This window comes from Elgaria multicarinata, chromosome 13 (genome assembly GCF_023053635.1).
Source record: "Elgaria multicarinata webbii isolate HBS135686 ecotype San Diego chromosome 13, rElgMul1.1.pri, whole genome shotgun sequence".
Classification (NCBI taxonomy): Eukaryota; Metazoa; Chordata; class Lepidosauria; order Squamata; family Anguidae; genus Elgaria; species Elgaria multicarinata.
The window spans coordinates 20711475-20855653 of record NC_086183.1 but is presented as its reverse complement, the minus strand read 5'-3'; the positions used below and the strand labels follow the sequence as shown (position 1 = coordinate 20855653).

General features: G+C 42.2%; 5 protein-coding genes across 11 annotated transcripts; 3 read left to right on the top strand and 2 right to left on the bottom strand.

The window, feature by feature from the left end:
• Positions 1-8344: 8344 nt before the first annotated feature.
• Positions 8345-33158, bottom strand: HNRNPR (heterogeneous nuclear ribonucleoprotein R). Of its 4 annotated transcripts, none has more exons than XM_063140733.1 (11): positions 33072-33158; positions 26013-26178; positions 23848-23966; positions 23331-23438; positions 21254-21367; positions 16367-16543; positions 14373-14508; positions 12819-13024; positions 11684-11833; positions 9788-9909; positions 8345-9626 (listed from the first exon to the last, which is right to left on the bottom strand). In XM_063140733.1, exons 2-11 carry the CDS (start codon positions 26167-26169, stop codon positions 9017-9019), a joined length of 1899 nt encoding a protein of 632 aa, XP_062996803.1. In that variant the 5' UTR covers positions 26170-26178; positions 33072-33158; the 3' UTR covers positions 8345-9016. The 4 variants fall into 4 exon arrangements, with proteins under 4 accessions (XP_062996803.1, XP_062996804.1, XP_062996806.1 ...); XM_063140734.1 differs by having other exon boundaries at positions 26013-26181; positions 33072-33087; XM_063140736.1 differs by lacking the exon at positions 26013-26178 and having other exon boundaries at positions 33072-33157.
• Positions 33159-38916: 5758 nt separating this feature from the next.
• ATP5IF1 (ATP synthase inhibitory factor subunit 1) lies at positions 38917-42199 on the bottom strand. The gene is made up of 3 exons (XM_063140752.1): positions 42057-42199; positions 41754-41866; positions 38917-39147 (listed from the first exon to the last, which is right to left on the bottom strand). The coding sequence occupies exons 1-3, from the start codon at positions 42153-42155 to the stop codon at positions 39006-39008; spliced, it is 354 nt and encodes a 117-aa protein (XP_062996822.1). The 5' UTR covers positions 42156-42199; the 3' UTR covers positions 38917-39005.
• A 2327-nt stretch (positions 42200-44526) lies between these two features.
• Positions 44527-56415, top strand: DNAJC8 (DnaJ heat shock protein family (Hsp40) member C8). Its single transcript, XM_063139995.1, has 9 exons — positions 44527-44630; positions 46681-46782; positions 47353-47409; positions 48235-48301; positions 48501-48595; positions 50267-50338; positions 51565-51656; positions 53481-53556; positions 55651-56415. Exons 1-9 carry the CDS (start codon positions 44562-44564, stop codon positions 55771-55773), a joined length of 753 nt encoding a protein of 250 aa, XP_062996065.1. The 5' UTR covers positions 44527-44561; the 3' UTR covers positions 55774-56415.
• A 23667-nt stretch (positions 56416-80082) lies between these two features.
• Positions 80083-81318, top strand: PTAFR (platelet activating factor receptor). Its single transcript, XM_063140590.1, has one exon. It carries the CDS (start codon positions 80083-80085, stop codon positions 81157-81159), a length of 1077 nt encoding a protein of 358 aa, XP_062996660.1. The 3' UTR covers positions 81160-81318.
• An 8160-nt stretch (positions 81319-89478) lies between these two features.
• EYA3 (EYA transcriptional coactivator and phosphatase 3) lies at positions 89479-143400 on the top strand. 4 transcript variants are annotated; one of them, XM_063140731.1, is made up of 18 exons: positions 89479-89622; positions 111676-111775; positions 118585-118628; positions 118959-119038; positions 121008-121074; positions 122432-122574; positions 124452-124589; positions 131066-131151; positions 133049-133232; positions 134435-134574; positions 135986-136069; positions 136901-136990; positions 137433-137491; positions 137824-137981; positions 138929-139043; positions 140917-141038; positions 142048-142148; positions 143027-143400. In XM_063140731.1, the coding sequence occupies exons 2-18, from the start codon at positions 111743-111745 to the stop codon at positions 143105-143107; spliced, it is 1725 nt and encodes a 574-aa protein (XP_062996801.1). In that variant the 5' UTR covers positions 89479-89622; positions 111676-111742; the 3' UTR covers positions 143108-143400. The 4 variants fall into 4 exon arrangements, with proteins under 4 accessions (XP_062996801.1, XP_062996802.1, XP_062996799.1 ...); XM_063140732.1 differs by lacking the exon at positions 124452-124589; XM_063140729.1 differs by lacking the exon at positions 89479-89622 and having other exon boundaries at positions 111676-111840.
• Positions 143401-144179: the final 779 nt, after the last annotated feature.

Genomic DNA, 144179 nt, shown 5'->3' with positions numbered 1-144179 from the left:
CCGGGCTCATTCATGTCATAATAAACCATGGTTTATCATGGTGTCTAAATCCAGCCATTGTGCAGTTATGGTTATTGGTCAACCATGGCTTCTGCATCATTTCCAATAAAATCTGCTGTAGTCTACTGAAAGGCTGTTCTTCTTCTCATACCCAAACTAAACCCAACCCTCTCCTCCTCCCCACATGCCTACAAACCTAGGATTGTGTAGCCTACAAACACATCCATATCTTTCCCTCACACAACTCATATCCCTTTAAAAGCTAACTAATGTTACCAATAATAATCTGCCCTAGAATACAGTATTATTTGTAAAAGGAGGTGAAATAGAAGTAAAGTGAAGTTTAAAAGATGTAAAAAGAAAAAAAATCATTTGCACAATACTTCATCAAGATAAAGCAATATTAAGGGCTGTGCATTTCCCATAGTTAGTACTAGATAGAGTAGCATGTCACAGAAGATGCTTGCTTGGTGCCAATAAGGCTTTGTGTAGATGCAACCTTTCCCTATTCTTCTAATCTTGGTTAAGCAGGAGTGCCACACATGCTCCAACTTATCCACTTTCTAGCATTAACCATGGTACAGTTTCAAACCCTGGTTTAAGGTTAGCCAGTTCCTATTAGCACCACTGCAAGACAAGGGCATTTTTGTAAACCGCCCAGAGAGCTTCGGCTATTGGGCGGTATAAAAATGTAATAAATAAATAAATAAATAATAAGGACATCCTCAGTCATGTATGCATTGGAAAACTGGCAATTCCTGCAATAAACTGAAGATTATTAGATGAATTGTTAAAGTAGGATATAATTACACAAAACAAGAACAAGAACGTCAGGGTTAGAGGCATATTTGTAGTATTTCACAGGTCTGTTCTATACCTCCCCATGATGCTTGAGCGTCCACCTGGGTGACACTGGACCTATCACCACCCTCAACCTAACTTAACTTCATAGAACTGTTGAGGATTTAACTGAATGAAATAAACAAAATGAATTTTTAGAACACAACACATGTATACCACACCAAGCTCCTTGAAAGGATTAGATATAAATATGATGCTTATTCTTTTTATTACCAAGATGTCCCATGAAGCTGTTTATAACCACCAGAGCCTAAAAGAAATTGTCTTATTCACTCTTTATTAACCCATATGATATTTCCTAGAATGGCTTCATAAGCAAAACACTGTTTGCTTAGCAGGTCTTGCAGCAATGTTTGACCCAAATGTGGAGCATGGACGAATGCTAGCAATTGATGATATAAGAACAACTGGGAGAGGGGTCAGGGAAGGGTCCCCCCAAAGCCAGCCAGCCACAGAATACAGTTAAAAGCTCTACGATTGAACTAAAAAATTCCAAAGCCACTCCAAAGTTACCACACTGGGGCATATAGGCATATACTTCCTTTGGCTTACTTGTTTTCTCCAATTTCTCTGTGTTTTGCAAATAGAGTCAGACAAACTATTATTCTAACTTTATTACCTTACTCTCTAAACTCAAACTCCAATAACCTGTAAGATATAAGTATCAATACAAAGGAGTGTAAGCAATGACTCGGGATCAGAAAAAAGTACTTTCTTTAGCAAAGCACCACACAAATCTTTTTTGTCCGTTTGTTTAAGTAAGAGAGCTCTCTTTGGGTAAAAATGCAGAATGCTTGTAGCTCACACATCCCTCTCTAGATGATTTGAGATTTCCAGATATAACAGGCTAGAAATGCAGTAATTCACATCACACACGAAGGCCTTATCCCTCCCTGCTACCAAGTTCTCTCTTGACTCATTCAAAGGAGACTGAGTTATAACTGTTTATTTCCATTTTTTAAAAAAACTGATCAGGTTGAGAACTAGGCCTTAGCCTGGTCTGTTGAAACACTTAAAAGACAGTAATGAGAATTTGTAGAAGTACTTAATTGCTCTAATTCTTAAGAGGCATGGGGTGCAACAGATTTAAGGAAGAAAACCTTTGTTTTGCTATACTCATTATTATGTATTTTCTACAGAAGTACTGGGTCTATTTCCTTTGAAGATCTCTGAAAAAGACCAGAATGAATTTAGTGTTGTTATACATGCCCCTCCTTAGTGCACTTAAGCCCTTAAGGAACCCAGTAACTCCAGCATTAGGCAAGAACCTAGTTAACAGCTCCTTTGTATTCAGAAATTGCAGACATAAAATCTATTTAATACAATGTGAGTTAGGGAAGGCAAAGAAGAAACACTGAACGCTTGACTTCCCAGTAACAAGATTTATTACTAGTAGAAAAAAGGTAGTGTTAACTGTGTCAAATGAAGAGATGCATGGGAAATGTATTGGCATGTTCAGAGAATTCATTTTCAGAATTTTATTAAGCAACCTGAAATCAAAAAGTCAGTTGGATAACATGTGATCATACACATCTTCTATTTTTAAGACAACCTCTATTGTGTTCAAAGAGAAATCCGATGATACAAGGTTCTTTGTTAGCAGAAGCTGCATAGAGGCAGCAATGTTTAGGACAGAGCACCATTCTGAACTCTGTTGTTATAAGTTTCTCTTTGCAGCACACACAGCCTTCTAGGAAGCAACTTGGGATAGTAGTTGAAAGGTTAGCCACTCCGTCCATGTTACAAGGAGTCCTTTTAAATCCTTTGCCTGAAAATGGAAAATAAAAATAGCAGAAAAAAACAGAGGGCGTCCCCACCCCTGCCACCAAATTATCTCACCCAGGATTGCTTTCAGAACAGCAAGTTGTTGCTTATTCAATTGGAAATCTGTTTTCCCATTACTAATAAACCAATTTATTACTGCTAGCATTTATTTCAAACAGATCTCCAAAATAGATGTCACCATTTAAAAATACCATTGCCTCTTTTATATGCAGAGTAAACTAATGCAGAGAGCATACATATGGGGAATTCCATTCAGCTCACTAGGAATTTAATACTGATGCCCCCTAAAAACATGCTGATGCCTAAGAATCAGGGGGACACTCCCCCCCACCTAATATTGTTGCAGGGCAAGAGCTAAAGACTTGCTACTGGTTGCTAGAAAGTTGAAATATTTTTCTCAGCCCTGAGGAACAATACTTAGAAAATGTCTAACAATTATCATTCTAAATTTAACCATAGTGATGTTATCGGGTCAAATTTCCACTAAAGGTTGGTGATGAGACCATTTTTCTGATGAACTGAATTATCATTCTTTGAACCAAAAATTGGTTTTCTGTCACCCTTTCTACACGGAGAACCAGAGTATATTTCCTCAAACCATACTAAAGAACTACTCAAGTGGGCCTTTTTGGGGGGGGGGGGGGGAGAAAAAACGTACGCCCAAACTTCCATGCCGTATCATAAACTGCTTTTGAAATTTCCCTCATTTCATAAAATGGCTTTTCTAGTCCTATTCCCACATAAGGAAATTCAGGTGTGCACTTTTTGCTGAAATTGTTAAAATGTTACAACAAAATATGCCCCCCAAAAGCCAATTTTTTGAAATCTCAAACATATTAGAAATATATCTTGTACAAATGATTGAAATCTCAATCATATTAGAAATATATCTTGTACAAAGACTTTATTTTGCATTCTCAGCAACAGCAAGAGCTATGAGAGCAGCCACCTAGAAATCCCAGTATTGCCATGTGGTTTAAATGCCTCTGGTCTGGAATCACTTAAATGGTGAAAGCTCACAGAATTTATTTATTTATTTATTTATTTATTACATTTCTATACCGCCCAATAGCCGGAGCTCTCTGGGCGGTTCAGAATCAACTGAAGGAAGTAAAGGGACAGGCTAAGCAGGAAATGATTTTATGGTGCACAGTATCTTTTTCTAAATCATGCAGATATTGATTAGAGACTGAAGATTCATTGGACAAATATGAAGCACTGCTGACTTTGAAGTGCTTTAGCATTATCCTTATCTGGACTGAAATATCTGAATCTTCACAGAATGACAGAATAGTAGAGCTGGAAGGAGCCCATAAGGCAATCGAGTCCAACCTCCTGCTCTTAGTAGGTTGGCATGTGTGCTTTTTGTATTTTTTTTAACTGTAGTAATATTCCATCATTTGTATGTGTGTGTAGCAAAAAGATTTTTTTTTAAAATAAGGCACCTTTTTAAAAAAAGTACCCAAAGGGTTAGCTGTAGCTAAAGCAACAAAAGCATTTTTTGGCAGCCAGAAAACTAACAAAAATATTCTGGCATAACCTTATTGTGGACACTGTCCACTTCATCAGATACATGGGAGCATTATGGAGTTTCAGGTTTATATACAGTACTTATGGTGGTAAGAGTACATAGTGTATGTAAACCCGAAACTCTCTATAATACTCTATGAAAACCTAGGCCAGAATAAATTTGTTAGTCTTTAAGGTGCCACAAGACTGGTTTTTTAAAAAAATAGTTTGCCATATGGAATGAAGGACTACTGTTAAAAAAACACACCCATAGTCTAAAACCCCTTAGTTGCAAGTAACTATGCTGTGGATCGAAACTATAGGGTTGGATCCAAAGACCCACAAGCAAAAGGAAATTAGCAACCAATGCAGCAGGACTTCACACAGCGTTATAGCAGTAAGTCTTTATAGCAGTTCTCATACTTCTAACTGTGCAGAAGGAGGTTATCTTTGGATTTAGTTTCACCTTTCTCACGCAACATTGTATTGCGAGGTGTAAAACAGTCCTACCATGAGTGGAAAGACAGTTTTGGATCCCACTCTATATGTGCTACTCCAGCTGTGCTTTTTATGTGCAATAAGAGGCCCTTTGAACACACTTCTTCCCATATTGCTCTTAGACACAATTCAAATCAATGTAGTAGTTATCACCTACAGAATCATATCCATACTCACCTCTCATATACAGATGCATCCACTAGAACGATGGGTAATGAGAAACCCCAGACAATTAAGATTAGTGAAGGGAAGAGAGAGGGCAAGTAGCATAATCCTTCCCACCACCCGGAAGAAAAGCCCTTTCACCTTACTTGAGAAAAATTAGAAAGAAAGTTTCTCTTACCGATAACTCCAATGGTTACTGTCCCCTGCGAACCCCACCTAGCAAGTCGACATCATGACATGTCAGGTCAGGGCAGCCTCAACCACGCTTCCCTGATAGTCAGGTAATAAAAGGAAGGAGTTAAAACAGAAGTTACACTTGCAATTTCTGGATAACATCAGAAAATGTAGTGCAATACATTCTGAACTGTCATTCAGAGCTTCTGGTAACCTCCTTGCAAGGTGTTAAGACATTTCTCCAGAAGAAAATTAAGTCAGCCACAGCAAAAAAAATTTGTGCCAGTTTCTAGCAGATACCCAGATACTTTTCAGATATACCTTCATTGTGCAATGAAGATCAGAGGCATTAACAGCCTATTGCTACTGACGTTTTTTCCCCCCATTCCAACGGTTGCAAAAAATTAATGGTGCACCTTGGTGAGCCAGTCTGTATTTGGTAGGATTACATATCAAATTTGCTATCCAAAGCAGCTCAATACTAGCCCTAAGTTAACAGAAGCTCCCATTTTCAGAGAAATGGGAAAATGCAGCCCAGAGCTCTTGCCTTATAAAGTCCTTAGAATTTTAGTGGCTTTAACTGTTCGTTTCAGTGGTACAAAATCTATCGTCTTGCCAATTTCAATACTCCCATGAAAATATCTACTCACACAAATAGTCCAAATTTATATCAAAGGGTTATGTGAAAGGTTTGAAAAATCTCGCTCATATCTTAAGAATTGCAAGAACCCAAATCATGCTCGGCCAGGCAAAAACAAAAACAAAAAAGCCCTAATGAAGTTCCAAGATTTGCTTGCATAAGGACTCCAATTATTAGGCCCTAAGAACTCTGTTGTACTCTTATTAAAATATATTCACAGATTTCTTCACTTTGCTCATAATAGCCTTATTACAAGCATGTTTTTAATGTTCAAAATGCAAATGAGTTCAAATAATGGCATACAAATGCAGACAGGGTGAAAATATAATCAGGCTTTGATAAATGAGGCAGTCATTCATATAGCTGATTATTAAGCTTAAGATCTCCCAATCCTTTGGGATTTTAACAGAAGTTCTAATGAAAAATGCTGTAAAACACTTAAGCTATTGTGAAGATTGGCATCTTCTGCTAGAAAAAAAGGAACCTTACTGATGGAACTGTACACCTAGGACAATTACTACACCTCTAGAAGTTTTAGACATTTTCCTTCATAAATAAGAATGGTTCTCAGTAAGCTGGTTAACTTTGACGTACAAAATGACTTGCACCATAATGGTAGATCTACATAATTAAGAATTTGTCGAAATCTTTTGACAAAGGTTTATAAAGTACCAAAACTCTGGCATCGGTTTGTTTCGAAATCACCTTCGTATCAATAGAGACATTGAAGTAACTGCTATAAATGAGTGATCAAATATTGAATCCCATTTCATGATTCCTCCCCCACATTGAAGAAAAAAGGCTTGAGATTCTTCTATGACAGGGTTTTCTTCCCCCTGAAATGCTTTGATGAACAAAGGTCAAGACAGAGATGAACAAAATATATTTTGGACTGCACTTTGATATTTAGGTATTTCTTAAAGTTGTACTAAAATGGAACAAAGTTTCCTAAAGCTGGAATTGTATATTTAGATTGTGCTCTGTATTTAATTGAAAATATTTGGGGGGGAAACACTTTTGTTCTCTTAATAGAGGCAGATACCATTGAAATATTTGAACATAGTGTCATTTTTAAAAGAAGGAATTTAAAAGAGTTGTTTGTGAATAGGTGGCGGTGCTATATTTCTGTAACAAATGTAAACTTTGCTACTTGAATGAACTTCCAGAGTTTAAATGTGCAAAAGATTGCATTTGATAGAAGGATTTAACAAAATTAGCATTTTGGTAGGAATATCAAACGTCACAAAATTTCTCATTACGTACTACACGTTAAGATTTCCAATTCTGCCTAGATCAATACTAAACTGCCCTTTACCTCTGTGAAGTCTTTGTTTATTATTTATAACAGGTAATTTTAAGGCCTTTTTCCATCCAGGCAAATATTTTAAAGTTAGTTCAAATTTGGTTTCACAGATCAATATGTTGTTAAGTTTTGGAGCTGACTGCCCAACAATTGATGAACCTTTTTTGGGTGTCATTATGTATTAGAAAACCAGCCATCATCACCATTTAATAAACCTAAGGGCCAGATAAACTTCATGAGTTAAATCCTGCAGCTTTACTCAGACAAAGCAAAAGTTTTTTTTGTTTTGTTTTGATTTAAAGACGTCTCCCATTTATGCCCCCGTTATCTGGCTGGACTGAAAAGTCATGTTTAGAAGCAGTTTCTCCTTCCTCAATCCAATGAGTCTGAGTTACAAATCCATGAAATTTATCTTCCGATGCTGGCACAACAATGCAATTCTTCCAACCAGATAAAGGCTAAAGGAGGTTCAGACAAGCAGCTTATTCTCTGCCACTGACTTTTATTGTTTTCATCTGTTCTAATCGAACGCAAACTCATAAAAATTAAGAGCTGACTTTTTATTATGGGTGTTCCAGCTGGCCAATTTTTCTGAAAATTTAAGCCCTTTTAATTTTATTGCCTAAAATACGAATGTACTTCACTGCAGTTTAGCACAGTGTAAAAAAAAAAAAAAGCAAACAGGTGAAACAATCATCATGAATTGAGAGTCAAATGCATGTTAAAAATGGGTAAAAACAGGGTTCATACAGAAAAATTCTAAATATACCCTGAAGCAATATCCCAAATCAATGGAAATTTGCACTTGAAAACACTCATTCAGCAATTTCTAAAATCTAATGTTTTAATCAATTAGTAATCCTGTTTGTTATCTATAGTAGAAAGATTTCTTTACATTTTCACTATACTTTGTAAAAAACTAACTGACCTCTCATCTCTTTGTTTAAAGCAAAGTTTTAAATAAAAACAATCTTACATTAAAATTGAGCACATAATTGTCTGTTCCTTTATGCTTTAGAACTATCGAATTGTGTTGGAGTCAATAAATGTTATCCACATTAGTAACATAAAACAGGTTAAATTTATGGACTGCCTTCCCACACAATACTTCTATCACATCTGACTAAAAAGGGCTTTGCACGAGTGTTCAGATGTACTTGAAGCTGTTAAGAAAGCAACCAATTCCACGTTAAAGGCAACTAGATTAGAGTACCAATTAATAAATTTCAGTTTGATTCTATGATTAGACCTAGCTCTGACTCACATGCCACCAATGCCAGATGTTGGAAATCGCAAGAAATTTTGCATGAATTTGATCACTCACATAGGCAGTTTTTTTTTAATGTTTCTTGCAATAATTACCAATAAAATAATGTTTTAGGACACAATTGAATTTGAAATAGGTAATGTTTTGAATAGGTTTTTGAGTTTTATTGAAATCTTACATGAACAAGAAGAAATTGGAAATACAATCACATCAAGGAACAAATTGCCACGGATTTGACGTTTAGGCCAAACAAATTTTGTAGGGCAGATTTTCAAAAAGGTGTGAAGTTATAACAATTTAAAAACACAGTTAACCTACTTCTAGGAATGCAAAACATACAGTCATGTTATTTTCAATACAAGAAAACTTAATTTTGTTTTAATTTCTTAAAACTACGGAGACAAAGTACTAAGCTTTACTTTATGTACAGCATATGCCTATGTAGTCTATCCCAAATCCAAAAAAAAAATGAAACTGTCCAAAAACAGAAGGTCTGCAAAATCATGATTTAACAGTGTTGCCCATCCTGCTGATAAAACTGCTAAAATGAAGCCTAAAACGATAAAAAGCACTGTATCCCAAAACTATGTTTGGGAATTCTGCAAGCTCAGTCATGTCCAAGTGCATTTATGAGAAAAGAAGAAAAAAAAAAAGAAAAGACTTGAGTATATACACAATAGAGTGATTCTTCAGCCCAATACAAATGGCAGCCAATCACTACTGAAGGATGAAACATTAAGCCAATTTTTTGGAAGGATGTAGAGCTATAGCCAAATTCTATCTCGCCAATATTCCCACGCCCTCCTTATTTGTCTTACTTCCACTGCTGCCCATACGTATCCTGATAAAATTCCTGGTTGTCATTATTGTAACCATAGTTACCGGCATAGTCACCACCTTGCTGAAGCGGCTGCTGGGCGATTGGTTGGGAGCCCCAGTTCTGCTGGTTGTTGGTCTGGCGGCGCTTGGAATCGGGTTGGTTGTACCCATCAGCCTTTCTCTTGCCTCCCACGTTGCCCCCACGGTTGCCCCTGGCTCCGCGAGCACCACGTCCTCTCTGCTGCTGGGCAGGACCCCCTCTCCCACCCCTGGCTCCTCTTGGCGGTCCCATGGGTGCCCCCCTCTGGGAATAGCCAGCTCTACCTCTTGGTGGTGGTGCTCCCCGCCCCCTAGGTGGTGGAGGTGCTCCTCGCCCACCCCTTCCTCCTCCTCTTCCTCTTATAGTATAGCCATCATCATAGCCATAGTAAGGATCTTCATAGCCACCACGGTAGTCATGATAGTCATAGCCATAATAATCATCGTAATAATCTTCGTAGCCATAGTAATCTGGGGGATAGCCATAGCCGCCTCTCCCTCCACGACCTCGGCCTCTAATAGGAGGTGGCATACGAGGCGGAGGATAGTAATAATAATCTTCATACCTAGTGAGGAGGAGGAGGAAAAAAGCATTAGCGTTTGTCTTGTGCGTTTTCCTAAGTTAAAAACTCCAGTTCAGCATGCCAGATTTAAGAAGATTTTTATTATGTGGCTGTCAGCACGAAGCTCGGCGTGCTACATTTCAAGTAATGAAGTTAACACTCACGCAGTACTTCTGGAGGCTTGTCTGGCAGCCTGGCGTTCTTTCCTTTTCTTATCTGGAGGCTTGGCTAACACTATTTCAATTTCTTCCCCCTCTATCTCTTTTCCATTCATTTCATTCATGGCCTGTTTTGAAAAGGGGGGGAAAAAAGAAGACATTTAGCTTCTATTTTAAAAAGCACAATGTTCCTTCAGGATTTCCCACCTTTCTGCTCCCGAAGTCAAAATGTTCTTAAAGCCACAGCGTCCTACTGTTACGCAATGTATTCGTTCATTTTAAATATTAAGAGTTTTGAGGAGTTTCCACAGATGTATTCACATTGGCCTGGGAGCTTTGCAATTTAACAGGTTGCTTAGAGCAAGCATAAAGCGGTCTTCACACGTGCACATGCGTTCTTTCAACTTTAAAGACCTATTTGTGTTTTAAAATTGTTGGTCGTTTTTATGCTTCTCATGGTTTAAATTTCTGTGAACCACCCAGAGAGCTTTGGCTATTGGGCGGTATAAAAATGTAATAAATAAATAAAATAAATAAATACCCACTTTTCTGTTTTCAAATTTGGCCTCGGGACTGCACACCCTTCTCTCTGGGAGGGAGGCCCCATTGACCTTGCTCTGCAAGAATCAATGCAGCATGAAGTCCTAGCTCTTACCCGGTCTTTTCGGAGCATACACACAGGGGGCATGTCTACACCAGCCCTATATCCTGGGATCGTTCCTGTGCATCCAAATGCCACACAGGGGATCCCAAGAGCAGGCAGGGACGATCCCTCCATTTTCCTAGGATAACCCTTAGGTGTAGAAAGGGCCAGGGTGAGAAGAGAAGTTTGAGGGGCCTTAGGCATGTAGAGCAGGGGGTGGGTATATGCTATCTAGTAACTGGCATTTATAGATTGCTTCTGAGTGCTCAAAGTGCTTCACACACACGGCTTAGTCTGCCAGTGGCAGCTGTTTCATTTTTGCATGGTACCCATGGGATTTCCATATCATGAGAACCCCAGGCAGCAGGGGTTGTTTGAGGGTTAGACAACCCTACAAATAATCCGTGGTTTTAGGCTTATTTGAGAATTGTTGAACCCTCAAACAACTCCTGCTGCCTGGGTTTGCACAACACAATAAGCCAGGAGTCCATGGGCATCATGCAAAAATGGTGCTCGCCCTGCAGGCAAATTAAGGCAGGGTAGGCTTAATTTGTTATAGTGCAATAGCCCTTGCGGGTAAACTAACTGTCATGATGTGCGAACAGGCCCATTGGGTGGTATCCAATGTTATGTTTGCACCTTCTCCCCAGTGCAATAACTTTATATCCCCAACAGCCTTTCCTGAGGGCCAGGAGGCAAAGGGACTCAAGAAAGAGCTGGGATGTGGGGCAGGGGTTTGCAGTGGAAAGTGGGGGAATCAATGAAAATCAAGCAGAGTCAGCTTGCATGAGCAGATACTATTAATCTTGTTTTCATCCTTACAACAACCTACCATAATAGGTCAGTATTATTATTATTTTTACAGGTGACGGCTGAGAGTAGCTAAAAAGCACTTAGTGAGGGCAGATGACAGATATGAACTTAGTATTCTTAGCCTGCATGCTACACCAACTCTTCTTGCTGGGCAAATATACCTGGGCTGCCTAACCTGGAAACCAGTGGGCCAGGAGCACATTAGACACTAAGATGTATGACACATGCTGTAAGTATGGACTTGAAAAGTCTTCACAACTACTGTCAGATGAGAGCTTTGCCTGTATTTAAAGCAGCTCAAATCAGCAGGATAGGTAGCATAGGAACCAGCAGCACAAGCCTTCTAGAGGACACTTCATTATCCCACCCCATACTAAAAAGACTATGCATCCTTGAGAGGTTGGCTTAATTCTGTACGATCCAGAGCAAACACATATTTTACTTACCTTGACTGCTGCCCCCCTATCTTCAAAATGAACAAAAGCATAGTCTTTTAATTTCTTCACTCTTTCCAGCTTTCCAAACTCTGAAAACGATTTCTCCAATATTTCTTCTGTTACTGTAGTGGCCAAGTTTCTTACAAATAGAACCTTCACCTGTTAAGAAAAATGGAATCTTGACATCTGCTTCAGAAATACCCACTGAGAAACATTTCTTAATGTAGCTGAACTCCAGTAAGTTTTACAGTATACCCTTACCATGTTTACTACCAGGTAATACACAGAAGTACAGCCTAAGAAAAGATTACTTGCTATGTACATCACAACAAGAAGCTTTCTAGTTTCATTTTGCCCTTGAAAATGAAACTGGCAATTAATAGTATAGATTGTCATTCCCCAACCTGGTGCACTCCAGAGGTTTTGGACTTCAACTCCATCAGCTCCAGCCAACATGACCAATGGTCACGAATGTTGGGAGTTGTAGTCCAAAACATCTGGAAGGCATCTGGTTGGGGAAGACTGATATAGATGATTAGCTGAAAGTTTCAATAATGCTTCTGCGGAGCCATTAGGCAAAGTCTTCATCACCTTTCGCGCTTAAATTTCCATTTTGGAGATACAGGCACACTTCCTTTTTTGCCTCGTTTTTAAAAAGAGATCCCCATGGACTAGAAGGCACTGACCAGCAGATACAACACTTGTATCCTTGGTGCCACAACGGTGAAAAGCATAAGGTATAGCTGGAGCAATGTACTTCAGTGATCCTCACCTTGATGCAGATTAAGAGAACAAGGCTGTGTTACTCTAGACCAGAGGGGAAGACGGGTTGTGAATTCTAATTATGTTTAGAAATAATCACAGGCTTCTCAACATAAGGAATTGTTCATCCTTAGAAATTCCTAGGAAGTACTTTGTATGAGATTCACAAGATAAGACAGCGCATCTTCTTCAGCTATGACAGTTCAGAACTGTGGCAATTTTTGTTCAAATTTTGTGTCCCTTGTGTGCAAAAGCAGAGTCTCAATTCCCAAAGGAGGAGATGCCGCCTGTATTCTAGTGATAGCCGGAGGGGATCAAACCTCGTGCCTGAAAGACAATGTTTTAAAGGGAGACATTGCAAATACAGCCTCTGCTTTTTTACCTTTGCCATGACCTCTGGATCTGGTTCCTCTACCGGGTCAGCCCATTCCACGGTAACAATATTTCCCCAGACTTTTACTTTCCCGCTCATCAGCCGACGCCGAGCTTGAGCTGCAGATTTGTGGTCTTCGTATTCCAGGAAGCAGAATCCCCGATTCTTTTTTTTGTCATCAGGTTGATGATACAAGATTACATCAACCAAACCCTCTGTAAGAATAGAACACTTGGATATCACACTTAAGACTAAAACCTTTCTACCTTGAAAACCTAACTGAATCATAAGAGGCTTCAATATAAGCAGATCAAGTCTTCAGCACAGTCATTAGTTCAATTGATGAGGTACAATTAGGTAGCGTTCTCAACAAAGACAGAAATCCTTCAGACAGTGCAGCATCTACTTTTATTTATTTATTAAATTTATCTACCGCCCCATAGCCGAAGCTCCCTGGGCAGTTTACAAAAGTTAAAAACAGTGAACATTAAAAAGTATACAAAATTTAAAACCATCACAAATATAAAAACAACAGTATAAGACAGTATCCATTTTAAACAACAACAGTTCTGGGTCCATTAAAAACAAACAAACTTAGCATATGTTGTTAAATGCTGTTAAGTGCCTGGGAGAAGAGACAGGTCTTGACCTGGCACCGAAAAGATAACAATGTTGGCGCCGGGCAAGCCTCATCAGGGAGATCATTCCATAATTGGGGGGCCACCACTGAAAAGGCCCTCTCCCTTGGGTATATTACACCTCCTCCTAGCACAAACGTGGTAAAATGGATGCTTTCTTGTCTAGTACTTAAATGAGAACCTGGATTGAGATGGCAGAATCAGAGGATGCCTGCCACAACTGCCATTCCTGCCTATGTGGCAAGAGTCACAAGAATGGCCTTTGCCTCCACCTAACAGATCTAAGGAGCTCTCGATGAAGGGATAGTCTTCCAAGGACTGTCAGGTCTTCAAATGGTGCTTAACTCTTACTGCCATTTGATCTCTTATTTTAGACAACCCAAGCCTGCCATGGTTCGTTTCATCACACCGTTTGGTACTGAATCACTCATCTCCTTGCTCTTATGCTATGGGAGGTTTGGAAGCTTACCTACCTGATCAAAATAACTTCTGAGCCACTACATGAACATGTTTAAGAGGCCCCTGATCGGAGCTTCTGTGTGCCATATCCCTTTGGCCACGGGTAACAGAGAACCACACATGTGTATGATGAGTCTCACCCCTGGCCATATCCTCCCTTTCCAGCTTAAAACCCTTAAGTACCATTGGTCCTAGCGTAAACAATGTGACAGCAGCCCACAACTCACTTTAGGCCACAAAGTCTACATCCTGAAATTTCCAAGTCAAAATGAGTGTCATGAACTTCTGCAAAGCGTCTAGTAGGAGTTCTTGTGAAAAGCACATTTCACAGCCACTCCAAGCTGGATACAACACAGAAATTAGTTGAGCATCAAAACAGGCATATTTACTGTTGACACCAGTCAGCTTGCTGTATAAGAGAACTATAAAGCCTTCACAATATGAGCTCTTGCCCTCAACTCCTTACCTGTGACTTTACTGAACTCTTCTAGTATGTTTTCCTTAGTCTTGTTTTTTGGAATTGATCCAACAAACAACCTATTGTTTGCCACAGAGATACATACACCAAGGTGTTTACCAGGACGGATTTCATAGTTGTCACACTGAAAGGAAAACAAAACAAAATTCAGCACAGAGTTTCAATTTAATAACAAGTGAGCAGTACAAAACTCTACCAACCATTGGGAAGTTCTAATAATATAATGCTATATCCTGCAAAATGCATGATCTTTACATTCCACCTGAGCAAAATTTAAAATTTCGAACAATAACTAATTCATTTCCTAATATCAACCTCCACTTTCATGCCTGCTTAGACTTCAGCGCACATATATCCATCCTATGGAGACTTCAGGTTGAACACACAAAATAAAAATTACTTTGCTGAACCAAAAAATACTCTAGTCTATCTTTGTCCTCAGCGGTTAGAAGCCACATGACCCTGGGAAACTCACAAGCAGGTATTAAGGGGTATACTGCCTCTGAACAAATTATAGCCAAGTAAGGCTATTTTCAAAAGGATGATGGCTCAATTCTTGCAACCATTTTAATTAAACCCTTGCTGTGCCTTCGCTATTGATATAATACTCTTTTTAAGTGGCCTAGGCCCCAAAGGGGTTTTGTTTTAAAAACAAACAAACAAACAAACTAATCAAAACTTCAATACGAAACTGTCACTATTATAATTTTGTTTTATTGCCAGTCATTCATTTCCTAACTCTGAATTCAGTGAGCTTTCTCCTTTAACCTGAAGATGTCTTCTTCAGGTTGTTACAGATAATTTACAACCTATTAGTGTATATGTGACATTAGAATTCCCATACACATCACTCAATATGCACTTCCATAGTATTCAATATTTCATTTTTTCTTGTCAAATCAACTCTGGAGACAGCTTTTAAGCATTTGTTTGGTAAAATCCCAAACTGAAGTTATCTGGAAACTTGGCTAATTTACTAATTACCTTTAACCACAAATAACTGCAGACCCTTGGGCTTCTCTGTATTGTGAAAATTGGCTACGTGGCTATGGCTATTGGGAGCTGTAGGCCAAAACATCTTGAGGGCCACAAGTTGCCCACCCCTGGCCAAGTACCTAGATGCCTACCCCTAGTCTGGTGGCTCATTCCTATCCAGACGTGTATTTAAGCACTTGCCTGGTAGCAACAAGGAATGGCACACATGGAATCAATGAAGGCAAGTGAGTGGGCTACTGGAAGAAGAATGGAGGACTCCTCTACCTCCTCTTTGCCCAGCATAGAAACCAAGTGGATTGCCAGAGCATCCACTTCCTCGTCTGCACCCAGCACTGAAATGCAGTGGGCTGCGTCCTTTCTCTGCAGGCCCGAGCAGGTCAGTAAAATGTTTTACAGACTAGTTACTTACATAGGTGTGTTTACTAGGCTGTCCATGCCCACACATTTACCGACAATTGCAAAGAATTCTAAAAGGTTAGTCAAGCATCATTTCCTTTGCAGATGCCTGGCTACTTCTTCTGGCCTTTTATCATGTTTTCAACTAAAACTTCTGGAATGGAAGTTAGGCTAACATTGTAAGATTATCAAAAAGGTCACAATAAGAACTCTGTGGTGCAAAGACCCAAAGGAGAACACAGTCAAACCCAGTCTCTATTTTTCCCCTTATTATTACCTAGCAGGTGGCACTGTTAAAATTGAGAAGTGCCTTAAGTAGATGCAATTTATACTGAACAAAGGCACTTATTCATGCTGAGTAGGCTACAAACCTATTGCGAGCCAATTTGCTAAGTAACACAGACAATCAACATTCCTCACTTTATATACATGATGATAAACAGATGAAAGCAGAAGGTCTGGTTGAGAAAGAGAGAGAAAAGACCACATATTAGCTCTCTCACACATTCAGAGAGTTACAAATTCTGCCTGTGTCTGAACAGCAGTCATCTCACCTCGCAACATATTTAGCATTATAACAGAATACTCACCAATTTGACAGCTTCTTGCGCTGCATCTTTACTACAGAAAGTGATGAAAGCATAGCCTCTATTCTGTCCAGAAAGGGGATCCATCATGAGTCGCAGGTCCCAAATCGGGCCCGCCTTCTCAAAAAGTGGAACCAATTCATCTTCATACAAGTCTCTAGGAATTTTACCGACAAAAACCTGAAGGAAAAATGATATTTACTAACAGAAACTAAAGAGCATCTTATATTTTTAATTCAGCTAATGTGCAAGAGTTTTGGAAAGGGTGGTATTTCAACCAACTTGATCCTCCTTTTCAACAGAAATGTATTCATTTAAGTAGACTGGACACAACTAATAGATGTCTAAACCCAGGGAAATATTGTTTACTTAAACTAAGGTTTGAAAACAAGCCAGGATATAAAGCCACAATTTGATCCTGGCTTGTTCTCATTAACCTTAGTTTAAAGTTGCAAGCAAGGGGTCTCAATCTCCCTTGTGGGTACACAAGCATGCAAATCCAGGACTCACTACAAATCACTACTGGAAAAGTCAAGGGAGGGGGCCTGTAACCAATAGTAGGCACAGCCAAAAGGGGGCAGATTTTGCAGCATTGATGGTGTTCTCACTCTCCCTTCTCTATCTCTTGAACACACACACACAAAATGCAAGAGAATGAAACATTGGATACTTACTATGAAAGTCTATTCTAGGTTGGCAGGAGGAGGCATCCAAGGATTGGGTTATCAATCAATCAAGATTGGGTTATCTCCTCTCACTGCCCAGGAAGATAGGGATCACATGATTAATGATCTTTGAAGGCAGTCCTGGCCCTCCAGCTTTCATACATGGCCAACAGAACAGCAGAGCCAGACTGCACAGAACAAGCCAATCAGGTAAGGAAAATTATTTAAGCCACATGAAAAATGGCTTTGGATGCCTCCATCCCACTAACCCAGAATGGATTTTCATGGTAAGTATCGAACAGTCCATTCTCTGGTTGGTGGGAGGAGGAATAAAAGGATTGGGATGTACCTTCCTTCTTATGTGTGGTCTAACTGCTGTCTATTTGAGAAGGACCACACTCTGGAGAACTACTCTCCCAAAGGCAGCTTCTGCTGAGGCAAATTGATCTAGCCTGTAGGGATGGGTAAATACATTATGGGCTTTGAAGAAAACACTTTAGTTGGGGTTTAAACCTCAAGAATGTGCCTCCTGGCCCGGATATTACCAACTGCCATGGCAAAAACTCGTCTGCATACAGTGTTGGGGTGTAGGCTGAGGTAGAGTCCTGTCTGCAGGAAAGCCAACAGGTCCTTGATGCTGGCCTTAGAATAGAAGACAGATTTTCTCTTGCACCAGTGAGTGAAGCCTTCTCACATGGTTTCATAAATATGCACAATGGATGGTCTCTAGGAGGAGAGGATGGTGCTTAGTATGTCTATGAAGAAAATGAGGAGAGCTTTCTGTTCCGTGGTCAGGTGGCTAGGTAGAGCCACCTGGGATCTGGTGCTGGATGGGGCCCTGAAAGAGAAGGTTCACACTGGTGGGTAGGAACCAGGGGCAGGCCTGTGCCAGCTGCAGGATTTCTGAGAACCACAGTCTTCTTTGCTACTGTGAGTCCACTAGCACCACTGAGATTTGCTCGAGTTTGACCTTCCTTAGAACCCTTTAGTGGAGAGGGATGGGAGGAAACAGATGCAATAGGCCTGGAAGCCGGGAGGAAAGGGCCTCAAGTGGATCCTGCCCCCGTCCTGGGTGTCAGGAAGCAAGGAAAGTTTGCTGTTTTCAGGAGAGGCAAACATGTCTAAGACTATGATGCTAAAGCAGGCTTGCAACTGGAGGAAGACTCTCTTGTTCAGAGGCCCCTCCTCTATGTCGAGGTGCTGTCTGCTGAAGAAGTCTGCAGTCATGTTGAGGACATCCTGAAAGTGCTAGAATGGACCACGCCACCTGCTCTTGCCACTCTGTAGCATGCCCAGGATTTTGTGCTGCCTTAGTAAATGATGAGAGGCTTTGCAGACAGATTGCCTGTTCTGTCTAGACCATGAGGGCTGGCAAGGATCTGAGGAAAAGGTAGCAGGGAAAGATGGACCACCCTGAGTTCCAGCCAGTTGATACAGCGGGTGTCATTTGATGAGGACAAGTTCCTCTGCATCGCCTCATTCTGGCACTGAGTGCCCCAGCCTGAAAGACTGCCGTTTGAGTTAGTACAATCTGGTGGGATCCCTCAGGGGGATTCCCTTAAGACTGGATAGTTTCCCCACCAAAAGGAAGACAGCTTTACATCTGGAGGGAGAACTGGACAGTGACTTTTCTGTATTAAGTCCGCCTAACAGGGCAGGAGGAGCGATTGTAGTGAAGAAGTGTGAAAACTGACCCATAGAAGAATGCAGGAAATAATGGGCTGGGCATGAGATCAGTTGACTTTTGCCTGCATATGGATTTGATCCTGTATAGGAGCTTTTGACCTGTTTGGAGTCCAGAGAAATCAAGCTCTTTTCCATATTTATTTCTGCTCTTAGATGGCTGATTGTTTTGGATGATTGAAGCTAATACTTCACACATTTATCAGGAAGTCATGGCTGTGCAGAAAACAGATGGTAGAGAGGTCTTTCCTCACTTTGAGGGAGGATTCCTGAAATAAATATTATCCAGGTGGGGTAAAGATGTGTTTCATCAAGCCAGAGGAAGTCAACCACTGCAGCTTTAGCTCTGTGAATACTCTTGGGGATGATGCTAAGCCAAATGCAAGGGCCTGGTATTCGAAGTGGCTGTGATTGTATGCAAACCTGAGGTATCTCCTGTTCATGGAGACTACTGGGACATGAAGGTAAGCCTCTGTGAGATTGACTGAGGCTGAAAATCTGTGGAGAGCCTCTTGTATGGATTGGAGGGTTTCCATCCTGAAAATGCAGTACGTCACAAACTTGATGTACTGGAAGTCCAGGATGTCTTTCCTATCCCCCCCCCCCCTTCTTTGGGACTGTAAAGAATACTGAATAGATGTCCAAGAGACTATAAAGGGGCTACTAGCTCCATAGTGTTGGGTAATAAAAGCAGAGGACTAGGAGAAACATGGTTAGATTTCTCTGAAGAGTGCAAAGGACCTGAGGACTTAAGAGGTTGGGGCTTTGCACTTAGGTCCCTGTTTGTTGGCTTTGCTCTTAATCTTGTCTGAATTCCCCTTACTGCTTCCCTTGGGTCTCAAGAAAACGAGGCACTGAAGTGGAGGAATAAGAGACCCAAACTCTGTGAGACAGAAGGGTGTCCCTACTGCCATCACTGATTGGTAAATTCACCCGCCCTCACCCTTTTGATTTTCTGAACAAATGAGTCTTTGTTAAAAGGGAGTTAGGGGTGGATTGTGCCATGGCTAAATCATCTGTGGTTGGAGTGGGGACTGGGTGAACCGAGCAAGATTGCCAGTTCTAGTTAAGATGCCAGACTGACCAAGCTGGCTGGTGAGGAATGAGACGCAAAGGGTGTACAGACAAGGCCACTGGAGCTATGGTGAGAATTGCTTTCATTCGGCACACAGAGGGAGGTATAAATGGGCAAGACTCCTTCTCTCAGCCTTGGATTAGAGGCCTCAAGGTGGCTGATTCCTAAAACAGAGTCCCAACATATTCCAAACCTCCTACTCAGACGTTGTGTAGGGGAGCATAAATATCTACGAGATCCAGGGAGCTGCCTTAGCGGTCAAGATCCCATGCTGCTAAAGAGTTGCGCTGCACAAGGCAGTAGTTTGAAATCAAGCATGACTGATGTAGTCTTCTTTTTCAGATTTCCAGGTTTAGCTGCAGATCAGGAATCCTTCCCCATTGGAGCCATGAGGAAAGAGGAGAAGGAAAGTGAAAGAGCATTTTTTTTTTTTTAAGAGAGGCTGAAGAAGATTGAGAACAGAAAATGAAGCAAGTAACAATCAAGGCTGAAATAGTAGTTGTTTGGGATTTTTTTCTGGGTAAAAGGCAAGGCTGAGACTAATGACTATCCTGGGTAAAGGCAGGGAAGGAAATTGGAGGTGGAGCTGGAGGATCAGGACTTCCTCCAAAGATTATTAATTGCATGATCCCTGCCTTCTTGGATGGTGAGAGGATATAACCCAATCTTTGGATGCCTCTTCCCAACAACCAGAGGAAGTGATTCCCCGTCGGGATGCTTTGGAGAGTAAGAGTGAGCCCACAGCATCCAAACAGCTGGATGATGCTAAGGATGGAGGTTCCTCACCCCAGTTGTAGTGGGGAACTATTGTTTTCCATTACATCTAAACTGAGCAGCTACTTTTGAAACTCTGAGCCGAAAAGTCAAAAGGAAGGACACCACTGGATTCAAGCCACTATCCTCTGTCAATGTACATGCATACTACAAGGATTGCTTCTACTGCACATTAGTCAGTTGACATCAGTCAAACATTATCATAACTATTTGATTACAATCAAAAGTTCCATGAAATCATGATACTTGAAAGACTTGTCTTGATCTATGGCCTTCAGAGTGTCGTATCAGTTACATGCCTTTGCACAGAGAATTAACAATCAAAGAAAAATGCAGTGAAGTACTTGTTTTAAAAATGGGAAGTCATCTATCTTGTAAAGGAATATTTTGTTTTCAAAAGTGTTACATGTACACAACGTCTGCTTTAGCTCTGATTACTACTGCAATTAAAAAGGCAGATCATTACAGCTTGGGCGATCCACACTTTCAGTTTCTTGTAGTAAATACCATTTTGTCCTTAGCGCCAGCATTTTATTAAACAAGCATTATAATTACAGCTAGAATTAGATAATTAAGAAATAAACTAGTTAATAAATTAAATAAGCTACCGTTGCTGTAGTGTATTTAGCATACATAGGGCTACAGCGATTTTAAGTAACAGCATATTGATGCATATAAACAGCACATACATACCTCTGTGCCAATTCCAGGCTGGGAACCAGAGTAGACAGTATCTGGAGGAGGACCGCCATACTTTCGCTGACCTGTGGTCACATCCAAAGTATAACTAGTTCTCTCTAGCAAAGCCTAAATGTTAAGGGGAGGATTAAAAGTAGAAATGTTCATAATGTGAGAGGCATTTAGCAAGATATTACTTATTTCTTCAATTCTAAGACACACTTTTTCCCCATATAAACATCTCTAAAAACGGGGTGCATCTTAGAATCGCGGGTGCGTTTATTATTTCTTAGAATCAAAGCTTTTTTTCTGTTGGTGATACTGAAATTAGTGTGCATCTTACAATCGATGGCATCTTAGAATCGAAGAAATACGGTAGCTGCATTTGTATATCATGACCAACTAGAATTCAAAAGAATTTTGCCTTATTGTGGACAAGCCAGTATTCTGGTGCATGCTGCTCAATCAGTTGTGCTTGGCTCCTCCTGAAAGTGGGAGTGACTAAATTTCTGTTTGCAGCTGATTTATCATGATGTGTATACTAAAATTGCTGGCTTGTCCCAGAGAAGCCAGAGTCGTAAGTCAAAAGCAAACCATGGGTTACGAATCTGGCTTGTCTGGGGACAAACAAACCATAACTCCCAGTTCATATGTAACAATAATCAAACCACAGACAGAAAATCCCAGGTTTCTTTAGCCACTTACACTTGCAGGGAAACCTAAGCAGGAGAGACCAAGAAGCATGCAAAAGCACACTGACCCATTCGTAATAAAACAGAATTCTTTAGACATTATTTACCAAGACTGAAAAACAAACCAGAAGCAGCCCTAATAAACAGAACTGCTAGGATATCTCAAATAGAACTTCTGTTCTAGAATATGAAAGAGATATACTAGGTCAGAAAAACTTGGTGACCTATCAAAAGAAATGCAGTGCACTAGCCACATAAGGTAACGTACTTGCCAGACCTCAATACATGGCCAGTTGGCTTGGAGGGCCACCGGATGGTCATACCTGCTCTAGAAAGATTCAAACAATCCACATACCACATCAGCAATAAGGCTGGCCATAAACCATAACGAAAACCTCTAGTACGTGTGAGTAAATTGTCACCAAGAACCAATTTGGTGGTGGTGGGGGATTGTGGTTAAATTACATATGTCAAAGCACAGAAAATGTGCAAACAGTAAAGATCTCTGACAGTACACGCATGCAGTCACTGGCAATGAGTACTGGAAATGGGGGTGGATTGAATGCCAGTACTGTGCGTGCGTAATTGTCCCTTTTGAATTGACATCCATTCTCCTGTTATTAAGGCACATGCAGGGTCACTGGATTCAGCCATTGCAGGGTCACTTAGGTGGCTGCTGTATCAACTTCCTGTGAAAAACAAGAATGTGATGTGGCACCTGAGTGTGCCCCATAATATGGAAATTGTTCCACTGCTCTTTCTTTGGGGAAATGGGTATTGGGAATTCCCAGTGCATACTCCTCACTGGAGGAGGTGCTGGGTACTTATTTATTTATTTATTTATTACATTTTTATAGCCGAAGCTGTCTGGGCGGTTCACAAAACTTGTTTCTTGTTGTTCAGCCAAGATGTTTTTTGTGAATGAGGTCAGTGTTCCCGTCGTCTGACCATTATTTCTCACATAGTGGCATCAAAGTATGTGGCACTTAATATAAGCAAACAAGTTGCTCCTAAGAATTTACAGTCTGTTTGGGAAGAGAAGAGAGGAACCAATGAGAGTAAATATAGTCACACAAACATTGGCTTGTTTCAACTGGCGATTAGGAGTAGTAGGTTAAACTAAAGGTTTCAAAGGATATATCTGGTTTGCAGGAAGACAGTGAAGTGGTACCACACCAGTGTTCTGGAGAAGAGGGTAAATCCAACGTAAGTCCTACTTAAAGTAGACCCATTAAAATGAACTACCTTAAGACCCATTCATTTTAATGGATCTACTCTAAGTAGGACTTATGTTGAGTTTTAAACAATGCAATGAGCCTCCTGTACAAAAAGATGCCTACACAGAAATTCCGTAGCACTTGTATCTGCTCCCCTGTTAACTCCGCATATGTATATATTACCTTAATCTTTGCTTCATCTGGCCCCTTTGTTGATTCTTGTACTTTGCTTCCTTGTTTCTCTCTCTGTCTGTAAGTCTTCATAACTCCACATAAAAATGCACTTTTGTTCTGCAGATACAATTTATGAAATAATTCAACTGGAAGATATAAAAAGCAACCTGAAGCCACTGAACCTTGCACAACACCCAGCTACAGCCTGTTGCTCAGAACTAACCAGGGTTTTTAAGAATATCACTTGATATAATTTCATTAAATCAAACCAATACAACATTAATCAACACATCAAGTTAACTTAAGACACTAACGCACAGGTCTTACTACATGCATGCAACTCTAGACTTAAAATTTAGTGTTTGAGAGGCAAAGTCTTAACACAAGTTATCAAAAAAGTCATACTGCGAAATAATTTCAAAAAAGGTATTTCAACCTTAGCTTTGTTGGAGCTTGTTATAATCAATTAGAAACAATACTATATTTGTGAACCTATTTGTTCACACCACAGGAGCTCTTACCTTACCTGTACATGCGACAGGTCACTTTCCTTAAACTGCTGTAATACAGAGAGGGCTCCTTCTTCGTTAAATTCTCTAAGAGCATCTATTGCTCTTTCATCAAGATCAACATAAGCTACCAATCCTAAAAAATTAAAAATAGAGAAAAGTTACAGATTCCCATTTAATTATACATAGATTTTTTTTTAAAAAAACTATTGTACTTTACTAAAATTGAAAAAACTTGAGCTAAGTCAGTCATGCGAATTACTGTAAACTAAAAATTATATCCAGAAACACAATAGTTTCAGAAACTTTGGGAATATTCTGCTGCACAATGCAACACTACATATCAGGGTTTGAAATAATAAGCTCTGGCTCACATTCCCAGAAGATCTGATTTCAGAGCTTTAAGATTTTTCTCTCTCTTTAGAATGCAGCCATTACAAACTATGCATAAGGAGGAGTTCTAAGTCATCTAACCACAGTGTGCTATAGTACCTACTGGAGTAACTCAAAGCCATCTTCCCCCCTCCCACCCCCTCAATAAAATAAAATAAAACCAAGTGACAAGTTCTCCCCATGTCTATAAAAAATAAATAGTACAGTGGATGTTTTTGCCTATAAATACTACTTTGCCGCAACTTTCCAGCCAGTAACATTATTTCGAGCCCTGTTATGTACTTCAAGTACACTAACGTTACAGGTACAGACTCACTTAGTAGGACCATTTCTGAAGCACATACATTGAAATATTTGCATGTACTTCCTTTTCCATGGTCTAGACTTAATAGCAGGTATATGCAAAGTGTAGAGCACTGCTAGTTCCCACCAGTATTAATTGGTAAGATGCCAAGATCTTTTATACTGACTTCCAATAAATATCCAGAGTGTATTTTGAATATTTCAGGATTTTAAAGAACACTGAAAAAGTCCTTGCTCTAAAACACACTGAATTGCAGTGCACAGAGACTGTATTTCAGAATTGATCCTGCATATTGGAAGGCACCTGCATCATTTGTACAGGGACAAAACTCAGCAGATTAAGAGTCATGAAGTTCAGCCCCAAGTTTAGCTATGAAATGAGAAGTAGCCAACGGCGCTACAGACCCCAGTGGGGTCACATTTTACGCAAGAAGGTATTTCTACAAATAGTTTTGAATACTAAATAATAACTTTAACATTAATGCGCTTTAATATTTGGATAAATATCCGACTCCTCGTGACACAACCTAAGTGCAACACATTCTAAACTCCTGAACATTCCTTTCTCAGACACCTACACTCAAGCCACTAAGTGCACATCATCATAGCACAGCCTTAGACAAGTGCCTAAGGAAATAAAAACTACCTGGGAGGCGCTCAATGGGATTGTCGTTCAAGACAGGTCAGCCACATGAGCCAAAATATCAACATATAAAGACAGATATGTTATTCTTTTGAACTGCCTTGAGCTTGCAGAACATTTGGAGTGTTTTAGAAAAAAAAGATAATCTTGCCACTGAAGTATTTCAGGTAAGGGCATGAAGCATTTCCATTTACGTATCTAAATATGTTCACAAGACGCATACTAAAGAGGAAGAGGAAGTTTCTATTTCACACCAAAAAAAGTATGTGTTGCCTAAAGTAGAACATGTGTTCTCTCTCTCTCTTTAGAATACACAAGCCGCTTGCTCCAAGCAAGATAAACATAATTCAAGCATTTATTTTTTTTAAACTAAATACATCAGTGTAATGACTGAAATGGATTGACCTATCCCCTAGGAGCTAAACAAACATGGAATTCACATTCAGACTGGAATTCAAACGTAGCCCCAAGTAAGCCAAGCAAGCGATTTCCCTCAATAAGCCACCTATTGAAATATTAAGTGTTTGACGTAGTCACTGTAAATTGATGATGGTAGAAAAGTAGAAGCAAATGATTCTTTTAAAGAGAAAAATTACAATTCAGTAGGCTGAAATGTCCACTTTAATTTGTGCAAATCTCTGAAACAATTACAGTGTCCTGAAGTCCTAAGATACTATCAGCATATGTGAAACCCAATTTGACCTCAGATAAGTGAAAGCAGCAGTACATTCAAAGCTACACAGTGCAAAATACAGCAAAATTTTCAACTTTAAAACCTAAAAATTTGAAAATTGTTTGCCTTCACTTTCATAACCAATCAGAAACAAGAAATGCATATTATACCTGTCTGAAATATTTCATCAAGTCTCTCTGCCACCTTCTGTGGGAGGCCTGCCTCTATCAGTGTCTTGTAGTGTTCTGTGTGAGTTACACTGGAAGTATCCATTGGTTCTTCCTCTTCTTTTAACTGTACCGCATTACCATTCACCTGATTAGCCATTTTATTATGCTGCTGGAAAAAATTCAGGAGCTATATTACATAAAGCCAGAAATAACTAATTTGTAGGACAATGCATTTATCTAAACTAATTTGTAAACATGCTGCAAGTGATTTGCATTAAACCTATATTTAAAGCCTTTATAATGCAGCTCACCTAAATTAAATAAAAAAGTACAGTCTTGAAATACTGTGGAATATGTACATGGAATGATGCACGATTTTAAGCACTTCATGTACATACAGCCTAATTTTTACTTTGCGTGCTTAATTTTTATGATGATCATAATGGTGGAGGGAGTTTATTCAAATGCACAAACATCTGCCATTATTCCCCTGGTCTCAAAAGAGATTTTAGATAGATGTATTCAATATAGAAGCCTGCAGGGCAGCTAAATATACAAATGTCAATACTTGCTTCCAATCTTTCCCATAATTTTCTGGCTTACTTCCATGTCTTCCTTCAAACCCAACATTTCATTACATAAGAGAAGCCATGCTGCTTTAACACACACTGGTTGCCAGAACCCTTTTTTAAAAAAAGTAACATGCCACATTAGGTTTTGCACAAGTGGAACAGTCAATAAATGAATTGCACACCACATACCAGCCAGATGAACTTTTATTAAACGCTGCACATTATTCCAGACATTAGAGTTTAAATGAAAATTCTAAATGAACGGCAGCACCTTCGATTTTCCGTATCAGTAAGAAAGACTTGATGCAAGACACAGTAAGGTGACTGCAAAGATATGAATCAAAAAAAGTACTACCTTCTCAAACAATTCCTGTAGGCTTTTGCTAACTTATTGTAAAACTCATTCTATTTGACTGGATACCAACTGGTGTTTAATATTCACCCATGACAGCATAGTCGATATAAACCACTATTTAAGGGAAAGAGTTGGTTGACAGTGTGGTATTAGCAGAGAGGCAAAGCAGTCCTGACTTCATGAAAACATTCAGTAAGTTTAAGATATAGGGAATGGGGATTTGAAAAGACTTTTAAATGGTAAACACTAAAACTAACCTTTCAAATACTAGATACAACTCGAAGATAACCAACCAAGCAGAAGCATTTCATACAAATTAATGCATCAAAAGCAGGACAAAATGATAAAAAAAATTCCCCACTCCAGAAATGATTTGCTAGCTTAAAACAATCCTCTTATTTCAATGCCAAGGAATTGTTTGCTGGTCTGTGACCATACTGTAGCTTATGCAGAACACATGGTGGTATGCTATCCATTTTTATAGCAGATGACAGTGCCAACACATGTTTCTACTATGGACAGTATGAAAAAATTCTGCCACTGCATGGTTTTGTGAAGCATGCCCTGCTTCTAGACCAAAAACTCTAATTACTTTCAAGCTAAATTAAACTTTTAACAGTGATAAACAGAACTGAGGCTCTCTACTTGCTCCTTAATACCATTATTGGTATAGTGGTAGAAAACATGCAGAAAACACTGTAAACAGTGGAAAAACATAAGACTCAATAGCTCACAAAGAATTAAGATGTGTTGTTTCTTATATTATTTAATGGCACAGCAAATACTGCTCCCCATTGAGATACTATTGTCTAAACATAGGATTGAGATATCTAAAGTTTTCCTCAAAGGATTTCTGTATGGTTATATTAAGTTTTAATTTTATCTTAAATGAAAACATGTCACGAGTACTACTAGGAGTGTATCATGGACTCCAATTCTGCTCTGCCGCAGAGAACAAAACACAGATGAATTTTTCCCCACTGAAAACTATAAATCGTTTCATTGAACAGGGAAGACCTCAAAACTACAATCCAAGCAAAGGCTGATGTACATTTGATAAGCTTGAGACACACATTTCTTCTAGCCACCGTTTTCAACTCATTCACGGGGACTTGAACTTGGTTACCCCCAACAACGAAGTGCCAAAGCAAAGATAACTCTGGGGGGGGGGGGAAGATGGAGCATACCATCGACAGAAACATTCTAAATCTATTCAAATCTTTTTCTCTCCCGGGGATTATTTATTTATTTATTTAGAATACTTATATACCGCTCCACATTGAAAAATTTCAGATGTTCATGCATCCACATTTATAAAGCTTCTCAATGCACTTCAATTCACATGACTGTTCCTCAGCGGTGAATACTGATTTGGAAGACCCTTAAACATGTCTGTCAATATTCTACTGATAAAGAATATGACTGATTAATGTAACATTCTTATAGGTAAAAGAGTAGCCACCCTATGAACATAGGTTTACTAAAAAATAATGCAAAACATTGCTCATTTCTCTACAGATGCGGCAACAGTGTGAGAAGGGAACTTGGACCTCCCAGACAAAGCTTTCCTTTCCTTCAGACAGGTGTGGATTCTATAAGGAAGCCTGCCCAAGGTGTTAACAGAAAAAACTCACCACAAACTACGCAAAATGCAATAAATAAATAAATAAACTTTATAAAACCTACTAAAAATGTTTGGAAATATGTTAGTATTTGGCTTTTCTTTGCCAAATCAGTCCAGCAACTATATCTAAAACATTTAGTCCATTCTCTAGCCTGAAAGATTCTTGAGAACCTCACAGCATGTTAAACCCGGGGGGGGGGGGGGGGAGGAGGATTTAGAAATTCTACAACCCTGGTTTTTCAATCTACCTATAATACAATACTCTTAAATCTTTACCCTGTACACACCTATCTTCTCATCCAGCACTGGGATGAGACTGCAAGCTGAATCATGAGACAATATGGTATACTACATTTCTCTGAATCTCTGGCTATTGGCCATGCTGGATGGCACTTAAGAGAGTTATAGTTCAAGACATCTAAGGACACCACATTGCTTAACCCTGGCAATATTCTTTCAGATAGAAATGACCAGAACTAGTCTTACAAAATTTATTTCTGGGTAATTATGTTTAGCTGTGCGCCCTCCAGTCAGGGCATGGTCCGAGGATACAGGAAACACGCACCCTGCTGAAGCTAAGCAGATCTGGACCTGATCAATGCCTATATAGGGAGACCTCTTGGAACCCCATGTACACTGCCGAGTTCCATAATGGGGGGAAAGGCGGGATATAAATGTGAATACATAATATACTCAAATCCCTGGGAAAATGACACAGGTGCCATAGTTTAAATGTTAGTTTCTTACTACAGGCATTATTTATCAGAGAAACAGTCATACATAAAAATACATCTATGTAAAATTATGTCAGAAATAACCCAAATTGCCTCCATATACATGGGTTTATTAACTACACTACTGTGTGCAGCTGTGAAACATGTACAAGCATCACATGATCCAGCACTACTGCTGTATTTGAGTTTCAGTGCCCACTACAACATAGGGACTCGTCTCATTGAAGTTTACCCAACAGAGTTTGAAATATATCTAAAAATAGAGTTTGAATTAAAAATCAATGGGCTAATAAGATTTTTACCCAAAACATTTATTAACCTTCTGTACTATCTAGCCAGCCAATAATTTTTGTGAACCGCCCAAAGAGCTCCGGCTATTGGGCGGTATAAAAATGTAATAAATAAATAAATAAATAAATAAATAAATAAATCTTTCCATAAAAATGGTCAAAATGACTTCACCTTTCTTCTGAATACATTGAACTATGGAAACTTCAAAACCAAATACACTCACCCCACTAAAATGTGTAGAACAGATGCTACTGCCATCTCCAATTATAACATTGCATATAGAGAAAAGTCTGATTTCATGCTCACAGGTAAAAAGATCCACTCAGTTACTAGGAAACAATCCTTCCTCCCAATCCTTCCTCCTTCCTCCCTCTGACTTCACTATGGAGACACCCAGAACGTTCAGAGTACGACCCAAACTGAGATACTAATCCTGTCTCTCCCCCAAGTCTGGCATTCAGACAAGAAGCAGGGTCTTGTCTCTGGCTTTTTACTTCACTTTGGAAACATACTGCAAAGTCAGTGGTGAGATCCTGCCTTGCCTCACATCCAAATTCCAGGGTACATCTCTTAACTTTACGGACATTTTAGAGGTTCTGAGTGCTTGCGAAGCACAATGCAATGTCAGAAATAATTCACACATCCAGTCTGTGCCACAGGACTAAGAGGTGGCTACTAAGTCCAGTCAAAATGTGGGAACCCATGCTCCAGTTAAAATGGCAGATACTTCACGCAAACTAATCAGAGTCCTTTTTCCCAGCCTGACGAGTTCCCATACTAGTCATCACCTGGCACAAAGATACTAGGCTAATGTTGTTTATTCATCTTTGCCCTTTGCAATCTTCCAATGAAATCTATTTGCTACAATATCTCATGTCTGAACAACCTGCTCCAAGGTCTTAGCCCAGAGTTTGTGGGGCACAGGCTTTGTGGGCTGTGTGTATGTGAAGAAAGCTTGCTTTGAGGGGTCTGTTTGCCCTATGCGGCCCAGCATGTGACCTGATTTTATGCATTGTTTTATGATTCTAAAGTGTAGCCTTGCACTGGTGCCACTTAGGGTCCCAATCCTGGCGCCATGGATAGGATGCAAACTAACATTACCCAGAGAACTACTAAAGAACTTAGCATGCTTCAGCTGCATCCTTAATGTTGTAGGAGTGTAGCTGGGCTGCCCCAGTTCTTTGTACTGGTATAGGAGGGTTTCCAGCTGAACTAGTGTAAGGTCACATAAGCACAAAACATATGCATGTTTACTCAAAAGCCCCATGGTCTTCAATAAAGTTTGTTTCCATAACTGTTTATCTAGGATTGCATCCTTAATTGTCTCCTTAACCAGCTCAGTTGCTACTTTACATGATTTGACTGTGACTAAAGGAATGAGATTCTGTCCCAAGGCAAACCAATGTAACAACGTTCATTCTATTTTAGTTTTTTTTCCATTTTAAGCCTAGCAAAACCACTACTACAATAAATTATCCTAAAATTCAATCAATAATGTTAAAATCAATAAAGATGCAAGCACACAGAGAGACTGTTTTGTTCTTAAGTTGAAGCTTTATATTCAGTAATAGGACAGTCAGCAAAAGAAAGCAGATTGTCCCCAGATACTCAGAAGTGAATAGAATTTAAGAAAGTTACAGATATGATTATTTATATGGGAACCATTGCAGCCTCACCGACATACTTATAAAACGTCCAAAAGAAAAGGTATGTATAACACAATGCTACTAACTGCAGCTTAGCAAATATGTTACAAAAAACATGAACCCAAAATTTTAAGTGAAGAAAATTATTCAGCAAGAGTTTTCTTTAAACCAAGACACTATTTTTGTAACTAACAGAATACTGCCTAGCTGCAAGGTTTGTATGCAGAGTTCTAAAATCTCTTCTTCCCTACATTAAGATGACAAGGATAATTTCAGAAACATCCTACTGTTTTCTTCTGAACTTAAAATTAAGAGGATCATACTCCACTGGCAGAGAAACCATTTAATTTTTTCTTTTGGCATGGATGAAGCCAGTCTTCAAGCCGCTTACTGCAAAGTAATCTCATCTACTTAAAAATGTCATAGTCCTCAAAAGATTTTAAGTGATCACAAACTTCAGTGTACACATGATAAATTCACCACAGCAGCATTGCTAAAGAAATGATCCCGCTGAGCCTGCATTGCCTTCACAAACTAGAAGCAACAGCTGTCAATAGCCCACATGGCTTTCTCATGAACCAGATCTCCCAACTTCTCACTGCACTTTACAAAGCACCTCTTAACACATTTAAATCTAGTTATTTTGACAGAACATTAAAATTCACTAAAATAGCCTCAAATTAAATTGTTACTTAGTGTGGGGAAGGTAAGCTGGAAAAAGTATCCCCACAGAAAACCTGTCTGCCTTTCAAAACAGAAACACAGATCAGGGCTTAACCTGAGGAAAAGCATGTTTGGCAATCTGAATGAATATCACATCAGTTTCGTGTTGTGGTTTTAATGCACCTGTTCAATCCCTGTTTGATCTGAAGTCAAATTCTATTGTGTTCAATGGGACTTATCTCTAGGTAAGCGTGCAGGAGCCTGCAGCTATGCAGCACAGTTTCCCCATCATGCAGGTTCACCCACGAGAAAACACACTGACCAACTAGGTAACGGTGAGCCCTAAGTTTACAGACACGCGGCCCAAACCCATGTTTACTCTCGAGTTCAGCCCACTGGCTTTATCTGTTCTACTCCCCAGATAAACACACCTAAGGTTACAGCCCCACGGCGACAACTCTGAATCTGGTCTTGCACCGGAGAAGGAGGAGGGGCAAATCGTTCCCATTGGCATAAAGCGGGCCCCGCCAAAAGCAAAAACAAGCAAACCAGACAGCCAAACGGAACGGGGCTTACTCCGGATCCAGTCTGAGATCAAAGAATCACAGCCTGGGATCCACATTCCACACACTGATCACAAGGGGGGAGGAGGCTGGGCCTCTGGACCGCAGTGAGACGCAGGAAGGATGTCTGCTAGGTGAGCGGCTCTCCTCTTTCAACCTCTCGCTTTCTTTTTTCTTTGCCGGTACCGGCAAGGAGCGAAGGGTTCAAGGCCAAATCCCAGCCGCCCCTCAGGAACGTCGAGAACCGCTCCGGTGAGGCCGCGGAGTACCACCATCGCCGCGCCCCCCCAATCGCCGGTCCTCCGCTCCACTCTCTCCGGTCCAAAGCGGGTGGGAGGCACCGATCCTCCCTCAGCCGAGCCTCCCTCGTCGCCCCCAACGTCTCTGGCGCGGCCTGCACCGCCCCAGATGCCTCCGCAGGCGCGACGCGGCCACAAAAGGCGCCTCCGCCGCGGGGCCTCCTCTGGGCCTGGCGATCCCGCGTCGCCCCGCCAGACGCTTCCCCTCCCCGTCCCAGCACCCACCCCGACAGAGAGGCGCGCGCGAACACAGACACGCACGCCCTTCCCGCCCGCCCGCTTCCTCGGCCGAGCGTCCTTGGCGAGACTCACCGGAGCGGGACCTGCGCGGCGCGGCTAAAGCAGCGGCTGCAAATGGCGCGCGCTCCTCCTCTTCCCTCCCCTCATGGACGACAAGAGCGACCCCGGCAACGCGAGGGGTTTCCCGGAACTGTTTCCAGGGACTGCGCTCGGCGGGGCCAATCCGCGAGCGGCCTTTCGGAAAGGCAGCCCGAAGCCTCTATCGGCGCTTGGAGGCGGGTCCAGACGGCGGCCTCCTTATCCAATCGAGGCCGAGAGAGCGCCTGGCCAATCCGCGGGACGGAAAGAAAGCCATGGCGCGCCGGTAGGGTTAGACACAGAGAAGGGAAGAAATCCGGGCCTTTTTAAAGAGCGTCTGGTTCCCGCTTCCTGCAGTTAGTGTCTAAGACAAAGGAGTGTCGTTAGTTGTTTGGTTCTTAGTATTGTTGAGGCCTAGTTCTCATTTAGAGGTTTTGATTGTATCTCATTGAATGTTTCTCTGTTTAAAAAAAAAAGGCACATGCCTAACAATAAATCCCTGCAGGTAAAATGCTAGCTTCTCAAGGAAAGGGGTAGAGCAGGATCCTCTTTCTTAACATACTTGTCTTCTGCGCGCAGGGACTTGAGTATTATTCTCATTATATGGAGGAGCATTCCAGCATGTCTTTTCTGCAAGCTAAAGTTAGTGGCTATCGGGAATAAGGGCTTTTCAGTGGTAGTCTCGGAGCTGCAGGTATCTCTCCAATGGGACTTTTCCTCCTTCTACAAGAAATAGGTTAAAAACGTTCCTGTTCCAGATAAACTTTTGAGGAAATTAAGCGTTTTATTCTGCTGTGGCTTTTACTTTTCCAAATCTTGCCGTAGTTATGACTTTGCTGGTTTTATCATGGAGTGGATATAGTTGATTAGTGGATTTATATTTTTATATAGACAGTATATAAGAGAATGGGGTGCACTGGGCTTCTGATATTTGTGTGATATTTTCTATTTTAGGTTTTTTTTAGCGTTTTGCTAATTGCTCTTGCAAAGGACTTGTTTTATTTGCATTTTAAATGATGGGGAGGTACTATTATTATTTTGTCATTAAAATATACTTGCCTGAATATTTTTTTAATATAGGATTATCTGTTTTTAATTTACATTTGAATGCTCTTTGGCTAGCTCTTGTAGATAGTGTAACGTATCCTGTAACATTTTATCAGATACTAGCTTCCTCTGGTCCCTTTTTTTAAAAAAAAGAAAAAAAAGAAGACTGGAGCCTAAAGTTTTACATCACAGTCTGTGCTTGGCTAAGTCCCATTGAGTGCAATGGGGCATACTTTTCAGTAAATGTGTACAGAAATGTGTACAGAAATCTTAAATAAACAGCAAGACCTCACCAACTTCAGTCTGCAAGTGGTACAGGCCAGATAGGTTTATCACTTCTGTGAGAATGTGGCCCAAGATCTTTTGTTTTCTCCATATTGGATTTATGAAATATTCCCTCCCTTTTAAAGTGCAGCATTAAAGACTTCTGAACTAGCTGTGTGTATGTAGAATTAAGGTTCTTGTCTCTGCAAGCCAGCACTAATATGTGGGAAGCCTAATCTGTTAAAATGAACTACTTGGATTTTAGTAGTGGCTTCAGTTTCATTTTAAGATGAGAGCTATAAAAGGGGGGGAATTGAAGAGGGTCTAGGATTCTGGCTGGTGCATAATATTTATTTAATGAATAATCTAATTTCAAATATAGTCTGCATAATATACATGTCAGAGCACCCTCTGCTTTGTTTTGTTCACATGTGCTGCAAACTATAACTATTAACAGCTTAGCGTTCTTTGTAGTTCATGGAATATATGAATTAGACATTTCAAAGGAATAATATACAAAACAATGAAACACCACTTAGCAATCAGCATGGTTTCTCTTTGAAATCTCACAAGTTTAATTGCTTAATGGAACAAAAACATTTTTCTAACTCGGGGCACAATCCTATGCATGTTCTGACAGAAGTCCTACAATTCCCAGCACAAACAATCTGCATGTGGACTTCTTGGGGATTTTTATTTTTTAAGATCCTACTTGGTCCCACTGCTGCCACAGCCATTTCCAGTAGCAGGGGAAGGGGAAATGCAGCCCCCCAACTCTTTAGTTGGTGATCATCATCCAACTAAAGTTAGATGCATTGAAGCCCAGTAAAAACAAATGGAACAAGGTAAACTTTAAATCCTTTTGATTTCAGCAAGACAAGGACAACTAACTGTAGTTAGAACAGTTCTTTCTGCTCACAATGGTGCTTCCTATTTGAAAAGATGCTGTAAGGATGCATCTTTTTGAAGTTTTTTTTAATCTATCTAGAATGACTCACTTTACAGGTTGCTGTAAAATATTCAGCTGACCCTGTTGTTCTGGTTAAGCCCAGCTGATCTGTAAAAGAAATTAGCTTAAGAGGTTGACAAATAATAGCTGTAAATGTGCAAGGATGGGGAACATGTCTTTTTCCAAATGTTGTGGGGCTTCAGTTCCCATCAGCCCCAGCTGATGGTGAAGGATGATAGGAGTTGCAGCCCAACATCATCTGGAGGGACATACATTCCCAACCCCTTTGTAAAAGATTCTCTCCTCCCAGAGATTGGGCTTCCCTCTTGTTTACTAGGGAGTGACAGGTGATATGGCAGATGGGATAGCAATTGGAGAAAGACCTGCGATGAATCCAATTGAAGATGTTCAGTTGCCAATTGAAGGCTTATTTTGTGGCAGTGATGGTGGTGAAAAAGAAAGGACCTATTCTGAATAGCTAAAGGCCAGCTTCTAGCTTCTTATACCTAGCTAAAATCTTGGAGCAGGCTGTGAGCTCCCAGGCTCTTCCGAATAAAACGGCTTTTCTGGATCCATTTTAGCCTTGCTTCTATACAGGCTTAAACCATTTTGGTCTTGGTTAGAAAACCTTTGCTTGAAACAAGACTGAGGAAAGCATTACAGTAATTGGGTTCACATGACACAAAAATCCATCATGAGTGACAAGCCATGATGGGTTGTCTTGTTGTCTGAATGCAGACTAATTGCCCAAAGGTGGCTTGTGGATGAGCAACAAGCCAACCCAACAACCCATGGCTTATTCTTCAGGTTGTTGTGTCATCCAAACCCAGACATAACCCTTAGTTGTTTGCAGGGATCAGGCAGTGAGCTGCTCAGCAAGAGCAACAGAAATCCCTGCTGCTCTTCCTGAGCATGGCCACAGTCATCCTTCACCTAGCCATTTCCAGTCCCCTTGCCAGTGACAGCCCCTCCCAACTGTGCCCAAATGGTACTTTAGAGGGGCTGTCACTGGCTCCTGTCAAGTCCCCCTCCCCTTTAAAAATATATTTTTCTTTTATTTGCACAAAATCTGGCCAAAATTATTTTTACAATTTTCTGGCCAGTATTGGGGGTTTGAGTTGCCCAAGTGGGCAGCGCCGACTGTCAAAATTATATAGGTTTACCTTGCCAGGAGCCTTGTATGTTTCAGCTGTCAACATACAAAGTAACAGGCAGGACTACACTATATAGGCCATTGACATGTGGGAAATGGTGTTGTCCCCAGTGTTCAAAGGATTGCCCTGAACCTTGGGGTTGCCCTGCTTCGAATCGCCATTTGCCCAAGTCCCCAGTAACTGTTTTTCATAGAAAAGCACACACCTTTTTTGCTCCCAGTCACAGAAGCCGCATCTGGTTTGACAGCTGTAGTTCTTGCAAGTAGGAGTGGCAAAAGGTGGAGGTGCACTTTCCTGCGAAAAAGGATTCCTGCAAACTCAGGGGTGGACTGTAAGGACATCACCCCTAAGGGTTGGGGCAACCCTTTAAGTCCCTGTGATCTTACGAAGTGGGTAATATTGAGCTCTTTCCCTTACCTGTCCAGCAAAGATATTCTACTACACAAGTGCAAGTGATTTGAGCATTTGATAATGTAGCTGGGCTTTTAGTGCACAACCTGTTGTAACTTGCTTGACAAGTTCCACCTTGGTTTATTGTACAGAAACAGAGCACTGCATTCATATTAACACACTCTGGGAAGTGTGCCTACTTGACAGGTAAAATTAAGTACAGCACCATGTGCATTGATGGTGCTATATAAATAAATAATAATAATAAGTAGGATTAGGGTATTAGATAGTGGGGAAGAGGTTTGTCTCTGCTTCTGAGAAGCAAAGGGTCTGCTGTCCAGGTACTGACAGTGCATCATCTGACACTTAAAACATGTCCCATTCTCACATGCTGCAGTGTTCTGCTAATGCAATTACAGCCATTACTTTATATATAGATGTGCTCAAATCCCTAAAGCAAGGGGAAGAAATCTGTGCCTCCTCACCAGATGTTGCTGAAACTACAACTCCCATCATCCCTTTGTACATATTTTAAAACTTTTGGTGGCATGGAGAAATTCTAGGGATCAAATCAGTGCATTCCTCTTGCATATGCTGACCAGAATTTATAAAAGGGTACCATTGTATTAGGTCCAGCATTCCAAGAGATTTCCTAGTTTCACTGAGCTTGTTGAAATTTGTCCTGAAATGTGAATTATCCCTTTTTACATGTGCAATTTAGCTTTGACAGTGGTCTGAAAACTTGCATAGCATGCTACATTTGAAAGTCCACGTACAGTGCAATATTATGCATATTTAGACAGAAAAAAAATCCTAGAACTCCCAGCATTCCTGGCTTAGGGAATGCTGGGAATTTTATATATAATATGCATTGTACTTCTCCCATAGTTTCAAAAGTAGCTTCTGCTATCTAAGGTAAAAAAGAAAAGAAAAGCCCAAGCTCTTTGGATCCCAACCACACACAAACCAGAAGCCAATTGTGGATACTGAAATTGCAGAGAAGCCACAAACTATGTAAAATACCACTCTAGAAATGGTTTGTTTTTCCATTTACAGGGTACAAATACATACGAAAAAGCAGAGTATTTTGAATCCAGGTGGTATAAGAACAGTTTTTAATTGCCACAGAATGCAAAAGTAAGCCCTTTAAAACCCGTGGCCTCTTTGCAGATCTTCTGAGTTCAGCTACATCACACAAACCGGCCCAGCTCTTTACACTGCTGTAATGAATCAAACTGTTAAAGTCTCTTTGCCATTTCTGTTAAATCGTCTCTTGCTTTGTCAGTTCATTGTTTCAAAGACATACAAATTTCCTTTAAGAATACAGGTAAGCAAAGCAGTTACATAATGAGCTGCCTTTCCTGTTTCTGCCTGCTTTAGTAATTGTGCAACTCTTATTAAGCTACAGCTCCCACCTGCCTCCTAAACCAACCCAGGGCAAGTGTGCTCCCCCACTCATGGGGAGAGAGCAGTCTTCTATCGGATCAGAATCCTCAGGTTACTCTAAAAGTGGCCAGTTTTTGTGCAGCTGCCATAAGCCGACGGAAATTAATGTTGAAGAATTTTATTGCACCTTAGACTAAGGCTGAGACTGCTGCGTTTTATGGATTTTATGTATGTATTTTATTGTATATTGGGGTTTTTAATATTATTGTGATGATGTTTTCTGTTGTGCTGGCCTATGACCGAAATAAACAAGTCTTTAGTCTTTAGAGCAGTATGCAGGAGCTAGCCTTAGGGCAGCGGTGCAAAAACATTTTCAATGCAAGGGCTGAATTCCAATCTGGGGAAGGCCTCGGGAGCTTCTGTCTAGTTAGAGGCAAGCAGGACTCAATCACTCAGCAGCACTTTCAAATAGCATCCCATATATCAAGTCTATGCATGTATAGTCTAGAACATGACACTTGTGAGCAATCTTCTAGTGTACCAAAAAAGGAACCATTCAGACACACCATGAAATATAATTAAGGCTAGATATGCCATTAGTGTTGCAGACAAGACACCGACTAGGAAAGAGAGTGAACAATTTATTTCACACTGTTAAGAGCAAGAACATGTACGTAGGCTGACACAGTTTTCAAAACCATCGTAGTCATGCCCCACACCAATAAGGACGGCAACTACTTAATCATCATCATCAAGCTTCTTGATCTTGGACTTATGACGTTCAATTTCCTTTTGCAGGCGCTCTATTTCTTTCTTATGATGATGTATTTCTTCTTCATGGTGTTTTTTCAAATGTGCTAACTGGTCTTTCCCTTGCTGCCTGCAACAGCATGATATTAATAAAACAAATTACTACCACTCAGCTGCCAAGTCTCAACTAAAGGCAAGTTGTAAAAAAATAGTGAAGCATTCGCAAATAGCCAGTCCATCCCCCATCTAGACATGCAGCCATTAGATTTGTACAATAGAAGTTCGGGCCCTATTTACTTCACACCTCACACTATACTCAGTCAGAAGATGCAGCAAGTATTAAATTTGATCCAAAAGCCACTTGATTTTACATTTATATTGTGCCCTTCTTAGGGAGCTCAAGGCAATATAAATAGTCCCCACACACACGCAGATGGACAACCATTGTATCCTAACAACGGAAGTGTAAGGTACTGCACTTGGGCCAGCCACTTAGTCTGACACTCTAATCCAGCCTCTCCAAACCTGTTGCTATCCAAATGTTTTGGATGACAATCCCCATCATTCCTTGCCATTGGCCATGTTGGCTGGGGCTGATAGGAGTTGGTGCTCTCCAGATGGTTCGGGAAGGCTGACTCTAAGCATTACACTCGCTCTCAATTATCTTTCTAAAGTAGGCCTTCATGAACTTTGACTTGCCAAGCTCAATGTAGCCCACTAGCCACATATGGCTGCTTACTACGCCTTGTGTCTTTGCTGGTTGCCCTGGACTGCAGCATCAGATGACATCAAAGGGTTGGCTGGTGGGCTCCATTTGGCTTGGCAAGTTACAGGTTGCACAGGTTTCTTGCAAAGCCACCTGAAGATCCAGAGACAGCATAGGATCAAGGAGTACTTGAAGAAGGAGCGAGGGGACAGGAGCAGGCAGAAGTAACATCGGGGCCTGCTCCTGCTGGACTCTTCCCCCGCCCCCCACAGGGCAAACTGCCATCTTGGCCCTGTGGGGAAGAAGAAGGCCCGAGGGGACAGGAGCAGGCAGAAGTAACATCGGGGCCTGCTCCTGCTGGACTCTCTCTTTCTTTCTCTCTCCTCCCTCCCTCCTTGACTCCTTTTCCTTGTGTGTCATGTCTTTATTTATTAGATTGTAAGCCTGAGGGCAGAGACTGTCTTTTTTGCTAAGTGTAAGCCACTCCGAGAGCCTTTTTTGGCTGAGGAGCGGGGTATAAGTATGATAAATAAAATAAATAAATAAATACTTCCAAGCAGATTAACTATTTTTTCCATATTTACTTATTTATTATTATTATTATTTATATAGCACCATCAATGTACATGGTGCTGTACAGATAACACAGTAAATATTTAAAACATTTATATCCTGTCCTATTCAATAAGATCTCACGGCAGTGTATAGATAGAAACAAGTCCCACTGAGTTAAAGGGGCCTTGTAATAAGCATGTTTGGAACTACATATTACAGTAAACTGCATATTAGAAAGCCCAAACACCTGATTTTTATAAAGGAAAGCAGCCATGGGGATGGTATAATTTTGTGTTGTAAAGCTGCAAAAGTAGAAGGGGAAAGAAACAGAATAGCTTAATCTTACCCCACCTGTTGTTTCTCTACTCCAATAGTATTTCCACCCCAGCCCAGACTGTTAACCATTGGGCCAGGAGAAAAGAAAAATGAACTATAAGTGCTTCAGATACACCTGGTTCACACACAGAGAAACAAGAACGGTGGAGCCAAAAGAACATGAAATGCAAGAATCAGAAGCTGTGGAATTCCTCTGTTGAGCTCAAAACCTATACATGAAAGCACAGTCACTATATAATACCAACGACATTCTTCCACTGCAAAAATCATGGGAGTAACAAGGGAATATTTATATTTGGGACAGGGGTAGAATCAATACTCAACATTGCATGACACATCTATACTGGATGATTCCATCAGGCTATTGGAGAGAGAGAGAAGGAAAGTAGGGCCACTATCAGCCCTAACACATCTAGCTGCCATTTCATGAGACTGTACTTAAGTAATGGGAACAAGTAGGACCACTCCTTCAGCTCAGCTAAGAATCCAGTGCCTTCCCTTTTTAGCTGTTTCCATTCCAGCCAATTGTGAGAAGACCACTGCCAACTTGCAGCTGCATTACCTCTGGTCATTATAAGAACCTTATAACAATAAAAATTGGTGCTGCATTTTCTTGTTTTCTCCCACTGCCCCCTCTCTTTCTTTTTCCAGTTGTATTTAATCTTTTTTTAGATTGCAAGCCTGAGGTTAGGGAAGCCAGTGGTCGGGTCTGAGGTCAGGGACTCCCTTGTTTCTATTGCTCTGCAATCTGCTCTAGGATCATTTCCAGTTGAAGGGTGTAAATGCTTTGAATAAACAAAGTAAGCTTTCAAAATATTTCACATGCATTCTTTCGTTTTAACCTTTACAATAAACCTGTAGAGAGATAAGCCAGCATTTAACACACCTAACCTCCCCACACCATATGCAAGCAGGGCAGAACGGCGTACAGAAAGAGAAGTGGGGATTTGTCTAAAGTTCATGTCAAGAGAGGAGATCCCGGCCAGGGGTTTCAGATTCATGGCTCTTTCTTTTAGCCAGTAGGAAAGCCTAGTTCTTAAGATGCGTCACTACTAGGCCTGAGGATCCTGCCAGTAGATGACCGGGGTGGTGCGTGCGTGCGTGGGTGAGAGAGAGAAGGCAAAACAAGGGAGGCGTACCTGAAATAGCGCTCTTCCTCGGCCGCTTGCCGTTTTCCAAACGCGCCCCCAGCCTCGCGGATGGCTCCACCTCCACCTCCGCCTTTCCCAGCGCCTTTCCCGAGCTCGCCCAACTGAAGGAAGAAAAATACGACGACGGAAGGAAAAGGGGAGGCATCAGGCCGCAGTTTTCCTCAGCTTCCCTCAGCCTCAGTCGAGGCCCACCCGCCTGCGCCCTCTCTTGGGTAGCCCAGCCGCCTCCACGCCCCCTCCTGCGGCGAAGACTCGCACTGGAGCCGACCCTCCATCCCCGAGCTGTTGTACCTGGTCGGAACCGGAGCCTGAGCTCCAGGCCCGCTGTTGCGACGGCAAAGCCACGGCTCCCCGCAAACCGCACCTCAGCACAGAGCCGACCGCAGCCATCTCAAGTCTGTCCTTGGCAGGAGGTGGGAAGCAAGCCCGAACCACAAGCGCAGACGCCTTCCTGGCTGACACCGGAAGAGGTGGGGCTAAATTATTTGAAGGACCAATCACGGCAAAGACGCGAGGGGATGGACGAATCAACGTAGCGACGTGAAGGTCAAGCGGAAGAAGGAGAAACCACAGAGATGGGTCAAGGGGGGGGAACGTGAATAGTCACTCTCCGCTTGAACTTCCGGTGTTAGATTGAAAGGGGGCTGTTTGGTCGTGGTGGTGTAAAGCAAGTTGGTCTGGCGAGTTCGTTGAAGGAGGCGCGTCGTTCTTATATAGCTTTCTATGTATCTAGTCCTGTTTGTGTGTGTTTTGTATTGAATTTTACGTTTTTAAGTCCTGTGTGTTTTTTTGTATTGAATATTACTTTTTTAACTATTTGCAATCCGACACAGAGATTACTTTATTAGGCAGGCTAAAAATATAAGAAATAAGGATATAAGAGATTGTCAGGCTATAATGCTGTACGCCATGGGTGCAGAACTGTTTTCAGCCCTTAGGCCAAATTCCATGTCAGAGAAGCTCCCAGGGGCCACTTTCTAGTGGTGTATGGGGCCAAAGGCAAAAGGTTTGAGGGCAAAATACCATAAATTACCATCATATTTTAGCTGAACGCTCTTGCTGCTAGTAACTGAGCCTTAGGAGAAGTATGTCAACCTTTTAGAATGGGAAAGAAACAGGATGAAAGCTAGAGAATGAACCATAATGGTCTGGGCAAAAGGGGGGCAAGGGAAGGGCCATGCCCTGTGGGCATCCCCGGAGGGCCAGATTTAGCCTAAGGTCCTGCACCTTTGCTATACACACTTACTGGGGAATAAGTCCCATTGAACTCAAATGAGGCTCGCTTATAAATTGACATATATAAGATTGCAGTAGGAGAATGTAATCCTGTACACACTTAGATGGGAATACATCCCACTGAACTCAGCTTACTTGCAAGTAGACATGTATAGGATTGCACTGTTAAGATGCACTGTGTACCAAACCTTTGATCATAAACATTAAAAGGCTGCCCCATGATTTGCATTTCCTTGTTTACAGTTCTTTAGAAATGTCACTCTATCCATCTATTTGAGATTCAAGAAACCTAAATCAGTTAATGGCTTGATGATAATCAATTAAATTATTTTCATTATTTTCATTTACATACAACTAAAACATTAGCCAGGAGCGGAAACCACATTCTTTGTCAGTGTGTCACCACATGCACCATCTCATAACTGGCATGCTTCTTCACAAGAACATAAGAAGAGCCCTGCTGGGTCCATCCTCCTGTCTCCATTGGTGCCCAATCAGATGCCCATGGGAAGCACATAAACATGACATTAAAGCAGTAGCCTCTCACCACATCCCATTGTTATTCACCAGTTCTTATACTGATTGAGTAACATATATAGCCATAAGAACTAGCAGCCATTGACAGTCTTATCCTCCATGGATTTGTCTAATCCCCTTTTAAAGCTGTCTAATTGGCAGCCATCACTACATCTTGTGGAAGTGAATTCTACAGGTTAAATGTGCACTGTATGGAGGGCTTCCTTTTGTCTGTCCTGAATCTCTCACCATTCCACTTCATTTGAAGCCCCTGGGTTTGAGCATTATGAGAGAGGGAGAAACTTAATTCAGTTTCTCAACACTGTACATACCCTATTTCTTCAATTCTAAGACGCACTTCCCCCCCCCCCCCATATAAACATCTCTAAAAATGGGGTGTGTCTTAGAATCGCGGGTGTGTCTTAGGTTTTTTTTTTCTGTTGGTGGTACATACACCCCCTACACAGCTTTTCTTAGCTAAAAAGCCCCAAATGTTGTAAACTTTCCTCATAGGAGAATTGCTTTCCCTGATCATCTTGCCAATATCCTTTCTTTGATCTGGCAACTACAACTGTAGACAGTATTCCAAGTATTGTTGCACACCATGAATTTATCTGAAGGCATTACGATATTGGCAGTTTTGTTTTTCATCCCTTTCCCAATGATTCCTAGCATGGAATTTGTTTTTTTCACAGCTGCTGCACATTGAGTTGACATTTTCATTGAGCTATCAACTACAATCCAAAGATCCCTTTCGTGGCCAGTCACCACCAGCTCAGATTCCATCAGTGTCTATTTTCCAGAGAGTTAATAGTATATGTGAAATAAGTTCGTTTCCTCCCCTCTCCTCCTCCAAATGTGCATCATTTCGAATATTAGGAATTCTCGTATGTGTGTACTGCCCCTTTAAGATCCTCCCCCTTTTCCCCCTCGTCTCTCCTTCACGGGCGAGGAAAAGCGGAAGTTGCTGATCACGTGCCGGTGGCCGCAGCCGTAGGCCCGCGTCACGTGGAAGGGGGCGCGCAGCGTCACGTGGTGTAAGAGATGGCGGCTCCCGGGGAGCGAGAGGCGGGCGGCGCTGCCGAGGAGGCGTTCCTCACCTTTTACACGGAGGTACGGAGGCTTCGTTCCTCTTCCCTGGGCGGCCAAGGTCCCCGTCTGCCTGGAGGCCTGGTTCGTCCAGGCCGCGGGGCTTACGCTTAAGGGCTAAGCTGGCTTCCTTCTCACCGGCTGGGCCTCTTCCTTTGGGCCGGTGGAGGGTCTTGAGCGTCCCTGCGGCTCCCGGCCCGCCGTAGGGCCTGCCTTTCCCCCTCAGTCGCACCGCTGCTTTCCCCCTTTGGACAGGGGGCCCTTGGGGGGGGCGGGGGGCGAAGTCAGGGCGCTGCCCCTGGGACTGTGCTCACTTGGGGGGCTTGCTCTTGGCCCTAGCTGACAGGCCCGGCCTGTTTTGGCACCGACTATGTATGATGGCTGGCCTGTGTCGTTACCTAGAGAAAGGCAAGAACCAGGTCCAGAGACAGGAACCTTGTGGTGAGCAGGATTCAGCGAAGAACAGGCGGTCTTACAAGATAGGTAGCCCAATAGCTTTACTGTTATTTACAGCGCAATCCTATCCTGTTTACTCGAAAGTAAACCCCGTTGAGTTCAATAGGGCTTACACCCAGGTAAGTGTGTATAGGATTGTAGGGTTCGTTTGTATTAAAGAGTTATAGGCTGCAGTCTTGTGTCGTCTTACCTGGGAGTAAGCCCTATTGAACTTTAGTGGGACTTCTGAGTATTTTATTTATTTATTTATTTGTTACATTTCTATACCGCCCAATAGCCGGAGCTCTCTGGGCGGTTCACAAATATGATATGTATAGGAAAGTTTGCTGGTTATCCCACTACAAGTGCACTCATTGGCCAACAAGCAGGAAAGGAAGGGGCATGTTTGCTTTGTATTAAGGAATTGAGTAAACTATTTCCTTCATGGTTTTCTTTATATCTATACAAGCAGAAATTGTTAGATGTGTCTTTATAACATAAGAACTTAATCGAAGCAGAACATTCAAAGTTTTGTTGAGGGGAGCTAAGCCCGTTGTGATTACATAGCCCTGGCAGGAGCTAAGATTATTAATAGCAAGTGTAACATGCTTAAGTTTATTTGGCCTTTGCAATCCTTTGAAAAAAGTCAGCACAACACTCATTTTATTAAAAGGAATTAAAGAAATAATAACTTAATTAAACCCTACCTTTAGCACTCTGGATTGCTTCATATTTTACATATAACCAAATATATTAGCCATATAGTAGATTAGATACTGAGTAGATGCTTTTAAACCCACGTTCTGAACACATTCAACTTCAGAACCAGCTTCATTTCATGTATCCATTCTGTCAAAGCTTTAGAGTGGCTAAATGACTTTTTTAAAAAGTGTCCATGCTCTTTTTAGAGCAATTAGTGCAGCAGTATCTAGTCCAGTTATGTTGTGTGTCTTCTGGAAGCTGTCATCTGATCCACATGTCTGTGAATTATGATTTCCATTTATTTAATCCAGGGCCGTGTATGATATATGATTTCACTGTGCGAATGTAGAAATTGATATTAGACACGGAATCCAGTGTCCTGAGAATCTCAGCTTTCATTGTAAATGTTTGTACCAAGGTACGATGCTGCAGCATTGCTAAAGTGAAGCACATGTGGTGCACCTGATAGAGTCCCTTGGGAGACCACTTACAGTGCAACATAAGACAAGGATGAACAAATACTAAGAAAAACCTATAGCCTTGTAAATCACTGAATTGTTATACTGCTACTCATATCCTTTGTTTTTATACCTATTGAACTACAAAGACAGATCCACTTTGTACTAGGCCTCAGTTATATACATAATTAATACATTGGGCCTTGCTGTCATTTCAGAAGATGACCCTATTCAGATGAAATGCTAAGCCACTAACATTATGACTTAGCATGTCATTTGAACCATGACTTAGTATGTCATGTGAACCATTCCTAACCCTGGTGGCCACTTAACCATAGTTTAAACATGCTCACAAGGGTTAGTAGCCTAACCATGGCTTAGCATGTTGTCTGAACAGGCCCAATGTCTTTTATTTATAGCTCCTCCTTTCATGTAGTTGAATAATATGTAACTAATTGTTAATGATCTAATGCCTGCAGGTAAAACAAATAGAAAGGCGAGACTCTGTTTTAACATCCAAAAACCAGATTGAGAGACTCACTAGGCCTGGAGCATCCTATTTCAATCTGAATCCATTTGAGGTGAGTCCCAAGCATATTTTCCTTGTTAATTGCCTTACTGCTACAGTTTTTCTGTAAGTTCTGGTTATTTTTATGTAATTTAAAAATGCATTAGGGGTAAATGTGTAGACAATTATACAGTGCTTACCCTGTTAGTCCAGGTTCTATGTGGACCCTTAACAGGTGTTACTTAACAATTGTGTGGTTGATGGTCATCCCTAGCTCATAACTGACCCTTTCAAGCAAGTGGGAGATACATTTTGATACCTGTCCCTTCGGCATTTACCAGTTACACCTCTTTGTGTGCATGATTAATAATAATCTTGGTCACCCTTTAGAGCTGAGTTATTGAACACGGAAAAAGTAGCCACATCCCAGTGATGCATTCTTAAGCATTCTTGCAAGACTTGGTGTTCAGTGTAATAGAATAGGCAACCTCACCCATTCCTTTTCATCCACTCCTATGCAAATTGTGCCTTAATGGTTCACTGAAGTGTTGGGGTGTAACTGTTTTGCTGGAGAAAGCTGTGTATGTACAGGGATGTAGAGAAGCTCAGAACTGGAGCTGCTCATGATTATGGTCTCTTCTAGGTGTTGCAGTTGGATCCTGAAGTTACAGATGAAGAGATAAAGAAAAGATTCCGTCAGGTATGTGGCTCTAGTGTTGTTGCCAATTTAATAACTCAAAGAGCCTTGAAGCAGACCATCATGACAGTTGTGCGGAGAGGCAAAAGTACATCTCCCTTGATGGCAATGGCTTAGTATTTCAGCAGGCATGTGAAATGAACTATGAGTAGTGCTGGTGTTTGCTGGGAACTACAGTGGGTATTCAGATGTGAGATGCTTCTAAAAGAAACTGGACACATTCAAGAACATATTCTTCTGGAATGTAAAAATATATTCTAGCTAGGTTTGTTTTTATGTCTCACTTTATGAGTGTATGCTGCATGTTCAGTCACATGCCTGGCATGAATAATCAGTTTGTATTTGCGAGAGTTCTGAGCTAGCGTAGTGGTTAAGAGAACGCCCTGGAAGTTTGATCATCCCCATTTCAAATTTCGTTTGAGCCATGAACTCACCAGGCAGCCATAGGCAAGCCACTGCCTCTCTGACTCAGGCCTCAGTATGGAGTGGATAATACAGAGTTTTTAAATGGCTCCTGAAATACTGAATGTAACGCATTTGAGAAACTGCTATATAAATATGATATTATTACTGTTTGCATTGGGAAATGGCTCTAATTTCAGGGATCAAATGTGTTTCATTATTTTGAATCTGGAAAGAAGATGGTTTGCAGAGATTTGGGAGGGCTGAGAATCTTCCCGAGAGAGAATAAACTCTAAACGTTGGGTGTCATTTCAATAATACACTATGTGAAGAAGAAGGTGGGCGTCCTGTTGTGTGTGTGTACACGTGTGACAATGCAGCACTTTCTGATAAAAGTTCATTTGCACTCTGATTTGTATTTTATAGTTGTCCATATTGGTGCATCCTGACAAAAACCAAGATGATCCTGAAAGAGCACAGAAGGCATTTGAAGGTACCTCCCTGATCTTTCTGTGTTCTGCACCAAATGGGTGTGGCTGGTTTTATTGCGAGAGCTGGAAAGAAAGATGTGTGTTGCTATTCTTTTGGATTTCTGAAAGTGAACATGACTTTGTGTTTTCTAAGTTCTGGCCACTTAAGCAGTGTAGATTCTTCTTATGTGAATGTGCTGATAGCAATGTTTGGTTTGTCAGCTGTCGACAAAGCATACAAGTTGTTGCTGGACCAGGAACAAAAGAAGAGAGCCTTGGACGTGATACAGGCTGGGAAGGAATATGTGGAGCACATTGTAAGTACCATATGCGTGACAGCCAGCCTGTGATTTGAGGGAGGGGATCAAGCTACTCTTTGTGGAATCAAAGGAAAGGTTTCTACTGTATGCTGTATTATATGTGCTGAGAGCTATATGTACTCGTTGAAGTTCAATCTATAACAGAGCTTTCCCATATGTTATTCAACCATGATTTTGATAAATATTTACTGTGACTAAAAATAGAATTGCATGTTACAAAAGAGGGTAGGGAAGCATACCAAATTTAAATGTTGGTATTTGTTTTTAAACTCTTGGAATTTGGCAAATGCTGATTATTCTGTAGACGACTTACCTTAAGTCTGTTGCAGACTCTTTTCCTTTGTCCCTATGAATGCCTCATAGACAGGCATTTACTTGGTCTAAAAGTGTAAACTTATTTTAAAACTTTCCTAGGAATAAATAAAACTGAGAATGTTGGAGGGGGGTGGAATTGTGTTTTCTTTATTAAGCTAATTTCTTCCATATATCATCCTAGACAAATGTTTGATGTGGGATATGTTCAGTTGTTTAAATGTTTTCATGTGTCGACTGCTGCAATTTGGCAAGAGTAGGCAATCAGATTCCCTCAACTTGTTTTGGACTACAGTTCCCATAATCCCTAACTATTGCCATGCTTGGGCTTATGGGAGCTGTAGTCTAAAACATCTGGAGGGAACCAGGTTTCCTACCCCTGGGTATATTTCTTTGGGGCCACTTTTTTTCTTTCAGTAACAAAATGATTAGTCAACGGTATTCCCTTCCTTGCTGCTGAACTGGAAGCAAAAAAGCTTCGAGCCGCTTTGCTGCTTCACCTTTGAGTACATGAAGAGTGAGGAGTTTAGAGAGGGAATTAGAATGGTGCCCAGTTTTCCATTCTTGTCAAAATTCCCCACTATTGTCCTGTGTTTCTAGCCACCGATTTGTTTTGTGTGGTTCCCAAATCCAAATATATCAGGTACCAGGCGACATTCCTAATGGCCGCATCACTGGGTTAATAATGTTAGAACCCTTCTGGACTTTTGCAGAGATGGAAAATGAGCTTTGTTAGATACAAGTGGCAAATTGGGGATGGAACTTGAAACTCATTTGCTTTGAGTCCAGGTCGCCAGCTAGTACTTGTATCATAGGTAGGAGCGGTTACAGAGTATTCTGTATGCATGTCTGCTCAATGGGGCTTATACCCAGGTAAGTGGGTGTGGGATTCCAGCTGTAGTCTCTTTTTATCCAGAATAAGTGCAAGCATATTTTTCTTTCTGAAGTGTTGGGACGTGTCATTGCTCACAGTGATCATGTGAGTTGTCACTTTGTACTTGCTTTTTGACATTTTACGGGTGCTATCCTATGTATGTTTACAGAAAAAAGGTAGTCCTACAACTCCCAGCACTCCCCAACTAGCCATGCTAGCTGGGGGATTCTGGGAATTATGGGACTTTTTTTTCTTTTTACTGTGTATACATGCATAAGATTGTGTCCTAAATGTGGATTTCCAGTTACTAACAAGTGAACAGATTGAGACGCTCTTATTCTGTCCCTATTACTATGGTGTCTGTGTTGACTGATCATGTGGCTGTTAGAATGAGCAACAGAGGTCGTGAGAGTCTGTAGAGTACTTGAAAGCTCTCGCACTCTGTGAAATTTCTATGTTCCTTACCTGTGATACTTCTTTAGGCAAAAGAGAAAAAGAAACAGTTAAAGAAGGAAGGCAAGCCAACCAACATAGAAGAGGATGATCAAGAAGTAGTAAGTTGACAGCAGGGCATGTTTGGTTTTCAGGGTTGGCGTGTACCACACCTGGAATGTACCACATTTCTTTATGATAGGCATTTTCCCTTTCTTCGAATATCTCAGGCCAAGAGGGAGGTTTGTAATTGCCTTTGACCCTCCAGTGCCTCTTGTCTCTGCTGCCAGGAGCCAGAAGTTGCAAGGGACTCAATGGAACCTGTCCCTTTGAGGGCTTAATATCTAGCTGCCTTAGCAGCTATTTCTTCTGAGAACTGCCAAGGCTCAGAGATTCAGCAGGAGAATGGCAGTGGGACATCTGAGGCCTAGGCGGAGGCTTGTTAACACCGTTGCCCCAGTGCCTCTTGCATTTGTTGTCAGGAGCCAAAAGCTGCGAGAGGCAGCAGCAGCCTGAGTGAGGAAGCCATGCCCTGTGAGGGAATCTGTTTCAGGGACTGCTCCAAGTTTGAGGGAGCCCTTGGCAAAGTACTCTCCCAGTAGGATTACCGGGTGGCAGGCAGTGGCAGCACTGCCGATTCGTTTTGCACAATGCTGTGGAGTGATGCTGCACAGTGAGCATTGTGGGACATTTTAAATGGCAGCACTCACAGAACTGGTGCACAGTGTGATCACCACTACCCCCTACATGCAGTAAATGGTGGTACACCTACCTGTCCAAATCCAGCTACTTGGCATTCCAGGGGTGGATTTGCAGGGGTACCCGTGGCCCCACAGACCTGCTGGAATACTTCTGGGCCAGGTCTTTTTTATTACATTATAAATATATTCTGAACTGCCTAGAGAATTTCAATTAATAGGCACTGTGTAAATATTCCAGACACACAAATATATTTCGTGTGGTTTCTTCTCCCTCCCCTTCTTTGTGTCTGATGAGATTTACTTGTTTTTAACTGCAGTTCTAGTCATTTCCTCCAAACACTGGAACAATTGCACTCTTAATAACTTTCCTACTATATGTCATTTTGTATGAACATTTATAAAACTCCTCTGGGATGAGCTAGTCGTTTGATGAGTTGGTAACAGGAAGTCTACTATTTCAAGTTCCAGCCTCTTATGTTTCTTATCTACTGTGTGTTGCAGTGTCACTTCATTGTGTATGCAGTCCTGGGATGCGGGGAGAGTTTGTAGTTTTACATTTATCAAGGCCCAAAGGTTAAGGCTATTGAAGTGAAAAGTTAATTTGCAATGGGGCTTCGCTATAGGTGCTAAATCTGTGTTTCTTACAGTTCAAGCAAGCAGTCTACAAACAGACAATGAAGCTCTTCGCAGAACTTGAAATTAAAAGGAAAGAGAGAGAAGCAAAGGAAATGCATGAGAGGTAGGAAGAACACTGGGTTCTTGTTTTTGGTGTTGCCTGCAGTGAGGGCAGTGCAACTTAGAAGTTTTGATACACACATAGGCAATGTCAGAAACCATGGATGTTGAAGTTTCCCAAAAATAGACTTGGTGGAAATGCTTGAATAGAAGAATTGCTATTTTATTGTGCAGCTTTACACTGGTGATCTTGGCTATCCTTCCATAAAAAGGTTACTTCCAGAGTGGTAACTCTGTTAGTCTGTTGCAGCAAAGACAATAGAGAGGCTTATAGCACCTTAAAAGACTAACAAATGTTATTGTAGCGTAAGGCGTCTGATGAAATGGGCTCTGGTCCACAAAACCTTAGCAGAGCCCGCTTCATCAGATGCAAGGAGTGCCTAAATATACTTACAAAGCCCTACCTCGGGGGTGTGTGTGTGTGTGTGTGTGTGTGAGAGAGAGAGAGAGAGAGAGAGAGAGACTTGTAAATAGTGGGGCCAAATGCTGTGAAATCCATGATACCTCTATGCAAAGTTTAAATGTATACAAGATAAGCAGAATTGCCATTCACATTAGCAATAGTAGGTAATAACGCAATCTTCCTGTCTTTGCTATTTTAATTATGAAGATTGCTATTGCCTACTACTGAAATTATGAATGGTGACTTTGGTTTCATTGTATACCTCTAAGTTTTACATAGAATCGTCACAGACTTTTTTACCTCTTGTATTTCACAGCCATTTGGCGCCATTGTTTACAATTTCTTTATACGTGTTTGTATAAAACTTATGCCATAATAAATCTGTTTGTCTTGAAGGTGCTACAAGAAAGACACTTGGCTCATATAACGTCGGTTAAATGAAGGGATAGATGCTTGGCTTGTGCAATTGACTGAGCTTCATGGCTAAGTGGGGATTTGAAACTATCTATTCCATGTCCAGAATCAATGCTCTATTTTCTGCACTGCAATCTTTGAGGTGCAAAGAAATGAAATATTTTAAGTCATTTAAACTCCCTTATTTCCATGGTCATGGGTGCAATGCAATGTGTTTAATATACTGGAAAAGGTAATTATATGGGGTGAGTGAGAGAGTTGAGTAGGAGGTAAAGACTCTCTTAGGTGTGCTCATATGGCAACATCCAGTTTGGGGCTCTAGGGGGCAGTCAAGGTCTTGCCAGTCCTGCAGGCTGAGAAATCCAGCTTCTCTCCGTACTGCCCTCCTTTTGGTTTGACGCTGGGTTTATTCTTTTACCAAGTGTCTCTCTGGGTGCATAGGAGCTTGTTTTATTGGAGAAAGTATCAAATATGGTACATTTCAGCTTCTTTGCCCCAAATGTTTTACAGCAGGATTAAGTTACTTGAGAGGGTTTTATGCAGGACATGTATACCAGTAAGCATATTTTACAGTATTTTGCTATAAAATACAGTAAGCACATTGTACAGTATTTTGCTATACAGTGGTGGGAAATGGGTGCCTTCAGCCCATGCTGCAGGAAGCTACAATAATATTTGTTCATTGAATTTGTACCTTATCCCATGGCTAAAACTGCAGAATATATGCTGTTCCTGTCTCAGAGGTACACACGTTTAGATGATGTGTGTGGAGTTGGATGGATCCTTGTAGCAGAAAGATGTGGATGTACTTTAATGGAATCTTTCCCAATTCCCTCCAGCTGTTCCTCTCTTGTGTCTTTGTCGAGAGGAATATCCAGCTGTTCATAGTTCATCTTATCCCTTTCTATGGCCAAAACTGAACATTAACCTAATCCTTGCCTTCATCCCCCAGGATATTTTCAACCCATAGGATATATAATGCTAACTTTTCCTCCTTGGCTTCTGTTCTAGGAAGCGACAGAGAGAAGAAGAAATAGAGGCTCAAGAGAAAGCCAAGCGTGAGCGAGAGTGGCAGAAAAACTTTGAGGTTATTGTTTATTTATTTATCTATCCCATGCAGCTAATCTTAAAAGCACTTTTATTTTCTAGTATGTCCAACTGAACTTAGTAAGGCTTGCATGAGTAAACAGGCTTGGGACTGAGCTGTAAGGCTTGCATGAAAGGCTTATGTTCTTTATACATGCATATAAACTCTTTTTACCGAAGTACGCAGCTTAGTTCTAGGTTAGTTCAGCACTTCCCAGAAACTCTTCAAATATGTTTCAGAAACTCTAGAAACCTGCGAAGACTTCCCTGCATCTCCTTCTCTCATTTAGTGTCTCTAAAATCACTTAGCTGTGTGATAAGGATATTTTCATTTGACGATATGAAGCTCTTATATCTAGCAGTGACTGTACAAGGTCTCAGGCAGCTGTCTTTCCCAGCGGCTTTTTTCTTAAATGCTGATGCCACAGAGTGAAACTAGAACCTTCTGCTACACTTGGTCTGTCACTGACCTTTGGCCCTTCCCTTTTTGAGTAGAGTGTGCTTGGGTGTTACGTGTACACTGAATTAGCTTTGGGTAGTAGAACCTACAAAATTGCTTTATACAGAGTTGGACCATTCGTCTTTCTAGCCCAGCGCTATTTATCCTTTCCAAAGTCTTACGCATTAGTCCAGCCTTCCCCAACCTGGTGGCCTTCAGATGTGTCAGACTGTAACTCCCATCATTCTTAGCTGGCTGGGAATAATGGAAATTGCAGTCCAGCACATCTGGAGAGTAGCAATTTGGGGAAGGCCGCAGTAGATGTAACAGCAGATGGAATCGAACGGACACGGAGTGGGCAAGAAGTGAGACTACCAGCAAAGTTTAAGGACTATGTTATGGGATAGTGGTGAAGAGCTGAGATTGACGAGTTAAGATTTAATTGAACAAAAGTTATTGTTTTTATGGAGAAGGGGGGATGTGATATGTGGATGTATATACCTTTAAGAGGCCTGTAGCTGCTAGTCTCCAGGTCCTCATCGAAGGCCTGGGCGGGGCCTCTGTTTCAGCCACTTGGTGGTGTGGGCCTTGCTACAGGGTTTTGGAGTGTCACTGTTCTAGGAGGTTTTAGTAATAAAGGAATCCAGCAAGGAAAAGACTCTGAAGTTATTGCCTGGTAGTCTAGGGGCAAGTGGCAGGCTGAGCAGGTAAGCTCACCTGTATGGTCCCTATGCCTGAGGGATACTACATGGATACTACATACCACCTCCTCCTCCCTCCCAATCCCTTTTCCTTTTCCGTCATGTCTTTTAGATTGTAAGCCTGTGGGCAGGGATTGTCAAGAAATACTTTTGTAAGCCGCCGTGAGAGCCTTTTTTGGCTAAATGGCGGCATAAAAATCCTTAAATAAATAAATAAGTAGTCTCTTTCCTTACCAACTGAGCATCTCCCAGGGCAGGAATTACACAGGCTGTGCTTGGATCCCATGAATGTGCCTGGCTAACATATCAGAAGGCCAGTGCTGGATTGCTGCCTGCCAAAAGCAGGAAATCTCAGGTTAGCTCCTTATGGAAGATTCACCAGCCACCACAGTGAGCACTTCTGGCCCATCTCAGACATTGTGAACAAAGTACCAGGAATCTAACATCCTCTAGTCTGTCGGGAGAAAGTACTGATGTATTCCAGATGCATGGAAAGTCTTATAAGAGACGTTAATGAAAGTTGGTCATAAAACTTTGATCTGCATGGGGTTTGCTAGTGAAAATGTGCTGAGTCATTGTTTCAGAAAAATACTTCGTTATTGTTAAATCTGTGTGATCTGGACAAAACTGGGGCACATTGCAAAATTCATAGCATTGCAGTAGGGGCCTACGTTATTGGCCTGACAAATTTGGGACAGGAGCCAGAAAATGGCATTTTGCTTCTAGTCCTACATGGTTTTTTTGCTCTTTCAGTGACTCCTGCCTCTTGTGATTAAAGCAGACAATACAATTTTTCATCAACTGGGTTTTTCTGTGGTTCAAAGCCGCTTCTAGCAGTCTAAGCTCCTTGGAGACTTCTTGGGGAACATTTCCTGTTGGATATAGACAGGAAATTAAAAGCTCTGGTCTCATAGCTGGTCTTAACTGTTTCCTTTCTCATCTTCCCCATGTCTAGGAGAGTCGGGATGGACGCGTGGACAGCTGGAGGAACTTCCAGACAAAAGCAAAAGGGAAGAAAGAAAAGAAAAATAGGACCTTTTTGAGGCCCCCCAAAGTGAAGATGGAGCAACGTGAATGAGCCAGGTTCTTCCAGGCTCCAGTGGACACTCTGTATCGCCACGTTTTAACCCCTTCTTGCTTTTCCAGTAGGATCTTTGTTTTCAGTATGATTGAATCTTGGTCAAAGTATTTTCTGTCCTCTGCCCGTTTGCCTGAGGTTCATGGTGTGATGTCCAGGGCCAAACCTACTGCTCTTAGAACCCTTGGCTAACTTAGGAAGACACCACCATCGCATTTACTTGTAGTCCCTGTAATTTAATGTTCTGTATTCCAAGGATTTTGCTGTTCAAATTGCCATCAGGTCTCTTAACTTGTACAAGTGTCCAGCTCCATGGCAAGTCCTGAAAGTGGGGCCTGGTGACTCCCCGTCTCGTCTAGGCCAGTTGTCAAGTTTTCATTTGCTTCCATTTCCGCTTGTCGGTAGTGAGAGTTGAAGCCTGGAATGGAGATATGTAGTTGGACTTTGCGGAAGTTCCCAACTCAGCTGCATGGAGCTGAAATGATCCCCTGGCTCTGATTCACAGCTTGGCAACTCCTGGGTTCCGGGATTGCAGATGGGTGACTGGCCATTCAACACCACCACCCCTGTAAATAAAAAGAATTGCATTGAGTATTCTATTAGTGGCAATGTTCTGTATGTAAAATAAATTTTTACCCAAAACCTTTTGGTGGTGATTCTTGGTGACTCCAGAGAAGCGACCCTCACCTTCTGTAATTTTCAGTCCTACATGTATCTCATCCTATCTGTCTTTCAGTTACTGTAATAAACTGCATTAAGATCTATTAAGCTAGCATTGTAAACCTGGTGGAGGATTGACTGTGCTGCCTAATTCTCAAATGGCAGATGTATTGGAGTTCTTTTAAAGGTACTCCCCAAATTAAGAGTACTTGATGGTCCTTTTCAGGTCAAACCTTGCTCCAACCCTGGTTTCTGAAAGTCTTTGATGCTCATGGCTAAAAATGTATGGGTTTTGTAAAATCCATTCAGTTTGCATTTTGTGGAATATGAGATGCCTTTCATTCCGTTTTCCACTCATTGACAATCAGTTTTCCTGAATTTGCGCAAATTTGCACCTCCGCAAATGTGCAAATCACCCCAAAATGTGCATTTTCGTTCTTTAGTCTATGGGGAAAATGCACATTTTTGGCGGGGTGGGTGGGGTTTAAATGTATTTTTCTACGACTAAACTTGTGTAAAACTCCAGAAAGTTAAAAAACTGGTCCGTAAGTCCATGGAATTGTTATGACTCTGGAAAAGCCAGTCCACTGCGGAATCTGTGGACCAGATCCCTAGAAATCCAAAGTCATTTGATTCCATTGCAGACTTCTCTGACATCCCTACTCTTGGCAGTTACTCGACATTGAAGCTATCTTGGCACCAGATCAACAATGGAGTGCTAGAAGCTATTTATACATCGCTACAAAAAGAGGAATCCGTATATTTGGGTTGTGGCTGACTTTGCCCTGGAGCTCAACAGCTAGCTCAGCTGCTCACCAACATGCCATAGTGCAGCTGTCCTGTGTGCAACTCTTAAGCAAGGCTTTGTGATTTCTTAAATCAGCTTGGATAAAGGTTTGAAAAACTAGCATGTGAATCACCACTTGCTTTTTGGCTTTTGGCTTAGCAGTGTGGATCCCCGCCCCCGCCCCACTAATGTGTCACTCACACACAGATCTTCACAGCTGCATGATTAGGTACAAACAGTGGTTCTCTTCCCTGTTTCCAGAGTGCAGACATGAATGTTGTTACTCACAGCTTTTTGTGCCTTCATTCCATTCACGCCCATCTTTCTCCTTCACCATAAAAAATGTTTTCTGAAGCATCTGCTGGGCTTCTCACTTGGCAGCCCTGCTACAAAGATGCTCATCGGTCTGTTTTGACTATATGTGAGTAATGAAATCAGTTTGGGGGTGGGGGGGATTCCAAGAACAGAACAGCAAAGTTGTCTCTAGTCCAGTATCCTGTTCCCAGAGTGGACACCAAGACGTTTATGGGAAGTGTTCTGTAAGCACGTTTAGCTGAACATGCTTACAAGTTCCTATGCAGGCAATAATGCTCAAAGGGGGAAGATTTGTGTGTGGGGGGATGCTTGCACAAGTCCATTCTCCACTTTAGCCTGACATGGGTTGCAGGCAAATGCCTGCACAGGGCTAGTGTTCCTAAAATTGTTAGAACAAGCATCTAAAACTACCTAGAGCCTTCAAAATATGAAGACTACACCTCCCATCATCCTTGACCACACTGGGGAAGATGGGTGGGAAGGTGCTGTTGCATCATGTCCTGATTGGTTGGTCCTTGGTTGACAGCTGGTTGGCTACTGTGTGAACAGAGTGCTGGACTAGATGGACCCTCAGTCTGATCCAGCATGGCACTTGTGTTCATAGTTAAATGTCCATAAACTATGGAATTCATTTCAACAAGATGTAGTGATGGCCATCACTTCAGATGGCTTTAAAAGGGGATTGGATGAATTCATGGAGGAGAAGGCTATCAATGGCTACTAGTCCTGATGGCTCTATGCTGCCTCCAGAATCAGAGGCAGAATGCCTGTGTATACCAGTTGTTGCGGAACATGGACAGGAGAGTGCTGTAGCATTCATGTCCTGCTTGTGGTTTTCCCATGGGCATGATGTAAACTGAATACTGGACTAGATGGACCCTTGGTCTGATCCAACATGGCTCTTCCTATGTTCAAGCCTACATCAAGGAAATACATCCCTAGTACCCAAACATCTGCATTTAGCATTAAGGTTTCAAAACATGCATGGAAAACACGCTTAAAAGCGTAAGAAATTGGAAAATAGAATTGATGGATGTATTCCAAGTTAGAGTGAATATGTGCCTAAAGCAAGATTCTGGATGGATGTTGCATGTTGGCATGGCATGCAGTGGTAGTGCTATCCTGTTGGGAAGGAGCCAAGCTGCCCAAATCAAGATTTTTGGAAAGCTTGCATAGCCTGGACTGTTAATCATAATGCCAAATGTCTTGCCTTTCCTTCATATCTTTCTTATGTGCTCCTCAATAGGCACAGATGGACCTAGTCTCAAGTGGTGGCTTTCTGGGTGCAAGGAAATAGTAAAAATAAATAAAAATAAATATATTAAGTTGCCTTCTACTGAGTGAGACCATTAGCTTGAAGGAGCTCAGAGGTAGAGCACATGCTTTGTTTGTGGAAAGTTCACAGCTCAATCCTTGCCATCTCCAGTTAAAAGGATCAGGTAATAGGTGATGGGAAAGAACTTTGCCTTAGATCCTGGGAAGCTTCTGCTAGTTAACAGTAGACAATACTGGGCCAGATGGACAAAAGAACTCTGATGTGTTACAAGGTAGTTTCCTTGGTTCCTAGCTCAATCGTGTCTTCTGCATATAGCAATGACTTGTTTCTCACAACATGCTAAACCACATTCAGTGATTGAGAGTTTATTGTTTCTTGAACTGTAGTTTAGCATGTTCTTTGAACCCAGGACATTTTCTGCATTGTGGTTAACCATGGCTTATTTTTCTTGAACAAGCAGCTTGAGAACCCATGGTTCACTGCATCTCCAGCCAGAGCCAACTGACATCTGCTTTTCTCTTTCACAATGCCTCTTGAGTCATGGGAAATTTAGTCAGTCTCAAAAAAAGGCATGCAGAATTGTTTGTCTCCTACTATCTTTGGGGAAGTAGGGTGTTATATTCCTGCTATCGGCAAAGCTGGTAAGAGTTCACCAGCTGGCCATTTGAAGATCATTTCATATAACCCCAAAGTAGCCTTACTGATGTGGTGAGTTTAGTATAATGTGTGGCAGTGGGTGAAGTGGCTCTTTTCTGATTGCTCCAACATGCAACAGGATGGAGGTTTTTTGCGTATGAAAGGGGCCCGTTTCTCTTCTTTCCCCACCCCCTGAATCATCCCACCTACTGGAAATTCATCCAGCTCCCTACATCACCAGCTCACATTTTCTAATTAGAATATGTTTTCTGAGCCTTGGGTGCTGTTTTCACAGAAGTCTGCTCATACCTTTTGGAAGGAATGCTGACTGTTTTCTCCCCATAACTTGGACAGCCTTCCCCAACCTGGAGATCTCAATATGTTGAACACCACAACTCCCATTATCCTCCAACCAGCACAACCAGGGGTGATGCTATCTGGGAATGATTTTATTTATTTATTACATTTATATACCGCCCCACAGCCGAAGCTCTCTGATGGGCTTTGTATCCAATACATCTAGAGGGCATCAGTTTGGGGAAGGCTTCATGTGAAGCCTGAGGCTCTGGAAATTATATTTTTTCTACACCACCAAATCTCTCTCCTCTCCCCCATTTTTAATTTGGGGTTGGGGAGTTTAAACATTTACCTATAACCTTTGGCATATTTTATTGCATACGCGTTCCAATGGACATAATAAAATCTGTTATGATGCAGGGTAAGACACTCAAGGAATAGCGCTGTTGGACTGAGTTTCCTTTGGATGATGGCATCAGAGAAAGTGTCTTTGCAATATTTCCTGTCCTTAGACATATGCAAGCAGAGCATCAGTGGCGGCAAAGGCAGGCTGCTCCAAGGCAGCTGATGCCCCAGTGGACAACCTGAGCAGCCTTCCAGGTTGCAACCCCAGCTTTCTCTAGGAACATAGGAAGTGGCCTTAAATTGAGCCAAGTCACTGGTCCATCTAGCCCAGTACTGTTGACACTGACTAGCAGCAACAGCACTCCAGGGTTTCAGGCAGGATTCTTTCCTTGCCCTACTTGGAGATGGCAAGGATTGAATTTGGGACAGTCTGCATGCAGAGCAGTCTGCATGCTCTATCACTGAGCTACTGCCCCTTCCCCAAATGAACAATTGCTGCTCCAGTAAGCCCTATGAGGAGAGACTGAAAGAACTGGGCATGTTTAGCCTGGAGAAGAGAAGATTGAGGGGAGACATGATAACACTCTTTAAATACTTGAAAGGTTGTCACACAGAGGAGGGCCAGGATCTCTTCTCGATCATCCCAGAGTGCAGGACACGGAATAATGGACTCGTTACAGGAAGCCAGATTCCAGCTGGACATCAGGAAAAACTTCCTGACTGATAGACCAGTACGACAATGGAACCAGTTACCTAGGGAGGTTGCGGGCTCTCCGACACTAGAGGCATTTAAGAGGCAGCTGGACAGCCATCTGTCAGGTACTGTATGCTTTAAGATGGATTCCTGCATTGAGTAGGGGGTTGGACTTGATGGCCTTATGGGCCCCTTCCAACTCTACTATGATTCTATGATTCTAACGTTAGGAACCCAGGAAGCGGCCTTTTTCTGAGTCAGGCCAGGGGTGCATCTAGCCCAGTATTGTCAGGAGCTAGATGCAGGGTTCCAGGCAGGGTTGTTTCATATCCTTAGTCCTGAAGATACCTGCTAGTGATTGAGATTGGGATCTTCTGCCATAAAGTGGAGGTTGGTTATTGGCTTTGAGTTACTTATTTGCATGAAGCTTGAAAAGAGTTCCATCAGTAAAAAAACAGGGACCTGATGTTTAAATCTTCTGGCACCCTAAACTAAGCTTGGGGCTACCTCGTTTCATATATCAGTACGATTGTGGGACTGTCCCCTTGAACATAAATAACAGTGGTCTCCAATCAAAACAGCCATTTTTACACCAGACACATTAATGCACAATGACCTGTGATGTCAATGACGAAGACAGAATTGGTCCTGTTCAGTATCGTCCAGCAAAGCATGTACTCTATCATACACACATTTTTATTATGCGGTCACAGACTCAATAGAAACAATACCCACAATCATTAATTTAAAACCATAAAATCACAGTCATTTGTTCATTATACGAACAGGCTAAAAGAGTTATTTAAAACATACACATATTTAAAATATATAGGCATAGTTAGAACACCTGGTACAAAAGATAAGCAACAGCAGCATGGGATAGAAGTTACAATTAAGATGAAATCAATTTGCGAGACCTTTGTATGGAGAAGAGGAACTTAGCCACTAACTCTGTTGTTAACTTGTTTGTACCTGCCAGAAAATATTCCAAATACTGTTTGGGTGTCCTTCCAGGGCATTTTCTCATAAGAGGGCCAAGAAATCTATTTCTCTCCTCCCTGTGGAAGCTACATTGGGGAAAAAAAACATGGTCTAGTGTTTCGACTGCTTTGTCGCCACAGGGACACAAGCGGTCCTCATAGGGATGCCCTGATAACGCCCTTCCAAGATTGCAGAAGTAAGGCAGTTAAATCTAGCCCTTGTAAAAGCATGTTGGTACTTGGGGATGGTCAAATAATCCAGATATCTAGCATATCTGGGAAATTCAAAAATTAGACCAGAGTGTATTGGAGAACAGGATCTACGTGCCTTTGTCATAGCCTATTGAAAATCAATATCCTTAATCCGTTGTTCTACTATGGATTTTGCCACAGAGTAATCTTGTGTATGTAGAAAATCCATCGATAGACCTAATATGCGCAATTTGACAGTAAAACCTTTAAACCATGAACTGGTAAAAACATCCCTTTGCAAGAGATAAAGATAGCTTTGGGATGAATTGGCATATACAACCTTTAGCCAATATCGAAAGGCAAGGGACCAATCCCTGCCTTCTACAGATGCTAGGCCAGCCTCCAGGTGCAATCCAGTAGATGGCACACACCTCGGCATTCCAAAAAGTAAGTGCAAGAAGTTTGACAGAACACTCTCGGCAGTTTATTTATTTATTTATTTAAATAAATAAATCCCTGGATCCATATTGGGATAGCGTATAACAACTGGGCCAGAATTTTAGCCTTCAATACTTGTAGGGCAGCCGGAATAAATTGTCCCCCCTTGATATAAAAAACCCGAAGGACTGCCTTACTGATAGTCTGGGCAGCTTGAACTGCAGACTCCCTATGGGTAGCCCAGGAAAGTGTGGAGGAAAACACAATACCCAGATATCTATACTTCTTAACTTGCTCTATGTGCTGTCCCTCTATTAACCACTTGTTTGTTGTTCTACGCCTGGAAAATACCATGTACTCTATCACTGAGCCGGATGCCTTCCTCTCTTTCTCTCCCCTCCCTTAGGACGGAGGAGTGTGACCTTCTGCAAACACAGAGAGGTTCTGGTTAGCTCCCCCAGTGATGAAACCTCATTTGTCCTGGACAATTAACCAGCCATCTGTCTAATAAAGGAATGCATAGCTAGTCATCATTTCCTAGAGCCGCAGGTCATTTGTGTAAAAATGGCATATCTATGTTTTAAAACAAATATCACAACAGTATAGTGTGTGCCCAGAACTGTTCTGGGTTTTAGAAGGCAGCAGCACCAGCCAGAAGCACAACCATTTTGATGTTTGGCTAGGGAGGCTTTTATGATTTATATAGAAGTCCAAAGCCCCTCCCTGGAGAATACAAATCTCACCCATTTATGCCTTGAAAAGGGGGCACAATTTGTGCAATACTCTGGAAACTCCATGGAGATTGTGCAATGGTGCTGACTAAGAGCACATGTGTGCTGTAGTTGCAAAATCACGGTCTTGTAGCAGGAAGAGAGCCCCTAGGCCCTCTTCGGCCAAACTTCTGCAATCTACAAATATAGCACATGTAGTTGGGGAAGAACCCTTCCCATGAAACCAAGAAACATGGAGCTCAACTCCTTTCCTCCACCATACAATTAGATTCCCACTCATAATTTGGAAAGGCACATCATGGCCCTCTCAATATAGTGCTTTTAAAAGTTGATTTCTATGCTGCCCTTTCTCCAAGGAGTTCAGAGCAGTGTCAGCTCCAGACTTCCTGGAGGCACGATGATTTCACTTGGTATCCCTCTTTGCCAAGGTCAACAATGACAATTTGTCATCCCTCTCTCTCTAGGCCAGGCATGGGCAAAACATGGCTCTCCAAATGTTTTGGATTGTCATCCCTTACCATTGATTATGTTGGCTAGGGCTGATGGAAGTTGCAGTACAAAACATCTGGGGAGCCACATGTTGCTCACCTTTACTGGCAAAAGCTACCTAGACCCAATCTGCAACGCTCTCCAGAAGGGTTGGGGAGGGCAAGGGAGGGGCAATGCTGCTGCAGCAGCTTTCCCTTGCTTTCACACTGCTCACAAGCTTGCAGAATTGGTGGGTGATTCAGGACAAATAAATGGAAATACTTCTTCACACAGTGCATAGTTAAATTCACTGCCACAAGATGTAGTGATGGCCACCAATTTGGATGGCTTCAAAAAGGGGTTGGATAAATTCCTGGAGGAGAAGACTTATCAATGGCTCCTAGTCTTGATGGTTATGTGCTTCCTCCACTATCTGAGGCAGTAAGTGTGTATACACTAGCTGTTGGGGGAAATGGATGGAAGGGTGCTGTTGTACCATGTCCTGCTTGACAGCTGGTTGGCCACTGTGAGAACAGAGTGCTGGACTAGACGGACCCTCAGTCTGATCCAGCAGGGTTCTTCTTATGTTCTTATGAAATAGGCGAACAGGCAGCGAGGTGGAGGAGAAGGACCAGAAACCAGCCGTAGGCCCCAGGCATCGACAGGTGCCTGATGATGCCAGCGTCTGATGCTGGCCCTGGAGCAAAGTACATTCAATTCTCAGGTGGTTCCCTATTCAGGTAGCAGCCAGATCCAGACCTGTTTGTCTTCAGAGATGGAATTCACATCAGGCAGGTTCACGCCCTGTCTTTGAACATCCATGCCAACTCTTTCCCATGTTGCACAGTGAAAGTGGTGTAGTGTATGGTGACTAAACCTAGTGAATTATAAGGCCCCTGGTTCAATCTCAGAGTATCAAATGTTCTGGGGGGGAAATGCAAATGCAGTTTTACATTGCATCAATGGAAATATAGTTCCAAGGCAGCAAGAAGCAATCTGAAGTTACAGAATTCTGAAAGGCTGGTGCTGAAAAGCAGGCAGGGGAGGAGAAGATAATTTAGGAGTATAAAATGTTCTGCAAAGGATGCAAATGCAATTTTAAGTTGCATCAATGTAAGTATAGTTTCTACATCATTAGCAAATTGGCATTATACACAAATACGGGGGGGGGGAACACTATGCAATTTAAAACTCTACTAGTAAACCATTAAGAGTTGAATAATTTTCCATATAGGATTTAAACTTTTTGCCACGTATTTGTAGATAATTGACAAGGTATTTAGAAGTTCTAAAAGCTACATACTTCTCAGTACCAGACAATAGGAAACAAGCCTTTACAAGGGATGGCCTTCCCTTGAATGATCTTAACCAAGGATGAATGCATTTAGTTCTGAGATAATTATAAATAGAGCATTCTAGCAGAACATGAATAGTATTTTCAATTGATACAGAATTGCAACTGCATATTCTATTCTTCTTAGGAACCCCCTTGTACCAACCCACCCAGTCTGCCAATGGAAGAGCATTTAATCTTGTCCTCACAGAAGTTACTCTCAGCTGTTTGAAAGAGATGGGGTAGGCATCTGGAGAGCAGAAACTAGGTGAAAACCTGCCCTGGGACTGTGACTCACACACCTGAGAATCCACTCCCTCCTTTCTTGTAGTTCTTTCCTTTTCACTTCCTGCTCTTACTGGAAAATATGCCTGACGGTTGCGGCTTCCCAGCGCTTCACTTACGCATAGCATTCCTGTGCTCTCAACGTTCTCACCTTTCCACAAAGGATCTCCCTTTCGCTGTTCTCCCTGGACTTCTTTCCCAAGAAAGAAAGACCCACGCCAAGCACCTCAGAAAAACACCTCTTAGAAGCTACCTTAGAAGCAGAACTTCCCTCAGGAGGACTGTGGGTCATGAGTTGAGAACCAGCCCACAGAGAAAGTCCAAGATTTTCCAGTATCTGCTACTGGGACCAATCAGTGTGAACTGTGGAAAGGGGTAAGACCTCAATTTATTTTATGTATTTGTTTTATTATTTATGATTCCATTTCAGTTTAGCTCATCGTGACACAGCACATTTTTTAATTATTGGGGAGGGGCAGGTAGATGGGGGGATATTAATGAAATCCACAAGCCTCTCCCTTGATTCCTCACAGCTTTAGCCAAATCATGCCACACACCTCCCTACGCCTTCTACAGTATGGGTCCCTACAGAACAGGATTTTAAGCAGGCCTTGGAAAATTGATTTCTTCGAAGCTGACTTTCCTTAAGAGCATGGCTGGGATATCTATGGAGATGTTGATGTACTATTTCTCCCGTATCATCCCTCATCATTGGCTAGGTTGGCATGGAAACCAAATGCCAACAACCTCTGCTTAAGTGTATAGATGGCTGGTGTGGTTTAGGCAGTGACCCTATTCAGATGACATGCTAAGCCAGGGTGGTTAAGCATTTTGAGCTAAACATTCTGGCTTAGCATGTTGTGTGACCCATGACTTAGCATCTTGTGTGAACCATTCCTAACCATGGTGGATACATAACCATGGTTTAAACACGCTTACTAACCATTTACTGCAAAAGGGTTAGCGACTTAACCATGGCTTACCATGTTGTCTGAACATGCCCGGTATGTCTCTGAATACCGCATACATAGACTAGATCCATTAAGATGAATTGGACTTCAGTTAGCCCTAACTAACTCAAGTCCCATTAATTCATGGTTCTACTCCAAGTGTGACTATGGCCATAGCTAGACTTAAGGTTTATCCCTGGATCGTCCAGGGGTCAAACCTGTTCATCTAGGTGACACACAGGGGATCCAGTGCTCAGGCAGGGGCGAACCCGGGATGATCCCAGGATAAACCTTAGGTCTAGCTGTGGCCAATGTCTGGATCCAGCCCTTAGACTGACTTTAATATTGAATTAACCATCAGAGTAGTATCGTATAGGCAACACCCTCATTCTTTTAAACAAAGTTTTAGGGGCTTTTCTACATAAGGATTCTACATTTTCTTTAAGAACCTTAAAAAGTAAATTCCCACTTCTAATATGGCATACATTGTTCCCATGTTTTTACTCCTAGATAATTTTAGACAGTAGTGAAAGCAATACCACTTTCAAAGGTTTGCTTCTGGTATGAGTTATAAATGCTCAAAAAACAGCATATACGAGCGCCTAAACAAGAAGAAAATATTGTCATTCTTGTAGTCAAGGAATTTCAAAAGAACTAAAAGCAGGTTGGCCTATGTTTATGTTTGTGGGAATTGGGAGGATAATAATTCATGTAAGGAGTGTATTTGTTGAAAGTGGTATGTGAATATAAAAAGGTATTGTTTTCACTACTGTCTAAAATTAGCTAGGAGTAAAAACATGAGAACAATGGATGCTATATTAGAAGTGGGAACTTACTTTTAAAGTTTTTAAAGAAAATGTAGAATTCTTATGTAGAAAATCCCCTAAAACTTTGTTTAAAAGAATGAGGGTGTTACCCATATGATACTACTCTGATGGTTAATTTAATTGTTTGTTTTATAGCTCATGAAGGAGACATCCTGTCTGAAATGTGTAGAGCACAATAAATTTTCTTTCTTTCTTTCTTTCTTTCTTTCTGCACCGGAGTTTGCCTCCTCCTTCATTGTTAGTTTATGGTGCCGTTCCCTCCACATTTGTGACTTTAATATAGACCAGGCATCCCCACCCTGGTGCCCTCTGCATATGTTGGACTACAGCTCCCACTGAGGTGATGGAAGTTGTAGTCCAACACATCAAGAGAGCACCAGGTTGGGGAAGGCTGGTATATACTCTAGTAAAGTGATGATGGATGAATTCTGAGTAACCACAGATGCCAAGCTCACAATAATATTTCAACATTACACGTTGCAGACGATGCTCCCTCAAGCAAGAGATCAGTGTAATAACTTTGCTGTGTGGGAAAGGGCTGCTTATCCTTTTTTGGGCATTAAACAAATCCAATGAGATATGTGACCTTCTTCTTTCCAGCATGCACATCCTTCCAAGGAAAAACAAAGCAGGAGGGGCAATTCTTGCTTGTGTTTACCCCTTACTGAGATTAAGACTGCAGGAGTAGAGTCAATTCCATAGAAGTGAATTGGATCTTACCTTGTTTGTTTTATGTTTTTAAAGTTTCCTTTAAAAAAGTGCCCTCTGGCTGTCTATAAAAGTCAGGGCCTCATCCATGTGCGTTTATTCGATTCAGGGCAGCAAAGGGAAGCTTTGCAAATATGTTAGGATCTGGAGCCTGGGAGCTGACTTTATTCTTGCCCATCAACCTGTGGAGAGAGTGGGTTGGTTTGTTTATATCCTGCCCATCGCAAAAAGAGAAGTGTGGCTCAGGGGTAGGGAAGAAGAGCAACCTACCCACTGGAGCAATCAGGATAAAAGACCGTGACTGGGTGCATGTCATCACCATATAGGAGGTAAGGTGAGGAGGTGTGCTAAGAAGAATCAGAATGGGATGGGTCCATCCCGTGGAGCGTGCCGCCATACTCTTGCACATTTCCCATTGATTTCATAGAAATGAATGGAAGAGGGAAGGGGTGGAAGACGCTTGCCTAGAACATGAACCTTTGATCGGGCAGCGAAGTTGAATGGTGACTGTGTGGCTGTCCTGACATCCATGCACTTTTATGACTGGCCTATTTCTCCACTCTCCTGTTTGTTGGGTTTTAACTCTGGCCCTGATCCAAAGGCTCATACCTGTTCCACCTCACCTTGTTCCTCTCTTTAAGGACCAAATTAGGGCAAAACTAACAAACTGGATGCATGATTGCATTGAACATTTCCGGGTGGAGGTTTTGTATTTATTTTATTGATTGATTTGATTTGTATCTTTCCTACTGAGAAAAATAGCACCCCAAGCATGGAGCAGGGTTGGGGTGGGGCACACAGGAGGCGGTGATGACATCAGTGGGTGTGAGTAAGGAGAAGTAGCAGTAAATATCTCACGTTTTGTCCTCTCCTGTTGGGTGGCTCTGCAGCCTGGGCCCAGAGGAAAAAGGCCAGTCAAATGCGCCGTGGTCCTTGGATAGCCCCTTTAGAGTTCTGGCTGAAACCCAGGCCAGATTTACTGCCCCACTGATATCAGAGCTACTGGCTTCCACTGGCAGTGGTGACAGAGGTGGTGGGCCCACTCAGGGATGGAGCTCCCCATTTTATCCAATCCCCACCCCAAAAAACCAACACCTGGAGCAAGTATTGGTAGCACAGGACACTGTTCTTGCATTGCTCATTAATTTCAAAGTTCAGGAGGTGTTCCCAGCAAATGGTGCCCTTTGAATCTTTCCTTCCCGGAATGAAATGATTGAAGAATTAGTAGCTGGATCATGTATGAGTATAGATAATAAAATAATAAATAGATAAGACATGAAGTCTGCTTCCTTGATACTGGAGCTGAAATGAACTTGGATAAGAACGTTCTCTGGCCACTTCTTTCTTGGTTTTCCTTGCAAAAGTCTGAAGGTCCCCACCACCACACACACACACGCCTTTGGTACTCTCAGTTACAGGAGCTGCCAGGTTTGAAATGTATTCAAAGTCTTCGACTTTGCAGGTTGATACCCAATTCTTATTTCCACATTCAGCCATAATCATGCAAACCTGCCCAATATGAGAAATCATGAGGTAATGAGGGTCAACTGGGATAGGTTCATTCCCTTCTATAGGGTAGTTCCATAGTTCAATGACAATCTCCTGGTGCCAAAGGAGATCCTATCATTAAACATTTCACTTTCTAGATCAGCCTTCCCTAATCCTCAGATAGACTAGAACTCCCATCACCCCCAGCCCAGCATGACCAAATGGTGTGGGATGATGGGAGTTGTAGTCCAAAACATCCAGAGGGCAATTGGATGAGTAACTGGTGCCCCCCAGATGTTCTTGGATTACAGCTCCCATCAGTCCTGACCACTTGCTGATCTTTATTTTTTTATTTATTATGGCATTTATATCCCGCCTTTTTTCCTCCAAGGAACCCAAGGCGGCGTACATAATTCTCCTCCTCTCCATGTTATCCTTACAACAACAACCCTGTGAGGTGGGTTGGGCTGAGAGTCTGTGACTGGCCCAAAGTCATCCAGTGGGTTTCCAGGGCCGAGTGGGGATTAGAACCCGGATCTCCTGACTCCCAGTCCGAAACTTTAGCCACTACACCACACTGATGGGAGGTGGAGCCCACAGCCACCCAACCACTCTGTTTCCCCTCACATAGAATTCGTTTCCAATGTTTCTTCAGAGTTTTTCTTTGGTTTGTTCTTCTTTTCTCACAGCAATTTAAGTAATTGCTGTTTCTTCTTTGAGACTTGTTTGTTTTGACCATACATTTCATTTGAGCCTTCATTCATGGTCACGACCCCTTCCTTGTTTCTCTTGTGCTTCCTTCTATATCCACCATCATTATGCCTGCATCCTCTTTAGCATCCAGTGGTCGGTGTTACATCATATCATATGACTGTTTCCCATATGAACAAAAGGTATGGTGCAACTAATCAAAGCTGAATCGTGATGGGTGAACAGGTTTGTTGAGATCAGAAGGAAATTGCAATAACAAGGTCTCCTGATGGTTCAGAAGCAGATTTGTCCTGTGCACACTGCAGAGGTCCTGAAACCATGACAGGGGTGGTGGTCGTAAGGTTTTTATCTGCATTCCTAGATTGCTCCTAAGGTTCAGGCAAATCCATTCTCAGCTCAACCTTAGGTCAAATCACAAATGGCGGTGCAATTTTAGATTCTGGACAACTGTGCAAAAGACAGAAAACCAAGCAATGATCAGTGACAGGGGTGGGGAGGGAACAGGGCTTGGGGAAAGGTACCGTGGCCATCTGAGAAACCCCAGGAAGCTTGACTTGCTTCCCCCCTACCCTAAATGAAGTAGCTCTGTTGCTACTGATCATTGCTGTTCACTGTTTTAGGGCTGCGTTGAACAGGACCATCCTAAGTGTGTGAGGGGTGGGCTGAGAGGGAGAAGTTAAATGGTGGACAATCCCTTCTGGCTCACTGTGTCCCTGTTTGCCTTGGTGGTACTTCCTTTCTTGTATTTTCCCTCCAATGGGAGGGAATTTGACTATGTCATGTTCAGGATGGTGCAATTAAGAACATAAGAAGAGCCCTGCTGGATCAGACCGAGGGTCCATCAAGGCCAGCACTCTGTTCTCACAGTGGCCAACCAGCTGTCAGCCAGGGACCCACAAGCAGGACACAGTGCAACAGCACCTCTTCACCCATGCTTCCCAGCAACTGGTGCATGTAGGCTTACTGCTTCTGTTACTAGACGTAGCACACAGCCAACAGGACTAGTAGCCACGGATAGCCTTCTCCTCCAGGAATTTATCCAACCCCCTTTTAAAGCCATCCAAATTGGTGGCCACCACTACATCTTGTGGTAGTGAGTTCCATAGTTTAACTATGGGGTGTATGAAGAATTATGAGGCTCAATCCTGGGGCATGGCAGGGGAACAAGGGGACTTCAGATCCAAGGCTCCTACCATTTGGATTCCTACCATTGGCAGAAACCTCGCCAGCGGTAGTATTTTTCATAGGTGTACTGTGGGTTCCTGGTGGGGGGAGGGGGCAGGATGTACCTCCTCACCAATTGAGGTGCACTTGTCCATGTCTTAACCATTTCTAGCCAGCCTTCAGCGGGGGTTAATATTTCTCCATGAATTTGTTACTGTGTCATTTTAATTTTATTGACTTCCTTGAGGCAACTTATCTATAGAAAAGTGTACTTATCCATAGAAAATAAATGCATGAACTTAAAACTCTACCCTGGCACCATTGGGGTGGGTGGGTGGGGCTGATTTAGGTAGGGCTGTAAATCCTCTCTGGCTTTCAGTAAGAACCAGCCAGAACCCTAAAGAAGCTATCCAAGCGCTGAACCTTATCCCAAAACTCAGTTCAGCACCTTACACAGGTTCTTTAGAGTTCTGGCTGTTTCCGACTGAAAGCCTAGAATGGATTTGTGGCCCCAGTGAAATCGGAGCCACCAGCCTCATACTTTGCATCTGTCTAGACCAAGGGTGTTGAACTTTATGCCTGTGGGGCAAATCCATCCTGCCTGGGGTCCCAATCAGCCCCTCAGATTCCCCAGATGGCCATGCTCATTTTCCTCCGACCATGTATTGTTTAGTGGCTTCCGTTTTTTTCATTCCTTCCCTCCCACCTGTTCAAAATGCCTCTCCTAAGGCTTATGTATTGCCAGTAAGAGTTTTAAGCTAAAATATGCTGGTATTTTTGGACCCGCCCCTTTCATTTTGCCCCCGCCCCTTTCATTTTGCCCCCGCCCATCACTGGAACATGCCTCTTGAGAGCTTCTCTGAAATTGAATCTGGCCCTTGGGCTGAAGGACGTACAATATCACTGGCATAGATGCTAGTGCTTTAAAGTATTCAAAAGCACTGTGCATTCATGATCTCAGTCATCGTTTGCAACAGCCCTGCAAGGTAGCTCAGATGTAAGAGTTTCTTCGCTGGATCAGACTAAAACTCCATGTAATCCACCACTCTGTCTCTGACAGCGGCTAGCCAGATACTCTGGAGCACACACTCCTAATTGTCTTCCCAGCATCTGGTAGCTCCCTGTTCCAGCTGCTGAGATGCTTTTGTGTGTGTGTAACAGCAGCCTGTTGCCCCGGACAAATGTGCTAGTTTAAGGGAAATTTGAAAGAGGAAATGGGCAGTATATGAAACTACCCTTTCTAGTGCTCCTGCCAGCTACCAGGATCTGGCGGGTGGGAGGTGGGATCCTGTGCAATGTCAGAGCTGAGCTCTGGATTGGGGCCAATGACTGTTATATAACTTCTGCATACTAGAAACAAGTTGTTAAGTGGCTTTAGATTTATGACAGCGAGAGGCGCCTTTACTGGAGCTCTGACAGGCAACGCAGTTTGAGGCTTGGTAAGGCATTTTAGGAACACGCAGTAGGGTGAATCTACGCTGACGAAGGCACACCCACCCTTTGGCAGTTAATTGCCTTCCTCTTAACCTTGCTCAACTTGGCCTTTCTGTAGCAATGGGGGATGACAACACTCGGTTTCTTCATTTCCAATGACTACGCAGGTGTCCCTCTCAGTTCGGGTGTGTGGATCTTGGCTGGCGGTGAGGAGCTTCAAGCTGCTGGCTTGTGGAGGGATTCCTTGCCAGGATCTGAGGTAGGGCTCACTTGTTGATGCCCTCCCTCCACTGCGGGGCAGCTCAAACGTGGACTCGGCTGGGAATAACCATCCTCTAGACTCTGGTAAGTGGAGGCCACTCTTACAGAAGCAATTCTTTGCAGCCTTCCCTGGCCTGGTGGGTTCTGGATGTGCTGCAGTACAACTCCCATCAACCACAGCCAGGAGGGCCGATGACTGGGCATGGTGTGGGTTGTTGACTGAGTATAAGTAAGGACCTTCGATTATTGCGAAGGCTACTCCCTTCCTTTTTTTTCTTGTGGGTTGTTGACCGACACATCTGGACAGTGCCAGATGCAGTGAAGGCTGCCTTGGGGTATTCACAAGGGGGGGGCGCTGTGTCCAGATCCGCAGCCATGGTGTCTTTGGCAGTATTATGTCTGCCGCCTTGGGTTCCTTGGAGGAAAAAGGCAGGATATAAATGCTAATAATAATAATAATAATAATAATAATGATGATGATGATGATGATGAAAAATGGTGGGATATAAATGTAATAAATAAACATGTATTTAACATATCTAAATATTATTGTTCTATGTTTGGTTATTAACAGTTTAAAATATTTATATTTATTTTATTTTATTTCATTTATATCCCACCTTTTTTCCTCCAAGGAACCCAAGGTGGCATACATAATCCTCCTCCTCTCCACTTTATCCTCACAACAACAACCCTGTGAGGTAGGCTGGGCTAAGAGTCTGTGACTGGCCCAAAGTCACCCAGTGGGTTTCCATGACCGAGTGGGGTCTAGAACCCGGATCTCCCGACTCCCAGTTCAACACTTTAGCCACTACACCACACTGGCTCTCTGTTAAACTATCTGCTAAGCTTTCTCACTGCAACATTTCTGGCTATGCGCCTGATGCATTGTATGGAAACAGTTGCAGTCTCCCCCCCCCCCCCCCGGCTTCTACTTTGATGTGGGAAACGATGAGAAGTGAGATAACATTTAATCTTGCATCCTGTTTAATATTTACCATCCCAAAGGATTTATTTCCATATCGGGAAATTATAAAGTCAAGGACAGTACATCCAGGAAGAGGCACAACAGATTTTTAGCTAATGGCAGGCCAATGATCCTCAGAATAGAAGACGTGACAGCTATGCAGGAGGTGTAGGAACTGCGAAGATGACCCAGATGATGAACGTGCAAATTAATCGTCCAAAATGAAAAGACCCCATTTTGTGTTGTGTCCAGCCATATCCTTTAGCTTTGTAATTTGGATGCTGCGGATCCTATGTGTACATCGTTCCAAACTGGACTATGATATACTGTAAGAAATAGATGGTGGTGGTGATGTGGGGTAGACAGGGGAATGGAGCTGTCAACTAGTCACGATGGCACACTTGTCCAAGTGGTTTGAGACCTAGGGCATGTCTAGACGGGGCGATATCCCTGGGATCGTCCCTGTGCATCCATATGATGCACAGGGGATCCCGGGAGCAGGGAGGGATGATCCTTCCCTTTCCCGGGATATCGCCTTACCCTTTAATCCCAAATTTTCCCACAGTCTCAGGATGACCCCGAGATTGCGGGATGTGTGGCCGACTGTCCCGGTTTTATCCCGGCTCCTCACAAGTAACTGTGAGGAGCCGGGAACTGGGCATGGAGTGCGGAGCTCCTAAGAAGCTCCATGTCCATTGAGGATGGAATGGGGTGAGCAGGAGGTTTTTTAAAAAAGAAAAACCCTCACTTTTGCGATGGAGCGCTCCTGCACTCTTTCTCAATTAAAAAAATGGCAGGCGTGACGTCCTCTTCCTCCCGGGACGTCGCGTGCCATGTGTAGACACCCTGGGATGATCCGGGAAGTAGGTAAGTCTGGGATCGTCCCACCTCCCTCCCTCTACACCGTATGGTGTAGACATGCCCCTACTCTTAGATCTGCTGCAAGAGGTATGGGTTGTCCTTAATCCCACCATCTCACTCTGCCAGGTGTGATGTGCAGTGGCAGGACAATTCCATACGATATCGCTGCCATCACCTGCAAATCCAGTCCTGCTTCTAAACTCAAAACACAAAGAGGTTCATGGGGCTGGACAGATTACAGGTTTGCCATGCAGGATCTATTTTGTTTTTCTTTTGCTAGAACCTTGAGATCCACCAACCGGAACCTGGTGCAAAAGGCGTCCACTTAGAATTAAATAAATCTGAGCCTAGGAAATTCTTGAGTACCAGAACTGAGTGGTGCTCACAATTATTCCCTTGAGGATCCTTGAAGTAAGGGCAGGGCATAAATGAAATAAGTAAATAAATGGAATATAGAGATGATTTTGCCCTTGTTTGGCCCTGACATGGAAGGTTGTTTGGGGTTTGTTTATTTTTTGTTTCTTTGCTGGTAACCTCATATATTTCTTTAGAATATTTGAGGTTACCAGCAGAGGAAGCTGTAACCACAAGAGCTTTACTTTCACCCCTTCGTGTTTTTAAAACCTTGGACTTCCTTTCACTGGAATCTTGATCCACTTTTTCCACTTCAGTTCATCTCTCTGCACAGCATCCTTTCTCAGCTGTGGACAGAGCTCCTGCACCTGATACTACCTGATATCACCTGATGCCCAGAGGGTTGCTATGGCCAGGAGTGCTTTTGCCCAGCTCCAGCTGTTTTCCTTCCTGAAGAAGGGGAAACTGGACACTGTGATATAGTTCTTGATCACTTCCTAGCTAGATTACTGCAAGCTGCTCTACGTAGGGCTGCCTTTAAAGAGTGTTTAGAATCTGTAGCTTGTGCAAAATGTAACAGTTGCACTGCTGTCTGGCATACTTTTTTAGACCATGGTACATAAAACGACAATTATAAAACAGTCCTTGACGCAGACTGAGGTCATTATTATTATTATTATTATTTATTTATATAGCACCATCAATGTACATGGTGCTGTACAGATTACACAGTAAATAGCAAGACCCTGCCGCATAGGCTTACAATCTAATAAAGTTGTAGTAAACAATAAGGAGGGAAGGAGAATGCAAACAGGCACAGGGAAGTGTAAACAGGCACCGGGTAGGGTGAAGCTAACAGTATAGAGTCAGAACAAACTCAATATTTAAAAGCTATAGGGAAAAGAAAAGTTTTTAGCTGAGTTTTAAAAGCTGTGATTGAGTTTGTAGTTCTCAAGTGTTCTGGAAGAGCGTTCCAGGCGTAAGGGGCAGCAGAAGAAAAAGGACGAAGCCGAGTAAGGGAAGTGGAGGTCCTTGGGCAGGCGAGAAGGTCCAGTTCATTCACCAAAGGCCTGCCGGAACATTGTTCTTATACCAATTGCACTGGCTTCCAGTTTGATTTTGGGCCCAATGCAAGGTGCTGATGCTTACCCTAAGCTGCTTAGTCCCAGAATATCTGAAAGACTACCTCCTCTCATATGAGCTTCCCCTAGATTGGAATCATCTTCTGAAGTCCTGTTGTCTCTTCCAGTATCAGAAGAGGTTTGCTTGGTGGGAATGTAGAACAGGGCCTTTTCTGTGGCTGCACCCCTAGCGTTCCAGGCTTATGAGTAGACATGCAGAGGAGTGCACTGTTCAGTTGCTGAGTCTGTTGTGAGAGTCTCAAGCACAATCCTATTAATGTTTACATGGTTGAAGTCCAGGGCCAGTTGCAGTTTTTTGGTGGGTCCTCAGGCATATGGTGTCTGTGGGCTCCTGCCTTACGGCTTCCAGTGGAGGCTAGTGGCTCAGATTTCAATGGGGCTGTGAAGCCATTCTGGGTTTCAGTTAGAAACAACCAGAATTTAAAAGAGCTATCCAAAGTGCTGAAACCTACCCCAAAATGGATTCAGCACCTTGGATAGCTTCTTTGCATGTTTCAATCCTTGGCATCTCCAGGTAGGGCCAGAAACCCTGAAGTGGTCAGCATCAAAAACGCTGCCCCACGTGGTCCAATGAACTGACTGAAGGCAGTTTCCTATGTTCCTAAGTTGCCACTCCTCATCAGACCTCTGAATGAGTCCCTCCCATTGTGAAATGGGATGTTGCCCCATGGGCCTCTCTCTGCAGTGATGGAGAGGTGTCTGGTGCAAGTTCTGATTGGCCCATAATAGGATGAGAGACGTGCCTAGAAGATGCGGTGGAACATTCCTGCTAACAGGCACATCTCCCAATAGGAAATCAGTCCAATGGTAGGGCCCTCTGCCAAGATTTGGGCCTCAGCAAATACCCAGCCATGACGACCGTTGACACCACTCCTGAGTAAGTCCCACTGAATTTAGTGGGGCCTGTTCCCAAGGAAGTGTTCATAGGATTGCCAAGTGTCCAAAGGATTGGTTAAAATAGCTGTTTTAGAAATGTGTGGTTTGAGTTAAGCAAAACAAGAGTCCTTTTCAATCAGTTTAAGAAATAAATAAAAGGGAACATGAACAAATATGCAGTTATGTTACCACACTACATTGACATATTACCCAAGTCATTGTGAGGTTTGGCTGGATTGAGCAGTGTTTCTCAAGGCACAGACGTGAATCTTCTTCTCTTTTCACTTCCTCCCAGGGAAACCGTTCAAGATGATCCTTGAATTTAGGAAGTACTAGTGAAACTGCAGGGCGGGCATATTGTGTGGTCTGAAAGAGTCAAATGATTCTTCTCTTCCAAGTACTCCCACTCTGCCCCCACCTCCCGGGGAGCCCTAAGTGGAAAGGAGGAGGCAGCAGAAATAGATGACACCATTTTTACCAAGACACCACCCTAAGGAAGTGCACCACAGTAAAAAACACCCTTTACTTTGAGGAAGCTCCTAGCAAATGTATCATTTCCTATTTACCTGCACTGTTCCTGTTTTTCTTTGTAAATTGGAATGCTTCACAAGTCTTGTAAGAAAAAGCAGGCATAAAAGCAAAGTTTAAGCATAGCAGAAGACCAACACCCAGATACTGGAGACTGCAGACTCTCCAACATTCTGTGCTTGAACATTAATTTGAACCCTAAGGATTGGCTAGAAAGAATTTGAAATGCATTCTTTATGGTTTACTGATTCATTTGATTAGAAACAGAAAAGGGTATGAGAATTGAGATAAGCTACTTCTAGGCAAATTGGGAAAAATCATTGTACGTTGGATTTGGCATTTTAAGCAGAACGACCGTATCTAAATTGTATTATTCCAATGGCTGAGACATTGTCTATCTTTAACTTTGGCAAATCATATGAGGTTGGATGTGCTTACTGTGAAAAAAAAGGTAGTGGTGTAAATGGAGTAGGGTTAAAGGAAGCAGGCATGGCCTTTCAGGGAATCCCGGAGGGTTGGATTGGGTCCCTGGGCCTGAGATTCTTCACCCCAGCATTTAACTGAAGATGGTGGGGATAAACCTGGAACTTTCTGTATGAAAAGCAAGTACTCTACCACTAATCCTATTCATAGAATCATAGAATAGCAGAATTGGAAGGGGCCTACAAAGCCATCGAGTCCAACCCCCTGCTCAATGCAGGAATCCACCCTAAAGCATCCCTGACAGATGGTTGTCCAGCTGCCTCTTGAACGCCTCTAGTGAGGGAGAGCCCACAACCTCCCTAGGTCACTGTTTCCATTGTCGTACTGCTCTAACAGTCAGGACGTTTTTCCTGATGTCCAGCCGGAATCTGGCTTCCTGTAACTTGAGCCCATTATTCCATGTCCTGCACTCTGGGATGATCGAGAAGAGATCCTGGCCCTCTTCTGTGGGACAACCTTTTAAGTATTTGAAGAGTGCTGTCATGCCTCCCCTCAATCTTCTCTTCTCCAGGCTAAACATGCCCAGTTCTTTCAGTCTCTCTTCATAGGGCTTTGTTTCCAGACCCGTGATCATCCTGGTTGCCCTCCTCTGAACGCGCTCCAGCTTGTCTGCGTCCTTCTTGAATTGTGGAACCCAGAACTGGAGGCAATACTCTAGATGAGGCCTAACCAGGGCCGAATAGAGAGGAACCAGTACCTCACGCGATTTGGAAGCTATAATTAATGCAGCCCAAAATAGCATTTGTCTTTCTTGCAGCCATATCGCACTGTTGGCTCATATTCATTGATCTTATTCATTATGTATATCAGGGATTGTTCCCCTCCCTTGTCTGGGTTTGGAACCCAGGTATGGATTGACCTTTGCTTGTGCTCCAAACTGTGGAGATGGCAATGGGGAATCCACATTGATGGGGACCTCACCATGGTAGTTGTGATTAGCTTTTGACTGTTCCAGAATTTCTTGAAGCCTATAGCGACTGACATTGGCTATATGATTTCTGAAATGCGTAACCATCAAGCTTTTGTTGTGAGATTTCCTGCAATAAAGAAGTCTCACTGATTTGGATGTCCCATGTGAGTTTGCCAGAATGTGTGCTTGCCCGAGGGACTGGGAGACGTGACGATGCATGACAACTTTTATTCTTGTTAAAATCCACCTAAGATGGTGGTCCTGTGCAAAAGTGGCAAAGTTTTGGACTGACGTCTTTGGTGAAAGATACTTGCACAGCAGTTGGAGAGAACACCAGAGTTGGCACTTTTAGCACTATTTCTGGGAAATAACAAAAACTGCTCCTTTAAGCCATTGGCTGGATTTTTGATGGCGGCAGCCAGACTGGTCATTGCTCAACTTTGGAAGGACCTAAAGGGAGTTTCATTGGATGCCTGGTGGACTTGGGTTTGGAAGATGGCCTTATCTGAAAAAATAACAAACAAGTTACAATTGGCAAAATGAAGTAGGAGACACAATACATTCGCTATGGATTGGTTATCTATTCATTACGTATGTTGGTAACACTCAATTTCATAACACTCTGCCTGTAGCATATCGGTCTCTCTGGTTCACATGAACAATGTATTTGGTATTTTTCTGCCTTGGTTTCTTATAATTACTGAATGCTTAGACTATCTCATGTAGGGGGTGGAGGAGAAACAGAGTGTTAATTTTCAACATGTAAAAAAAAAGAATCCACCTAAGATATCAACTAAAATAATTTGGCTTGAAAAGACAACTGTATTGATTTTATTCACTGTATATGATCGCATTTATTATTGTAAATCTCAGACAATGTATACAATTCTTGTGAATTTATAATTACACTTTGGTTTTCATTAGCACTATTAGCCTTGTAATTTACTTTTTGTGGTCCTTTTGTTCTGGCTTGATATTTCTGCTGAGGGTTCCTCTTCCTCTTGTTTTCTTCAGTTCCCCAAAGTCTTAGACAGAGGTCTTTCCCATTCCCTGCTAGTTGATCCTTTTAACTGGAGGTGCCAGAGTTTGAACCTGGGACTGGCCGTCTGCATGCAAAACCACAAACTATTTAATTCTATTAACTGCTTCCTCCTTCTCTTTTAGGATAAGAAAAGCAGAGAGCAACACATTCCAAATAAAACGACACCATGACTACTGCGGCGATGCTCCAAAAGCGGGAAGGTGAAAATGTCTCAGCCCTCGGCGTCAAGGCCGTGGTCTGCAATGTGGATTCTGAGTTCAGATATACCTTGTTCACTGTCTTCTACAGCATCATCTTCATTCTGGGCTTTGTAGCAAACGTCTACGTGCTATGGCTTTTTACGCGGGTTTACGCAACCAAGAAATTAAATGAAATAAAAATATTCATGGTCAACTTGACGACAGCCGACCTGCTCTTCTTGGTCACCTTGCCCATGTGGATTGTATATTACCACCATAGAGGGGACTGGATCATGCCTCCCTTTTTGTGCAACCTGGCTGGCTACTTATTCTTCGTGAACACTTACTGTTCGGTTGCCTTCCTGGGCGTCATAACGTATAATCGGTTCCAAGCGGTAACAAGGCCCATTTCAACTGCTCAGTCCAGCACCCGTAGAAGGGGCATTTATATCACTATAGCCATCTGGGTCATCATAGGTGTCCCTTCCATGTACTTCCTCTATGACGAAGGGACTACCCCGGAGGAGGATGTTATACGCTGTTTTGAGCGTTATGACACCACCAAAGAAAACACCGCTGTCCTTGCCGTCCACGTGGTCATATGCATTTGTTTCTTCATTGCCTTTCTGATTGTCTTGGTATGCAATGCGTTCATTATCCGGACGTTGCTCTCCCAACCATTGCAAGCTCGGAAGAGCGCCCGCGTCAGGCAACGGGCGTTCTGGCTGGTGTGCACCGTCTTGACCGTCTTCATTCTGTGTTTTGTGCCTCACCACTTTGTGGACCTACCCTGGACCTTGATGGTTCTGAAGAAATGGGAAATAAGCTGCTCATCACAAAAGTTCCTGAATGATATCCACCAAGTCACCCTGTGCCTCCTGGGGGCCAACTGCGTTCTGGATCCTATCATTTACTGCTTCCTCACCAAAAAGTTCAGGAAACACCTTTCTGAAAATTTGAAAAACATTAAAGACAGCCGCAAGTGCTCCAGGCAAACAACTGAGACGGCAGTGGAGGGAATGATACATTTGGAACAATGCATTCATCCTTCTCTCAAGCCTTAAAAGAAGAGCAACAGGAAGACTTCAGTGATGCTTGTTCCGTGCCCAAATTCAGGTTGGCAGCAGGCAAGAGCTCTCTGAATTTCTGGCTGATTAATTCAGGTTTCTAGCTCTTCTATGGTTACAATTGCAGCAACTAGAATGCACTTAGGATGTTTAAATAACATATCTCAGAAAAAAAATGGAATACTTCTGCGAAGTTGCCTTATGTTATTGCTGTGAAAGAAAACCACTTAAACCTCTTTTGATATCTTTTTAAAAAGATGAGCATTACATTTGTTCTCTGGTTCAGGGGTCGATTATATTTGGCTCTGTACTTTTGACCTGACATTGGGGGTGGTACATGGTTCTCCCCTTTTGCCCTGAATCTGGGGAAGATGGGAACTGTAGTCCAACACACCTGGAGGCCACCAGGTTGGAGAAGGCCGCCCTAAAGGATGAATCCTGATGCTCTTCCTCACTGACAAATCTATGGAGTCAGGTGCCCTGAAACCAAACTCCAAACTTCCTTGGTAGGACAGGAAGCCTGTGTGACATTCTAGGGCAGCTTTCCCTAACCTGGGCTCCCCCAGTTGTTTTGGACTTCAAATCCCATCAGCCTCAGCATGGCCAATGGTCAGGAATGCTGGAAGTTGTAGTCCAAAGCATCTGGGGGGGGCATTAATTTGGGGAAAGCTGTCATAGATTCATAGAATCGTAGAGTTGGAAGGGGCCTAAAAGGCCATTGAGTTCAAGCCCCTGCTCAATGCAGGAATCCACCCTAAATCATACCTGACAGATGGTTGTCCAGTTGTCTCTTGAATGCCTCTAGTGTGGGAGAGACCACAACCTCCCTAGGTAACTGATTCCACCGTTGCACTGCTCTAACAGTCAGGAAGTTTTTCCTGATGTCCAGCCGGAATCTGGCTTCCTGTAACTTGAGCCCGTTATTCCGTGTCCTGCACTCTGGGATGATCGAGAAGAGATCCTGGCCCTCCTCTGTGTGACAACCTTTTAAGTATTTGAAGAGTGCTATCATGTCTCCCCTCAATCTTCTCTTCTCCAGGCTAAACATGCCCAGTTGTTTCAGTCTCTCTTCATTGGGCTTTGTTTCTTTGTGCTCTATCATAGAGGATGTTTCTATGCTCTAGCCGGACTCATTTGTGCCTTGTCTTTCACTTCTTCTGTTTGTCGCTTTGGGAAGGAGTAGCCCAAACAATGAACTTTAAAACACTGATAACAATAATTATAATAACTAATTCTGGTTTAGTTCAATCCCTGAACAAGGAGAGACACTCTGGTGATCTAGGGGTATCCAATGAAACAGGTGTGGGGTTCAGCAATACAACAGGAGAGGCAACAGTGAAGAGAGCTAGCCAAATGCATACCCTCTATCCTTTCACAGATGGAAATCTAAACATGCTTATAACACCATTTTCATATTGAGTTAGCTAATAACCCTCACCATTATAGTTTGGGATTGAGGGGGGGCCTCTATTCTGCCTGATGTTTGCAGTATTTATCTAGCATTGTAGGTCCCCCATCCCCCGGCTGATTTAAAAGCCATGAGTGTGATTATTCTTCACATTAAATATATACTACAAAAGCATAATTGCCCTCCAATGTGTCATTCGCACTCCCTAACATAGCTCAGCAGCTGCAGTGCATGAAACTGACTAGCAGGCCATGTGCAGCATGACTGAGCCTTAGTGGTCATGCACACATGTTTGCCTACAGGTGCCCCAGAGGCAAGTTTCCTTCCTTCCTGCAGGGACTTCATTGCTGGAGATGTGCTGGAGGGAGCCAAAGAATAGCCACACACATGAACTAAATGAGAAGTCACTGCCTAAACACAAAAATAGGGAGTGATTTCTCCAAGGACAGGGTTGGACAACATGCAAATGAGCTAGTCCTGGCCTTTCCCCTCTAGACAATTATTCTTTTGTATTCTCATGTGCATGTTTAAGCAGTTTACCCACTGTTTTATTATATACCATTTGGAGTGCTTCCAGAAGAAAAGTGACGTTTTTCAGTAAATCAATTTAAAATAGCTTTTGTTCGAACCGTCTACAGGTGAAGGAGAGGGCAGGCACGTCCAAGAACCAGAAGGTGGCAGTGCAGGCAGGAAAAACAAAATTGGGCGCTGAAAAAGCAACAGCCACAGATGTTTCCAGTAGCACAGGCTAAGGGCCAAGCTCTTTCTCAAGAAAGAGCTTAATATAGCAGACCGGATGGTGCAACAAAGTTCTTCTCATGAGTATCGTGTCCCAGGAAGTTGTGGTTGCTACTTTAGCTACAGCCAATCAGCACCCGAGACCCTTCTCTAACCCTTTGTTGTTCAGTATGGAAGACCACCACATGAGGCTACCTCTGGGGTCTAGGCTTGGTTTCAGCGGTTCACCTGGTAAAAAAAATCTCCACTCCAAAAGCAGAGAGAGAAAACAAACCTATCTATAATATTACTACATCACGGGTAGTAAGAGGTTCAGGCTTTTGTTCTTAAATAACTGCTGGGCCAGATCTACACCAAGCAGGATATAGCTCTTTGAAAACGTGTTGAAAACTGTATATGGAGTGTGTCCTGGGCCTGAACAGTTGTCAAAATCGTTATAAGCTGTTAAAAGCAGTAGTGTAGATCCTGCCCTGGTTGTTTCGGTTGGGTTTTTGTGTGCATGTAGAAAACTTATCTTTCCATATTATAACAGAATAAAGCTTATCAGCTTGATACTTATTAAGAGCAAATCGGCAACCTCATTCTAATCAAGTCAAGCTCCTCCAGATTTTAGTTGCATGATATCTGACATATTCGTTGCTTTAAAATAAGGCTGCAGTCCTTGGCATACGTATTTGCAAGTAAATTGCACTGAAATTAATGGGGCTTGCTTTCACATAAACATATTTTGCTTACAAGGAAGAAGGTCCCATTGAACTGAGTGAGACTTAGCTCTGAGGGATCATGTTTAAAATTTAGTTCTAGCTGGATATGCGCTTCCAGGCAGATTTTAAAAACTCTTTCCAGTAGTTACCTACCCATGGACTTTTTGTATCCAAGGCTGGGTACTTGTCCTTAAGGTTGCTATTCTCAATGTACTTCCTTTGAATCTCATAGAAAACAAGTTTACGTTTTCAAATAAACATGATTAAGATTCTGGTAGAAGTCTAATTCGAGCTACTCAGGAAAATGCCATGTTGGGAAGAAAGCTGTTTCAAATGCTGTACAATAGCTATTGTTCCTACCGTTTAGTATTTATTTAGTGGCAAAGTGTGTTTTTTGTTTTTACTTTGTGTTTTTCAATAGAGCTTCGGCTATTGGGTGGTATAAAAATGTAATAAACAAATAAATAAAAAATTGGGCAGCCACCAGGGTGCAATCCTATGCCTGTTTAGACATGAAAAATTCCTACATTTCCCAGCATTTCCTAGCCAGCCATGCTGGCTGGGGAATGCTTGGAGTTGTGGGACCTTCCTGAGGCCCATGATTAGCCTCTGTGGGAAGCAGTATACTAGGTGAAATGGACCTTTTCTTCTTATGGTCTCACATAGGTGCATAAAAGTCCTCCATTGTGGTTTCTGTGCAAAAGAAAAATGGAAGCAGAGATTTTAAAACAGGCTACCTTTCACGGTGTTTCTTCTATGGCAGCTTTGCAACTGTATAATCCTCTCTAGAAAAACCCTGTTATTTCTCTTAACTTGTACATTACATTCACAGTATTATATGACGTATTAGAAAGTTTGGACCTAAAGGTTTGCTTATGGTTAAAGCCATCCAACGCAAAAACTGCAGATTTTCATAATGTGTGAGTGACTACAGATAACGTGTTAGATACCAAAACCAGGGAACGAAGTGAAACAAACTCCAAGGTCGTAATTTGTCAGTGCTGCTTTTGTTCCACAATTTTTAAATGCTACTGTGATGTGTATGTTCTAAAAGGCAAGATAACTTGAAAAGAAGCTAAGCCTCTGGAGAAATACTTTCTTTTATTACAATAAATAAATGAAGTTTACAAAAATATCCTGTTTCGGAATCTTTAATTTCTAAACATTTATGTTCCTGGGAGTATCGTTCTGATCCTAGAATTACACAGCTGGGCCAGTAAGCATCTGATACTAACAGTACAATCCTATATACATCTACTCGGAAGGAAATCCAATTGCATTCAATGGAGCTTTCTCCCAGGTAAGGGGGCATAAGATTGCACTCTAAAAGCTTGCAGTTGGACAGGGGAGCCTGAACACAGCGCCAACAAGAGCTGGTTTCAGCTTTGGCTATATGAGGATATGATGATGATGATGATGATGATGATGATAATAATAATATTTATTTCTTACCCACAGGAATCAATACATCTTAAAAATTCATAATTTAACATTGATCTGGATAGGCCTGCCAGAAAAAGCTAGTCTTTAAAGCTGCCTTAAAATCACAGAGAGTTAATTTTACGAATCTCCTCTGGCAGGCCATTCCACAATCTGGGGGGGAGAGAAGAAAAGGTCCTCTGGGAAACTGATGTCAGCCTAGTTTTAGCTGACTGAAGTTCACCCCAGAGGACCGGAGTGTGCGGGGCAGACTATATGGGAGAAGCCGATCCCGCAGGTAACCTGGACCCAAACCATTTAGGGCTTTAAAGGTAATGACCAACACTTTGTACTTTGCCCGGAAACTAATTGGCAGCCAGTGGAGTGATTTTAATGTTGGGGTCATATGCTCACCCCTAGGTGTACTGGTGACCAACCTGGCTGCCATATTTTGAACTAGTTGAAGTTTCCGAACTAGATACAATGGTAGCCCTGTGTAGAGCGCATTGCAGAAGTCAAGCCTTGAGGTTACCAGCGTGTGCACTACTGTCTTTAGGTCTTCTGACTCTAAGAAGGGGCGCAGCTGGCGTATCAGCCGAAGCGGATAGTAGGCACTCCTGGCCATCACAACCATCTGGGCTGTCATTTGGAGCGACGGATCCAGGAGCACCCCCAAACTGCGAACACAGTCTTTCAGGGGGAGTGTAGCCCCATCCAGAACTGGCTGACACACCTCCAAACCTAGGTCAGAGCCCTTGACAGCAAGCACCTCTGTTTTGTCTGGATTCAGCTTCAGTTTGTTTTTCCTCATCCAGCCCATTACTGCCTCCAAGCATTCATTCAGAGGAGACACACTATCCTTAGCTGACGCTGTTATTGAAGGCATAGAGAAATATATTAGGGTGTCATCAGCATTCCTTATACCCAGTTAGACCTGATCCATCAGTAGCTCAGTAATTTGCATGCAGAAGATCCCAAATTCAATCCCTGGCATCTCCTGGTAGTGCTGGGAAAGACTCCTACCTGAAAACCCCGAAGAACCACTGGTAGGCATTGGAGACAACACTGAGCTGGATGGACCAATAGTAGCTTCCTATGCTCCAATATTTTCTACTTGCTTTCCAGGGTCTCCATTTGAGCTCTTTCTCAGCACTGCTACCTAAAAGTAGCCTGCACTTTCTACTACTGAGCCATGACCCCCTCCCTATGGCTATAATTTGTTTTTCTTTAATGTGGGCCTTTATAAATTTGGGGTCCAGAGAATGCCCTGAAAGCTCCTTTTATACTTCTATTGGCTATGCTGATAATGATTAGTATACTACTACTACTACTTCAATGCTATTTTTATTCCACCCTTCACCCAAAAAAGGCTCCCAGAGAGGCTTTCAAAGGCCAAAAATGACAAAAAGTTCCTGCTCTCAGGCTTACTCAATACAAAAGGAAAAGGGATTGGAAAGGGGTGGGGAAAAGGTGAACTCGGGAATAGTTCTTAGTTACAAATACCTTGTAAGAGGTCTTCCTGGCTGGGATGAGAGAAACAAATTTCCTGCAGCTCTCTGCCTGGCAGATGGATGTGAAGAGACTGGTCTTCCCCTTACTATGATATTCTTTCTGGGAAGTAAGGGAGAAGCCTCCCAGTGGCCCATGGCTGTGTGCTGCTCATCAGCTCTGCATTCCCAGGGCACTCTCTATGCAAGGGGTGGGGAGCCTTTTTTGGCTTGGGAAGGGGGGGCTGCATGTCAGCAGTGGGCAGGGCCACCCTTACTGATGCCATACAGAGCGGGACGTAAGAACTTAAGTGCTGTGCTGTATGAGACCAAGGGTTCATATAGTCCAGTATTCTGTTCACAGTCTGCAACTAGCTGACTGTGGGAAATTTAAAAGTAGAATTTGAGTGCAATAGAGAGCTTCAGCTATTGGGCGGTATAAAAATGTAATAAATAAATAGCACCCTCCCACCCATGTTCCCCAGCAACTGGCGTACACAGGCATGCTGCCTCTGATACTGAAGGTAAAATATAGCCATCATGACTAGTAGCCATCGATAGCCTCATCCTCCATGAATTTGTTTAATCCCCTTTTAAAACCATCCAGGCTGGTGGCTATTACGACACCTTGCGGAAGTAAATTCCATTAAGTATGTCTTTTCATCTGTTCCTGAATCTCCCACCATTCAACTTCAGTGGATCACCTCATTGGGTTCTGGTATTATATGAGAGAGAGAAATGCATGGTATCCCTATTCACATACCATGCATAATTTTATCTAACTCTATGTCTTCTTGTACTGACCTTTTTTTCTAAGCTAAATAGTGCCAGAAACAGACGTTGTAACCTTTCCTCATAGAGTTGCTCCAACCCCTTGATCATTTTGGTTGCCCTTTTGGCCTTTTCTGCAACTCTACAATATCCTTTTGTAAGATAGGGCCAAAAGAAATTCTTTAGTCTTGTGACACCTTAAAGACAAACATATTTAAAACAGCAATGTTATACCATAGCATAAAGATTTTTCCTTATTTTTGTTGCAAGTTACCACAACTACTCCTCTGAAAGCAGACTCAGCTCACCCTGAACTAAATGGGACATAGTCCTTAGTCCCGAAACTAATAAATATACTCAGGATTGGAGCCACTCAAGAAATAAGCTCCAGAGAGCTAAATGATTACTCAAGATTGCATTACTGCAACGCGCTCTATGTGGGGCTACTCTTGAAGCTGCTCCAGAAGCTGGAGCTAGTGCAGAATGCTGCAGCTCGGCTGTTGTCTGGAGCTGCCCCTTTCCAGCATGGAACTCCTCTGCTGAGGGAACTGCACTGGCTGCCTATTTGCTACCGGGCCAGGTTTAAGGTTCTTGTACTAGTGTACCAAAGCCCTAAACAACTTGGGACCAGGATACCTGAGAGAGCGCCTTCTCCCTTACCAACCTGCCCGGTCATCTGAGGGCCTGCTCCTGGTGGTTCCACATAGATCCATCCTCCGATTGGAATCCACCAGGGGAAGAGCCTTCAGCGTGGTGGCCCCCCTCCTGTGGAATTCCCTGCCTCTGGAGGTCAGGCAGGCTCCAACCTTGTACTCCTTTCGGCACCTCCTGAAAATATCTTTATTCCAACAAGCCTTTCTTTAACATGCAGCCTTGGATTTGTTTTTTGTTTCTTTTTAAATTTTAACTGTTTTATTCTGTTTTTATTTTCATTTTACCTTGTACACCGCTCCGAAATTTTTCAATGGGGAGCAGTATATATTCTAAATAAATAAATAATAAATAAACGAGACTTGGGGCACAATGCTATGTTTAGACAGAATAAAGAGTCCTACAACTTCCAGCATCCCCCAGCTAGCTATGCTACCTGGGGGATGCTGGGAATTGTCAGATTTATTTTTGTCTAAACATGCATAGGGTTGCACCCTCACTCCTGACTCGTGTGCGTGGAACCAGAACCTCACAGGGCAACGGAATACTAAACGCAGTGCACAATCCTGTGCAAACGTAAATCCTACAACTCCCAGCATCTCCCAGACAGCATAAGGGATGCTGGGAGTTGTACGGCTTATGTGGGTCTCAATATGCATAGTATGGCGCCCTAAGCGTGTTTACTCATTAAATAGAATTGGGGCCTTCAGCCGGCCAAGCGTTTCCCCAAGACACCTGTCCCTCCCCTAGGTTGGCTTTGAAATTGGCCGCCGCCGCTGACCGTAGCGCGCGCCGGGCGACACTTAGCGGCGGAAACGGGTAACGACACCCGCCGGCAGGTGTGACCGTTGCTCCTCCGTCGCCCTTGCCAACAACCTTCGACAAGGCGTCTGGCCCCCACAGAGGGGTGGGGAGCGGCGGAGGATGCCCCACATTTCATCGGCTAGTTCAATGAGACGAGCGGACGGGTTCCTCAGTACACTGAACTGTTTTTTTGTGTTCGTTTCGGCTCACTTTGAAATTCAGAAAACCGCCTCAGCAGCAGCACGAGCAGCCGCCGACGGTTCAGCCAATCAAATCACTGTTCTCCCTGACGCTACTTCCGGCGGCGAACTTCCGCTTCCGGGTGGGAAGCGGTGCCGAGGTTTGCTGAAGGGGGTTCTGTTCTTTTCCTTTCCGTTCCTTCCGATTTTCTTTCCTTTTCTTCTCTGGGAGCCCCGTCTGTCTTCGCCGCCGCCATGCCGGCTAGAGTCGAAGTCGGCTTCGCAAACGACTCGTCACGGTGAGAGAAAAGCTGCTCTTCCTCCTCTCTCACCCGTCTCCCGCTCCCCTTTCCTCTCGCGCGATCGGCTCGCGGCCGGTGGGCGTGGTCTGGGCAGCTGTTGACGGCCCCTCCCCCCACTCCTGTGGGGGAGGGGGAAGAAGAAGAGCGTGGCGGGGAAGGGTGTCCATCATTCCCTTTTATAGCTTTGGAAGGGGAAACTACTCCTCCACAGAACGGGTCATTAATTTGTGGAACTCATTGCCACGTGATAAGGTGATGACTCCTCCCCTCTCCCTTGCTTATGCAGCTTTAAAAGGGGGTCAGACATATTAATGGAAGGTGAGAATAGTTCTATATGTGTAACTGTTTGGTAGTTAATTAAATACTCCATGTTCAGAGGTAGTCTCCATCACAATCCCGGGTGGTTCTAGGGAGGGGTGGTTATATTTGTTGTCCTGCTTATGAATTTTCTGGTGATACCTGCTTGGCCATTCTGGAGAACAGGGATGATGCACTTGGGTCTGACCCAGCAAGTTCTTTTAGTATGGAGGGGCTGTATAGGTGGATGTAGAAAATTGCTGCTTCTAAAAAGTAAGACAATTGGGGAGTAATCTGCTTTGATGTGAGGTGCACTGAGAAAGGCATCTGAATTTCCTAGAAATAAGTAATGTCAAACTTTATGGAGATCTAGTGCTTTGAAAGGGGGAAGGTGTGACTGATTGGGTTGGTAGTAGGATATAAATGAGACAAAACAGCTGCCCCAGTCATTACCACACTTTTCACTATTTATAAAGCACCATTGTGCTCTGAGCTTGACCTTTGGGTAGGTTGTGATGGAACTTCTCATACCCATTGAGTTGTTACTGAAATTGATCCTGCAAATACATCCACAATAGCATCACCTGAGTTTCTTGGGAATCCTACTGGTGTGCTCATCTTTGGACAAGTTTCATAGCTGACACATTCTGACAAAATGTTTTTATTATGGTGGCATCATGGAGTATCAGTTTGTGAGTGTCAGAGTTGAGGTTGTGCTTTACAAAAAGCACTTATTCTGATGGCAGAGTACTTTTGGTGGTTAAATACTCCATAAATGCCTTCAAGGGGTACTTTGACAACTGTGATTGGTTCCTGTGTGTCTTTTGAATGGCTGGGTTTCTCTTTATTAGACATACAAGCAAGATCGAGAAAAGATTGCCCCTCACTTCCATGTTTAAGATACGGAAACCTGACCATTCATCATACGAATGCTATTTACAGTTGATAGAGTTGTGCGTCTGTTTTGCCATTAATGTATCAAAATTCATTATTTGTTAAAGTGTGAATTATGAGATTTGCTCTTATTCAGACTCCAGTAATCCCCATTTGTTGAGAGGATATCTAAATAAAGCATAAATGGATGTTGCTACTGGCTGTTGCAGCAAAATGATATACTGGTATTTCACCACAAAATGATATGTTAAACCAGCCGTACAGGTTTCAGAATCCTAGCAGGAGTAATGCTTCAGAATCAGCTGGTATGTTGGAAAGTTGTTTGACATCAGATTATCTTCTTGTATCAAAGGGCAGAGTGAGTCTTTGTTGTGCAGCACGATCCTGGGTATTTTTATTAAGAAATAACCCACGTGGAATTCCTCAGGGCATTCTGTATTAAGTGTATTTGGGATTGTTGTCCTGAGAAGGGATGCAAAATAGGTGAGATGGTTCATATCACTGAACCAACTTCTGTTACTGAAGGAAATTGCATGTTGCTTAGACCTTGGTAAATGATAATGAATACACAGAAGCAAAATTCTATTCATGGCCCCAGGGTTGGCACTACCATGTGAGGCAGTCGCTTCAGGCAGCAGATGCTGGGAGTCAATAGCAAGATATTGGAGGGAAAATGTATGTGCCATGTGGCCTTCCCTGAGCCCCCTATGCTAGGCTGCTGCTTCAGGTTAATGTAAAGGTAACTGTCCCACCATCAGTGCTGAAGAAAGATTCAACTGACTTTTTTGAATGGGAGGGGACACCATATTGTTCTTCATCTCAGACAACAAAATGTCTTGGGCCGGCCCTGTATGGCCTAATCATTGAACTTCCTTTGCCAGCATGCATTAGGTACATATCCCTTTTGAGTTGTGTGGGATGATGTCTTGCTATGTTTTGTGTGTGTGTACGGCTATTCCTGTTGACCTAACTCTACCAACTGCCAGCTTTGTGAATAGGCTACAGCTTGGGTGGCCATGGTGCAGATTTGGGTTGCCACTGTGGGCTAGAGCTCCTCAGCAACCCTCACTCACAGTGTGAGTGTAACTGCATCTCTTTCAGCCTTACTTCTGATAAGACATGTATAAGATTATACTGTAGATGACTCATATTTGAACTTTTATCACCACATGAGTCAAATTTATGCCCTGGTACATCTTTTATATAGAAAAGCAGGCTTGAACTCCATGTGCTTGATACAGGGTCATGGATTCAGGTTTAAGAGATTGTGTGTGTCCACTTTAACATGTTTATTTGTATTGCACTCGGATTTCAGTTTATACTGGGTTATTTTTAAGGGACATTTAAGATAAATGATTTTTTTTTAAAAAAAACACAGTGATTTAAACGAAAATCAGATTTCAATAAAATTCTGATTTTCTTGATTAAATAAACCAAACACACTGATTTTTATCTGTGCTGTTTTGAAACTGTTACTATGGTAACCTTTCGGTTGCTAAAACAGAAACCTTCATACCTGATTGCTCCGTGCCAAATAGTATGGCTGCTTTGTGCTGTGTTTTAGTCTGAACAGTAGGCTAATGCAAAGCGCTAAACCTGTTTTGAAAAATAAAAATAAAATAAAAGATCTTGTTAGAGATACATGTAGGATTGCCAGATCCTTGCAGCCTTCAATGGTCAACATATGAAGTTTGTCCATGCATTTGGAATATTTTGCTCTTGCTGATAATTGAGGGCAGCATTAGCTAACTAAATTAGGACTGATGGAAGCATTAGCTAAATACAACCCTTGTTTAGTGCTTTGGCTTTGTCAGCCACCTGCTAGTGCACAGGAAGCTTAAGGCTGCAGTCCTGTGCTCTCTTACAAGGGAGTAAGTCCCACTTTGGAGTAAACATACTTAGAATTTCATTGCATATTTCTACTTGGCTCCAATATCAGAGGCAGTATGCCTATGAACACCAGTTGCTTGGGAATACAATCTGGAAGGTGCTGTTGCACTCATGTCCCAGAGGCAGCAGGTGGCCACTGTCTGAACAGAATGCTGGACTGGGTGGATCCTTGGTCTGATCCAGCATGGCTCTTCTTATGTTCTTATCATTAATGCAGTTTGGGTTAATCTTCATGTTTCTCCAGTTGCAAGGAAGGTAAGGATAGAAAGTCATAAGGAAGCTGCTTTATGCTGAGTTAGGCCATTGGTGCATCTAGTTCGGTATTGTCTACACGAACTGGCAGCAGCTCTTCAGGGTTTCAGGCAGGGGTCATTCCCAGCCATATCTGGAGATGCCATGGTTTGATTCTGAGATCTTTGTGTGCAAAGCATGTGCTATACCAATGGGCTATGGTCCCTACCCAACACTGTGGTTAGCGTTGGTAGGAAAGTGCATTGAGAGAAGAAAAACAGACACTAACAGTCACAAACCTGTGCAGGTTTACTCAAAGGAGAACCCAATGTGTTCAGTGGCGCTTACTCCCTAGTAAGTGTGTTAGGATTACAGCCCAGCTGTTGCTTTAAAGCTGAACATAGTTTCTCTTCTTACTTGCTCACTGAGTTACATGCATTAATACAGGCGCTGTCCAAGGATGCAACCTGGTTAAAGAGATTTTAATTATTTACTCATATGAGTGCTAATCAATCAGTTAATCTGTTGGTTAAATTTGCATATGGGTAAAATATTAGACCTGAAGCAAGAAACATATTTTCTTTGCTTCTAGATGATGCACATGTGTGTCATAGCAGGCTTCATCTTAAAAAAGGCATGCCTCCTTGGATGAAGCCTGTTATGACACACATGTGCATGTGAGACGTGTGAATGACTCTTAACTTGTTGCTTGGCAACCACAGTTTTTTTTTACAAGTGCTTGTATTAAAAATCGTATCTTTTTATTTTGTATTACATTTTTTACATTATAAAAAATAAAGTGCTGCTTGATTAATGAAGGGTATATTTTAGTTGCTTGAAAAAGTTTTTAATTTACTACATCAGGTTTAGGGAACCAGTAGTAGAGATATGAAGGCCTGGGGAGTGAGGAAGGAATTAAAAATGAGATTTTTTAAAACCCTGGTTTCTTCTGATTTCCCCCAAAGAGTCTGGGGGGAAAATGGGGGAAATGGTTCCTCACCCAAATGTTTCCACCACCACCCCAATTCTTTCTGAGGCCTAATATTAAAAAAATTAAAATAAATTTTAATTAAGTAAAATGGACCTACTTGTGAGTTTGAAACATACAGTGCCATCTTCATTCACTAGGTGGCAGACTTCCTCAATCACCTCATAGCTTTGCAGTTGATGTACTTTAAAGGCAGGGGGAAATATTCTTAGGAGCAGAGTTATACAGCTGGCTCATCCCCACTGCTGTGGGGTAGCCCCCCTTCCCAGGGAAATGGAATAGTCAGACCCCTCCCTTAGGGGGCTATAGTGGTGTGCTACTGTGCACTATAGTATATGGCCAACTCTAACAGTTGCATAACTTTGCTTGAAGGCTTTGCTGCATCAGACTAACACTATTCCAAAACCCAAGTCCATTTCCTAGTAGGAAAATACAGAAAAGTGTCTGTTTATCATAGGTTTTAGGGTGCCCCATCATTTGTAATATTTCATCTCATTTCAAGTTGATTAGGGTTTTTTTTTTTTTTTTGCTGCTGGATCATGCATGCTGCTTCAAAAGTTGGATTTCAGAGTTGGATGTATATGTTACGTAGCACTATGTTAGAACAAGAGTGCATTTCAGATACAAAATGACTGAATTGCACCACTGATACCTATTTTGGGTGGTTTCTTGGGGCAGAATTCCATGGGGTAGTTACACCTCTGCTGATTCCTTTGCCCCCCACCAATTTATGCCCTCAAGCAACACCTACTGCTTGTAGAACAAAGATGTAGTGCTTCTCGGACAACCAGAAACAAGCAAAATTGTTCATTTCTGGAATGGGGTAGGTTGGCATTGCTCTTATAAGGGCGCTTTGCTGATCTGTCCCTATTCAGAAACAAGTGTTTCTGCTCATTTCAGGGCTTCTATTTGGAAGTGCTATATGTCTGTTGCTCAAGTGGTGAGTCCCACTCGGGCAATGCATTCTGCAGGACCCGCCACTTCCGCATCAGAATCTGTGTGGCTCAAGGGAATCGGCAGAAATGTAAGTGCCCCATTGGATTCCGTCCTTGGTATTTGTTGATATTAATTAAAAAAAAATTGAAGGTTTATTTTCTGGAAAGTAGAAATGCAGAATTCTGCTGTACATTCCTTCTCCAGCTGAACTATGGTAGGTTTAAGAAACAGGGTCTTTTCAGTTATGGCACCAACCATGTAGAATACCCTCCAAAGGATGCCCACCTAGCCCCTACACTGAACATGTTTAGACCTGGCTTTTCTGAGAGATCTTTTGTGTGGGTTGAAAACTGGGTTGTTTTATTTTATTTTCCGCTTCTTGTGTTGGGAAATGATCTCCTGCTTTGCGTACTCTCCCTTTGATCTGCTGTTGCTTTAGTTTCTGATGATAAGATTGTATGCTGTTGTTGTTTTGCTGTTTTTATGCTGCTGCTTCATTATTTGTAATTATATCTTATACTCATATTGTAGTTTTTACTTTGGATTGTAATCTGCTCTTGTTTCTCTTGAAGAACAGTGGGACATGCATATATACATACCATAAAGTGTAATCTTTGATGTAGTTGTGTAAGGGATATGTGCCCTATTTGGATATCACCTGGAATTAATGGCTGGGATCCAAAGGTGTTTGAGGACTTTGGTATGTCCGGTGGGATTTTTTACTTTCTTTCCCGTCAATGGCAGATCCCCATGCTGTATCTCAAACTACTTTTGAAAGCCTTCTCAGGGTTTTTTTTTTTTTTAAGAAGGCTTTCCCTCTGAAATTGGGGTGCGGGGAGAGGTGCTGTGGAAAAACCCAAACCCAAGCTTTTCTTAGGCTTGTAGAACTAGTTTTGTGGTTCTTTGCCTCCTGGCCAATGATAAAATGCAAGACATTTTGGATAAGAACTTAATTGTAATTTTAATGATATATTCCTTAATTATGAAAAATTGTAGGATACCTTCTCTTTAGCTTTACATCTGGGTTGAAACGGTGATATCTTTAAGAACAACAACACGGGCACTCAGCTCCATAACTCATGTTGGTCTGAAATAAGTGGGATTAAACAGCTTAAATTCTAGCGCTTTTGACTGCAACCAGACATTCTGGTTGCAGCCAGAATGTCTGAATGATACATAATTTTCCTCCACAAAAGGCTTAATTTTGAGTATCATTACAAAATAACATGTAGTACATTATGCTCATACAAGTACTGAAATGTTTAACTGAGAATGACATTTTTTACAGAAAAAATGAGAGGCAGTGCTGTTATGTTGAAAATGTATTTGTAAAGCCTCCAGGAAAAATAAATCATGCGATTGTGATTATAAGACCAAATTTTAATTAATTGCAGGGAAAATAGTTTTTATTTGCTTGATTGAAAGCTGCAGCGCTAAGCGTACTTATTTGGAAGCAAGTCCCATTGGAAGCAATGGGATTATTTCTGAGTAAACACAGTTAAGAGCAGACTGTGAGTCATTTAATAAATATTTATTCTTACGTTGGTAATTGATTATACTTATTATATAAGGTGGTTGAATAAGAGAAAGAGACTTGAGGAATACTGATTTTCCTCAACGACATGCCCATGCCAGCCAAATTGGTATGATTTGTTTTAATTTGACTAGTTGATTCTACAGTCTGAACCACATGTTGTGTCCAATCCATTATTCTATCTTTTAACATTGGTTTTTGCTTCCCTCTTCATACTCAACAATCTTCATATAATGATAAAGCAACATTCACATATAACATTCATCAGAATTTCTGGCTCATCCTGGTTTATTGGGAATGAGCAGTGTTCTGCTATACACAGGTAAAACAAAGCAGAAATGGAAAGCATTGCACAGTGTCCAGACCTGGATTCCTGGTTTGTTGCTCTCAAATAACCCATGTTCTTAAACCAGGAATAAACCAGGTTTTGTTGTTGGCTGTCATATGACGCTCTCCCTTTTTGCTTTTTCCCTGCTTCGTGCAAACGGAAGAGCAAAGCATGAGTGAAGGAGCAGCATGTGCAAGCACACTACTTCTTCACAGTAAACCCAAATAAATATTAGTGTTATATGCTAACACAACAATTTTTTACTGTTTTCTGTACATGCCTATGATTTGGAACATTTTTCTTTTAGACAAAACTCCTTTTAAAGATTATATGCCTATAAATGTCACAGCACATGAAAAGAATGCACTTCTGGTGGTTTTCCAGTTTAGGCACTGTTGAAACAAACCCTAAGCTGTTCCCCAAATAGAAAAACAACCCACCCAGCTCAGTTCATTTGGGTTAATAGGTATAACAGGAAAATCTCACAGAAGAAACTATGAGCAGGGCTTTTCTTTGGTGGCCCTAGAGTTGTGCAATAAACTCCTCTGGAAAGTCCATACGAGCTTTTTCCCAGACTTTTTATTTTTGGAAGCAGGTAAAAACGTTCCTTCACCTCACATTTAGGAATTAATAAAGATTTTTATTCGTTCCTTAATGTACTTTTACATTCTTGTTTTATAGTGTTTTTATTAGATTTATTTTACATAAGTATTTTATTATTTATTTGTAAACTGACTTGTGAACATTTTTGTTGAAAAATGTTCTAGGAATATTTTAAATAAATATAAATAGATGTGAAAAGGTGTTATAGTAAAATTGATGTGCTGAGGCAGATGTAACCCAAATATAAGGGAATTGAGATGTACGTGAATTCCTGCTGTGTGCCTGCCCTTAAAGAATATTACGTTTAAAAAGACTGACTCCACCCCACACTTTCTAAAGTGCATCTTGTACAGTTTTTGAAGTGTTATTTTGTCCTCTTGAAGTGCAAATTAATAAAAATGAATAAAATCCATACAGTTCAATAAAAATAAAATCAGTACAACTCAAAACCAATGCAATGCAAACTCACAATAAAACAATTTAAAACCATTAGTTGAAACATCAAGAGACTAATTAAGAAAGAACTTGCTGGAATGGTAATTTATAATTTTTCCTCTACCCCCATTTGAAGAGCTCAGGGACTGCAAAGATGTCTTTAAAGCAAAGTCACTTAAGGTGCAATCCTATGCATGTTTAGATGGGGGGGGGAAGGCTTACAACTCCCACCATGCACCAGTCAGCTTAGGAATGTGCCCTTATAAGCCATGACATAAACATTTAAATGCCTGGAGGATGGATTCGTCCCTCCAATTCATTCTGCTTCCCATTGTGGAGTCCAACCTGCTCCCCAGCATGACTCTGCAGTGCTTGCAGGTGAAATTCACCAAAGGTTCAGAGACATTTGGTGATGACAGGGGCATTGCTTTCTTTGTTTTACTTTGTTACTGTTACAGGCGATAACATCAGGAGAACTATTCTTGCCTAATGCTTCTTGGAGTTGCCACCCCACCCCCCAATTCTTTGGAACAATGCTACATCGGGGTCTCTTTGGGCACCAGTGTGCCCACAGACACCTTTCTTGGCACCCTCCAGGTTTTCTGCCCCTCCTGATTTTTTATTTTTTTAAAAAAATTATTTATTTTTAACTGGGAGGCTGGTATTATATTTATTGTTTTTCAAAGGAGTGGTTTTGCATTTTGGAGCTCAGGCTCCACCTCTGTGTTGTACTTCCACATGTTACTTGTCTTTTAGCCTCACCCATTTCCTTCTGGGAAATGTGTGTTACATAACTGGCCATGCCCATCATTTTATGAATGGGCAAGCTCCGCCCCTGCCGCCATTTTTTTTAGACCACCCAAATCATTATCTCAAAATTCCAAATGTGTGCACTGACCCAGAAAGTATTCCAGATCCATGATGGTGGGGAAATGTCAGCTGTCCACATGAGCTCTGCTGTCATGTGTGGCAGTGGCAAAAATACAATAAAGGGCGGGGGAAGCTGCTGGTACTGCCACAACAACTAATACACCCCTCAAACTTTTCATTGTATTTTGGCTCCCCACCCCAAAATTGCCAAATGCCTCTGCCCAATTTGCCCCTTGCAAATAGGGTCTTTAATCTGGTTTTTTGTGGATGTGTGTATATTTTTGTGCAGATCAAGTTTTTAACTTATGGTTTTTTCCCCGTCTTGTATTTATGTTATGCTTTTGTCATTTCACCTGCACTGTTACATCTGCCTCTCTTCACTTAGACACTCTTAAGACATTGACTTTGATTCCTATTTAGTTGGTTGTTGTTTTTAACAGCTTAAACTTCATGGTACTGCTCCATAGTTACTGGAGTATTTTGAAAGCCTTTTCTCCATAGAATCGGTTTCTCAGGCAGTCTTGCAGCACCGAATGCGTGCCGTCTGACATTTCACAGACAAAAGAAAGGATACTCTTATGTACGTCTAAACCCCACTTCTCTATTCTCAGACTGAGGACTATTGCCTGAACATGCTAGTGCACACTCATAGTGCTTAAATAATATTATACATTATTGAAAATTCATTTCCACCTGCTGTATTTATTTATGTTTCAATAGCTTGTCCTGTACTGGCTTCTGGATCAAAGTGTATTAGTAACTTAACCATAACACTTTCTTTGTTCATAACCTTAGAGCAGCCTTACCCAACCTGGTGCCCAGCCTCCAAATATGTTGGATTGCAACTCTCATGCTGACTGAGAATTATGGGAGTTGTAGTCCAACACATTTGGAGGGTACTACATTGGGCAAAGCTGTTTTAGAATGTTTAATAGAATATTTGATCTAGCAGTGAATTTGGTTGTACATACAGCTGCAACTCAAAGAACTGAATTCCAAAGGCAACATAAAAGAGATACCCAAAATTGGGCCCCAGGTAAATAGAAGCAGTTGGAGCATATTTCCTGCTTTTGAACAGCAAAATATCAATGACATTGCTTTGATTTGTGTGTGTTGAGCTGTTTAGCATAAAGGGTGTTCATAATATTGATACACTGTTCATTCTGCAAATCAATTTAAAATGCTCATTTCTGTTTTCCTTATGAATGATAATAGCTAAATCAACCTCACTTAAATGATTTTAGCACAGATTGGCACACAGAATGATGAGGTTGCACCCATCTTTAATCTTTATTAATAGCAACAATAAGAAATATAAGTGTTAAGTCACAACATTGTCCTATACAAAAAAACCCCCACCCTTCCTTTTTTTTAATTAAGAGAATGTATAACTGCCTTTTGATCTAGCAATTCTCAAAGTGGAAAACAACAAGAGCACAACCATGTAAAACAAAATACAATCTACGAGTTCTGAAAGCCGTTGAGTTCTGCCCATTGTCTTTTTCTTTTCTTTTCAGCTTCTGGAGAAGCTTTTGCAATTAAGGGTAACTTAATGAATTTGCTGTTTTCTGTGTGCAGTTTCCCATACACCTGTTGGTAGACTCAGTGAGGGTTTAGGATTTAAGTAATTTGACGATCTAAGAAAACACTTGTAATGGGCATTAAATGTTGCTAAGCAATAGGAAATGACCCTTGCTAGCAAGGGAAATTTATACAGCATTACTGTCAGGTACGGAAAACCGGTGGCACTTGCCATTTAAAAAGAGAAAATTGCTGAAATGTGTTGAATCTGGAGAATGAGGCAGGTATGTCAGATTTTTGGATATGCCTTCTAGATTTGTATTTCTTTTTCTTTTTTAAGTAACTTCCCCCTCCAGTTGCTTTTGGATTTTTTTATTTGTTTGGATTTCTGTGAGACAGGATCAACTTTTAGTGACAGTAAGTTGTTCTTTTGGAGGTTGTATCAAAGGGAGATGCTTGATTCTTATTCATGGTGCTCCGTTTCGAAGTATGAGGTAATACTCTACTTTTGACGAATAAATCTTGTTGTGGAACAGGTGTGGGTGGGTGGGTAGGAGCAACAGATATGAGCTGCACAAAAACAAATCAGAAAAAAGAAATCTGCTTCAGGATAACCACAGTGTTGCATCATGGAAATTTGATTTCTGTGGCCTGCATGAAATATGCCAATGAAGTAAATTTGTGTATTTGCATGATTTTTTCTGCTTCTGTTCCTGGAGCTATGCTGGAAACCAGTCCAAGGAACTGTGTGCAGCATTGCGGCTCCGCGCACTGAACGCTGGAAATGCTAGTAATCCCTTCTCCCATTTAGTGTTGCCTAGATCAGCTTTCCCCACCTGACACCCTCCAGCTGTTGGACTACAACTCCCATCATCTACAGACAGCAAACCCAATGGGGATGGTGGGAGTTTCAGTTCAACACGATTGGAGGGTGCCAGGTTGAGGAAGGCTGGCCTAGATATTTTCAGGACGATCATTGTAGCCATAAGGTTACATCCACTGAAGTGGTTTCTAGTCTACCAAGCTTATGCCATTATGAAATAGAGATCCTTGTTAATCTTTTGGATGCCACAAGACTCTGTTTTTTGCTGTGACACACTTAATATGACTACCCCTTTGGAAGTTGTACCTATAAGGTTTAGAAACTTGCCAAGATCCTTGGGAGATGCTGAATTCTATAGCCAGTAACAAATTTCATCCTGCTAAGGTATAGTCATAGAATACTTCTTATTATACACACACTTTCGAATAACTGATCCTAATAACTTCATCACAGACTATATTTTACACATTTGAACAATCTCTAGCAACAGCTGTGCTGCGATTTGGCAGAAATGCCATGTTGTACATAAATGCACAATAATAATGCTGTTGCCTCTTATTCTCTAGGGGGATATTTCTAGCATTTTGATATGTTCTGAAGCATTTGATGTTTCAGTTTTCCCTCTTATGCCATGTTTACACTTCCCTTCTTAATTTTATAGTGGCCCTTTTTCATTGTCTAAATTGTATGTACATGATACACCTATTTTAATTTTTTAAATGCTTATTGAAAAGCACATTTTGCTTTATTAAAGGCAGGATCCTAGTTCACCGCATGATTAAAATAAGCAACGAGACTAACCTTACTGGGGAATGTCACCACTTTTGGATCTGTGAATGTAAGAAGGGTGGAGTTTAATTTTTGGTCGTAAAAGTAGTTTCCTTTGGTTCAGAGATCACAGGTTGGGTTCCTTTTATCCCGTATTCTCTGGGAGAGTCTTCAGATTGGGGGAACTCCTTTTCTTTACGCATTTCTTGTTCTCAGACTGTGTCGAGGCTAGCAAACAGAAGCATGTTGGGGGGAAAGTCACGTACTTTTGCTGGTTTCGAAGGAAACTTCTTCACCGTTCAGTTTGGATGTTTTAATTCTTCTGGGATGATACATAAAGCTCATATAGGGCATCATTCTTTTCTTTATTTGTGGTGAGCCCAGCCTGTATTGCACAAAGAATTGTGTTTGTAACCCGTAAAATAACATTGACCACTTAATAACGCTTGCAGTCTGGTGGGGGGTTTTCCCCTGGGGTGACGAGAGGACATTTGGTCTGCTGTTCAGGGCTAAGTTATGCCTGTAACTTTCCTTCAGCTGCTATTGGGAGTGGAGGGAGGGTAGCTGGGAAGGGAGTGCTTTAACCTTTTCCTTGCTGGCCATTATTCCTCACACCCCATCTACTTTTCTCCCTGTGGAAGAAACACACTCCCTACTGGAGGAAAATAAGGTTGCGGGAGCCAATTTGGAGAAGAAAAATAATTGTAAAAGAAGGGATTAAGCACACCCCGTCCTCTCTCTACTCTTGATTGCAGCTTCCACGACTGCATTACATTTATGTATTTTTGAAGCTGGGGAGAGTTACGCAAAACTTGTATAACATACAGGTTTGCCCTCAGTTCCTTTTACTTGCTTTGTTTTCTGCACTAGCCAGGAACGCTTCATATAACTCTTGAGCTTATATGTCAGCTTTTAACAGTCCAATCTTACTCATGTCTATTCAGAAGGAAGCTTCATAGTATTCCCTCATTTATTACATTTCTATACTACCCCATAGCTGAAGCTCTCTGTACCGCCCCATAACCAAAGTATTCAATGGGACTTATTCACTGGTAAGTGTGGGTAGGATTGCAGTCTTAATAAAAATTGCTTTAATAATTACAGAAATGTCACATATTCCAAGTGAAAGTTTCAGGAAAAATGAAATCTAGTTGCCACTCCATGTTGGATAGGTTTATTTTTACTCTTGCTCAATTTTCAGGCATTTTAGACTTATAGTGTTAGGATAATTGCATGCAAGAGATTTTGTTGGAACACAATTCAAAACTGGCTAAAGTGGTGTAGACAGAAATCATATTTCAGGAATATGAAGGAGTTAGTTGAGGGGGGATGCTATTCACACCGTAGCTTTTGCCTTGAATCTTTAATTCAAGCCTAGAGGACAAAATCTTTGATTATTTTATAAATTTAATAAATGAGTGCTTTATTGTTTCATTGTTAAAAAGATGCTGTAAAATTCTCAGCAATAAAATCATAATCTTGCCCAAAACACTAGTAAGAAATATTTACTTAAAATTCAAATACATTAAATATTTTAAGATCTTGAATTAGTTTTCATTTAAACTGCTATGGATATGTATATATGGAAGAATAAGATCTCTGTTATTAGAATCCAGTGTTTTTTTTACTTGAGAAGTTAAACAGGATATAACAGTTACTAGTTAGTTCTCAGAACTTTGAAAAATCTATGTACTGCTTTAAGCTCAGGGGTGAATTATTTATCAGTCAGTGGCTTAGAAGCCTTAAAAAAGTTTACTCAGATGTTATAAATAGATTTGAATTCACAGATAGTCCTATCAAAGGTATTTTTGTCTGGCACACAATAATGTTCCTTAAATTACTGAACCAAGCATAGGGACCTGTGAAATGAAGAATCTTATTATCATTTGGCTAATATTTTCATTAATTATGATTGCTGGGTTTTAAAATCTAATTATTAATATTACAAAGTCTCTTTTTAAATCATTATATATAAAAAAACAATTCGTACACGTATATGGGTTTAATATATAATGGATGTTTTGTTCACTCAGGAAAAAATTAGACTTATTTGTACTGTTTGGGCACCACTGTTTTTTCAATTATGAAATTGGGCTAATGCAAATTTAACATAATTTGGCTAATCTGTGTCCATTAACAGTTTGGGAAGGGTGCCTAATTAATGATGAACAGGTTAATTGAGGGAATTTGTCACTAGCATATCATCTTATCTTCCAGATAGAGCTGAAACAAGGCTATTATAAGGTTGCATGTGATAGGGATTAGTATTTAATATTTCTGAGGATCTTGTCAGGGACATAACATTAAAACGTCCTCGGTTTGTCTCTACCATGGTAAATATAAGCTTCTCAAAGTGTGAAACTTTACCTTTTAATTTATATACAATTATTTTAAGGTTACATCTATACCGCATATAGTAGAAATGTTGAAAATATTTATTTCTAATTACAAAGTTGTCCATCGTCAAGATTTGTTTTTAGAGCACCTATGTCATTCCATTCTTGTTTCAGCAAATGGTAATGTGGGCATTGAACTAAAATCTAAGCCCAGAAATCTGGTAATGGAGAAGACCCCTACTTAACTCTGTTGCAGTCACCCCATTCCTCTTAATGCTGTCTTAGAGTTGTTCCCAGTGCCGGTTGCTCCTGCTCTTTGATTCTGAAAACAGATTGAATTAAAAGAAGCAATCTGTTGATACGCCTAATCCCTGCAGCCAAGTAACACATTTCTTAGTGGAAAACATGATTTGAGTATGTTCCAATTACATTTTCAGAATTAGTACCTGGGTAGGAAGGGGTCTCATTTGGTATGGGAAACACAAGTCCAGAGCTTTCCATAAGCACAATTTTAAATGCCGTCTGTGAACTAAGAATCTATCTTTCTACCCATTAATCTGCAATACATTTTTAATTCCATTAATACATTGTGTAGGCTAAATAAAGATACTGATATATGAATGGTTCAAGGAGAAACGTGTTCTTGATAACTAATATTACACAGTTAAATTAACAGGTATACAAGATCGCTATAATTTAGATATTGTTAGTACATTTGAACAAAATAATTAAAAATCTTTTATATATGTCATGGCAGAATGATCTGATAATCGTGACTGGTATTAATAGATTCTCATAATTAGCAACTACTTTAAAATTTGGCAAAATAGAAACTAGCTTTACAGTGAAAATCTTAATAAATCCAACTATTAGGAAATAACATATAATGGGATAGTATAGATTGCAACTATATTAGATATTATTATGCATTTTTCCTTTGCGAAAATTGATGATGAAGGACACAGACCAACTTGCTTTCAATAAGAAGTATTGTAAATACTCTTGTTAGTTATACTGGATTAGGTAGAAAATCTAAATTTGAGTGATTAAGGTGTGTGGTCCTGTGCATGTTTTGACTAAAAAATTGTCCTACAACTCCCAGGATCCCTTCAGATAGCTATGCCAACTGGGGCATGCTGGGAATTGTAGGATTCCCCCCCCCCCCCGTCTAAACATGCATAGGCACCCTAATTGTTATATGCAAATATAAAGGGTTGGCTGGGTGTATTTATTCATTGCAATTTGATTTGAATAAAGTAAAATGTCCTACCCTCTGTTATTTTTAGTGAGGAATGGCAATGGAATCTTTTACAAATTATGCTTAGTTCAAATTGGAAGGGGAAAAAAACGTGCATACAGATTAAAATGTTTCTATACCTGGTCAAATGATAACTGTTGGGACATGTAACCCCACTCACACTGACTTCTATTATGTTTTTTGACTTAAAATTAAAGTTTATTGGAAACTAATAAGATATAAAATAAACAGATGACTGGTTTTTATTTATTTATTTTTAAATGTTTTGTTAGGGTGATTAAAAGGGGGTATCTAATAAAAAATCAGATATAGAACTTTATATCAAGCTTGTTAGTAGTTGCAAAGCAAAATATTGCCTCTAATTGGAAAAACAACACCTATATGTTCTCAGTATTTCTTACTGATATTTTTTTTAAAGTATAGAGTGCTGCATTCATGGTAAAAATTGGCTGATTATGGTAAAGCCCAAGCAGGAAATAAAAAGCCTCGTGAATGTATAGAGAGTTGATAATATTCATCATGTACTGGAACAATAAGTATAGAAAGAATATTGTGCCATATTCTCAGATTCCCTATTCTATCTTTTATTTGTATGGTAATGTGCTAGATTTTTGTTTCTGTTGATGATGATACTAAGAAAAGAAGAAAATGGAAAAAAGTAGTAGGAAATCGTAGAAAGAATCCAAAGATTCCTGCTTGAAGAGTTTAATGGCCTAATCCTGTGCTTATGTACTCAGTTGTAAGTGCTCTTGAGTTCACTGGAGTTTACTTCAAAGTTAAATGTGCATAGCATAGATTTGATGAATAAAATCAATTTACTGCTCAATCCTGGGTAGAGTTAGGTGTTCCAAAACCTGCTGAAACCAACCGGTTTTGGTATGGCTAACACTGCATAAAATCACACTGTTAACTGCTGTCGGGAGCTGCCACTTCTAGGAAATCATTTCCCCCCACCCCCCCGAGGATAAGATGTTCCTGGTTTATTATTCTGGTTTATTACCCTGGTTTGTTTCTCAAAGTAAAACTTATAGTAAATACTCTTCTTAATTATTTTGGATTAGGTAGAAAATCTAACTTTGAATAATAAATACTTATATCTAAATATGAAGGGTTGGTTGGGCATATTTATTCATTGCTATTAGATTTGAATAAAGCACAACATACCTTTAGAAAGAAATGGGGAAATTTCATGGAGAAGTTTGACTGAATGTATAGTGTGGAAGTTGGCGCATAAGAGTAGGATGGGAGGGGTGAGGGAAGAGCTTCCTATGGTTGGGCTGTAACAGTTCATACTGTGGTGCCGACAGCATGTATGGGCTTATATGAGTGAATGTTCCTCTATACTCCTCTATACAAGAACAGCAAAAAATAATAATCTCCACATACAAAACTAGTATGCCACATGCAAAGGTTCTAGCCTAACCTTCTCTCCAGTGTGTTATTTTTTGTGTGGAGGAGCATTCAATCATGTGAGCTCCCACCCACCAGCCCCAACACAAGTTTACAACTCAGAGAGAATTAGGCATGAAATCCAACTGCAGTAATTTTGGGATGAGTTCTGTAATGTAGATTGAAGTATTTTTAAGAACAAATATGCCCTTTATTTTTTCTGGATTGTGTTTGTAACTTCCTGTTTTGGAAAACTATGAGAATTAAAAGGATTGAACTGCAAAGCACATTTGTGAGATTTACAATTTATTTTGGCTTAGGGCTGTTGGGTTGAATTTTGGCTTTGTCATACCTATAGTAGTAGACCCATTGAAATCAATGGGAGGGAAGTTAGTCATGACTGACTTGCCCCACTGTTTTAAGTATGACGTAAGTCTCAACCCAACCAATTGTATCATTGTTGTTGCTTTTCTGAATTAACTTTAAGAATATTTACTTTTTGATGGAGGTAGTGGGAATTAGTTTTTTGTTGTTGTTTTTAAAATGGAAGTGTATTTAACTCTGTTCATCATGAATAGTGCTGGAAAAAAGCAAATCACTGAAAAAACTGATGCAGGCATCTAAGACGTTTGAAAATATTGCCAACCCCTATACAGAACTAGCAATAAGGAATTTTATCTCGCTCTTGAACATTTAGCACCTTTTTAAATTAATGTTTGTAATGTAAGAAAGAAAGAAAAGAAATGCAAAGAAGAAATTATAACATAGAAAAAACCCATATTGATAAATGTTGTATTGGAGCTTTTGTTTCCAGTACATTGCAAACTAGGTCAATTCTCAGCCAATTTGTTTACACGTCAGAAAGTTTTCTTATAAAATGAGCAATTCTGAATTTTTCCTGACATTTGGAAAGTTAGAAAGGTAATGGCCAAAATATTTCAATATAAAATATATTCCCCCAAAATATTAAAATAAACTCTTGACGCTCTCCATTCAAGAGTTAAAATTTAAAAGGAAATTGTTGATCAACAGTCTTACAGATCCTAATGCCCAGTAGACATTTGTGATGATAAACAATCTTAAATATCCTAATGCAGACAGACGCACACTGCTGATAATTAATCTTACAAATCCTAATGGAGCCGCAGAGTGACTTTAAGTGAAAGCAATGAGTAATAAGTTTGTCGACAAATATGATTAGTAAAATAATTTGCTTTTAAATTTTAACTCTTCTGTTGGGAGTTTGACGACAGTTTGCAGTGTTTGTACCTGTCTGATTTATATATATCCTCTTACTGTTTACTTCGATAAAATTTTGTAGGTCAACTGCTGAGACCCTCCTCTGTGTGTATACTGTCATAGGTGAGGCATTTGACAATGAGGGAAAGCCCCCCTTTTGCTGTAGCACCCCAGTTTTGAAATGCCCTTCCCAAGAAGGCTTACTTGGAGTGGCACCAAGATCCCTTTTTTCTTTTCTTTTTAAGTTCCAGGCAATTTAAAAAAAAAAAATCTTCCAGGCATATTAAGCATTTTAGGATACAATGGTATACTCACTTCCATGGGCATAAGTCTCATTCCATTCAGTGAAGTTTACTTTTGAGTAGATATGTATAGGGTTGAGCAGTTGGATTTCTTTATGGCTGTATTATTGGCTGGTTTTATCATATGGTTATTGTGGCTATTTAATGTCATCCTCTGTGTTTAACTTCTGTAACGTAAACAAAAATATGTTAAATGAGTAAATTTTAAAATATTGAAATGTTTCAGTAAATTTCACTCTTACCTTTATTAGAGATGTGAGGGGCTGGAAGAAAAAAATGGCCCTCCCCAGACTGAAAAATAACAAATCCCCGTTTTTCTCTTTTTTTCCCTAAGGGGAAAATAAGCTCTCCCCCCCCCCCCCAAAAAAAAACCCAAATGGGTTTTTCCCCCATTTCCCCCTTTAAGTCTCTAATCACTTGTGGTTTGGGACACTTCTTTTTTTTTTCTTGTATCTTTTTACCTTGACCCCCACCTCCTATGCATATGAAACTGTGCAGGATGGAGGAGACTGCAGGAAAAGTTCCTTTACCTTTTTACAAGAACATGGAAATGGTCTGTTTAGCTGAGATTTCACTAAGAAGTTATTTGGAGGCCTTAGGTGTCTGGTGGGAGACACCTTAGGGCTGGTGTCTCAAGCAAAAATCAAGTAGTTCAACCCAAATGTTCCTAGTAGCCCTTTTAATAGATAGAACTGCCCAGGGACCATCATAATAGTGGCATTCAGTAAATACAGAACCAGAGGCATCAAGGCTAGAAGATGAGCAGTATGCATACTAAAATTTCATTTTAATGCTTTAGTAATTAAGCTAGCTGAGATAAATAAAAGGACAGATCAGCTATATAATTTCTATGTACAGGTTGACCAAGGATATAGAAAGGGAGAATAAGAAGTGATACCCTGACTCTGCACTGTATGTTATCCATCTTGGCCCCCGGCCCCCACATGACTTTCCCATTTAAAGAGGCAGATACCTGCTTCATAGGTATGTTATAAAAAAAAAGAGAGAGAGAGTGTTTTTTCTCCATCATACTGTTCATATTGTTTTGGCTTCTGATTCAAAGTCTTAATAAAATGTAGTATTCATGAGAGGTTGTTCTAAACCTACTACTTTGTTGTCTTAATCTGGAGAGGAGAGGTTTCAATTTTGGGGACATATGTCCCATTTGGCATTGTATAGAGACATGTTTCTTCAGACTGATGCTAGAGCCAAGCGTTCCCAAAGTGTCTTATCTTAGTTTTATTGCCCTTTGGAAAGGGCTGGCACAGGTTCCAAATATCAATACGGGAAATAAGGGTGTGTTTCTGGTTCTGTTTGGTAAGGATATATTTAAGTGTGCTATTTTGGAGGCAGAGAGTGGGCCGAAAGTATGTTTTTGTGTGCATATAATATATTTAACATTCTTTAAAAATGAAATTACTTCCAATGCTGTTTTTCAGTATGTATCATAGGAAGGTTAGGTTAGAACAGCTTCCTTATTTATTTACCTCCTTACATACTTAATTTCCATTTGACAATATAGGCAATAAAAAAATTAAAGCTGAACATCATAAAATATATTAGAAATTAGATTTACTGATATGCTTTATGATATAAGAGTCAGTTGAGACAAAAAGACATAACACAAGATACAAACAATGTGTCTGAAGACAGTGACAGAGGAGGCTTGATGGATTTCCCAGGGGGAGTTCCTCAGCCAAGACACCACCACTGAAAAGGCAAGACTTGTTTTGTAAAAAAAAAGTTGGGTTTTGGTTGAAGGCTTCTGTGGCTGTCTTAACTAGATTATTGTTTTTTTGTAGTTGTTTAGCTTAGATGCATTTTGTTGTTGTAAATTGTTTTGAGCCAATGGAAAGAGATAAATAAATAATTAGGACTTAAGAAGAGTCCTGTCCAAAGATTCATCTTATCCAAGAGTCTGTTTACTGTAGTCTGCCAGATCCTTCTGGGAAGTCCACAACAGTTCTCCCCCTCTGCCCTGCAACTGATGTTCAGAGAAGTACTGACTGAACCTGGAGGGGTTCCATATTTTGAAATATAGACATACTTTTTTGTCCCTATGAAGTTGTCTAATGCCCCCTTTAATGCTCTCTTAAGCTAAAGGACATCATCCATCTTGTGGCATTGAATGCCATAAATTCATAATGGGTTGTGTGGAAAATATCGTCCTTGACTGGACTTTAAGAAGTGCTTCGGAGCTCCTGTTTTCTGTACTATCATCACATCTGGTCAAGCACGAAAGACCCGACCTTCTTGGTGGTGGTGCCATAGCTTTGGAATTGAAATGTGATTTGCATGACTCCCTCCTTGTTTTCTTTCAGGCAGAAGTTAAAAACATGTTTATTTTTAAGATTGTTTTTCTTAAGGATTTTAATTGATCCCTTTTTATAAATGGTTATTTTAACTCTGTTTATTTTATTTTATTTTATTCCTAAGGGCAATGCATGTTCCAATGCATGTTTAGACACCAAAAAATCCTACAACTCCTAGCTATGCTGGCTGGGGAATGCTAGGAGTTGTAGGATATTTTGCTGTCTAAACATGCTTAAGATTTTGCACCCTTAGTATATTGTCAGTAAATGAACAGGACTTTCTTTCTTTCTTTCTTTCTTTCTTTCTTTCTTTCTTTCTTTCTTTCTCTTACAACTATATAATTTTAAAATCCATGCATGTGAGGAGTGCATGTGTGTGTTTGTTTTTTCTTTCTGGTAGCAGTTGCACCCATGGGTGCTGCTCGGGAAGACCCTCAAACTTTGATTATATTTTTAGGACACTTCCCTCTGGAGAACCTTTGTGCATGGACTGGGCTTTGGGACTACTTGTCCGTTTTAAAGCCAGGAGTTAAAGCAGCAAATGTGGCAGTGAGCAATCTTGCTTGTAGAAACATTCTGTGATTAACTTTTTGTCCTGGCTAGTGTTTATGTGTATGTAAACGCACGTGTGTGACAGTTATGTAAGTGCTCTAAATTAAATCAGGTTAGATTGTATCGCAGCGTTCACCGACAACATGGCCTGGACTTCATCGTTTTAATGTAACTCTGGTAATCCTGACATATTTTTACAAGTGCCACACACGTGGACGTTTTGAAAGCACTGGATATGTTGGCTTCTGCGGCAGCTGCGTAGCAAGAGAAATGAAGTGTCAATCTGCCACGTGCCGCTGGGTGCACACATACATAGGGGTTTCGTTACCTTGCCCTATCTATTGTAGCTTGGGGCTTAATGGTAAACGTTTGCTCCACCCTCTTCCCCCCCACCTCCCCAATACATGAGCGTGGTCTCTCTTTATTTTGGAAAAGCCCACATCTGTTTAGAAAAATGGCACATTAGATACGACTGTTGCCACTGATAGCCTAAATGATAAGTGCTTCAAAAAGTACATAAAGCTATGGGCACCTTTTGTTGCAGGCTTTGAAGGCAACAGAGGAGGACGCGCATTCTGCATGTCTGAGCAATTTTGAAAAGACTTGCATCCATGGAAGGGGTTCAAGACTTAACAGAACAGCCTGTGAGTATACAAAAGAAACCCCAAGAGCCATAGAAAAAGGTCTTTGTTTTTCACATCAACGTGTGGTGAGTCTTCTGGAAAATGTACATTGATTCTGTGACCTATTTTGTTTGCAGGAATAGAAACAGATTTTTTATCGGGGGGCCAGCAGTTAATAGACAGGCCGTTTGTAATACCATAAAATATATTCAGAATATTTTAATATTTGTTTGTTTTTTGCAGGAAAAGACATTGCAGAAGTCACTTTCAAATATTATTTAGAGCACCTTTTAATCACTGTTCTATAATGTATTGTTGCAGGAAAGTGAAGTTTTAAATTTAGAGTCTAGCTGTATCGAGAGTGAGGGAAGGCACTATTCGCTGACAATCGGAGGCTGCCGTTTTGGCATAGCAACTTCTCACATGTGAAAAATGCAGGCAGAAAGTGTAAATCTCAATGCAATTCTCATGATAATAGTTAATAAGAACAGTGTTGCTTTTTAAGAAGTGCTTTGATTCATAAAGACCTCTTAGCATTTGTACCTAATTAACACACAGAAAGGCTGTTACTTAGTCTACGATTATATATTTAAATTTCTTTCAGTAGAATATGAAGCAGGAGTGGGCAGACTTAAGGCTTGTGGGTTTTTTGTTTTTTTTTACTGGAATCCCAAGATCTACCAATTGGAGCCTGGTGCAAAAGACGTACAGTCAGAATTAAAGCATTCTGAGCCTAGGAATTTGTCTTGAGTACCAGAACTAAACAGAGCTCACAATCTTTCCACACAAAAATCCACGCTTGATTACTCTGAGTTTTCTTCATTTAAGCAGTATAATTTGTTTGGGAGTGTTTTTGCAACTACTGGAAGTCAGAAATGCTTGCTAATCTGTTGCAGATCACTACAGGATTTACCAGTATATTCAGATCCACGTTCTGCCCACCCAAATATATAGTCTGTGGGCTGGGGGGTAACCAGGCTGGATCCAAAAATAAGAACAAAAGATTAAACTCCAGAGAACCCTCCAATCTGACTTTGAGCCCATCACTTTCTTGTGCTATAACTTGAAGATCAACAATTTAGAACTCAAACTCTGGAGGCATGGCTTTTTGAATGTATGAGCTCTCTATGGAAATTACTTTTTCTTAGGTGTATAAATGTGGCATTTTGGCACCAACAGTAACAGCTCTTTCGATAATAATACTCATATGAAGGTGTATATTGGCAGTTTTGATCTCTAAGATAACTAGATTCCATATTTGAGAGACTGATTAAGACTTTAGGGGAAAAGTAAAGAAGTGTGGGCATTTCTCACACTATGCCTCCCGCCACTCCCTGAATGTAAATGCTGTGTGGATAGTGTCATTATATAGTTTAGTCACTAGATGGCACTGAACTTATTTTTGTCTTGCTGGAGTCAGCAATTTCTTGTTGCTCTTGTAGTTGGAAAGAGACAGTAAAGTCTTGCTTAGGTTTCTGAATGGTGTGATATTTAAAGTGTCAGAAGTCAACGTTTTAACCCATGGATTCCTAACAAGACAAAGAAAATGGGACAGTTCCCTGCATCGGAAGCCTTCAGATTTATTAAACCTGAATGGAAAGAAGGATTTGCTTGCTTTTGCCTAGGCACAAAGAGAAAGGAATTGTGCAAGTATGTTCACTTGTTGATGTTACAGCAAAAGAAGCCAGCAATATTTGTAACCATTTGCCATTACTGAAGAAGGCCATAAGCGCATCTGTGTGAGTGTCCTTCTCATTTCAACTCCCAAGAGGGATGTAGTATATGAGAGGATCCGCTTCTTTCAAGGAGCCCAGAAACCTGGAGAAACGGTTGAATCATTTGTTGTGGCCCTGCATGAACAGGCTGAATACTGTGTGTTCGCTGGTTAAAAAAAGAGGAACACCTTAGATGGAGCTTTTCTGGAGGGGTTGGTGGGTGATGCAGCAAATACAAGACTAAATTCTTTCAAAACCATAGAGATCTCAAGGCAATAAGAGCAGACCAAAAGCCAGAATAGGGAGCAACTACAACACTTGAGTAACTTCGTAGATGAAACCTCTGCTCCACACTATACTATAAGCAACACCACCAACACTCCTCAAGTTTCTGCCAAACATAGGGAGGGGGGGAGGTCAAAGAAAAAGCCAAAGAAGTAATCCGGCAATTTTAAAAGTACTTTGCAGCAAAAACACTTTGGGGACCTGTCTCTTTTCAGCATGTAACTCCTTTGCTGAGCTGCCTATTCACTACTGGGACAAGTTTAAGGTTTTCTTATTGGTGTATAAAGTCCTAAACGACTTGGGGACCTGGTTATTTGAGAGAGAGCCTTCTGCCTTGCCAGCCTGCCCCTGTGACTGAGGTCGTCAGATGAGTCACCTTTGATAGTTCCACGTGGACTACTGTGGCCACAGCTAGACCTAAGGTTTATCCTGGGATCATCCAGGGTTCGCCCCTGCCTGAGCACTGGATCCCCTGTGTGTCACCTAGGTGAACAGGTTTGACCCCTGAACGATCCAGGGATAAACCTTAGGTCTAGCTATGGCCTGTGTGTTGGCTTCCTCTCTCTGGAACTCCCTGCCTGTTTATGTTAGGCAGATGGCAAAGCTGTTTTGTTTGTGGTGCCTACAGAAGACATACTTATTTAAACAAGCCTTCCCTGACGGACCGGCCACAGTTTTTATTGGCATAATTTGGTTTATAATGTTTTAATTCTGTATTTTGATTCTTTTTTCTTGTTCTTAATGTTCGCCACTTGGGAATCCTATTATATATTGAGCAGTATATACATCTTGTAAGTAAATAAATAATAGGCCCACCCTTTCAAACACCACGAAGTGGAAAAGTTCATAACATTTGAGGAGTTTGCTAAGCTAGAGGAACACAGTGCAAGAAAAAACAAACAAGGCATTTTGCTATCATGTGTTGCACTCAGATAATGCAAAAATTGACCAAGCAATTGATGGCATTTTTTTTCGGTTCCAGGTTTTGTAAAGACACTAACCCTTCCTGGAGAATAAACTATTTATGGGGCAACTGTTAATTTAAAAATATTCACAATTATTTCAGGAGAGACCTGCACAGGATTTCAGAACCTCCCCCAAACCTGTATAAGATGTGTACATGGCCCATGGGCTACCTTACCCTATCTTGGATGGTTTACCACAGAACCAAGCAGTTTGGACAGGAGCAGCGTGTGTTTTACTGTACATGTGATACAAGGTCATAATCTGAATGATCTCTACAGTGGTGGAGTAGCTGTCAGAATGGGACTACGAGAACAGTGGGAGAAATAGAAAACAATGTGGACATTGTTTTAAGTCCTGGTGCCAAACCATACAGTGCACAGATATCCCACAGAATCAAAATTCCCTTACTCCACAAGGTACAAATGGAGGCCAGAAAAAGTGAAAAAACTTGGCATAAGTAAGGAAATCACTGATCCTGCCTCATGTTCTACTCAAGTGGGCGCAGTCATCATTAAAATGGGTAATTGCATCTGTATAAATCAGTCTTCCCCAAACTGGGGCCCTCCATATGTTTTTGACTTCAATTCCCATGAACCCCCAACCACTATGGCCAATGGTCAGGAATGCTGGGAGTTGTAGTCCAGAAAATCTGTAGGGCAACAGGTTGGGGAAAGCTAGTGTAGATCTTTAAACATTTAATGAACCTGTAGTTAGCGAAAAATAGAGGACCCTCCCCTGAATGTGACATAAGCCAAAATAGTTCTCAAATTAGATACCACAAGCAGTATCTGGCAAATATCTTTGGCAAACCAGAATGTTAAACTGAATACATCTATCACATCCTTTGGGAGCTTCTGCTTTCAGTGTTTACTATTTGGAATTGTAGGTGCTTCTGAGATTTTTCAAAGCCAGGTTACAGAACTCCTTAGTGCCATGAAAGAAGTCGTTGTCTTCATGGATGTCATCTGAATAAATAGTATATCAATGGAGCCCAGGACAAATCTTTGGCCATCATCTTGCATAGGATCCTTGAATCTGGACTTAAGTTAAGTAAGGAGAGTTGTATTTTTCACCAAGGTGAAATAAGAGTTCTTGGAATAAGTATTCACCTAACATGAGAGAAAATCATGTCCTAAGAAGATAAATGCCACCAGAGAGCTGAAAGCACCAATTAATGTTGCAGAACTGAGATGCTTTCTAGGAATAGTGTACTATGTAGGTCAGGCTTGGGGAACCTCCAACCCACCAGCTTTTTATCTCTGATGAGCTTTTTCCTGTCAGAAGAGGGAGCAGAGCCTTGGGAGAAAGTTGCCGAGTGAGTCAGGCATTACTTCTGAGGTTTGTCCTACTTATTTCTGAGCAGACATGCAGAGGCTTGCCCTGCGTACTTCTAAGTAGACATGGTGTTCTTGCTTACTTCTGAGCAGACATACAGAGGTGGTATTTGGGATGCTATTTGGAAGTGCTGCTGAGTGAGCCATTCCTGCTTCCTTCTGAGGAGACATGCAGCAGCTTGTGCTGCTTGCTCATAAGTCGACATGCTGCTCATGCTTACTTCTGAGTAGACATGCAGAGACTTGGTATTTGAGATTCTATTTGAAAGTGCTGCTGAGTGATTCAATCCTACTTACTTCTGAATGGACATGTAGGTGCCAATAATCACATGTTGCCCCTGTCCCCTCTGCCTTTGACCCTGCCCACAGATGGAGTGCAGATCCTGAGACCTTTCCCAGATTGGAATTCTGCCCTGATGTGGAAAAAGGTTCCCCACCAGTTTACCATTTAAACCATTTTCACTGTGCAGAAATAAGCATTTTTAGTTATTTCAGGTTGCCCAAAAAGTGCTAACATACAGTCGTGTAAGGCTTATTACTAGATATCTACCATACCAATTTTGCTCATTTTTGTTTTAAACTGAAGCTTGAGCAGTGTAGATGTGCAGAAGAATTTGAAATGTCAAAAATTTTCAAACCTTGAGCTTTGGGAAGCTCAGGGAGAGAGAGGGATGAGCATAGGGGAGGTTAATGTATATACCCCATAATATGCATGTAATGTAACATGTGACACAGTGTGTATATACATGTGTAACAGGGATAATCTTTTCCAATTGATCTGGTTCGCATGTCACAGTGGCATTTGGCAGCAAATCTTGGGTTATTTAACTCATGATTTGCAGGGCTATGAGCCACTTCCAGGTTTTAGAAAGAACCTATCAACACCCCGTTCATAGGTTGTTAGCATGATGCTTGAACCTTGACACCATGTTGTTCGTGGTTTAAACAACCCAAAGTGTCTGGGTTCTTACTTCACACTAACAACCTACAAATGGGGTGTTTGTAGGTTGCTTCTGAAAAGTGGGAGTGGCTTGTACACCATGACATGTGATTAGCCCCATTCTTTCCAGTTTGATGACTTCCAGAACTGGATTTTTAAATTAACCTTTTGCAATGATAAACATTATTTTATTTGGGATTTGGGATTTCTCTAAGCAGAGTTCTTGTTTGCAACAACCCGTAATCATGGTCACGTGAATCTAGTTGCAAACAGAGAATTTGATTTTGGGCACATAATTTAACATCCTGAGGATTTTGGCTTTCATTTTAAGAATCAACTGGAGATAACGTGAAGGGGTGATCCTTTGCTGGAGCCCATCAAAATTTTGGTATACCTGTCCTCCATGGGTCAAAGAGGGGAACAATTCAGTTGTTGAATCTTCTGCCCACAAAGATTCTAAAAGCATGACCCAGGTTTGCTTCTTCTTTTAAATTTTTTTTTATTGTTTTTACTTTGGCTCTATTCAGACATGATGGGACAAAAAGAGGCATGATTTCTCCCATCACATTTAGGTTTAGTAGCTGCTCAACAGGTCACAATTTGTTCAATTGTAAACTAGATGTTAGTAAAATGAAATTCGGCTTTATATTCCTAACTAAATCATTGTCATTTTTACGTGGTAATATCACAAATATCACAAATTTTATGGTCTGTTTTTTAGTATACCTACAATCCTTTGCTTATTAGGGGCTAGCCCTTATTTTCTCCAAAAAAATTGCTTCGCACAGGTAACTAACATAGAGATAAATTTTTCAAAAGTATTATTATTGTTGTTATTATTATTATTATTATTATTATTATATTTATTTATTTGTATCCCGCCTTTTGCCCAATGCTGGGCCTCAAGGTGGCCTTAAAACATACATTGGGGAAAACAACAAAAACACACCCATAAACATTTAAAATACACAACAAAATTATAAGACATTAACATAGATGGAGGGCCAGGTTATTCTCCAAAAGCCTGCTAGAACAAAAAAGTTTTAGCCTGCTTCCGAAAGCCCATCAAGGAGGGAGCCAACCTAGCTTCTCCGGGAAGAGAGTTCCAAAGTACTGGAGCATCCACCGAGAAGGCCCTCTCCCATGTTCCCACCAAGCGCACCTGTGAAGATGGTGGGATTGAAAGAAGGGCTTCTCCAGAAGATCTCAAAGCATGGGCCGGCTCATAAGGGAGAATACGTTCTTTCAAATAAAGTAGGGGGTCCATCGCTTGGCATTTGAAAAACAAGGGGTCCGCAGTACTTAGCTAATTGGGAACCACTGGTTTAAGTGGAAGCGTTCTATCTCCTCGCAGGCATGAAAGAAGAGGAAAAGAGGAAGAAGCACATGAGCCTTAGGCTCACTGCAACTCATTCTCATTGCCACTACGTATGAATCCCGCCTTTATGACTCATTTGCTATTGCTGATATTTAGCTAAACATAAATATCTTTATTTACTGCCAGTGATGTGGAGCCTTTTCTTTGTAGGAAGGGGTTGTATCAAGGATATTTAATTAATCTGATATCTTTGAACATGTCTGTCTCTGCAGATGAAAAAAGCCAAGATGCAGGAATCGGGCGAACAGCTGTTAAGGTGTGTAATTCTTGAATGAATTGTTATAATAATACTTGTCAATTTCTGTGGGGTTTGGGGTTGTTTTTGAGGGTTGGGAGTATCATTTCTTTAAAGGTGCAGTGGGGGAGGGAGAGCTGTTGCTCTCCGCATTTCCCCCGTGCCTTATTTTAGAATTAACTAGACATTGCAAGCCTCTCTTCACTAAGCCTCACAACAATCCTGTAAAGTAGGTCACTGCTGTTGACATTTCACAGATGGTGATATGGTTTAGCACCATATCCAGACTGAGCAAGTGCTTCTGTACTAAAAGGCCAATAACATCTCCCATGTTTGTATTGGTCATTTCAGCCAAGTGAACAGCACCGACAGTAGTGATCAGAAACCCGAATCCTCAAGCCTTGGTTCAAACTTGACCATGTCAAATGAAAGTAAGTGGGGTTCTTTATCGTTGTGGTTGATTAGAATAGTTCTGTGGACCTGAATTGTGCAGGAAAGTCCTTGTAATTCCCCAAAGAATACATGCAACACTTTTGGACTTCAATTACCATCACCCCCAGCGAGCATAGCCAGTGGTCAGTAATGCTGGGAGTTGCAGTTGAAAACATCTGGAAGGCACCCAGTTATGGAAGGCTGCAATAGAGGCTTATGCTCACATGTTTCTCTCAAGAATGCCCCCACAGAATCCCCAAATACGTTTTAAAGCTCCCCTAAGTTTTATAAGAATTGCTTGGGAGTTCTGGTGTAGAAACCAGTGAAAGGAAACTTCAGAAGCTAATAGCATGCATATTAGTTGTAGAAAAGGGCTAAAATGATCCAGGGGCTGGAGCATTTCCCCTATGAGGGAAGGTTACAACAGCTGGGATTGTTTAGCTGGGGAAAAAGGAGGCTAAGGGGAGACATGATAGAGGTGTACAAAATTATGCATGGTGTGGAGAATGTGGATAGGGAGACATTTTTCTCCCTCTCTCAAAATACTAGAATCCCGGGTCATCCCATGAAGCTGATTGGTGGGAGATTCAGGATAGATAAAAAGAAATGTCTTCTTCACACAGCACATAGTTAAACTATGGATGTTGATGGCCACTCATTTGGATGGATTTAAAAGGGGTTGGATAAATTCCTGGAAGAGAAGGCTATCAATGGCTACTAGTCCTGATGACTATGTGCTATCTCCAGTATCAGAGGCAGTAAGCCTAGAATAGTAGAGTTGGAGGGGCCTAGAAGGCCATCGAGTCCACCCCCCTGCTCAATGCAGGAATCCACCCTAAAGCATCCCTGACAGATGGCTGTCCAGCTGCCTCTTGAAGGCCTCTAGTGTGCTGGGGAACATGGACAGGAGGGTGCTGTTGCACTCCTGTCCTGCTTGATGGTCCCTGGTCGACAGCTGGGTGGCCACTGTGTGAACAGAGTGCTGAACTAGACAGACGCTAGGTCTGATCCAGCAGGGCTCTTCTTATGTTCTTATGTAGGCTCAGACAGAAATTAACATTTTGGCAATTTTTGTGGGCGTGCCACATCTTTTCTCTTTCTCTGTGGTATACCCTGAAATTCTCTCTCCCTTCCTTTCCCTCCTTTATTTCTTTTTTTCTAACACACATAATCACCTCTTCCCTCCCCACAGATATCCATTCGCAGGTATACGACCCCACCCCCATTCATCCATCACAGAAGCACACATGCTTCTTTTCTCCTCCACCCCCACCCCAGCCCCCAGGGTCGCTCCGCAGTGTTTCCTGCCACCTTCAGTCCTTCTTGCCATCCCCACAGTTACTCCACAACTCTTTCCAGCTACCCCGAGGAAACCTCACAGCTCTCCCCACCAGTCCCCCAGTTGCTCCACAGTCCTCCCTGCTGCATCCCAGTTTGCCTTACTAGGCCAGCAGTAGCAGGGCCCCTTTTCCTTTCTTTTTCTCTCCTCTTTTGGGTGTGGAGGGGAGAGATGTCTTAGTAGGCCGCCCAGCTGGCACACCATAAAGCCAAGCACCTGGTCCCAGGAAGCCCAGAGGCATCCATGAGAAAGGAAAAGCCAGGAGCTTCGCTTTGCAATTTCCCCCAAGCATTTTTTATCAGGAGGGCATCTTGGTGGGTGTCAGCTAGGTGACTGTGGGTGCATTCATGCCCACAGTAGCTTGTTGGGGCCTCCAGGTCTAAACCATGGCTTGGGGGATCATGAGCGCTCGTGCACTCCTCCTCCCCTCTCCTCCGCATGCATGAGAGGAGGAGTGTAAAGGCTTCCATTTCTGATTTAGATACGTATTATTAGCACCAGAACACACAATAAGCTCCAAATACAGCTGTGCACATGTCTCTTAGCTGTTTGCATTAACAACTTTTAAGAGATCGTTCTCAATTATTTGCATGTCATCATCTATGTGTATATGTATTTATACTTCGCAGTTATGCCATGCACTGACTACATCTCAAGGTCATCGAATGAATATACCTCACAGATGTATTCTGCAAAGTAAGTTGAATAGCTTTGTTTAGCGTGTCCATTCATTTGCTTCTCCAAGGAGTTCAATATACTTAAACTTTCATAAAAGGAGCCTCAGTGAGCGAAGGGATGTTTAGATTAAAATTATCTTTAGACATTTGTTATTCACAGCACGGCATTCTCAGTTCCATGGCATCTTTTTCCATGGCTCCTAAATGTATCCTTTAAACAGCAAGAGGGGTGACCTCTTTCTATTTAGAAGATTGGTGGAGGAGAGAATTAGCTATGAGTATGCCTCTTTGAAGCCCCCTACTTTTTAAAATTTCTTCCCCCCCCCCTTTTTTTTTATAGGTAGGGGAAATTCACCTAAAAATGCATACCTTCATGCAACCTCCCCTTCCCTGCAAAAGAAAAACTGCATTAACCCATGAAGGCTTAGATTGTAAGCCTATGTGGCAGGGTTTTGCTGTTTTATTCTTTTACTATGTACAGCACCATGTACATTGATGGTGCTATATAAATAAATAAATAATAATAAATAATAAATAATAAGGCAAATGCACTATACATACAGATGCATGGCCTCTGTTTGTGTATTGGTAGCACTTAGTTTCCTGGGTGGTGTTAGACCTCCTAGTGGAGCGGAGTGTGAAGCGCTCTGGAAGCCAGACAGTCCTGTCCTCTAAACGCTGAGTGTGAGCAAGAGACAGAGCAGGCCCATGCACCTCTAGGCGTTGAGCATTATCTCTGGCTTCCTTGAAGTTTGCCCCAGTTTCCTCTTCTGTTGTTATTAGCACTTTTACCCTGCTCTTCAGCCAAAAAAGGCTCACGGAGCAGCTTATCTGCAATCCATAAAACAAGGCAGTCCTTGACTACCAGTTTACAGTCTAAAAGGCATGACGCAAAAAGAAGGGGGGGAAAGGATGGGGAGGAGGAGGAAAACAGCAAATTCAGGGAATAATTCTAAAAAATTGTAGTGATAGCATTGCACTATTAGGGAGGAAGGGGAAGCGATAGTCCCTGCCCTGCCTGTGTGTGGCGTAATGCTGCCAACGTGATGGCCAAGTTGAGTTTGGAGTGTTATGAAGTAAAGAGGTAAGTTTCTCCCCCTCCCTACTACTACTATTACTATTGATCCTGATAAGAACAATTCTGCAGATTGTGGGGGTTTTGTATGTGTGTGTGTCTGGTTACTGTGGCCTTCCTAGTCGGCCTGGGCACCAACCTGTGGGTGGCTGCCAACTACCCAAAGACTGGGCACTACCACTGGGGCAGACTGGTGCTGGGTCTCTTGATTCTGTCATCGCTGATCGCCCAGGTCTTCAGCTTGGCCTCTACTTCATAACACTCCTTAACGTCAAGCCATTTCTATTTTACTTTTTAACAGGCCCTATGCACATGTTCTTTCTGTACCCGTATCTGAAACGATGGCCTCTTATTCTGGCCAGACTCAGTACCAAGCACTACAGCAGTCACAGACTTATGCTGTTTATCCTCAGACAACCCAAGCCTATGGACTACCTCCTTTCGGTAAGTGTGTAGAAGTTGTCCGAGGACAACTGCACTTATTGTGCATTTAAGGTGTACCCTTAAAATGTTTTGCGTGTACATCTGAAAATATGACTGACAAATGTATGCAGATGATGATAATGATGACGATGATATTTTTAAACTGTGTATATCAGCTTTCCCCAACCTAGTAGCCTCGAGCTGTGCTAGACTATTAACTCCCAACCCCATTGGCCATGCTGGTTGGGGAGGTTGGGAATTGCCCTCTTGGCTGGGAGTCGAGGTTCTACACTTCTGGAGGGCACCAGGTTGGGGAAGGCTAGTGCATACTATAAGGACATGTGCGCATCATCGTGGGTGGCCACCCTCTGGCTTGCAGGCCTAATCTGGACCGCGGAAGCTACCCATCTAGCCTGCAGAGGCTTGGGGTCCCTCCCCAAGTACCACCATCTGGCTTGAAGGCAGTGGCTGGGGGCTTTGGGAGGAGGCTCCTGCTTCGCCGAATATGCAGCTGCAATCTGGTAGCACTGCAACAACAGCAGAAAAAATGGCCGTTTTGGTTTAAAACGGCCCCTTGTTACCACTGCATCATGAATTTCTGCTTTTACAAGGAGGTGTCCTGTGCTCCCCACCACCACCACCGCCCCTGAATATTGCAGAAAAGGCCGAGGGTGGCTCAGGCTGCCCACCTCTGGTTTAACATCTTTGCGCTAATTGGTCGTCAGTCTCTGGTCCTGATTGTGTTAAATGTTTAAATTGTTTTAGCAGCTTATTGGTTTTTAATGTTATTGTAAACCACCTTAGGGATCTCTGTCAGAGCCGAAAGGCAGCTTAGACGTGTTCTTATATCTAAATAGATTGGCACAACATCAGGATCCTTCTTTGTAAACAGGAAACTGCCTTTACACCAGGTCAGGCAGTTTGTTCACCTCGCCCTGTACTTGAAGTTCACTGCCTACTCGGTTCTCCAGCTTCTCAGGCACAGGTCTTGCCCATCACCTGCTCTGATCTTCCTAGTGCTAGGAATTTACCTGGCACCTCCTCTATGCAGAACATGTGATTCTGCCACCAAGCTGTGTTGCCTCTCAACCCCACGCACCAGCAAGGACAGTTAGCATGAATCTGCATCATTTTAAATACAGTTGCTGATAGAGACGCAGGAACAGATGGAAGGCTTATAGATAAATAGCGCAGAAGGGAGTCGGGTCCAGCTGCACTTGTATGTGGCAGAGGAGAGGTAGGCCAAGATAAATAATGTTTTACGAAGATGGGTTTTTAAAAAACACCACCAGTTTCATGTGTGTTGGCTTGTTAATGTGTGCTATATTCTTGTGTTTATCACTCATGTATGTTTCTCAGTAATAGAAGACCTTGGATTCATCATGCAATAATTATAATTGAATGGGTTGCTTCAGAAATCACCCCCCTCTCCACCTCCGTACCAAATAATATTTTGTGCACTAGGGCATCTCAGTTGCTTTCAGAAGAGAGGAAGCTGCTTGTATGATTGTCTTACACATAAGCGAGTCGCTGTACGAAAACCACAATAACCCAGAGGGTGATGAGCAGCCTTTTAGCATCAGGCCGGTAAAAGCTTCATCAGCAATGCCAGCACATTTCTTTCTTGGAAAGGCTTGGAAATTTAATTTTTTCACACCCCTCCTCCTCCTTTTAATTATTGGCTAGCTTGTTTTTTCTTCTTCTTCTTCCTCTTTAACTCTGCTTTTTTTTTCCTAGGCTTGTACCTCAAGACTTACTTGCACATGCAAATTAACAAGTCCCTATATTTAGGCAATGGTTTTGTCACTAGAACACCCAGGCGAGAATAATTCCAGTGGGGCGCCTGGCTTAGAACGCAGCCGATTTTGTTTGTAACTGGTGCAATTTATCTGATTCAGGTGCACTGTGGCCAGGTATGAAACCTGAGAGTGGTTTAATTCAGACTCCATCTCCAAGTCAGCACAGTGTTCTTACCTGCACTACAGGGTTAACCACAAGCCAATCGAGCCCAGCACATTATTCTTATCCTATTCAAGGTAAAGGTCAGCATGGTTTTTTATCTACGTACCTCTTCCCTGTAACCCGGTCCAGAAACCACGAAGAGGCCAGCACGTTTCGTCTTTGTTTTGTGCATGCTTCCCTGTGCTTTGCGAGCCATGCTTTGCTTCTCTGCTCCTAGTTTGCCTTTTTTGGGTCTGAGTTGTCCAGATCTATCTACCTTCACTTGGTGAATTTGACTGTGCTGTGTTTCTGAAAACCTCGTGGAAGCGGGAGGAGACCGCTGGGGCAAGGGAGGAATGGGGTCACTGAGATCACCTGCATGTCACTGTTCAGCATGTCTGTGTTTATTTCCTACCAGCACTGCTGGGCTTCAGTTATAAGAATGCCTAGAGCTGCCTTCCCCAATCTAGCGCCCTCCAGATGTTTTGGACTACAACACCCACCAGCCCCAGCAAGCCTGGCAACTGGGGAGGGATGATAAGAGTTGAAATCCAAAATGTCTGGAGGGCATCGTGGCTGGGGAAGGCAGCCACCATTTACTTATTTGCTTTCAAGATTTGTACTCTGTCTTTTCATCAAATGATCTCATAAGACCTCTTGGAGATTGCAGCAATACAGAAGGTGCCCTTTCCCCCACTACGCTCCTACAGTTGTAAGTCAATTGGCAATTAGAGCAGAGTGCTTTCTGTGGAGGGGAGAAGGGATAAGAAGCTCTCTCTCCAGGTGCTTACTGAGTAACAGAGAATCCGCTACCTGGGGCCAGGGTAGTTTTCCTCTTCCTTTGAAAGAAGGGGCTGAAATTCCCCATTGCCCTTATTTTTCTCCAGCCTCTGGGCAATTCTGCTTATATTTCAGTTACTCTCCCGCTCCCTACCTCTGACAGGAGGCGAGCGAGTGCTTCGTATTTGTAAAAGCTTCTGGATGAATAGATGAAAATTGCCGTGTAAGAGCAGTGATTTGTGGTTGTGTTTCCTTATTAGGAAACAGTAGTCAAAATGTTCCCTTGGGCAAAGCTTTACTTCTTAGGAAATTGGTAGTAAAACGAGTCCTTAAGACTTGTGAACAGTTTAGGCTAAGGGAGTAATAGTTTCGTTCTCCAAAGCTGAGGTGTCTGTTTTTATAGCGATTTTGAGAGACTCCCCAGACAGAAATATCCTCATTCAATCTGTAGTCAGATAGTGCCACATTACCCTGGCAACATACACTGAATCGAATTACCTGTTCATTGCATCAGAAGTCCATCAGTCTTTTGTTTGCTGAATACTAAGGTTTATTGTGAAAAATATAGTTTTACATAGGCAAATGAAATCAGAATGGATTTTGGCACAACATATCCAAACTGTGTTAGATAAATTAGACTGTAAACACACACACACACACTGCAGAATTGTTCTTATCAGTATCAATCTATATCAGCCTTCCTAAACCTGATGTCCTCTAGATGTTTTGGGCTTGAATTCTTATCAGCCCAGCCAGCATCACCAATGATCAGGAATACCGGGAGCTGTAATCCAAAACATCTGGGAGGCAAAACTTAGAGAGGACTGCTCTGTATAAAGTGGCCACCTTGAAAGGTTAAGATAGTTTCCCGTGGTTTAATTGTTTACTAAACAGGATCTCAATCCACAATTTGGAGTTGGTTTGATGTTAAACCACAGCTTGTTGTTTTGAATGCAACAGCTAACTGCAGTTTAATTAAACCAAGATTTAAGGGCCAAGGAAGGGAGCATGTGGTCCTACTGCGCATTCCTGTGATTTAGCAAATATGGACTTCAAATTCAAACTGGGTCACTGGTTTGTCACTATAGTTTAGATAGGGGTGGGCATCCTAGGCCCTTCACATGGTCACCCCTAGCCAGCATAGCCAATGGTGAAGATTTATGGGAGTTGTTGGCCAAAACATCTGGAGAGTCACAAGTTGCCCAACACTGATTTACGTCTTTAACCATGGTTAAGGAAAACAAACCATGCTTAACCATTATATCTGATTAGGCTGTTTTGAGGGGGAACTTCATTGCTTCTTCTCTAGAAGGAGTTAACAGGAACAGTGATCCAGAATCAAAGTGGAAACAGATGACTACTTGCTGCTCTGGTTCAGACTTCGTAGCCAAATTGTGCTTTGGCTTTAATGGCCTTGCCTCTCGCTCATGTGCTCCTTCTTTTATCTCGTGCACTCAAATCTCCTTCCTTGCTCCCTGGTTTACAGAAATCGTAGCTTCTTGTTACCGCTGAATTGAATAAACTCCGGATACTGCAAACCATACTTAGCTTCCGAACCAGATTTGGAAACATTCAAACCATGGTTTCCGATTCTGGTTTGGAGGCAAACAATGGTTTGTGGTAACAATAGTTTGCTGTATTTGGATGTAAGAACATACTCTGGTTATCGAGAATCAGGAAGTGGATGAGGGAATCAGAGCGCAGGAAGGGAGGAGGAAAAAAGAGTTCCTGGAACCTTAGTGCATTCACATTGTTCCTGGTTGATTCTAGCAGAGGGTTACTTCCCTTCCTGCATTCTCATGAGTTATGGCAGAAGTATGGTTAACCCTCAGTTTATTTTACAGTGGGTCTCCATAGATGATTAGCTTCCCTTGATGTTAGAGCTGCAGTGAGTTTAAACTGTCACCTGTGCAGTCTTTCCACCCACATTTGCGAGTGCTGGAGTGGTTTATGCTCCCCACCCACCCACAACGGCAATACTATTTGGGATAAAAGGTTCAGTTAGAATCGAAATCTGCCTCTTTCTTCTCCCAGCACTTTTTAAAAGCGGGGAAAGAGCTGCAAGTCTCTCAAGCTATGTAGACTAACCAGATTTCATATAGATGGGCAAAATCATACAATTTCTCTACAGACCAGTTTCAAATGAAACTTTTGTTTAGTAGCACGTACAGGTAGGTAACCTCTACTTTGTACTTGAAAATATTCAGTATGAACCCTACCCCAAGATGAATCCTTAGATTTCATAGGATTGTCGTTGGTTTCTTTTTATACATATGCCCCTTTAAGGAAAAGAGGAAGGAAAAAAACAGCCGCGGAGAGTGTAACCTAACTCATTCTAGGTATTAATGTGTGTCTGTCTCCAAAAGGAGGAAAAATGTGACCCTGACACAGTGTGTGGACTCATGTTAGCTCAAAATGCAGGCTGGTACATTAATTGCAAAAACTCACTTTTGGTATCACTGAGCAGACCTTGAAGATGCACACCCCCGACTGCTTGCAAGCAAGATGAGAACGGAGGCTGATGTGGGGAAGATTGGGTGGTGTGTTTTTTTCCCAGCCAGATTGTATGTCATTGTGCCAAGTAGCATTAAAAATAGGCGACTGTGAATCCTTGATGCCATGTAGCAATATGAGGAAAGCCGCGGCTATGGTGCATCTTAACTGAACATTGCAGAGTGCCGCCCTCGCCGCACCTGCCGTGGCGGATGACGGGGATGTGTTTTTTCCATTGGTTGCATTAAGAGTGGTAAGCGTCAAGATACCATCACTGGAATCAATCTAGTCTTCGGTGAGTCACTCTGCTTATCGTAGAGACAAGCCGTCTACTGTAAAACTGAGGCACATGAGCAAGGGAGTCTTCCTGAAAGGATTTTGAAAGAGCTGATTTCCTCGAATTAAGTAATTTTTAGATTGATTTTGAAGTAGGTCATCCATCGTGAGGATTACATTGTTTGCTTAAATGCCATTAAGATCCCTCTGTATGACGGCTACTAGGCTGCCGCACGCACGTGAAACCCCTTTGTATTCCTCGAACGGGTAACATGTTTGATATTGGAATTCTTGACCAAAGGACAATTGTTCCATTCAGCAACCAACCCACCCCTAAATCTGACACAGGGTTTATTATTATTATTATTTATTTATATAGCACCATCAATGTACATGGTGCTGTACAGAGTAAAACAGTAAATAGCAAGACCCTGCCGCATAGGCTTACATTCTAATAAAATCATAATAAAACAATAAGGAGGGGAAGAGAATGCACCAAACAGGCACGTAGATGCCACCCAAACACTGAAAAAGCACAGAGTATGATCTGGACTGGACCTTCTCTTATTTTGCTCTCTGATGGGACTCTTTACTCTAGGTGTGTGGGGAGCTTTGAGCGGGCTGTGGCACGATAAGGGCCACGTGGATGCCACCCAAACACTGAAAAAGCACAGAGTATGATCAAGGTCACAGACGCCATCATCCCGAAAACTTTAGCTTTCTTGGCCTTTAAAAATACATATTTTTAAATAAAGCTAAATTTGGAAGTATGCTTGCAAATGGGGGGGGGGCAGTTGTTTGTCACCTCCTTTTATGATGATTTCCTGGGATGACGTCGCTCTCCAGTGTCACACTCAGGATCATTAGATCAGAACAAGATGCAACTCTGCTGATGACTTTGCCGGCGTGTTACTTCTCTTTACGTGTTGCAAAGACATTTGGGACATCTGGGAAACAACAGCAACACACAGGCCCCATTCAGAAGACACTTTAAACCACAGTGAATAAAGCTTTTTGCCTCATTCACCATGGTTAAAGCTGTGGTTTAAGGTGCCTTCTGAACAGGGCCATTGGCTCAAAATTGCTTTTGAATTACTTTTTAAAGAGGAGGGGGAAAGAGGGAAAAGGTAGCTGAGGGATATTATTATTATTATTATTTATATAGCACCATCAATGTACATGGTGCTGTACAGAGTAAAACAGTAAATAGCAAGACTCTGCCGCATAGGCTTACATTCTAATAAAATCATAATAAAACAATAAGGAGGGGAAGAGAAAGCAGACAGGCACAGGGTAAGGTAAACAGGCACTGGGTAGGGTAAAACTAACAGTATAAAGTCAGAACAAAATCAAGTTTCAAAAGCTTTAGAAAAAAAAAGTTTTTAGCTGAGCTTTAAAAGCTGCGATTGAACTTGTAGTTCTCAAATGTTCTGGAAGAGCGTTCTAGGCGTAAGGGGCAGCAGAAGAAAATGGATGAAGCCGAGCAAGGGAAGTAGAGAGCCTTGGGCAGGTGAGAAACATGGCATCAGAGGAGCGAAGAGCACGAGCGGGGGAATAGGGTGAGATGAGAGAGGAAAGATAGATAGATAGTGATCAGGCCCCTTGATTTCGCTGGGCTCTTAAGCATGCCTAAATCTGAATTGGATTTAGGTCCTAGTTTTTAGGATGTTCAACAAGTTGTTGTTTTGTTAAAACTGGGACCTGAAACAAAATGATGCTGTTGGTTCCTCAGCTCCTAACAGATGGGCTTCTGTTCAGGGTGCCAGCCAACCAGCTGTGCTCCAGGCTAGTGTACTCCATTCCCTTTTCTAACTGACAATGATCCATCTATGGCTACTGAGCATGCTCAATCCTCATTGAGCTCTTTTGGTTTGTTTGTTTTATGGTTCGCCCCCTTTGGTTGGTTTTTTTGAAAGGTATTTGTACTTCCGCAGACCTCTGCATCCCCCAAGTCGTGCTAATAACTCTCTCCTGTTTCTTTGTAGCCCCATTATGACTCCAGTCCTGTTTGTTTGTTACATTTACATCCTACCTTTTCCTCCAAAGAGCCCAAGGCAGCATACATGATCCTCCTACTTTCCATTTTATTCCCTGCAACAACCCTGTGAGGTAGATTAGGCTGAGAACAGTGACTGGCCCAAAGTGACCTAGTGAGCTTCATGGCAGAATGGGGATTTGAACCTGGATCTCCCCAGTCCATCTCTTAACTGCTACACCACACTGGCTCTGTTGGAACTCACCACTTGAATGAGCTATTCGAGGGAGTGTTGCCGGTGATGATTAGGTTGGATCCAGAACAGGAGCGGGCAACTTGTGGCCCTCGCAACTGTTTTGGCTTACAACTCCCATCAGCCTTAGCCAGCATAGCCAATGGTGAGGGCTGATGGGAGTTGTAGGCCAAAACATCTGGATGGGTACAAGTTGCCCACCCCCGCTCTAAAATAAGTTAGTCACACTTGACTCCCATTGGAAGTAATGGGACTTAAGTTAGTTATGACTGACTTTTCACATGGATTACAAATGGGACCTACACGCAAATAATTTATACCCCTTTGCATTGGAGTAAGCCACACTGAGCTCAGTGGGACTTACTTCCAAGTAGACATGTATGGAATTGTGCCATTAGTCTGGATCCAATTCATTGTTGTTGCTGTTGTTGTTGTTGTTATTATTATTATTATTCGTAGTAGTAATAATGTTACATGGCTTAAGTTGTAGTTTCTTGGCCTGCTCATATGGAAGAACCAAACCTTTTTCACATAGTTTAAAAAAACGAAAGTATAGTTTCCCAAAATGAGGATGCTACTATCTTGGCACTGTGGTTGTGAAGGAATTACAGTAGCTCAGTTTATCTTCTCTACCATCTCACCGTCTCTGCAGACTCTTCTTTGACTAAGGAAAACACAGTTGGGACCAAGAACGCTGAAAATACCGGGTGTTTCATCCAGTTACTTTTGACTTCATCTCTTGCACTTTAAATGAAATGCATTAACACATAGCCATTCTCTTGTTTTTTTTGCAGCTTCAAGTACCAATGCCAACTCCATTTCCACCTCCTCAGCTGCTGTCAATATTTCATCCTCAGCAGTAGCCAGCATCTCTCAGCAGGTACATCTTGTAGAAATAAGCCTGCATGAAAAAAAAATATTTTTTTAAAAAATATTTTTTTTTAAAATGGAATTGCACTCATTATTACTTTTCAGACTGCGCATTGTAATACTATACCATGTTTACTTGGAAGTAAGTCCCACTGTGTTCATTGAGCCTTACTCCCTAGTAAGCCTAAAAATCTGAAGACTCTTTGATGGGCTTTTTGAAGTTGGTCCATTGCTGTGTTTTCTTGCGAAACGTGAATTTCAATGCCCATGTGCTATTCTTGTAGACAGAGAAATCCAGACAAAGGTAGTTGAACTTTGGTCCCATTGAAACCAGTGGGACAAGTTTGTCATGGCTAACTCTTCATATTGATTTCAATGGGAGCTAAGTGTGATTTGCTTAAGGGAGGTTCAGATGACTCCACCACCCCTGGTGTCGAACGTAACCCCCCCAAGGAACATAGAACGTAAAAAGAGACATGCTGGACCAGACCAAAGGCCTGTCTAGACCTGTTTGCACAGTGGCCAACTAGATGTTCTGATGGGAAGGCCACAAGCAGAACATAGCAGAAATAGCAGCCTGTCCTTGTGTGTCCCCCCCCCCCCCCAGCAACTGGCACCAAGTGGCACACTGCCTCTGATCCCAGAGGTAAAATATAGTCATCGTGACAAGTAGTCATTGATAGCCTCAGCCTCCATTAATTTGTCCAATCCCTTTTTAAAGCAGTCCAGGTTAGTGGCTTTAAAAGTTGGTGAACATGTGAAGGGAGTGCAGGACCATGTGGGCTAGCTCTGCCCCCTGCCACTGATGTGTCCAGTGGCCGCAACCCACTGCCAACAGTGCATCTGACACACTTGAGGAGGGACTCTGCTGATGTACTGATGCATGTGCGTACGGCTCCTCCATGTGAAGATTCAGATTGGGCCTGGATTCCCTTTCACATGGAGGATCTCTGACATGAGTATGCTGGTACTTGAGTAGAACCCTTCACCTGCATGGATGACAGGTATAGTGGGGTTGGGTAGCTAGGCTACCCAGTCCTGCTACCCCCCTCCTGCATTCCTTGAATGTGTGGGACACTGACTGAACTCTCTCCTCCCTGCCTTTAGTCTGGATCCAAACCATTATTTTCAATGGGTGGGGGGAAATGGTCTTGTGGTTGACAAATCTAGAGCTGCTTCTTTACTAAACCTCATTCCTTCCTCGCCTATTTTCCCTTTGTAACCTTGTCTGAATTGCCTAAAATCTTTAAACCTGTAGATTTTAGGGAATCATGTTTGACTAAATTGCAAGCATCTTAAGTCTTTTATGGAGAAGGCCCTAGATTTAAATATCTTCGTAATTTTAGAAGAATAGAGCTGGAGACTCTATCTAGATACCGTATTTTCCGGCATATAAGATGACTGGGCGTATAAGACGACCCCCAACTTTTGAGAAGATTTTCCTGGGTTAAAAAGTAGTCTTATACGCCAGAAAATACAGTATATGCCCTTTATTTATTACTTAGCCGGAACGATGTTAATTTATGTCTAGAAAGTATCAGTTAAATTCTGTTGCTTCATCCAAATGGTTGTACCATGACTGTATATGGATTCCAGGGTGTGGTCTGAGAGCACGTAAAGCATCAGCCACCTTGTTGAAGCCAAGCGGGTCTGGGTCTGGCTAGTGCCTGGGTGGAAGACCACATGCCCCCTTCCTTGTCATCTAATTTCCCACTCTAAAAGCCCCATTTATTCTGAGTCAGATAACATTGTAAACCAAAGGTGTCTGAAAGTTAATAGGATTTTTTATAACTTACACATTCTGGTGTTGGAAGTCTTCTCCTGCCCCCCCCCCCCCCCCAGCATTCTGGGGAACTGTCTTTGTTTTCTTGTTCCTCAGCCTCTTTGATTCTTTTGCTTTTTAACAGGAGTATCCTACATACACAATCCTTGGCCAAAGTCAATACCAGCCATATTATCCAAGTTCAAGCTTTGGAGTTATAGCACCAGCAGACAGCAGCACAGAGACCACCACGTTAGCAACTACCACATATCCTTCTGAAAAACCAAATGCCATGGTGCCTACTCAGACGGAGCAGAGACATTCCTCTGGTAATATCATTGGGAAAGGGCTGGTTTCAAAGGGCTTCTGTATGTTTATCCTGCTCGTATTGAGTTCCTATGTGTACCTCTGCTCAGTATGGCTCAGTCCAGACAACACGTTTCTCAATGGTGGTTTTAGGACTCCACGGTGGAGTTTTTACACCACTGTTGAGAAATGTGTTGTCTGGTGGGAAAACTCCACGCAACGGTGGAGGGTTTTTTTGTGGGGGGGGGGCACTCCACGCTGTGCAGAGGAGAGTTCCTACACAACCTTTGTGTTGCATGTGGTGTGGCAGGTTCTGTAGAGTTTTCCATTGCATTGACTTTTCCCACTGGCTACAGAGTTCCCTGGCAAGAGCAGCGAGAGGAGGGAGTGCCACTCTAGGAGAACTGCCGGGATCTGGGTTTTGTTTTTGTTTTTGCAACAATGGCTGATGGGATACCATCAGGAGGACCGGAGGAAGAGAGAGGGTGGAGGAACTGTCAATCAAACATCACGGTGGATTTTACTCAACTCCACGGTAGCCCACAGTCACACAACGGTGGAGTTAGAACATGTTGTGTGGGGAATTCCGCCTAAAAATTCAGCCGTTGAGTGGAGATTTCACACTGCGTTGACTAACGTGTTGTCTGAACTGAGCCGAAGTGTGAGCCTGGCTTAACTATAGAATGAGGTGTATCTTAATGTTCTGGTTTATCCAATACACATTTCCTTTATCTCTGGGAAAGGAATGTTTTCCATTCTTCTGAATACCCTCCACCCCATCTCTCAGTCCTGAAAGGCTGCCCTTTTCTGCACCTTTTTGAGCTGTAGAATGCTGTTTTGCGATGTGACGACCAAAACTGTACAAAGTATACCAAATCTAGTTGCACTATAGTTACCTTTCCTAATGAATCCTTAGCATGGGATTTGCCTTTTCCACAGCTGATGTACACTGGATTTACATTTTCAATAAGCATTCCATCACAAAAGAAAACATCTCTTTCCTAGCTCAAACCCCATCATTGTATACGTGAGTCATTTTCTCCAGCGTGCACAATTTTGCCCATTCATCCAGCTTGGAGCTCTTTGCAATCCATTTTGGTTTTAGTTACTGGCTTGTGTATGTCTTCCATTGCATTGTTTTATATGACACATGCTGCCATGAGAATACAGTGTGTTTGAAGGGTGGGATATAATTGCACAAAATACATAAAATCCCTTTCTCTAGGTGACCCATCCGCAAACCTGCCGTTACCGAGAGCGGCAGCAAGTAAAGACGTAGACGAGCAGACCCGGAAAAATGTGACTGGGAAAAACAGAGGCAAGAGGAAAGCAGACTCTTCTTCACCGCAGGACAATGAACTTGAAGTTGGTGTTCAGCTCTTCACCACTACCACCACCCCTATTCTTTCTCTCTCTTTTGTTTCAAAGATTCAACAGCATGTGAAGGATTGGGTAAAAGCAGGGTAGGGGAGGACGGGTAAACTGGCACAGTTAAGTTTTAGACTCTGGACTTGATTACCTTATGGTGGCCCCACTCTTTATGAGCTTCCACTCCTAAGGGGGTAATGTGCACCCAGCGTGGTGCAGTGGCTAAGGTGTTGGACTGGGAGTCGGGAGATCCGGGTTCTAGCTCCCACTCGGCCATGGAAGCCCACCGGGTGACTTCGGGCCAGTCACAGACTCTCAGCCCAGCCCTACCTCACAGGGTTGTTGTTGTGAGGATAACATGGAGAAGAGGAGGATTATGTACGCCGCCTTGGATTACTTGCGGGTGGGGGAAGGCATGACATAAATGCAATAATTAAATACATTTTTAAAAACCCACACTTGCTTCAAAATGTGCAAAGCCAGCCCTGCTGCATTGTGGAGTCCTGTTCATTTTGCTAAGCGGGTCCCTGGGCCTCTGTAAACCACAGCTTTAGAATTGTAGGACTAAAAGAAGAACCCTGTAACCTGATTCACAAGTAGCAGCATTTCATGGGTTGTTTAACCCATGAATTGCCAGGGTGCAGTGGGAGCGAGCACGCGCACTGCCTCCCGCGCACTCATTGCTTCTGCTTTACATCCAGCTTTGTAAACAATCCAGGAATGCCTCATCGTTCCTGGCACTCTGGATCATTTAACCCATGGCTTGTTGTTTGGTTAAAACTCTCGGGTTTGCATATCACGACAAAGTTGGATGTAAAGCGGAAGTGGCGAGTGCACGGGAGACAGAGCGTGGCCGCAGCTAATTATAGGTTATTTAATCTTTAGTTAGCTGTTATGTGTGAACCAGGTCTGTAGGGAAGAGAGAAGCCTCCCGACAAAGATGTAAAAGCAAAAGGCCAGGCTCCTACAATTTATAACGGCGACAGCCAGTTCAGAGGTATCATACTGCCTGCCAATCAAAGAAGCTGATGTTGCACACACCTGTTCTTTTCCACATCTGAAGAGAGCTTTGAGGCCTGGGCACTTCCCAACTCACAGTAGCTCAGATCACAGTGCTGTACTGTAGCACAGTAGCTCAGCCCCTCAGTTGTGGTTCAAGCCGCCCCACCCCCACCCCAAACTCCCAGAATTTCCATCTAAGAATACAAGATGTAGTTCGGTGCAGTGTCATCAGGCCCATATTGGAGACACAAGAGCCTCCCCTATCTAGATTTAAGGTTCTTATAGCAGCAGCCTTGAGTAAACCACTGTGGCTGGTTTAAGTTATTAAGATGGGAGGGCTTTTGGCAATTGAAGGAACCTACCACCACACCACCACAATTAACCTCATTTGTTATTTCTTCCTCAGCGAGTGTTCCTGTGGGACTTGGATGAGACCATCATAATATTTCATTCTCTTCTCACGGGATCGTATGCCCAGAAATATGGGAAGGTACTGATGTTTTTGTTGTTGCTACGGAATTTCTCAATGATTTCATCTTTCGTCCTTGTATCTTCTCAAGCGTTTTTACCATCCCAGATTTTAAGCTCTGCTGTTTTCAATCTGCTACTGTATTTGGCACTTCCTGTCCCAGAATTGATTCAAATCTGTCGCTAGGCTACCTGGATGTGCTTATTTCCCCTTTCCCTCCACCTTTTTTTAATTGGGTCTGTTGAATTGTAAGCCATTGCTGTTGTAAATTGTGAACTGCCTTGAGGGCATTGGCAGAAAGGCAATTTACTGTGCAATTGTATGTATATCTACTCTTAAGGAACTCCCCTTGAGTTCAGTGAGGCTTACTCCCACCTAAGTGTGTATAGAATTGCAGCCTTGCCATATTTAAGAGTATCTGGGGCCTGGACTGTGCATAGGCTTACTCCTCCGCAGCATAAGAACATAAGAAGAGCCATCCTAGACCTGACCAAGGATACATCCAGTCCATCATTCTATTCTCTCAGTGGTCAACCAGCTGTCTCCCAGGGAAGTGGGTATAATTTAAGCCAAAGCAGCTGAGATAAAATCAAGAAACTTTCTATTAAGCTATGTGTTGGTGTGACAGGCAAGAAAGATTTCCCCCTGCACTTAGAACAAAGTGTCATTGGATTCAATGTGGCTTACTCCCAGGGAAGCAGTCACAGGATTACATCCCAAGTTAACTTTAAGCTTCAAGTTCTAAGAGTATCTCCTTTTACTATGGAAACTCTGATTTCTTCCTCTGGAAGCTTCTAACACAACCCACCCACCCACTTCTCTCTCCCCCTCCCCCCCAATTTTAACTTCTAGGATCCGACTCTAGTGATTGGCTCTGGATTGACTATGGAAGAAATGATTTTTGAAGTGGCCGATACACATTTATTTTTCAACGACTTAGAGGTGTGTATTCTCTTCTAAATCCTCCTCACTTCCTGCTCACCCCTAGTTTAGAGGCACCAAATGATACAGGGTCCTGTGCAGGGAGTCAAAGGCCTTTGAACTCATTTTAAACAAGCTGAGGGATTTTTTCCATAGCTCCTTTGCTTGGACGTCTTGCAGAATCTGAGATTTTAAAAGGCCAGAGTCATGGTTGTATCCATGAGGCATCACCTTCAGGGTTGGATTATAGCTCCGTGGAAGTCCTCATGAGTTGCAGGCAGAAGGCCCCAGGTTCAGTCTGTGGCAACTCCATTTTTAAAAAAATACAGGTAGCAGGTGATGGGAAAGACTCCACTCTACCTGAGGTCCTGGAGAGCTGCCTCCAATAAGAATAGACAGCAATGGAAAAATAGTCTGGCCTCATGTAAAGCAGCGTCCTGTGCTTCATTTTCTCTCATTACAGGAGTGTGACCAAGTTCATGTGGAAGATGTTGCGTCGGATGACAATGGGCAGGATTTAAGGTGACCTATTTGTGTTGTTTATTTGTTGCCCTCAGGAGATAGATAGATGTAAGCTCCACGTTTCCCCTCAGTCATCATGGTGTCATATTAATGGGGTGGGGGACTGTCTGAGATAGTGACTTGCCCTGATCTGGGGATATGATAAGGCCTCCAAGGATCAAAAGCTGGTCTCATGAAGATGATTAGGTAGTCAAGGTTCTGATCAGCAGGGGCGAAGGGGAGAGCCAGGTGCGTTCATATGCAGTGTGGAATCTCTCTTCCAGCAGTGACTAATAGAATCCAGGTAGAGGTTTCCAATCTACCTAACCCACAACCTGCCTTTTCTGCCCCAGCAACTACAATTTTTCCACGGACGGTTTCAGTGGCTCAGGAAACAATGCCAATCATGCTTCAGCAGGTGTCCAGGGAGGAGTGGACTGGATGAGGAAGCTGGCTTTCCGCTACCGGAAGGTGCGCGAGGTCTACGAGAAATACAAAAGCAACGTAGTAGGTGAGTGTGAGCAACATCCACATTCCTCCTGCTTGAGCAGGCTGAGTCTGAGAGCCCTGCGCTGCAGGGGTAAATCGTACTGTTCCGTCATTCCATTTTTTAATTTATTATCTTTTAAAACCTTTTTATAATAGTTGTTCTGGGAGTGGGGGGGGGGGGGAAGCAATCAACGCGTTTTACAAAAGCAGTTAAAAAAAAAACCCAACCAGAAAATCAAAACCATAAACAAATGGATGACTGGAGACTGAGTGACCACCTGCCATTTTCATAATGTCATCTCCAGATTTGAACAATTCCTCATTACCCGTATTTCTTCGATTCTAAGACGCCATTGACACCCCATTTTTAGAGATGTTTATTTGGGGGAAAAGGGCATCTTAGAATCGAAGAAATACTTCCTTCACCGCCCAGCCAACCTCCTCCCCTCCTCCGCGCTTTCTTCTAATGGTTGTGTCCTTTTCTTTTTTCCCTCTGTGAGAGAAGAAACTGCCGTTTGCGCGGGAAGAAGGGGGGGCGTTGAAACAAAGAGTAAACTTAACTCTCCAGTCCCGCTCTTTACTTGTCTGTGCACCAGGGGACGACGGCACGCGAGTAAGTCCCATGGAAATCGATGGGACTTACGAATAAATTTGCCCAACAAAAAACCAGGCGCTTACCCAACCAGCTCCTCCTCGCTCGCATGGCTCGAGGCTGCTGCAGGAGCTTCCTCTTTTCCTCTTACCGTATTGCTTCGATTCTAAGACGCCATTGATTCTAAGACGCAGTCCATTTTTAGAGCTCTTTATTTAGGGGAAAAAGTGCGTCTTAGAATCGAAGAAATACGGTAAGTGAATCCAGATGACGCAAAGCTCTGGCCCTTACTTACAATGTAGCAATGATAGTACTTGCTAAATTTCTGTTTCTCCTTTCTGATGAACATAATTCGTCTTTCTGTGTGCACTCTGCAGCCCTCCTCAGCCCAGAGAAGAAGGAAGCTTTACAGAGATTAAGGGAAGACATAGAAATGTTAACAGATTCTTGGTTGGGAACGGCACTCAAATCCCTGCTGCTCATTCAGTCCAGGTATGAACAGGTGTTGTGGTTTTGTCCGATTTTTCAAATTTCGAGGAACGCTGTGATGTGCCTTGCATACGCCACAGGGTACTACTATCTCGCCTGACGTGTGCCACATCTCAATGGGGAACCTTGTGATAGGAGGAAAGGCACCTGCCTTTCCTCCTATTAAAGCAGGGGTGGGGAACCGCTTTCATCTTTAGGGCCGAACTCAGTTTGAAGAAGCTCTTGGATGCTGCATTCCAGTGGTGGGCGGGACCAACAGCAAAGGGGGCGAGGCCAACAGTACATGTTGACACATCAAGCTCTTGCTGCCAGTAGCTAAGCCTTAGCAGAGGCACTTCAACCTTTTAGAATGGGGTTGGGTGGGGGTTAGGGACTGCACAAAAGCCTGGAAACCACCAATTGGGTGGTGGGTGTGGTTCTCTGGTGACCCCTGGAGGGCTGGATTTGGGAACCCAGGAAGTTCAGGTTCCACACCTCCGTATTAAAGACATCAAAGCTGGGGGTGGTGGGAGAGACAATCCACATCCCATTGACACCCTCATCAAAGATGCAACCATCTGGTTACATTACTCAGTATATTGATCGATTCATAAGGTACAACATGCATCTAATGTAATCTGTGGTTAGCTTTCACTGGATGCAATCAGAGGGGGCGTTTTCAGCTTTGCGCCCCGTTTGTGGAGCTCTGTCCCCACAGGGCTCGACTGGGATCATCTTTGTTACCATTCTAGCCCCAAATGAAGGCACTCTTGTTCACCCAGGCTTTTTAGTGACGAGGCCGGGGGGGGCGGGGGGCTTGAGTTCGGCTCTTTTATTACCATCTGATAATACTGTATTTTGACATGACTGCAGACCACACTGAAATGAACTGATATACAGAACAGTGGATACCTTTTTTTTAAAAATGAAATACATGTCAAGAAATACTTTTGTAAGCCGCCGTGAGAGCCTTTTTTGGCTGAATGGCGGCATAAAAATCCTTAAATAAATAAATAAAATAAAATACATTTTAAGAATCAATAAAATAATGAAATATATATAATTGGGTTGCTTTATTAAAAAAAAAAAGTTTAATGGATTTGTAGTGCATTCATTACCAGCCAGGTTCTGTAATTACTTTGCAATTTCCTATCCTCAACTTTTGCGCTGGAAGCCGAGACCACTCTTAGGGCAGACACAACTTTCCCCAATCTGGTGCCCTCCACACATAAGTTGGACTACAGCTTTCATCATCCCTAGCTAACTTGGCCACTCAGCATAACAATACCCAGACGCAAGGTAAATTGTATTGCAAGTTATGGAAAAGGGTAGAGGGGAACCCTGAAAGGGGGAGAAAAGTCTCAGGATGCTGTAGACAAATTTATTATAAAAAAAAGCCTGACATGTTTTGGACTCCTGCTTTCTGTTAGGCCTTCAGGGGGCTGTAGCAATACATATATGAACAAATGAATGAGGCAACACAGAACTATAATCATTATTGAAAAAGCACATTGCAAGCGCTGTGGATGCACACTGCATCCTTATAAACAATAAAACAATATTACATCTAAAGAGTTGATAGGGTACATTGCAAGTAAGGCCTGTGCGTATAGTTAGTATAAAACAGTTAAAATATTAGATGCTCACTTTGTGTAGCAGCCCTGGCTTTTTGGAAACATGCCGCCTTCAAATACAGTGATTTGAAACCAGGAGGAGAGGCACGAAGAGTACCAAATAATGAATAAAAGAGGAGGATCCAACTTGAGCTTTCTAAAGTGTTTCTCCTTCCTTAGTGCCTGTAAATGCAAAGTTTGCAACATCCTGACTCACTGCCCCACCCTGAGTTTGGATAAACATAACCCCTTTCCCTGACTGTTTTCTTGTGTTTACACTCTAGAAAGAATTGCGTGAATGTTCTGATAACGACCACTCAGCTTGTGCCGGCTCTGGCCAAGGTTCTGCTGTACGGACTAGGTGAAGTGTTCCCAATCGAAAATATTTATAGTGCGACAAAAATAGGTAGGTGGTGACACCAGATTCCTCCTCTTTGTGGCTCTTGACCTGGGTGGTGTTAAGAGTTGGACCCCTACTGCACAGATCTTACTGTGATCTCTGTAGTCTAGGGATAGGCAGCCTGGCACCCTCCAGAACTTTTGGATTACAATTTCCATAACCCCTGACTGTTGGGCATACTAACCACAGCTGATGAGAGTTGTAGTCCAAACTATCTGAAGGACACTAGGTTGCCTACCCCTGCATAGCCCATGGATGAGCCAAGCTTTTGTGTACTCTGTTAGCTGTGTGACATTGATCAGCAGAGATGGAGATTCAGAATCAATGGATTTAAACTTCCTGACTGTTAGAGCAGTGTGACAATGGAATCAGTTACCTAGGGAGGTCGTGGGCTCTCCCACACTAGAGGCCTTCAAGAGGCAGCTGGACAACCATCTGTCAGGGATGCTTTAGGGTGGATTCCTGCATTGAGCAGGGGGTTGGACTCGATGGCCTTGTAGGCCCCTTCCAACTCTGCTATTCTATGATTCTATGATCAGGGATAGCCCTTGGTCAAGGTCATTGATGCAGATGCTAGTGTGTGTGAGTGCTGAAGATCAAACTTTTTAAAACGCTTTGCTTTTCGCTGCCCTTTCGTTCCAAGTCATGGGCTCAGTTCACAAGTCATGACAACCCATGGGTTGTCCGGGCCAAGCGACAGTGAGCAAGTGCATTGCCTCCCGTGCCCTTGTCGCTTCACCTTTCAATTAACAGCCCCATTCCTGGGTTGTTATTGTGATGTCCAAATCTGGAAAGTCTGGGTCGCCTAAGGGTTAAACAACTCCAAGTTAACCCGAGGTTTGTTGTCAGGTTAACTCTGGGTGTTGAATCAGGGTGGGTGCCAGTGGCGAGCCCTGCCGAGAAGTTGGGTCCCCAGCAGCTGCCCAAGAATGCCTGGCACTGGCTCCATCCCTTGTGATATGCCAGTAATGTTTCTTCGTCTATAATCACAAAAACGTCTATTATTTCTCTGCAGGCAAAGAGAGCTGCTTTGAAAGGATTGTCTCTCGGTTTGGGAAGAAGGTGACGTACGTGGTGATTGGAGATGGGCGTGATGAAGAGATGGCAGCCAAGCAGGTGACCTTGGCCTTTGTGTCTCTTGCTGCACCACTCCCGAGAAGTATTGGGTCCCTTTCATGCCCCAGTGTCATCCCTTCTCCTCCTTCATGTTTTGCTGCGAGTCTTGCAGGCCCTGCCAAGTTGCTGGAGCCCCTTTCCCTCTGAGACTTGCCAGCTCACGCACCTTTGGGTGTCTTCTTTTGCACAGATTTCATTTCTCAGGGTGTCAGGGCTAACCTGGGATGTCCCAGGATGGCTTGGCATTTCCGAATGGAGGTCTTCAGAAGGCTGTAGAGGTCCTTTGCAGATTCCTGGTCTGGCAGCACTGAGGGAGATGACAGGGGAAGCGGGCCCAATCCACCAGTCTTGCTGGAACACTGATCTCCCTCCCCCCCTCTCCGGGCTTCCTTTATTCTTGTGTGTAGTGTCTTTTTAAATCATTAAGCCTCCAGGGAGGGACTGTCTTCTTTCACTTATTCTTTGTAAGCTGCTCTGGGAGCCTTTTTGGCTGAGGAGCAGGATAAAAAATTGCACATTAAATACATACATACATACATACATACATACATACATAAAGGGGGCTTGAATATGCTCTGCCGAGGCAAAGCCTCACGGTGGACAGCTGTGCCCCATGTCTGGTGGGCGGCTGGACATTGGCAGCTGCTGTCCGAGGCACACGCCTGTGTCTGAAAATAGCAGCCTCACTGCTTGCCGGCTCCCTTTCCCTTTCCTTGTTGGCTTCTGTCATTTCCCCGTGGCGGGACACAGCGCTTCGGCCAGCATCACCCTTACCCCGCGCCAGGGCCAGGCGGCATTCCCGCTGCGCAAGGCCAGCGTAAAGCTGTTCATCTGCGTGTGTTTCGTAACAACCTTGGCTTTTTTCCCCTGCTTTGCAGCACAACATGCCCTTTTGGAGAATCACGAATCACGCTGATCTGGTGTCTCTCCACCAGGCTCTCGAACTAGACTTTCTGTGAGTTGCTGAGCAAAAGGCCGTTCCGCCGGGCTGCCACCGGGGCCCCCTGCCGGCTTAAGCAGGAGCCTGCTCGAGGACTTCCTTTTCCATCCAGACAAAGAAATGTAGCTAACGAAAGTGTACAGTAGGAGGCGCCAGACCCTCGCTTTTCCCTGGGAGAGCTGCTGAAAGCCTGCTGGGCACGTCGGGCGCTGTGTTTTGTCCTCTGTGTTTTGGCGAAAGGAATTTTCTGGGAATTCAGCAGAGTGTCCCGAGCGGGGAATCTCCAGCAGTAAAGACCTATCTCACTGTGCAGCCCTTTGTGGTATTATGCTTAAACACACACATACACACCAGGAAATTTTTGTAGAGTACTTTTGTCACCTCCAGGCCTCTCTCAAGCGTTCAAAAGTAAAAGGAAATGAATCGACTTTTTATTTTTTTACAGAAAAGGGTCCAGAAACGTTTCCCTTCTTGCAAAACCAGAAAGGGGCTGTAGGTTTTCACAGAAAAGTAGCAAAATATGTGTCCTTTTCTCCCTCTCAGTCTGCTGGGGCACTGAATATATCTGACCGTTCCCGTGATGCCCAAACCAAGATGGGGGTGGCTGTGTGCAGTTCCTCTTAAGATACTCTCCCTAGTAAACCCCTAGTGCTCCACTTGGCTTAGCGCTCTCAGTGTGCCGCAGCAGGATATTTTGATGCGGGGCATTGCCAGGCGGCCAGAGTAACGGCGGAGGAAGAGTGAGGCATGTATTGGGACTGGGTATCCTGATTTCATCCACCTTTTCACCAACCTACTAGCTTGAGCAGAGCAGCAAGGAAAGGCCATTTCTTAAGATGCAACATGACACTTTCTGCCACGGTATAACAGAAGCTGCCAGGCTGGCACAGCAAAGCACTTCCTTCCCGTTTACCAGGACTTGCGGTGATCTGCCATCTTCCCAAGCATCGGTTGCAGGGTTGTTGTTTTGAGGTGGAAGGGAGTTGGGCAGAAAGGGATACCGGGCGGCTACAGTTCTGCAAACCTCCCTCCGAATCCAGCATAGAAGAGACAGCAATGGCAGAGTCGGGTTCTAACACTGGCCTAGTGAA

Excerpts from the sequence above, each read along its gene's own strand:
- EYA3 (XM_063140731.1), top strand. The coding sequence starts at position 111,743 with ATGGAAGGGGTTCAAGACTTAACAGAACAGCCT. Across the intron at positions 122,575-124,451 it reads CTATGGACTACCTCCTTTCG|GTGCACTGTGGCCAGGTATG; the intron begins GTAAGTGTGTAG and ends TATCTGATTCAG. Across the intron at positions 124,590-131,065 it reads TTATTCTTATCCTATTCAAG|CTTCAAGTACCAATGCCAAC; the intron begins GTAAAGGTCAGC and ends TTTTTTTTGCAG.
- ATP5IF1 (XM_063140752.1), bottom strand. The coding sequence starts at position 42,155 with ATGGCTGCGGTCGGCTCTGTGCTGAGGTGCGGTTTGCGGGGAGCCGTG. Across the intron at positions 41,867-42,056 it reads CAGGCTCCGGTTCCGACCAG|TTGGGCGAGCTCGGGAAAGG; the intron begins GTACAACAGCTC and ends TTCTTCCTTCAG. Across the intron at positions 39,148-41,753 it reads GAGGAAGAGCGCTATTTCAG|GCAGCAAGGGAAAGACCAGT; the intron begins GTACGCCTCCCT and ends ATGCTGTTGCAG.
- DNAJC8 (XM_063139995.1), top strand. The coding sequence starts at position 44,562 with ATGGCGGCTCCCGGGGAGCGAGAGGCGGGCGGCGCTGCCGAGGAGGCG. Across the intron at positions 46,783-47,352 it reads TCAATCTGAATCCATTTGAG|GTGTTGCAGTTGGATCCTGA; the intron begins GTGAGTCCCAAG and ends GGTCTCTTCTAG. Across the intron at positions 48,596-50,266 it reads AGGAATATGTGGAGCACATT|GCAAAAGAGAAAAAGAAACA; the intron begins GTAAGTACCATA and ends ATACTTCTTTAG.
- HNRNPR (XM_063140733.1), bottom strand. The coding sequence starts at position 26,169 with ATGGCTAATCAGGTGAATGGTAATGCGGTACAGTTAAAAGAAGAGGAA. Across the intron at positions 9,910-11,683 it reads ATAGGGGGGCAGCAGTCAAG|GCCATGAATGAAATGAATGG; the intron begins GTAAGTAAAATA and ends TTTTCAAAACAG. Across the intron at positions 9,627-9,787 it reads CAAGCCTCCAGAAGTACTGC|GTATGAAGATTATTATTACT; the intron begins GTGAGTGTTAAC and ends CCTCCTCACTAG.
- PTAFR (XM_063140590.1), top strand. The coding sequence starts at position 80,083 with ATGACTACTGCGGCGATGCTCCAAAAGCGGGAAGGTGAAAATGTCTCA.